We start from the raw sequence: 144,179 nt of genomic DNA, 5'->3' as shown, positions 1-144,179 counted from the left end.
GAAGGCAACTAGTCATCACCACCCACCGCCAACTCTTGTGCTACTCCTTTACCAACGAATAGTGGGATTGACCTTCACATTATAACGCCCCCACGGTTGGGAGGGCGAGCATGTTTTGTATGACGGGGATTCGAACCCTCGACTCTTGGATTACGAGTCGAGTGCCTTAACCACCCGGCCATGCTAGGCCCGTAGGGAAATAAGGATATAACTTTAATTATTTTAACGTTTATTGTATTTTCAGGTCTGTTTATTGTATGTCGGTATGGCCAGGTAGTTAAGGTACTCAATACGAAATTTGAGGGTAGCAACTTCCAATTCTCGAATTACTAAACATGCTTGCTCTTTCTTTGGTAAAAGAGTAGATCAAGAGCTGGTAGTGAGTGGTAATGAGTAGCTGCCTTCCATCTAGTCTTTCGCTGTTAAATTAGGAACGACTAGCGAGATAGCCCATTGTCTTTTTGCGCGAAATTAACACTAAACCTATATACGAATGTTATAAATGGAAAAAGGACAGCCATATTTTGGATTATTTATTGACGAAATCATTTCTGACCTATCCGTTTTAGGTATAAAAGGTACAGCTTTAGAAAACTCGTATTGTTTGGCTATTTTAGAAGATTATTATTTTTTTATCAAACAGTTAGATCCATCAATTAAAATTCAGGTTGTTCACTGTATTTCTGCTGACGTAAATCATAACTCAAGACCAACAGTTGTATGTCTTGAGGCAAAATAAAACACACACACAAACCCTGCAGGACACACGGCGTGCTGTTGATAAGAGTGATAGTTTAGCGATTTTCCACCTTCTGTATCTTGAGCTGTTATTATTCAAATTATCATATATCTTCCGTGGATGTGCTTTACTGGTCTCTTACTTCACATATTGAATTTTAAGGTAGTCCGTTAAAAAATACCTGAGATGTAACATCTCTATTTTTTTTAGTTTTTTCAAAAACAATGAAACTTCAGGAAGGTAATTACCTGGTTGCCAATCAATCAGAAAGCTATTTAATTCCACGTATTACATGCAACGACGGGAAGACATCTTTTGTGAAGATAAGAAGCTCATGAATCCAGTGAAAGTGGCCGTCCAGCACACAGAAACAAGTACACACACACCGTGATATAAATAAAATGTATTTTCGTTTTGTGTCCAGTCTGTTTGTCTATGTCTTTAAACTCGCTTTGTTTAGATAAATTTATTGTTACTTTATTATTTGTTCCACCGCTTGAGGAAATCAGTTTAATCTGAAAATACGACATAGGAAGAAAGAGCAAAAGTAATTTTAACAACCATCTTGACCAACCAATTTATATGAAAACTCCACATATCTACATAAAAACAAATTTATAAAAAAATTATATTTTAATATAAGGGGTAGCAAACACACTTGCATACCACAAGTTTATTTTGCAAGCTGTAAGCGTGCAGTCTTCAATGGCCTAGGACAGTGATGGCGAACCTATTAGAGATTGCGTGCCTCAATTGTGACCCAAAATTATTTTGTCTATCCGAACGTGCCAGGATTTTCATAAAAATGACAGTTACTTTCCAATAAAAAACCGACTTTTTGATGAGTATCTTTATTTTTAAAAAAGTCGAATTACAAAAGTTTCAATGAAACTAATAAATAGCCTTGACTTAAAATTTGTATATTTTGTCTTGAATTTTATTAAATCAATGCGATCTCTGCTGTTGTGAACACTCGGATAACTTGTTAATTGATGGTTCATATTTTGTTGATTTGAGAGCAACACATGCAGCACTCAGTTCATCTGTAAGCTTGTTTCTTCTGTCTGATTTGATGAAATTCAAAGTTGAAAACAGCTGCTCACAAGCGTAAGATGATCCAAACAAAGTAAGAAGAGCTATTCCAAGTAATTTCATTGACTTAAAATTAATTGGCAAAGAATTACACACTTTAAGAATTTCATTTTCACAACTCTTTGCAACGTTTTCTTCCAAGATCCCTCCACACTCTATTTTCTTAAGTGTTTTACGCAGGGCACAGAATTTATTAGTCCAAGTATAGTTTTCCTGAAATTCTATTAGCTCCATTTCTAGAGTTTTCAAACCCAACCAGTGTAAACAGGAAAGATCGAGATCTTCAAATTCAGTTTTATCGGGAAAGGTAAGAAAATACAAAGTTTTTTTCTATCTTTCGAAACTGTATAAATCTGTTACTAAAATTCTCCTTCACTACCGCGATAATGCTTGAAAATTCTTTGGAGATTTCCTGTTTGCTTAAGGAACAGTCCGCAAATGTCGAGTTTTCTAAATGCATTTTCAGATTTGTAAAATATTTGAGTTCCCCACCTTCGATGTCTTTTTCAAAAACTTGCAATTTTCTCTCAAATGCCTTTATATCACAGAACATTCTTTCTGCTGTTTTTTCCTACTTTTGTAGTTTTGTGTTCAGTGCATTGAAGTGTGAAGTCTATAAAGAACATGAGGTTATTAAGCCAAGCCACATCAGTGAGCTGTGGAAAGTCTTGTCCTTTTTCATGCATAAAAGATCTAATTTCGTTCAAGCAAGCAATAAATCTTTCCAGAAAACGTCCTCTGCTCAACCATCGGACATTGTTATACATAATTAAAGTACTATATTGTGCTTAAACCTCATCAAGAAGTGTTTGAAACTGACGAAAATGAAGCGCACGAGTCATAATGTAATTCACCATTTTTGTAACATCTTTGAGTATATCATCTAATTTTTTGCTACTTTCTTTTGCACAAAGAGCTTCTTGATGTATAATACAATGAAACTGGATGACTTGATGTTTTATTTTGTTCTCAAACAACTTTATGAAACCAGATGTTAACCCAACCATACATGGTGCTCCATCACTAGTGATCGAAACTGTCTTTTCGGGCTTAATATTTTGTGTCAAAAAACATTCCATCACAGCATTGTAAATATCTACTCCTTGTGTTCTTTCGGGTAAAGAAATCAGTTTCACCAATTCTTCCCTCATGGAGTCACCAACAGCATAACGCAAAATTACTGCTAACTTTGCATGATTATTTATATCCGTACTCTCATCCAAACACATGGAGTAACAAGAAGCCTTTTGTAAATCAGTACTGAGTTGTTGATTGACATCATTTGCCATACGTAAGATACGATCTTTCACGATATTTCTGCTAAGTGGTACCTCACAGATTCGTTGTAAAATTTCACGTTTATTTGAAAAATCACTAAAAAGGGAATCACTTCCAGCTAACATAGTCGTTTTTATGAAATCTCCATCAGATAGAGACTTACCATGTTTAGCGATACATAATGAAATTTGAAAGCTGGCCTTCGTCAAATGATTAGGTTTAGAAAGAAAGTTTTCAAGATTAAGACATTGAGAATGATATTTCCTCAGTTCGTTTGCAAGAAATTCCTCCTTTTCTGTTTCATCAAGTTCTGCAACATTTTTGTGGTTGGTTTCAAAATGCCGTTTGACACTTGAAGTACGACACACAACACTTTCACCACATAAAATACATAACGCTTTTCCGTTGCGTTCAATGGTTCCAAATAATTTTGTCCAATTTTCTTGAAATAATCGTCCACTATCCATTAGCTTTGCCTTCTTTGCATTCATTTTTGGTATAACTTAAACACACAAAAGTAAAGCTTAATGAAACAAACTTTTAAAAATAGTTAGAACAGTTAAATATTTAAACAAATTAAATTGGCCCGTTTCGTTAATGTAGCTTTTTTAATGCCATGATAATGTGGAGTGCAAAATTTAAAACTAAACACGATTGGTTGAAAAATATTCTCAAGTTAATCAATAGTTTATAATATTTTGCATTTTTAGCTGCATTTAGCTTGTATTATATTCAAATTTTCAATAAAATTACAAAGAATAATTTATGACAAGTTCTCTGTTTTTTGTATAATTCTTCATGACTGCAGAATAATAAGTAACCGATATAATTATTTATTCACATTGGTTGAAGACCAATACGAATACGAGGTCTGTTAAAAAAAATACGCGGACTGTTTGAATTGCGCAGCTCCACTTGGTTCCAGGGGAATCCGTTTGGTGTCGCTAGGTTCGCACAGATCAGCTGATTACGACGCCATTTCCCGATTGCAGATATCTTCATTTGTGTATTAGCTACGCGGTTTTAAGTGAAGTGCGATTTTTTTCGTTTGGCGGATTTCAGAATGAATAACCTGAAAAAGCAACGACTTGCTGTGAAATTTTGTGTTAAACTTGAAAAATCTGCGACTGAAACTTTTGCTATGCTTAACACGGCTTACGGTGATGTTGCTATGAAGCGTACGGCATGTTTCAAGTGGCATGAACGTTTTAAGGATGGTCGACAGTCCATTGAAGATGATGAGCGTCCTGGACGTCCTTCCACGACAACTGACGACACACACGTCGACAAAATCAACACCCTGGTGCAAGCAAATCGACGTCTGACTGTCAGGGAGCTTGCTGAAGAGTGTGGGATATCAGTTGGATCTTGTTTCAAGATTTTGACCGAAAAATTGAAGATGCACCGCGTTGCTGCGAAATTTGTGCCTCAGAACTCGTGAGTTTTTGGCCAAACACTCGATCACTGTTCTTCCCCACCTCCCTACTCACCTGACCTTGCTCCTTGCGATTTTTTCTTGTTCCCCAAACTCAAAAGACCTTTGAAATGAAGAAGATTTGAGACGATTCCCGAGATTAAGGCAAATGCGACGAAGGAGCTGGAGGACATTACAAAAGAAGCTTACCAGGACTGTTTCAATAAGTGGAAACACCGTTGGGATAAGTGTGTGCGTTGAGGAGGAGACTACTTTGAAGGGGTCCCAGACCTGTAACTTCTAAATAAAGTACATTTTGTTTTATGACGACAGTCCTCGTATTTTTTGAACAGCCCTCGTAGATGTAATGACTTACGATGCCACCCCCCGTCGTTCAAAAGGTTCGACATGTAACCTGTAGGGATAATATCCCTAATATATCCCTGGGATATATTATAGTATTAATCTAACCCGAAGTAGAGACAAGGGCTGACGTTAAGGCGCATTAAACTGGGAACAACGATTTCCCAGGCTTTACCGATATCCAATCCTTCTCATCGATCCTACCGGGAATATCCCTAGTTCTAGTGTTAGCTACACTTACGCGCATTGCCTCCTCTGCACCACGAGGAGGCCCTGAAAATCGAAGTACTTGAACCCTAGTGCTCTCAGGTCATGCCACCTCTCATAATTACCTAGCTCGCTACATACTTCTTAGCAAAGATGCGGGAATCCTATCACGTGCCAGCAATCGTGGCCTTGCGTGCCATAGGTTCGTCATCACTGGCCTAGTATCTGTTTTCGTTTGTTATTGTGCAGCTGTACTCATGTAATACATCCACAGTAAGAACTTCAAACTGAAACAATCTGTATAACTATTAAGATTGATACAGCACATTAAAAATATTTGTAAAGGAAAGAAATGTATTTGATTATCAGTTTCAACATGTTTTCAATGGTATTGCCTAGTAAACTTCTCTAAATATTTGTGTTTGTTTTTGAATTTCGCGCAAAGCTACTCGAGGGTTATTGCCCTAGTCGTCCGTAATTTAACAGTGTAAAACTAGAGGGAAGGCAGCTAGTCATCACCACCCACCGCCAACTCTTGGGCTACTTTTTTTATCAACAAATAGTGGGATTGACCATCACATTATAGCGACCCCATGGCTGAAAGGGCGAGCATGTTTGATGTAAATGGAATTCGTTCGAACCCGTGACCCTTAGATTACGAGTTGAGCGCTTTAACCACCTGGCCATGTCAGGCCGCTTCTTTATAAAAATCATGTTCATTAGTTAACGTATTCACACCTAACGTTATGTTACCTAATTGATTAAAAATTGGTGCGAGAAAAAAAATCACTGAGTGATTAGAGCTGAATAACGTCGATAACAAATTATCGAAAAGAAGCAGATAAAGGTACTTCAGTGTTAACTTTGGTTTGATATTTGTATATATATATATATACATACCAAGGAGAAGTAAGGTACGTCACTGGTAATTTTGGTTTACCATATATATATATATATATAAGTTTTATCATTTCATTGTGAATCAATGTGGATTTATTCTTCGAAATGTTTTTGGTTTTCAATTTACCGGATCTTTTACTGTAGAGCTAATACTTAACTCCATAAACGTGAGATAAATGTAATGCTTAATAGCCAACATTTCAGACTAGTTTCAGTAAAAAAAGTAAAAGATTAACGTCCCGCACTATTGTTTGAACATGCTAGACTCGTTAAATACATAATTGTATAAAAAAACATTCGCAAAGCAATTGGTCAACTGTATAATTAATTAAGAACATATAATATGATCATTTATTTAAAATACATTGGTATTCCTGTGAGTCAACAGAAAGTTTACCAGCTTGAAATGCTAAATGACGGGATTCAATTTCCTGCCATGAACCTAAACAGTTCTGATTACAAATAGCACATAAATTAAATACAAGATACAAAAAATTAAATTTCTCCTCGGTTGACTCAGCAGATAGCTTGATGTAGCTTTGCATAAATCACACACACAAAATAAAATATGACAACGAAAACAATAATAACAAATTTATAGTACATTAGAGAAAGTCTAAATCAAGAGCATCAGCTTGATTTATACTTTAAGATAAACATAATTTTGTTTTCCCAAGTTATGACAAATCTGGGAGAAAATTAGTTTTGCTATTTCTAAAGTGATTACAGAAAATGTAGGCTGCGTTCGAAATGCCTAACATTTAGCTTTTTTATAACTGTCAAAATGATGGAAAGTATTCCATTTCATAAATGTTTTTAAACTAGATTAACGAACAATGGAAAGGTAGGCACAAGTTTCGGGAAAGAGAAACGAAAAATCGCCACCAGTGGAAGGAAGATTTCCGAAAACGAGTGGAACGAAGGAAGAAGGAAATAAAGGAAATAGAACAGCAACAAGAACGACGAAAGAGTAAGTTAACATAGAATTATTATTACTCGAAATGACTTCCCCTGTGTTTGTATCTAAGTATAAAGAACTTATCATATGAAAACGAAACAACGTCTTCGTTTAGTGCGAGAAAGACTAAAAAAAAACGCCTGAACTTAACTACATATTCATTGTCTGCAGCAAGTAATAAAATCTAAGAAAGAACACAGTACTTAATCACAAGTAAACCTAAATATTTCATAATAAAAACATTATGTAAATAAAATAAATAAAAGTAAAACGTATTAAAATAAAGTTTAAGAATCATATATATCACTCGAAGGCTTTGATTATAAACAATCTCAATTAGTAAAACCCTTGATATCATATAGTACTTGAACAAAATGGTGAAATTAGAGCATAGAAAACGTATGCACTGACATTAATTTGTTAAAAAATATTTGAATACGAAAACGATTTAATTAACGTTTTTGCAGTGAAAAACTAGAGGGAAGGCAGTTATCATCACCCACCGCAAGGCCCGGCATGGCCTAGCGCGTAAGGCGTGCGACTCGTAATCCGAGGGTCGCGGGTTCGCGCCCACGTCGCGCTAAACATGCTCGCCCTCCCAGCCGTGGGGGCGTATAATGTGACGGTCAATCCCACTATTCGTTGGTAAAAGAGTAGCCTAAGAGTTGGCGGTGGGTGGTGATGACTAGCTGCCTTCCCTCTAGTCTTACACTGCTAAATTAGGGACGGCTAGCACAGATAGCCCTCGAGTAGCTTTGTGCGAAATTCCCAAACAAACAAACAAACCACCCACCGCCACCTCTTGGGCTATTCTTTTTACTAACAAATGGTGGGATTGTCCGTACATTATAACACCCCCACGGCTGAAAGGGCGAACACATTTGGTGATACAGGGATTCGAACCTGCGATCCTAAGATTACGAGTTGAGCGCCCTAACCATCTGGCTCTGCCGGGCCTTTCAGTGGACTGTTTGTGCTCTGCCCACTACAAGTATCGAAACCCGTATTCTAGCATCGTAAGGTCGTAGACATACGGTTATGCCACTGGGGGAGGAAAAAAAGTTGGAAACCTGACCTCAAACCGAGGTAAATTGCACAGCTACGTCTTCAGAGTATTCGATACATAAGTAAAATATAAGAACCTGTTTTGTCAATAAGGCTAAATAATGTCTTGCTAAGATTACTTCAGCTTGGGCCTTATAAATCACTCAATAAATAATATGGTAAACATTATTAGTTATATAACTACAAAATATTTTAGTTTCATTGGATAATGTAGTTTTTAATGTGAAATTATACAATTGCTTCTATATTAAGCAAGCTCGGATTTCACTGCAGTCTGATAAACAAAGTTTACATAAGTTTAATATAGATTTGTTTAGTGGTTACTTTTCGCGTTTAAAAGCTTAAACACTCTGAAATATGTCAAAAAGACGGGCAGTGATAATTTAACATAAATAATGTTGTTTTTTTTATGAAAACAGCGCCTTTTCTAAACAATATTAGTTTCTGATATATATCATATCTTGTAATAGCAAGCAACAATACTCCTGTGGGACAACGATAAGTATTCGAATTTACATTACTAAAATTAAGGGTTCGATTTTCCTCAGTAGACATAGCAGATAGTCTGATGTGGATTTTCTATAAGAAAATACAAACCAAATAACATACTGAAAACTTAAATTATTTAAAAAATGCGTTCAAATAATAAAAAGTAGAGTTAACAGTATTTAAGTAGAAAGCTACACAAAGGGCAAGCTGTGATTTGCCTACCACTAGTATCGACATTCAGTTTATAGCATTGTAAACCCGCAAGCATACTGCTGTGCGACTGGGGGGTGACGTAACAATTAGGAAACTGACCTCAGAGAGAGAAAGATTGCACAACTATGCCTTCAAAAGATTTGATATAGATGTAAGTAAATCCTTTGTCGATTCTATACACGTGAAAAACATCTATAGTCTATATTTTCCTTTTGCAGCTTGTCATATGTGGGGAAAACTCCATCTTATAGATCCATGTCCTTATTTTTTTTTTGTTAACGTCACCCATCTATTGTTTGCTTGTTTTTATCTATAGGCATTTCCCCATTAATTTCTCTCTCCATTTCTCTAATCTCTCTTTTCGTTTGAGCCCGGCATGGCCAAGCGCGTTAAGGCGTGTGCTTCGTAATCCGAGGGTCGCGGGTTCGCGCCTGAGTCGTGCCAAACATGCTCGCCTTCCCAGCCGTGGAGGCGTTATAATGTGACGGTCAATCCCACTATTCGTTGGTAAAAGAGTAGCCCAAGAGTTGGCGTGGGTGGTGATGACTAGCTGACTTCCCTCTAGTCTTACACTGCTAAATTAGGGACGGTTAGCACAGATAGCCCTCGTGTAGCTTTGTGCGAAATTCAAAAAACAAATAAAAAACAAACAACCTCTTTTCGTACATCAAATAACTTCAGTAGGATTTGATAAAGTAATAAACAGCATAAAATAAACTGAACTTAAATGAAAATCATTTTTATTGTTATTTGTCTCACAAGGAGTTTGTTTATTGATAAGTGAAAAACTACGCCATGATCAATCCATGCTACCCCGCGTAGCGATCGAAGCTTGGTATTTACCAGGATAAGTTTTTTTTATTTATTACGGCTAAGTCACTGAGAGCTTCTAATGAAAGTAGAATTTGTTTTAAACTTGTTAGTTAGCTTGTTTTAATTGTATAATTTTAATACAGTTCATGCATTTGCAACCTTTTTTATGTAGACACATATTAATAAATTGGATATCCAGACGTTTTATTCCTCCGTGGGGAGGGGTGTCATCGACGAGTTACCGACTTACAACTCTAAATTCCATGATCCGTTATCCCGCGGTGTACAAATCGTAGGTATCTATCTCATTGTGTAACGTTGCGATAATACAAAAAGAAACAAATTCCATCTCGTACTTAGTTATATTTTATTGATGTAATTGAGTTATTAATCATCAAGATAATTTTAACCCTTCTTCCTGTTTCGTTAGTTGTGTCGGAACAAAATAAATTACCTTCTAAAGAATTTGAAAGTGCATGGGATATCGTGTCTTCTGTGATTGATACTATGGAGGAAGCTGAACGATTGAAAGGTATGTTTTAGTATCACATACTTACATGAAACTATTAATATTTTATATGTTGAATTAACATATTTGATTCCCTCTCTGAAAAATTGCCGAAAGCGGCGTCACTAGCACATCCAGTCTCTCTGTATTGTACCCCTCAGTACAACGCTGCAAAATTTTGAGTTTTGTTATCCACGTGTAAATGTTTTAAAGCGTCTCATTATATGTAAATATATTTACTTGTATTTGATAACTTAGATAAATTTCTAGTAAATATTTTCAACATTTGACCTTCCTCCCACATTCAGTAAACTTGCAAAGTGAAAATGTTTTAATTTAAACTTTAAATTCACAAAAATATAAAACAAAATTGTGAATTGAAAGTAAAGTATTGGCAAGAATATTCACTATATAAGATGTAAGTAACTTAGGAAAAACATGTTTTTTTCTTAATACAAAATTATTTAAATATCATCTTAAATTATCATGAGGCTCTGTTGTTAATCATAATTTTCAATATAAATATTCTTATTTAAAAGTATAAAATTTGTGTTAAAAAGGAGCAACATAATTTTTACCATACATATTTTTTGTGTCTTTTTACTGTACATATATTTTTCTAGTACGAGGTCTGTTCAAAAAATACGCGGACTGTTTGAATTGCGCGGCTCCAGTTGGTTCCAGGGGAATCCGCTTGGTGTCGCTAGGTTTGCACAGATCAGCTGATTACGACGCCATTTTCCGATTGCAGATATCTTCATTTGTGTATTAGGTACGCGGTTTTAAGTGAAGTGCGATTTTTTTGTTTGGCGGATTTCAGAATGAATGACCTGAAGGAGCAACGACTTGCTGTGAAATTGTGTGTTAAACTTGGAAAATATGCGCCTGAAACTTTTGCTATACTTAACACGGCTTACGGTGATGTTGCTATGAAGCGTACAGCATGTTTCAAGTGGCATGAACGTTTTAAGGATGGTCGACAGTCCATTGAAGATGATGAGCGTTCTGGACGTCCTTCCACGTCAACTGACGACCCATACGTCGACAAAATCAACACCCTGGTGCGGGCAAATCGACGTCTGACTGTCAGGGAGCTTGCTGAAGAGTGTGGGATATCAGTTGGATCTTGTTACGAGATTTTGACCGAAAAATTGAAGATGCACCGCGTTGCTGCGAAATTTGTGCCACGCCTGATGACGAACGAACAAAAAGCCCATCGCGCCCAGGTTTGTCAGGAACTGCTTTATCGTTCAGACGAAGATGAAAACTTCTTGACAAGGATCATAACAGGTGATGAATCATGGGTTTATGGTTATGACATTGAAACGAAGGTCCAATCGTCCCAGTGGATGGGTGAAACATTTCCCAGACCCAAAAACGCTCGCCAAGTTCGATCCAAGGTCAAGGTGATGCTGACAGTTTTCTTCGATGCTAAGGGTGTTGTTCACCACGAGTACCTCCCCGAAGGCTCCACAGTGAACCAGACTTACTACATTGAAGTTCTGAAACGTCTGAGGGTCGCCATCCGTCGCAAAAGGCCAGAAATGTGGAGGAGTGGCGACTGGTTTTTCCATCACGACAACGCTCCAGCCCATTCAGCCCTCAGAACTCGTGAGTTTTTGGCCAAACACTCGATCACTGTTCTTCCCCACCCCACTACTCACCTGACCTTGCTCCTTGCGATTTTTTCTTGTTCCCCAAACTCAGAAGACCCTTGAAAGGAAGAAGATTTGAGACGATTCCCGATATTAAGGCAAATGCGACGAAGGAGCTGGAGGACATTACAAAAGAAGCGTACCAGGACTGTTTCAATAAGTGGAAACACCGTTGGGATAAGTGTGTGCGTTGGGGAAGAGAGTTCTTTGAAGGGGTCCCAGACCTGTAACTTCTAAATAAAGTACATTTTGTTTTATGATGTCAGTTCGCGTATTTTTCGAACAGAAAATAAACGGTGACAACTCCAGGTGCATCAATCATTTCATGGTAAGGATTTCTACCTTAGTGACTCATATGATTACAATATACCACCAATTTATCTATCATTTTGCGACAGACAAGAATTCACGAACGCAAAGTTTAGTGGCAAAAACCATACACATGGTAAAGACCAAAATAGTCATATTACCAAGAAGGATCTCCACCTGGTAAAGAGGTACAAGTTGATTCTACAAGTGAATCAAACTTACAGTATTCTTATTCCCTGTTACTCGTGTCAATTCTTCTCAAATAAATGTTTTTGGTTGTCAGATTGGAATATTAAGATTCAGACTTAAGGCGGTGACATTCATGGTTGTTGTTGCATTTAACAAGAGAATTTTGGATAATTACTGTTAATTTTGTGTTCTTTGTGGTTAAGCATGAACAGTTTAACAGTAACATATCTGATGCAACTGAAGAATTAAATGGGTAGTCATGACATTCCAGATGAAGACATACAGGTAAAGTTGCCGGAAGCAGCTAGTATGAATTTATGTGTGATCGGATTATTGAAATGAGCGCTTGTACACTAGATGATTTAAAAATTATAGAGAGTCTTAAAAGACGAAATACATATTTTAACATGACTGCTTTGAAATGAAGCATTTTCCTATTGAAATTATGCTGTAGTGCACTCTCAAGATGCACTTTGTCAGATAGAGCATGACCAGGTGTGAGAACATGGATTATAACAGCGTGATGAGACTCCAAAATATCTTTAATATAATGTGCTCAATCTCTGTAGCATTAATAAAGATGTACTTATAGAATGAATATACATTTATATTTATAGACATACCACCGTCAGGTAACATTTTAACACCTAGATGAGAAATCCTTTTTTAATTATATAGGTGAAAGGATGTACCATATAATAATACAGGCTGTCCAACGTGTAATTCAGCAAGAACGAGTTGAAACACAAGTGGATCAAACGGTAAGTATTCTTATTTGCTAATGTCCTTCAAATGGTTGTTTTTAGTTGACAAATTGAACTTAAAGTTGTAACACTTTTTTTGTTTCTGCATTAAACAAAAGAAATTTGATATTCATGTGTTAATTCAACATCGAATTTATTTTATTCGGCTAAACATAAAAGATATAAAACATTATAGCAGTGCTTAATATAATATATTTCTTTATAAATTTATTTGTTATTTCAATAATATATTCCTTTAAATTTTATTTCATTTATATATGTTCAACGTGGATGGGAATTTTATTTGCAGTATGAAAAGAGACAGACGTATCTACGTTGTCTTTATAATAATCGGCATAGCCGTTTATTGTTAATATATTCTCGAGAATGTCTTCTAGTAAGTTATAGATTACACATGCTATTTTGTTTCTTAGCTTAAAAACGTGTTAAAACCTCATGTCTTCATTACAGCTGGTTTCTGATGAAGAGTCAAAAGAAAGTAGTGCATCTTTGAGGTGAGTTAAGACTTTCTTCATTGGTTTATTTAAAATATATATATACATTATACACATTTGTTACGAGCAATAATTTAATTTGTTTGCCCAAAGTACAAAATAGCTGATTATTAACTATTTTTCGCTCTACATTTCGGCTGGTAACCTTCTGCTGTTTTAGGAAGCCCCGTGAAGGAGTGTTTCTGTAGTGGTATTGATTGTTTTGAATTAAGCACAAAACTCTACAATAGGCTATCTGTGCTCTGCATGCCAAGGATATCGAAACCCGGTTTCTAGTGGTGTGAGTCCGCAGACATACCGTTCTGCCACTAGGGTGCCTATAGTGGTAATATGTAGCAGCTGGGATTTGATTCCATGTCTTCTCGACAGAAAAGCTGTTGTGCTATGGACTTGCCAATGGCATCCATATTAGAACTTGAATCAATTTTCTGAGTGCTTATAAAAAGGGTATCCAGGAGTTACTGACTTTTTTACTAAGTTCACTGAGGTGTTACCGTTTATGTGAATGTAACTCTTATATTCCATATTTCTTTTTTCTCGTACATTGTTAATATCCCAGCATTGTACTATTATTCCATTTTATCATATAGTCATATTTTTATGACCAGATATTGCAGTTAAATCGGTATTACAGAATACTGTGTGTTCATTATGCCTCTGAATTCTGACTTTTTGTGTTTTTTTTTGTTGTTGTTATTCTTTGTTGGTTCTTTAAACGGTTTGACGTGCATATACTAAATGTGATCATATGTTGCTGCTTCTGAATGTTGATCTGATGCTATTGGAACTTGATTTCCAAAAAATCAGAAGTGGCAGAATGCACTATATCGTTTCAACAACAGTTAAAAGTGAATTACAAATAACGTGCTTCCTTTAACGTTATTTTTTTAATATTTAATGATAATTAAAATAAAAAGATGAAAACGAAAAATTAAGACAATTAGTTAACAAAATTGAAACTAAAAATATGCTTAAAAACTAGTGACTTTGAAAAACAATGGTTTCTGTTAAAAAACATTTACTTGTTTAATAAATTACTTTTATTACAATCCAACCTGCAACTGACTGATAGGATGCTGTTCTATTTTTACAACTATTTTTCAAGTAACTTGAATATAAATAAAAAAAACGCAGCGAGCACATTTAGTTGAAAACCCTGTCACTGACAATTATTGATATAATCATTTTATAGTTGTTATTTTTAATTTTAAATTTGATTGAAATTACAAAAGGATTTTTCTCAGATGAAACTAGCAGAAGCTTGAATTCATGATGTGTGTTTATGCACACGGGGATTTATTTGTGTATTTTATGTTATTAATATGCTATGTGATGGATATATAGTTATAAATAAATATATGCATTAATAGAAAATGTAAAGCGTGATTTGTTTCCCAACACCACAATAAATGTTCACGAGATTTACTTTATTTTAGGTGAGAATTTTGTCTTTCTTGGGAAGATATTTAAAACTTTCTAAGGAAGAAATTTAGGAAGACTGTTTGTTATGTTTTGTTTGACGGATTTCAAGAATACAACCCAAGATTTGTCGTTGTTAAGATCGGTGGTAAGGTTATCTCCGCTAGTCGTCCCTAATTTAGCAGTGATAGACTAAAGTAGAGGGAAGGCAGCTAGTCATCACCACCTACCGCCAACTTAAGGGCTACCCTTTTACCAACGAACAGTGGGATTGACTTTGACTGTAGCATTATAACGCTGAAAGGGCAAGCATGTTTGGTATAACGGAGGTTCGAACCTGCGACCCTTGTTTTACGAGTCGAGCGCACCGACCACCAGGTCATGATGGACCGTCTCTTGAGAGAGTCAAGTTTGCTTTTATTATCAGTCTTCTAATGTTGTGTGATGTTTTGTGACGTTTGATCTTGTCTTTAATAATGCCTTTATTAAGTTTCTAAGTTAATATTTAAGATCGTGAGGTGTTTACAGGTAACTTAACTTTAGGTGTTCTGGAATTATTTTGTTGTTTATATATTATGGAAGATGGTGTCTATAATTTATAGTTACATTTTTCTAAAGATCTAAGTTTTTTACATTATATATTTGCGGATAACAATCGTTGTCATAGTTAATAGCTTATATGGTAATATTTTATTTAATTGCTATTTTTCCTGTTTATTTATTTTCAGTAAAAAGTATTATTTCATAACTAGTACGTATCATATATTTCAGCTGCTAATCTGCTGCCATCTCCAGGGAAGTTCTAAGATGAGCTGTTTCTATAATGGTAGTAACCACTATTTGAATTTGCGTCTTCTTTATAGTGCGGGCTTCAGTTAACTATTTGTATATTTTTAAAAGAGGTTATCAAGTTTTGCTGACTTATTTCCAGGTCGAATAAACGCGTTTATCAGTTAAGTGGGTGTGGAAAGCTTTATTTTTATATATATTTTTCCTCATGTTTGATTGATACACGATTAGTTGAATGTTATTTCACGCTAACCTAACATACAGACTGTTGTAGAACTATCTCCAATGCTGGAAAATTCCCTACATATGTTGCGAAATAAGTTGTTTTAGCCTATTTTTAATACGTACTTTAACACGTTCAATTATTTTCATAATTTCTACAGAATTTTATAATTCTACTAAAGAATGACCCAGATGTGGGTAAAAACTTTGAGGGTGATTAAATGATATTAATGAGATTGATTTTGCCATCATTAAAATAACATACATGATCTGCACATCTGCGAAATAATTTTACATTAATGTTATGAAAGCATTATGAATATTTCAAGTTAAGTACGAGTAAGAAATGTTGTTTCGATACATATTTGTTGTGCAGATTTTACTATAAAACATTTATGTAACAACTGTTCACTGATATAACCAGCCATTTTATTGAATTGAAGTACCTATTGCAGTAACAGTTGATTGAATTCAGTCTATTTATTTATAATTGTTGGGCAAACCCTCACATAAGCTGTTGTTTATAATTTTTAACCGTTAGACCAGAGGGAGGGCAGTTACACATCTTCATCCCTCATCAACTTTTGTCCTACTTTTGGTTCACTGAATAGCAGGATTTGACTGTTATTCTTAGATGTATAAGTACAAAACATGATTTTGAAGTAACAGGACACAAATCATCAATCGTTGGATTTACAGTCCGAGGACACTAACCAATAGGTCAGCTTCGGTCTGACTGAAATCAGTATTTAGGTTCTGTTTGAATATGTATTTCTCGATGGTATCCCATTTATTCCAGAGTATAGACAGAAATTGTTTCCAGCTGTCATCAGAAGAATTTAGTGGTAAATGGGACGTTAGAGCTCAGTCTAGAGTTTATCAGTTGGATTAAGATGCGATGCTTTGTTTGTTTTGGTTATAAATGTAACTGAAGTTACTGTCATGCTTTTTAAACCACTTTTACATCATATAAATGCTCTGGATTGTTTCAACATTGTATCGTACGAGCTTTCGTGCACCACTGTTGACATACGGTGTTATGGAGGTGGTTTGATCGTCATCATAGTTTGGATATATTCTGGATGTTACACAGCTTTCAAAACGAATAAATAGAAACTTATGTCACAGGAATATTCACTTCATACTATTACAGTATCTCGAACTATTAGAACAAGACTAGTTGGATCAAACGTAGTTTCCTGTTTTTCTTTTGCCTTACTTTGAGGGTTAAGTGCTTCACGAAGCTTTCTATTAATGTATTGCTATTCATGAAAAAAAAAAAAAGAGAATGTAAAATGGTTAATCGAACAAACTCACGTGTTTCCCGTAGGTGATCTAAGTGCCACTGACGGCAAACTTTCTTGTTTGCATTTAAGATAAGGTATGTTCTGCTGTTTGTTGACTCCCCTACCATATTTACTATAACTAATGTTTTTTGTATCGTGTAGTTGAAAATACTTTATTTCTAATCATTACGGATGTGATCAATCATTTGCAACATAGCTTGTTGCATAAAATAGTACAAAGGACGTTTTTTATATATTTCTTTTCTCATGTATGGTTCATACCCCATTAATTTGAATATTTTTTGAAACAAGCTTAAGATACGAACAGAATGATTTCGAATATTGCATAACTGCCCCACTTATATCACAAAATTAATCGTTTTAGTCTATAATTCACAAAATATATTCCAGTAAAGAGTGACCCAAATCTGGGTAAAACCTTTAACAGCGGTTGGTTGTCACTTTTATTTACAGGAACGTATTTTCCGAGTCGATTGTCAATCTTAATATATTCTGTATTGCACCCACATTAATGCCCCTTTTTAAGTCTCACAGATCCATGATCTTCCGTATTATCTTAGTTATTAATGCTGATATTACTGCATTTATGGATATGCTTTCTGATCATTTTCAGTCATTTTACGCGCAAATATTTGGAATATTTATCATGTATGTGTAGAGAGTTATTAATAAAGTGGTGTGTGTGTATGTGTGTTTTCTTACAGCAAAGCCACATTGGGCTATCTGCTGAGTCCACCGAGGGGAATCAAGTGGTTGTCAGCGAATGAAAGGAAATATTTGAAACAGACTATTACTTATCATCTGGTATACAAAATTATTCATGTGAAAATCTCAAATAATTTTGGGACAAACATTAAATAAATTAATTCCTTAAAGAATGACAATGACTGTTTTACCCTGTTAACTATTAATAGTTTTCCACCATTTTAATTTTACTATATTAAAATATAGGTTAGAAACGGAAAGTTCTGGGAAAAGCTTAAGCCAAATGCATAAGGTATGTACAAAAATATTGTTAGTTTATTTAAATATTTATGAATAGTTATAAATTGCTAAAAAGGCGGTTTCTTGGGAGAAGGCAATGTTACCTTAGCAAGGTTTCTTGGCTGAAATAAATATGTTTGAGACTAAACGATCACTATAAAAATTGTAGTGTTTATAAACGGATACCTCAAAAAATATATATACATATTGAAATTGTAGTGAAAAGCCTACACAGTGGTACCTCGGTTCTCGAACGACTCCCTTCTCGAACAATTCGGTTTTCGAACATATTGTTTGAGGAAAAAATGTCTCGGTTATCGAACATAAACTCGGTTCCCGAACCAAGCTGTCGTGGCCCGAACCCCCGAAATAACCAGACTGATAGCCCGAACGACCCTTCGACCATTTTTAGCCCACGTCAAGCTTGCCCAGAACATTTTACCCGCACCTGTCGCTCAGTCGACACACCCGCTAAAATCTGCTGTGAACGTTCTCGTTTTTCTTTTTTTGTTGTTGTTGTTTTTCTAAATATTCTGATTAAATAAGCCACCATGGGGTCAAAGAAGGATAATGAAAGCAGCAAACCAAAAAGAAAAGTTGTTAGAGCCACAATAGAGGTGAAAAAAGATCTCATAGCGAAGTATGAGAGTGGTGTTCGCGTGTCTGACCTTGCTACACAGTTTGGTATGGCGAAGTCTACAGTCTGCACCATATTGAAAAATAAAGAGGTCATCAAAGGAGCTGATGTTGCAAAAGGAGTGATAGTGCTTATGAAACAAAGATTACAAACAATGGAAACTGTTGTTGATTTGGGTAAACGAAAAACAGTTAGCTGGTGATAGCATTTCTGAGACCATTATTTGTGAGAAAGCAAAGCAGTTGCATGCTGACCTCCTGAAAAACACCCCTTGAACGAGTGCTGATACAAGTGATGCCTTTAAGGCTAGTAGGGGTGGTTTGAAAAACTTAGGAAGAGAAGTGTGGTGAGACATGGGGAGGGTGCCAGTTCTAACAAAGACGCTGCTGATAAATTTGTTAGGAAATGTAAGGAATATGTAGAAGATGAGGGTTTTATTCCCCAACAAGTGTTCAACTGTGATGAGACAGGCCTCTTTTGGAAGAAAATGCCAAAGAGGACCTACATCACCAAGGAGAAGTCACTGCTAGGACACAAGCCAATGAAGGACAGGCTAACTCGAATGTTATGTGGTAATGCAAGTGAGGACTTAAAACTTAAGCCTTTGCTTGTGTACCATTCTGAAAACTCGAGGGTTTTTAAGAAAAATAATGTCCTGAAAAGTAAACTAAATGCCATGTGGAGGGCTAATAGTAAAGCATGGGTAACCAGGCAATTTTTTATGGAGTGGGTTCATGAAGTGTTTGCCCCAAGTGTAAAAAATTACCTCACGGAAAAACAGTTGCCACTCAAGGCCCTTCTTGTAATGGACAATGCACCTGCTCACCCACCAGGCTTGGAGGACGGGTTGGTGGAGGAGTACAGTTTCATTACAGTGAAGCTCTTGCCCCCTAACACGACTCCTTTCATTTAGCCCATGGACCAGCAGGTCATATCGAACTTTAAGAAACTCTACACCAAAGCACTGTTTCAAAGGTGCTTTGAAGCGACCTCTGAGACAGAGTTAACCCTCAGAGAGTTCTATAAAAATCACTTTAATATCCCCCATTGCTTGAGGATCATAGACAAAGCCTGGAGGGAAGTGTCTTTGAGGACCATGAACTCAGCCTGGAAGAAATTGTGGCCAGACTCAATAGCAGATAGAGACTTTGAAGCCTTTGAGGCTGAGCCTGTTGTCGAGGATATTGTCTTACTAAGCAAGTGTATGGGCTTGAATGTAAGTGGTGATGATGATGAGAAGTTGGTGGAAGACCACAACACTGAGCTCACCACGGAAGAACTCCAACATCTTCAGAAGGAGCAGCAACAGAAGGCAACTTAGGAAGTGTCTTCAGATGAGGAGGAGGGAAGGGAGGATGTTCCTAGTTCACTAATCAAGGAAATGTGTGGAAAATTTGGAAAGTTACAAAGTTTTGTGGAAAAATTTCACCATGACAAAGCTGTAGCAAACCTCAGCATAAACTTTTTCAATGACAATGCAATGTCTTACTTCAGAAACATTTTAAAATGCAGACAGAAACAAACCTCATTAGACAAGTTTTTAGTGAGAAATAGGTCCAGTTAGTCTCAAGCAGGTTGTAGCGGTGCAAAGAGACAGAAGAGAGAAAGAACACCAGAAGGAGAGTTACCTGACGTTTTTATGGAAGGTGACACCCCTTCCAATCAATAATAACCCTCCTACTCTCCACGTTCCTCACCACCTTTCACTTACGCCATCAGCTATCCTCAGCACAGGTAAATTGAAGTTAAATTTTCATTTATTGTTTTTTATTGTGTTTATATTTTTTGTGGTTGACTTTATGCATGTAAGTATTATTATACAGGTATAAATAAGCAATATTTTTACTTAAAATACTTCATAATGCGTAATTTTTGGAGGTCTGTAACGGACTAAGTTAATTTACAGTATTTCTTATGGGAAAAAATTGACTCGGTTTTCGAACAGCCTTCTGGAACGGATTAAGTTCGAGAACCGAGGTACCACTGTACTAACTAAGCATTAATATTTCGTTGGTATAATGTTCCACGTATGGTGATCCAGCATTAGATGACTGTGTTGTACATGACAATACATTGTTTTATCCAAGCGGTGCTCAGAGGTTTCATGCGAAATTATGCAGAACTAAAAGTTTAATTTTATAAAAAAAATAATATGTCATGAATAAAGTATTGAAAGTTAATTATGTTTATTATTACTGCCATAATTTCCCAAAAATTTTTCTCAAGATAAAAACTTTTAATAACATTATTATCTCATTCAAAATATATCATTGATTTTGAAATTTCCTTCAGTATTATGCAAAATGGTTTGTAATCCTTAACTTTAATCATGAATATTTTTTCCATTTTATATTTGGGTAGGAGATGCGGTTAATAGCTAACGAAACAGTTGATCATGTTATACGGAAAGCTGTAACTGTGAGTGAACTTGGAACAATTTTTATTTCATTAAACTCGACTCAAAATGTATATGATATGTAAAAACAACTCTTTATTTATTTAAAGATACTTTGTATAACCTTTTACGTTTTACTTTGAGGTTATTAACTAAACAATGCAGTATTACCAAAATTTAAAGCAAATAATAATTTTCATCTGAAATGCAAATTTTACTTATTACGCCTATTTTTAAGACGGACAACATCTTTCTACTGAAGTAGAAATTTATATCTTTTTCATATGTATTTGATTAAAGCTAAGCCAGTCTTAGATTTTGCGATGATACTTTTATTTCATATCAAAGAGTAAGGATAAATTATTATAATTTTAGTGTTAAGAACATGAAGAGTTATTCACTGATAGACATTATTTTTTCTACATGAATAAATATGTTGCTAAATTTTGTGGTATATTTTTGTGTAACTGGTTTATTGTGTTTAGTCATTGCAGATTGTATGGCAAGAGGTCGAATTTGTTGTAGAAGATACAATATTTCAAGTACAACGAGTAAGTAACTTTATAAGCTATATATTTTTAATGTCGTAATTTATACGTTAGCCAAAGGGTGCGTGATATTATCTAAAAGTTTAATAATGCAGGCCTAGAAAGTTCTAATAATTTTAATGTCAGATTTTCTAGTAAATTCGAGGAAAATATTATAAATACAACGGGCATTGAGGCATAAGAATTAAGTTGTTTCTAGTCAATACAATGAATCATTCAGAGTATTTTTGTTTCAACTATTATCAGCGAATGGCTGCATTTTTTAAAATAACGTAATCAATCAACCACGAAGTTTGTTTTTGAATTTCGTGCAAAGCTACACGAGGGCCATCTGCACTAGCCGTACCTAGTTTAGCAGTGTGAGAGTAGAGGAACAGTGGGATTGACGACACATTATAACGTCCCCATGTATAAAAGGGCGAGCATGTTTGGTGTGGCATGGATTCGAACCCCTGTGATTACGACTAGAGTACCTTAACCCACTGGCTATGACGGACCTCAGACATGAACTACAAGTACATTTATTTTTACGCAAGTGTGTACGGTTAAGATGGCTGTAAACGTGACATACGAGTTGCCACGTTATTTAAATTAATTTGTTATCCGTGTGTAGTCTACACTTTGAATTATTTTCAACAGTTGATTTGAAAGAACTTACCAATGAAACAATGACATTATAACGATAAATTAAGTGAAACTTTGGGGAAATTTCTCATCAGTATTGAGGCTATAATTCTATCCGAGACTTAAAAAAAAGATTTTCAGTGAACTTTATTTTGTATAATTGGTAAGGGTAATAAGTATCTGTAAGCGAAGGAACACAATATACATCACTTCAGTTTCTCACGATCCTTATTTCGTGGAAAGCAATATAATCAGTGGTTCTTAGCATCAAAGTTCTTAGCATATAAAGAATATCAGAAAGTGCTTTTTTTATTTGCCCTACCATGAATTTCAGTCTTTGGGTCATAAACATGATAACTTGACAACTGTAAAACACCTTTGTTTAGTCATCATGTTGTTATTAAGGAAGAGACTGGTTAAGAAATACATGCATGAAATCTCAATGTTATTTCGAACCTGAAAAAAACCCCAAAATAACACAACAGAGCACAAAGCATGAATGTGATTTGAAAACATACAAAACCACGGAATACATTATGCTGTCACTTAAATATTAGTTGTTTGTGTACTTCAAACTACTACTTTACCCTGTCACATTGATGATGTGAATTTAAGACGTCTAACAACCTGCGAGTGCCATTAGACTAACATATTTCCTATAGTTATGCAGTCTGATGGTGGATGTTGAAACATATTACAAAAAAAGAGAATATGAATATAATACGTTGTAGTATATACGATGCCACCGAAAATATGAATATTCAGTGCCACTATTGGTGAGTTTTTAGCATTAGCGATGACTTACATGTTATCCTTATGCTATGAGCATGTGTAAATACCACATTCGTTTGCATATATGATGTCTTTTGTCAAATAAAATACACAAAGCAAATACTATGGTAATATGTGACTGGGTTCAATGTTAAAGTCGAGTCTCTTTGTTTGTAAGTGACTGATATTTTTTTGAGAAATTGGTCTGATGCCCATAACAGCAATCTGCACATATTTTCATATTAAGTTGACAGAAGGAGAGGGAGTGAGACTTGGACTGTAAAAAGTACTGCTTATGATTGTCTTTCTCAGAACTTTATTATTCACTGGATATTAGGGTAAAAACATATATATTTTATAGGGACTCATCCTTTTAAAGTTAAAACAGTGGTAGATTCAGTACACTTTATTTTTGTTTTAATTTTAATGGCCCCTTGGATGTTTGCATCTTTTCTTCCTGCATGCATTGTATAAAAACTTTTCTACATTAAGTTTTACCTTTTCTATTAAATAAATTTCATAATAAATACAGTTAATGCAAGACCTATATTATATTGATTCATCAAGACTTTAGGCATTTTAGTGTTGAAATTTCTAATGTACTGCCCTGAATTTTGTGTCGGATGATGGAGTCTTTGCTCTATTCTGTTGCAGAGAACTTACAAAATGTTATGATAATTGCAGTGTAGTCCCCAATTATTCCCCACTGGGACTGTGGTAAGTCTATGGATTTATAACGCTGAAATCAGGGGTCCAATTCCCTTCGGTGGACACAACAGATAGCATAGTGTGACTTTGCTACAAGAAAAAGATACACAACCCCCCAGTGACTCAGTGGTATGGCTGCATACTCACATCTCTATAAACAAGGTTTTGAAACCTGTGATGGGTAGAACACAAATAGCTCTTTGTGTAGCTTTGTGCTTAATAACAAACTACAGCTACAGTGTAATATTTACTTGGTCAATAGAGCACAATGTGATAAAAGATTAATTTCTATGGGAGAGGTTTCATAAAATATAAAAGATAGCAGTTCTACCTCATTACATATATTATTAACTAAATATTGAAAAACATTTTTACATAATAATTCATAGTAAATGCCATTTTCACTAAACTGTTCTTAATTTTTGCACTGACTATTTTCTAGGAACTAGAAGATCTGTCTATAATAGAACCAACTTCTTTGGATGTTACTCTTGCTGAAGAATCCCTTACTGATATTTATGAACGACCAGGTGAGCCCATACCAGGATATTATGATGATCTATTAAAATCTACTGTTAAAAGCAGCTCTTCAGAAGAGATTTCATTTTTTGAAGAATCGGAGGATTTATTAAAATACGATTCTGAGGAAGAAGATAATTTTGAAGAACTTGTGTCCATCTATGAGCAAACAAAGATGTTAAAATCTTCATTTGGTTCTGATTTATTTACTGAAATTATTAGTGATATAATAGACACAGTCGTAACTGATACAAATAAAAATTTTCATGAGACCTTGCCAGTGATTGGTCTTGTGACTGATGAACTAGTAGACACAGCCACAATGGATGTAAGGAAAAAGTTGTATGAAAATAGCTTGGAAACTTCATCCATAACTGGATATATAACTGATGCACTTATAAAAACGACATTAACAAATGCAATGAAAAAATCATGTCAAGATGTCCTTGAGGTTTCAGCAGTGACTGGTTTTGTTGCTAATGAATTACTAAGCACAGCAGTAACAGATGTAAGGAAGGAGTTTCATGAAGATGTTTTGAAAACTTCATCCATATCTGGTTCTGTGACAGATGAATTAGTAAACACAGCAGTAACAGATGCAAGGAAGGAGTTTCATGAAGATGTTTTGAAAACTTCACCTATGGCTGGTTCTGTGACTGATGAACTAGTAAATACAGCAGTAACAAATGCAAGGAAGGAGTTTCATGAAGATGTTTTGAAAACTTCACCTATGGCTGGTACTGTGACAGATGAACTAGTAAACACAGCAGTAATGGATGCAAGGAAGGAGTTTCATGAAGATGTTTTGAAAACTTCATCCATATCTGGTTCTGTGACTGATGAATTAGTAAACACAGCAGTACCAGATGTAAGGAAGGAGTTTCATGAAGATGTTTTGAAAACTTCACCTATAGCTGGTTCTGTGACAGATGAACTAGTAAACACAGCAGTACCAGATGCAAGGAAGGAGTTTCATAAAAATGTTTTGAAAACTTCATCCATATCTGGTTCTGTGACTGATGAATTAGTAAACACAGCAGTACCAGATGTAAGGAAGGAGTTTCATAAAAATGTTTTGAAAACTTCATCCATATCTGGTACTGTGACTGATGAATTAGTAAACACAGCAGCACCAGATGTAAGGAAGGAGTTTCTTAAAAATGTTTTGAAAACTTCATCCATATCTGGTTCTGTGACTGATGAATTAGTAAACACAGCAGTACCAGATGTAAGGAAGGAGTTTCATGAAGATGTTTTGAAAACTTCACCTATGGCTGGTACTGTGACAGATGAACTAGTAAATACAGCAGTAACAGATGCAAGGAAGCAGTTTCATAAAAATGTTTTGGAAACTTCATCCATATCTGGTTCTGTGACTGATGAATTAGTAAACACAGCAGTACCAGATGTAAGGAAGGAGTTTCATGAAGGTGTTTTGAAAACTTCATCCATATCTGGTTCTGTGACTGATGAATTAGTAAACACAGCAGTACCAGATGTAAGGAAGGAGTTTCATGAAGATGTTTTGAAAACTTCACCTATGGCTGGTACTGTGACTGATGAACTGGTAAACACAGCAGTAACAAATGTAAGGAAGCAGTTTCATGGAAATGTTTTGAAAATTTCATCTATATCTGGTTCTGTGATTGATGAACTTGTAAACACAGCAGAAAAAGATGTGAGGAAGGAATTGTATGAAAGTAACTTGGAGACTTCAACAGTATCTAATTCTGTGACTGATGAAGAGATAAAAACTTTAATTATACATCAGACATACAAAGATGACAATGAAGAAAGTCCTGATCAATCATCAGTGTTATGCCTCAAAAAACATCAGTAATAAACACAAAACCTTTACATAAATCATATAAATCAGCTGATGAATCTAAGTCACTTCATGCAGAATACAAATTAAAGAATAATTTTCCAAAATTTATCATTCAGGATGAAAATTATTTATTTGCAAAGTCTTTCAGAATGGTGCTTAAAAATAACTGTTCTTTTAAAAATTTGTAATGGACCAGAATATGTAAAAGCATGGATGTCAGAATTGGAAACAATGAAATACAACTTTGGTGTAATTTATACATTATTATATAACAAATATGTACATGTTCATCTATATAGTCAATATAATTTGTTTAATTCATCAGCTTGTATTTCAAAAATGACATATTTAAATATTAGTTCATTTAGAATTTATGTAATTTATGTTCATTAAGCAAAAATTGCAGTTAAAAAAATAGTACTGTATAGAATACAGATAATAAATATCACTTTCAGTCCACAAGCAATATTTGTAATGTCTCTCATGTAAGACTTGGCAGGGCTAGTGGTTGGAGCACTCGAATCACAACCTGAGGGCTGCAGGTTCAAATCCCCATCACACCAAACATGCTTGACCTTTCAGTTATGGGGGTGTTATAATGTGGTGGTCAATCCCACTATTTGTTGGTAAAAGAGTAGCTCAAGAGTTGGCAATGAGTGGTGATGACTAGCTGCCTTCCTTCTAGTCTTTCACTGCTAAATTTGGGGTGTCTAGCACCGATAGCTCTTATCTAGATTTGCTCCAGATTCAAGAAACAAAACAAATAAACTCTCTTGTAATTGACATTTAAGTATATAAACGAGTAACTAATAAAATTTGATCCGTTAAATATACATAAACATTGTATGATTTTATATGCATATATTATAATATTCATAATTTGAGGTTTTAAACGATCAAAATGTCACAAATAAAAATCCATTTGTGTAAACAAAATTAATTTCATTCATTAGTTTTCATTTAATTTATTTACTTAGTAGAAAGAATGGTTGGTTGGATTGGTGTTTCATGGTGCAAAGCAACTAGGCTATCTGCACCAAGCATCCTGTGAAAAGTTAAAGTAAAATTATTAAAATTCATAAAAAGAAATTAAGGTAAAATAAAACAAAGTTTAATTTTTGAATTAAAAACATAAATAATGTTAAATCCAATTTTTATATCTAGTTTACTGCAGTAAGAGAGAAACTACAGTAATATAAGTTGTAAAGGACTTTTTGTAACATAACTGTAATTATCATAACTCGCCAGGATGACCAACGGGTAAGATCAAACATTAGAGTTAGTCACCTGAAGTTGGCCTTACCAGTCGTGGTTTTGACTTTATTTGATGTTATGGCCATTTTTTAGAAAGTAAAGTAATACAAGTTTTAAGAGACTTGTAGCAAAATTTTAGTTATTATAACTCGCCAGGATGTCTAACTCTGCTGTTTGAACTACTCATTCCAATTCTAATTTTGAGTTATTTGATGTTAAGGCCATTTTTCTAATTTCAAATCGAACCAGATGTACTTTGATTCTTAAAAGAGAATCACATTAAAAAGGTCTAATGTATAAATTAAAAAAAAACTTAAATAGCATTAGAAAGATTAATGGATTTTATGAAAACGAAAAACATTTCCAAGGTGAACATTGTCACCATCGCCAATAACACTGTCTGGCGTTACGAATAAACATTGATACAAAACATGTTTAAAAGGATGCCGTCATTGAAAATCGTAACGACGGAAAGACAGTAAAATGTGGCTCGTTGTGACCTGAGTGTTACACAGACACACATTGGTGCATCAGTCCCAGATAAAAGAAAACAATGAGTTAAAAAACTGTGACCAATGCAAAGTCTAATTAGGACAACTTCCTCTTTCCAATCCTTACAGAAGCAAGACGTTCAAAGTCCAATAGAGGGTTTTATTTGGAAAAGCTTGTTTTCATGTTACTCACTCCAAGTCAACTATGTGATCCAAGGCAAGAGGAATAGGGTACAGTTCAGCAGTGAATACAGAAGCTGTAGAGAAAATTCTGCACACAACCACTGAACGACAACAAACGCTGGTAGAGCCAACAGAGTCACCTGATTTTGAACCATCTGTAATAGGAATGGAAGAATGAGCTGACCAGTGGATATCTCATTGTTATCCAAGGCCAGATCCAATTCATCAAACTGTCCCTGGATGGATATAAAGGCCAAAAGGAGCAATGGCAGATCATCTGTTCTGAAAAAGGATAGCCCACCAAGGAAGGAAAACACAACCCCAGGTGTGATGCTGTGGTAAGGATTGAAGTTTTAAAGCATACAGTAAAGACAGTTGCAAATGGTTCATGAGACTCTATGTATAAGCTCTGAACTGGTGAAGTGCAGAGCTGAAGTATCTGATGATGAATGGGGTTCAGCATCTTCAAGGCTGAGGCCCTGGCAGAGCCATAGACCAGTTACCCATAGTCTAGTTTTGATCAAATAAGAGCATGATATATCTTTAGTGTAGAACATCGATCAGCTCCCCAAGTGGTGGAAGAGAGGACACAAAGGATGTTCAGTGCTCTTGCACATTTGATTCGTAGCTGCTTGATGTGTGGTATAAAGGTCAGCTTACGGTCAAAGATAAGCTCCAAGAACTTTGTCGTAGGGACCACAGGTAGCACTACTTCACTGATGCAGAGTTCAGGATCAGGGAGAATACCCAGTTGGCAGCAAAAGTGCATGCAAATGGTTTTAGAGAGAGAGAAGTTAAAACTGTTTGCTGTGGTCCACTTCAGTAAACAATTGAGAAAAGTCTGTAACTGCTGCTCAATATACCTCATGTTTGACAACTGATGAGGTGTGAAAGTCATCGACATAGAGCCTGTTTGTGGGAGAATAATGAAGGTGAGCAAATTGAGATCAATAGCAGTAAAGGACTAACTAGGTGCATGAAAATAAGTATAAGAACCAGTGTTGAAAAGAGAAAGGTTGTGATCAGAAAGCATAAGCTCTACAAAGCAACCCCTCCCATCAATATCAGCACTTCCCCAGAGGGGATTATGTTCATTAAAGTCCCCCAGGATTAAAAAGGGAGAGCTCAATGAGAGTATCAAGGTCTGATTGATCACAGGTCTCTCCAGGTGACAGGTAGAGAGAATAAACAGTGATGGTACAAACCAAGGAAACATGGATGGCTACAGCCTCCAAGGGTGTATCGAGTGGCAAAGACAGGGTGGGCACATGCTGGTCAACCACCAGTGCCACGCCTCCATCCATCACACAACCTGTCATTTCTGAAGAAAGGAAACTGCTGAAAGGTAACTGTATCAGAAAGTTTATAAATATTTCTTGTAAGGAAAAACATACAGGATGATAGGAAGCAATCACTGCTTTGATGTCATCCAGATTAGAATGTAAACCTTGACATTTCCATTGTATAAAGGTGACCATTTTTATTTATGTGTAGGCAAATTGAGTGGAGAGCCATTCTGTTTATAACCACATTTTTTTTCTTTATTTAAGGGAGGTCTGTAGACCTCCATGGATCCTGCCCTGAGTCGATTGGGCAGGTCTTTGTTGTTGGAAGAGGATTCCAGCAACTGAGAACATGAACAAATGACCGTTTTGCATCTTGGGGTGGAAGAAGAAGAAGATGTACAAGAAGAAATGCCCATACCTGGATCTTGGGGTTTGCTGGAATGAATGTTAGAGCCAGAGATGGGTGTTGATGTTGATTCATCAATTTTTTCAACCATGGAGGTCAAAAGACTTTTCATATGGTTTGAGAATGACTCTTTTGGAGACACAAAGAGATCCATCTGCACTCTTACTGTAGTAGTGGAACAAAGTGCAGCAGCATACGTCCAAGATTAAGTGGTGGACAACAACTATTAAGCCTCAGGGTAAATAATGTTTTGAATGATCTTCAAATGCTGTACCTCTTTTTGTTTCAACCATTGAGGGCAAGAACGAAAGTAAGATAGGTGAGAGCCATTGCAATTGATGCAATGAGGGTCTGTTTCACAATCATAAGCATCGTGGTCCTTGCCAGTGCAACAACTACATGTCAAGGAACCAAAACATAATGTCTTCGAATGAAATAACCGCTGACACTGGAAACATCTGAGAGGGTTTGGAATGTATGGTCATACCTTGCAATTAAGATAATCTGCCTTGATGGTGGCAGGTGGATGCGGTGATGTAAATGTTAAAATGAGGTCAGCATCATAATTGCATCTTTGTGAGTGGAAATATGCCTCACTGCAGAAACTCCTTGGGTGGAGAAATCAGCAAGAATCTTCAAATTGGAGATGTTCTACAAATTTCTCTCAACAATAACTCCTCGTGACAAATTCAAAATAGTATGAGGCATAACCTTAATAGGTATATCTCCAATCATCTTTGAATGTAAGAGGAGTTCACTGTGTTTAGATGAGGATGTTTCCACCAGTATGTCACCAGAGTGAAGCTTTTTGACTGACTTTGGAGAGCCTTGCTGGCTCTCTAGTCTCTTCTGAATAAAATAGGAAGACATTTGCCCTAAAGGTTTGTCTGAAAGATAAAGTAGTATAAGAAAATGAGGTACAGGCATTGCAGATGTTGAAGACTGCTGCTCAGAATTTTCAAGATGTGGTCGTTTACTTATACTGTTTTTCACCGATTTATTTAATTTTTTTATTTGGAGGATCCATGCATTGACAAAGCTGAAAATGTTGATCATGCATGACCTTAACAGCTGTTGTGAACAGTCAATTAAGAACTGTAGAAGAATGGGCCACCACAATTATATTATGTTGGTATGTGCATTTATCACCAAATTTATAATATATCTGCAAAAGGACTTACAAACCCAGACCTTAATGTAGACATATTTACTACTGATTTCTTTTTTTCAAGCTCATTGTAGCCAGAACAGGAGACTGTATATCACTCCAAGAAAGTATTGATGCTAATGCACATTTCTTAAATATGTATTATCAAAATGACTAAAACTGGAACCTTTTGTGCATTGAATACTAACACATTGTAATGAAAGAATAATTTTTAACTTCCTGATAGCACAGAAAGCCTAATCTTTTATGAAAATTAGAGAAGGATATCATTGCATTTGTAATAATTTATAAAATGTTACACTTTGGTGTAACTGGACTTAATGAAGGCCTTAGCTCCCATAATTATACCATCTTTCGTGCATTTCCAAACCAAAGATTCTGTTTCATCTTCTGTATACCAAAATGGAAAAGTAGCAAACATACATTCTCTGCAAATTTATGGTGGAAAGAAATATGGGCAGAAGGAAGGGAGAGTACTGACTTCACTTGATATCTACAATGTGTATTTTGTATGGTCTTGGAGCACAAAGAGCTTTTCAGAGAATATGCAAAAGTCGTCTTACTGAATTATGCCTTTCTATTTTTGCTGTGAGTGATGAATTTCCAAAAGCTTTGCTTTTGATTAATCCAGAGATCTGAAATCTTCTATTCTTTTTTCCACTTGCGCAAATACAAAGAGGTACAAAAAAAAAAAAATTCAGTTCACCAGTTGTACATACAGATGAAGCCAATTCAGCTGTTAGATGAAGAAATAGATTTTAAAATACAGAAGTGAAAAGCTTATCATTTGTAAGTGTTTAACAAAGAAATAAATTGTTGATGGTGTCAAAGAGATGGCATACAAGCCAATGGATAAGTACTAGTGAAGAGTTCTACAATTAGTACCTGGAAAAATAATGTATAAGAACTTTGCCAATCTTGAGAAAACTATAAAACTATTTCTCTCTTCCTCTCATGGAAATTGTAGCTTTGTGAACATTGTGCAACTATGAAAGTCATTGCAACAGCAAAGATGATGAACCATTCAAGCAACGGTAATGTTATTAAATGATAAACCATTTAGGTAATGACAGTGTTATTAAGTGGATGGACCAAGAGATTGCAGATCAGCTGAAATACACAAACCTAGCTTAAGCACTATTTGCTATATAATTAGATGAAGGACAACTTTCTCAGATAAGTAAATGCAGCATGAATATTTACCACATATATGAATTATGGACAGCATATTTATAAATAAATAAGTGAACTAAGTTCTGCTTTTAAAACCCTCACAGTCACACAGTAGTATGTCTGCGAACTTATACTGCTAGAAACCAGGTTTCAACATCCACGGTGAGCAGAGCACAGATAGCCCATTGTGCTGCTTTGTACTCAACTTCAAACAAAAAATAAATGAATACTTCTAAAGGATTTTAGCACTAATTAGAAGAATAATAAAACTTCCTAAATTTGCTAGTTCTAGTGAGTACATGAAACTTTAACAATTTGGATTAATTTGTAAATTAAAATCATGTTATATTCAACAGAAGTTAATTTTAATTATGGAAATGTAATTGTAGGAAAGAAGGTTTAAAATATATCTAAATATAAACTTAAATGCTTAATATTTCTTTTGTAGCCTTTAAATTCTCAAGTAAACATAACAAAATTCAATCCAAAATAAAAAACTAGCACAGTTCCACTGAATGAATCAAAATACAACTTAAAAAGGAGTTGTTGATGAAGTAGATAAAGAAAATACAAACATTTGATCTTTAATATTTGTATGGAATAAAATTGGATTTTGTGTCAATAAATGCATTTTTATTGTGATTTGAATTCCATCACCAAAATATTGGGTAAGAATTTATTGTTGGTTGTCTTGGATCCAACAAGAAAAATCTAAGTACCCATTATAAATGCAGGATGAATAAGAATCATCTTACAGTTTTGGACTAGTGTAAAAGATGAAACAGATACTCATGTACTGAAATCAGAATTTATTTCTCTCAAATTACACAGTAAACTATTTAAATGACTTCTACACATTGATATATTACAAAAACAAGACAAAAGGAAAAGCAAATTGAACTTAATTGCTATGATTAGAAAACACCAAAACATTTTAAGGTTGATTCTATGTGGCTTTGAATATCATTATTCAATTGCTATGGGTCTTTCTGAGTGAAGCTTTCAAGCAAATAAAACCATTTCTTCAAATGTTAGTACAATGCTACATAGTGAATATGAATTTAGCTCATACAGAAAACCTCAAGCATTACACTAACTACTACAGCAAACTAGCAGACTAATTTTGAAGATATTACACCACAATAAGTAAATTCAATATTGGTTAAAATTAACCATACATTTACAATACTATAATTAAAAAGCTATTTGAAAACAAGCATTACCATTGATGTCAAACTTGTATTACATATTTAACTTTATTGGATAATTATAATTAACCTATTTAGAATAAACCTTAAAAAACTTTTGAAATATATATTTTTATATACACTAATTAGATTCTGCTTACAACAGAGGATTATGAGAATCAAACCAATCAAATGAAAATAAATAGTCCAGATATCTGTTTTAGTTTCATACCTTACTTCATAAAATGTATCATCTAGAAAACTAGCATGGTAAGCTTTCTTTGCAATGAAATGCTTTGCCCAAAATATTAAAGAATATTTTGCTTGATATTATTTTCATGAACAGTGACTTTTCTTACTGAGAAAAATGATACCTCCAAAGGTATGCAAGTGGATATTAATATTACCTTCTTCTTGTTCCTCCAAAACCTAATAAATGACAAAAAAATCACACTAAGCAAATTTCTCTATCTCAAATTTACTTAATTGAAAGAAAATTCTTCCATAAAAATTGTTAAAATATGATTCTTTTGTGTATGAACATTATCCAGTTACCTTTTCTTTTCTTGTATTAAAGAAATATGTCACTTTATTTAATAGACAAATAATAAAGATTTAACTGTTTACAGATGCAAATATTAATTAGAACAGGGATCCCATCCTCAACACATGACTGGTAGGCAACATGTTTTAAATGAAGATGCCACTTAAAAGAAAACAGTAACTTATTAATACAAAAAAAGAAATTGTACTTCGTACCAAACCAACAGCTATGATGATGCACACTAGAGTTGTTTGATCACTTTCTTGGGTGGATTTGCATACCCACCAGAAAAATAGCTTATAACCTAGCCATGTTAGCTAGTTTTCAATTTTGAATGTGGCTTGCAGCACATTAAACATTACAATCCACAGAATTAGCAGGTCAATTTCTTAAACTAAAAAATGTACATAATTCTAATTTTTTTAAACAAACATAATTCTTCTCAATACTTGGTAAATTAAGAACAGTAAAATATTTTGTGTTACCTGATGCTGTACGGGTACTACTGGAGCTAGAAAACCCAGATCCACTTCCTCCACTGAACCATCCACCACCACCACTAGAGCCCCAAGATGGCCTTTCTCTATGTGTATAATCTGATGCTGCCCAACCTCGACTTAAAGAAAACATGGACAATTTAAAAAAGTAGCACTTTCTCAATGTTACATTCTGAATTACTTAAATTCTCTCATAACTTTTTTCTTTTGTAACAATGGCATAATAACACTTTTGTATAATGGAGTGTAAATTAAATCATTAATCTTACAAAATATTAAAATGATACATAAGTTTATTACAATATAAAAGCAACCAAAGTAACTATATTCAGCTGCTTAAGTGCACTCAAAGAAGAACAATGTCTCACTAACCCTATCAATGAGTGATAATTTTCAAGCTTATATGCATTTGAAATGGATTTTATGAAACTGTGTTTAAAATAGTTTGTAAAATTATTAAGAATCATTGTAAATATTTTAAATATATTTTCCACAATAAAATATGTATGAGCCAAAGATAATTCAGGCAAATCATAGAGACAAAAATCCTTGTTACGGTAGAAGTTGTATGTATGCCACTGAAATTGGTGCTGTTAGTAATAATTTCTAAGCAGAAAGACAAAATTATTCAAAAGTGATGTTATATTCCTTACGAGACAGATGACACTGTGATGTAAAAAGAGAAATGAACAGTTTCATTCTGAGTTCTCTTGCTGATTACCTATTACTTTATTACAAGTTACAGCTTTTATAGTGAAGAATGTTGATTTAAATACTGAAACCTTCTTTACATTTAAAACTTGTGTACTTGGGAATGATCACACCAAAACAAAATTACCTTCTTTACTGTAAGAGTTGTAATTTGTAATAAAATAAGAGATGTGAATGTTATTTTGAAAGAAGTAAAACACATATTTGTGTTATGTGGCTTTAATGGGCAAGTAGCTGCTTGAAAACTGTTGCTGTGAGGTTAAAAAGGGGATTGGAGTACAAACAGTGAAATACCTAAACTTGAAGATGTGCTTTTACAGATGAATACAAGTTTTAATTGTTTAGGCAATAATCAGTTACAGTTCAGTCAGTAGCACAGAGGATATCTATATCATAGTCAATGTGCAAAGTGTATATAAAAGTATGGTGGGGGCTCTGTAAAAATTAGGGCTACATCTCAGCTAATGGTGTTGGTGACCTATATAAAATTGATGGCACCCCTTAGTGTAGATAAGTACAGGCCAACTCTGTTTCCTTATTATACTTCTTCAAGAACATAATACAAGGCAGAGATTGAGCTTTCAGCAAGACAATAATCCCATGGAATTAAACAATGAACCTAAAAATATAATTAAGATGTCACAGAGCATGTAGATTAACTTACTTTCTGTTTCCAAACATATAACCCAGTAGGCCACCAGTGAGAGCTCCTGTCCAAAAACCTCCACCAGCAGATCTTCTTGTATTTTGTTCACAACCTGAGTGAGTAAACAAAAAATACTTTAACTTTAACAGATGGAGAACAAATTAGTGAACTAACTTTTGAAGTCCAAAAATTTATTCTAGACAGGTGAAATATTCAATTTCTCTATCTACATCATATTTATGTCACAAATGTATCTGCCATCAAAGTCAAAGCTCTTGGGATATAACAAGCCAACAACTAAATGTGGTGACTGTGGGTGCAAAAACAAAAGTCTAGAGTCAGAAAGCAAAGGTCCTTCTTTCTTGATGTACAAAATGACAGAGCAGCTGTCTGAATGGATAATACCAAGATGACAGACATGATATATGATGATGGCAAGCAGTGTATTAAGGACATCAATACAAAGAGACTGCTCTGTTGGAGACCAAGGCCTGGAAAGTCTGCAGGTGTTCAGAATTGCAACACATCCAGATGGAGGTATCTGTGAACAGAAATCAAGATGGAAGAAGAAAGATGCCCAAGGATGTGTGGGTTTGACTGAGTCACCACAACAGCAAAAGGTGAAGAAAGGGATGGAGAAAGACAAAGGAAAATGGTAATTTTTACACTTACCCCAGTGATTAAACTATGAGTCCACTGTAGATGTTGATAGGAACAAGAAATTTTAGAAGAGTCAGAGTCACTTACACATAGAAAGAGAAATGAGCTTTTCTGTAAGCATTAGGTCCATATCTTGAAGGTGCAAAAAGGAAGATTGAGCCTGAACTGTAAATGAACTATAAAAAGATTTTCAAGTGAATCAGATACTTGACGAGAATCAATGTATGCTTGGAGAGTTTTACCAGCCAACCCAAACTAAATGACATTGAAATGAAAAGAGAGGTCACAGCTGAGGATACTTATTTGGATGGGGTAAGAAGAAAAGCAAAAAGAAGAAAAGAGTAAAACCTTGGGGTAGGGCCAAAGGCTTACTCCATGCTATTCATAACCTGGAAAGAAGATACTCCTTTAGTTGTTGAAGATGCAAGGGATCTGAAGGGGATAGAAACAAAAGTGTGGTGTGAAAAGACAGAGAAAGCACCTTCTGCAAATTGAGCCCACAGGTGCACAAAGTGAAAGAGGTGGTTGCAGAAACAACTCACTTCAATGGTCCATAATGGTCATCTCTCCAGAAGGTGAGAAGATATTGGAAAGTAATAATAGGATGAGAAGCAGGAGAGGGGTGACCATGGGAAAACTGTTGGAACCATCCCACCCCAGACTAAGAAACAAAAGTGAGAAGAGATGACTGCTGACAAGCTGCCTCAGCTAAACTTTTCAACATATAAGCCTATAAGGCATTCCCCGAAAACCTTATCAGGAAGGAAGGGTGCCACAACCAGGTCTCTGAAATAAAACTAAGGGAAGTGAACTCCAGAAAGTAAAGCATCTCAACCAAGTAAATCTCAGAAACAAAGTAATCAAGTTAACTGGAACACTTCAAGAGAATAAATCAAGGCAAGGTAAAGAATATACAAGTTCAACTGTTCCTAATGAATTTATCAGGTTGGTTAAAATGTAAAGCCTCTAAAATAAGGTGAACGATGAATAGATAGTGAATAAGTGAATGAGCTGAAGTCTAGAATATTGAGGATCAGAAAGAGGTATGCAAGCTTAGAGAACAGATTCAATGGACTGAAGCAAAATGAAAAAAGAGAATACTGACTGTACATCACAAAACAACATTCTTGAGGTATTGGAAAACAAAGTAGTTGGAGTTCATTACAAAGTTGAGACAACACAGTATCAGCATGAACATAAATATCTGGTTGGGGGGGGGGGTTAGAGACAGAAATAGAGAAGGCAAATGCAGCAAGGTAGTCTGAGATTCAGTAAAAACCACTAATAAAAGAGAAGGGATGACATATATCCTTGTAAACAATGTAACAAAAGATGAAGGTGGGGTAACCTGTACAAATTAACAAAAAATGAGACATCTGTAGTTGATGCAACAGAAGCAGGGGGTCAGAAGTTCTAGATTTGAGATTATAATGGAACCAATTGCCTGGTGCACAACAAAGGTAGCACTATTGGTTTTCAATGTACTGCCAGTTGCCTATGAAACTGTGGATGATAACTCCAGTCTTGAGTGTTAGGACCTTTGGAGGTGTGAAAAACATAGGTATGTAAATTAATTGTCTAGCTTTTCCATAATAGCAAATATTTTGATTAAATATTAAATCTAGTATACTGAATAACTAACAGTGAAGAGTATTCCTATTAAAGAAGTCATATTACAAACTCTGAAATATAATTAAGATAAGTAATAAAAGTAAAATAACTCAAATGAAGTTTAAACTGAAAAGTTTAAAATTTTCTAATTTTCTTTCACAAAATCAATAAAAGGAAGACAAGGAAGATGAAAATTTCAAATGGTAAAGTGTCAAAGAATAAGCACAAAAATTCTCTAATTCATATTGAAAATGATTACTAAATCACTAGCAGTGTTGAGAAAAGAATGAGCCTTTGTTAATACAAAATGTACTCAGAGGATCTGCTGTGCACAAATAATGTGCCTCCCTTCTGACTGCGGAGAATTCTAGTCTAATGCCATTTAACACAGATTAGGACACTACACATTAATATACATAGGAGTAAGAGTTTTCAATAAGACTTGGCACATGTGCAAAAATCTTTATGGCAGTGGTATGAAGTAAGGATATATCAGTTCTTCTGAGATGTTCTGAACATCAAAGTTATCATTTTATTACATTCAATCCTAAAACTGGTAAAATATAAAAGTTCTTTTGAAAACATTTTCTCAAGAAACCTGACAACAAATTGATAGAAAGCCCTTCAACTTCTACACCAAAATAATAAATAGCAAACAACAATCAGCTTTTATGTAACCTTCCACATGGATATAACTAAGTGAAAAACATAATGCAAACTCTCAGTTACAGTGGCCTTTTTAAACTTAATGGAGCGTTATGCATCATAATTTATCTCAGACGAGTCTATGATTTATTACATCACATATTATGATTTCAAAAAACCAGAAATTTGAATTTGAATTTAGATGTTAATTAAATGTCTATGTATTAAATTTATATTTGTCAACAAGATTTATGCACACAATCCTCTTTCTCAACACAAATATATTTTAATATCAAAGAACAACATAATTTATAATAATGGTTATTGCAAATAATTATTTATATACACAAAGTTTACAAACTCACAAACAATATTATGTCTTCTATCTGGTCTGGAACTGAACACTTTATCAACTGTCCAGGTCCATGAGGCACAAACTGTTTTATGTTGACACACAGATACACTTCGCTTGACAGGAATGCTAGCTAGCTCTGTCCTTCATGCACGTGTATTTTCTGTAGAAGTTATGTGATGGATTCATAGAAATACTAATGTCCAAAGTTAATTCACTGAAGTTTGTAATGTTTGAAGCCTATAAACATAACTGGTCAAATATCTGTAATTTTTTTTTATTAATAAGTGTTAATTGCAATTTTAGCTTCTGAGGCTTATAGCATATTGACTGTAGCTGTTCAACAATATTATGTACAACTGTCTTTTTGCAAGTGAATTTATAATCTTTAGGCAAAATTCTCAAAAGTTCACTTGGCAAAAATATAAAACATATGTTGTTGATTCTTATGCTGAAAAACCTCCTACAAATTTAGAGAACAGGCAGGACTTGTGTGGTACACATTTAATAATGTAAGTTACATACACTAAACTTAAACAAAGATATATATTAAAATAAATGTATAACAGTAAGTGTGTTACAGAAGTCAGTAGGCAAGTTATACATTCATTGGTTTTGGCTCAGAAACAAAACATAATAACAAGGCTGTCGATCCTGAAAAATTACCATTTGTAAAAACACTCACTTGCATCTGTATAGAATTCAGGTCGGAACCCTGGTGGTGGTGGGTTAGAAGAATAACTTCCACCAAGGCCTGTGTTACCTCCTGGATATCGGCTATCGTAACCTGGATGATCATTATCGGTTGAACTAAACTGTTGTGTCTGTATACAAGTTCTGTAGATAGCATAAATAATTATGCCAATAATGATTAATAAAATAATATCATTTAAACCTCCTCGCTGATGAAGTTCATTATAGGTTTGCTGGTAGGAATGGCTAAAAAAAACAAGAACAAAACACATAGATGGAATAGCCGTTGTACTCATTAACAGATGTTCTAAATGTATGGATATACGAGATTATTTAATTCAAAGTAGAGATACTCCCGAAAATTTAAAAACCTTTGATATTCATCTTTTTGTAAATCTATGTTAAGTAAAATTTATACAGTTTGAGTGCACACTAAAGATATGTATAACAATAATAAAATGGATCCTGTTGATTTAAATACACAAGACTCAGAAATTGTGATGTTCTGTGTAATAAAATAAACTATAGTATCCCAAATACACTGTGGTCATAATAATGTAGAATTTGCTAACAAAGAACAGTAACTGTCAGTCTGAAAAGAGATCAAGAACTGCACGAGTTTACAGCAGTTGATACTTTATTACTTTCTAGAAATGTACAGAACATAAAACAAAAACACATCTAGAAACAAAATGTTTGCTGTTATAACTACATATTATTCATAGCATTACATAATAACGTGTGACAGAATGTCAACAATAAGGTTTTCCTATCTAATAGAGTACCCTTTATGACTGTTCCACCATCCATAGTCATATTCTCCTTTGCCTTTCTTGAGAAAGCCCTCTTCAGAAAGGTCAATAGAATATTCCAGCTGTAGTGGTTAAAATAAATATGTAACTGTTTGAATATTTTTACCAATAATAGATGATTTATACAACATTATCAACAAAGCATAATTAAAAGCATCTGTATTGATTGTATAACAACTAAAAAATTATTGATAGGTGTTCTTAATAGATATAAAAATAAACAGGAATAAAAATGTTTATTTATTAAAATAGAAAAATATCATGATGAAAATTTAAAAAATTATTTTGTTTTCCTTCTCTCATTTATAATAAAAATGTTAAGGAAAGAATTCTGCTCATGTGCTAAAAGTATGTACATCACAATAAAGTAATTAAACCTTTAATGAACAGCGACTTCCTATTCCTATATAAAAGTAGCTGATTAAGCAACAGATGTTTTAACATATACCTTTTAGAATAAAAACAATCAGTTGTTGGGGGAAACCCATCTCTGCACTACTCTGTACAAAGAATTATGAACTGGCTACCAGATGTATCTTGAATTCACTGATATTTATGACATACAATGCCAATACCATGATCCTGAAAATGAATAGGTAAAAGGGTGATGGCCAGATGGATGTGGAGATTGAAGACTTTTTTTTTTCTCTTTTAATGGGAGATGGAACAAAATCTATGTAAGATACATGAAATTCTGAGAAAGAACAATTAATTTTGTTGTAGAATGTTTTCGCTACTATTTTAAGGGAAGCGTACAAATTTCATGGGTGGTAAGTGCTACCTTTTGCCTTCTTTTGATATTGTCACTGATGACAAAAGGTTTAGTCTGAATTTACTTTCTTTAGAATATCAAAAAATTAGGATGTTTAGATGAATTATTCATCTTGGACAAAACAATAAAAGTCTTCAATTTTGCAATATTTGCAAATTAATTCTCAGACAGACAATAACAAGAAAAAAATCTTAAGGTATTGCGTGTGTGTGTATTTTTATATCATTTTCCTAACAACATTATTTCTTTAATAAAGTAGTATACTGCCACAATATATAGATATCTGAAGAGCAAAAAATGTTCTTTAATGAACAATTGAACTTGTATAAATATAAGTACGTAACTGTAATTGAGAAACTCAAGCTGTAATTGTAGTTAAGGAAAGAATTAGTAATGTCATTGTAATTAGTAAATACATTTTGTAATTCTTGATATCTTTGTTAACCTGAATGTGACCTAGGAAGGTGGAAACATTGTTCTCTGCTTACCAATAAAAATGTTAATATCCACACCAGCTGTTCTGAGATACATTTGTACTTTTTGTAATTATTCTGAAGTACTAAGAATTTTAAATTATAAGCTTCTTAAAACTTGTACATTAAATAATTTCAGTCTAAACACATTTTCAGTGTTAACTTAGAATACCTACCAAAACTACAGTTAAAAATATTGCAGTCATGTATGTTATAGAAAATGACAAAAATTTGTATGAAAAGTAACAAAAATATTGTATAAGAAGGGTTGTAACATTATTCCATTACCTTTGAATGTATTTTAACACTATGTAATGAAGTAGAATTAAAAAAAACAACAAACTTACTCCACAAGAGCCTACAAGAATATACGGATCTTCGGGATAATCATATCCTTCACAAACTATCTCAACTGCTCCAAACCTATAAGAACTATCCATGTCTGCCTTGCATTCCCACTGAAGCATAGTAATAAAATTAACTATTACTTCTTGTGAAAACATACTTCAGAACTGCAATTGATTTTCATAAAAATTAAAGAAAACAATTATATATTTTTTTTTATTCACATAATATGGTGTTGTCCAATCATTTTATCTATTTATCTGAAAGAGATAAAAACCAAGACAAAACGCACTGAAACAATTTATGTATTTGCAAAAGCATTACACTAAGATAATAAATATAGTGACACAGAATATTTGAATTCTTACACAGTTTCTTTGGGCTATAAAAGCAACTTTTAAGGCTTCGAAGTCAAATTAAAATAACATTTATTTTAAACATATATATATATTAGTAATAATACATTTCATTACTGAACAGAATTTAATCTAAGGTATACAAAAGTCTTGGATTTGAAACTTAATTTCAGAAACATACTATATTCAGGAATGATTGAGAAGCTGTAAACATCCCAAGAATGTGTCTGTCCTATTCCACAACCTAACTTCAAACTGTAAGTTTGTCTAGAAAGACAATGCTCACATTATTACCCTGAGCTTGACATCCCATAAACTAAATTATGAAGGCCTAACTTCAAATATACAGTTTATATATGTAATGGTACAAGACTAATATAAATATTTTATAGATTTGTGACAGCATATTTTATATTATACTTAAAAACTTTATAGCTGTAAATTGAAAACATCAGGCATTAATAGCAAAGGACATCAAAGAATCAGACACAATGTTCTGTCAACACTCGCAAAATGAAGTGACATTCTGTTTGCTCTTTAAAACTTTTAGTTTTATTACAATATTTAATAATGTAAGATATCAGTTACTATAACTGCTTTCCACAAATTAATAAGAAAAATAAAAATATATTGACAAATTCCTAGAATTAATAACCATTCTCTACTACATGGCCCAGCATGGCCAGGTGGGTTAAGGTGTTCATAGCGTAATCCAAGGGTGGCTGGTTTGAATCACTGTTGTGCTAAACATGCTCACCCTTTCAGCCATGGGGGCATTATAATGTCATGGTCAATCCCACTATTCGTTGGTAAAAAGAGTAGCCCAAGAGTTGGTGGTGATGACTAGCTACCTTCCCTCTTGTCTAACACTGCTAAATTAAAGACGGCTACCACAGATAGCCCTTGAGTAGCTTTACGTGAAAAATTAAAAGCAAAAACAAATTCTCCACTACATGAACAAAATATATTTAAAATATTAGCTGCTAAATTAGATATTTTTAAGGAAAAGGGATATAGTTTACTTGAATAGAGCTCTCACTACTGCCTTTGTTATAACACTGCACAACCTTAGGAACAAATGCTGAACAACCAGCTGATCCACCAATACACTGCAACTGAGGTACAGGTGAAGATCTTCGACCAGTGGTCATCTTCCCTTGGTAAAGTGTTAACACTTCAACATCTTTGAGTTTCACTTTATGACTACCTGTTCAAAACAAGTGACAAAAGTAAACATTCTAAAGTTTTTTATTATTAATTCTAAAAATTGCTTTTCACACTATTTCTATAGAACCAGATTAAACAGAAACCTAGTATGTCTTAGTTTTGTTAATATAATAACACATACCTATTTCTTAGTTCATAAAGTAAAACTTTTTTTTTTTGGGGGGGGAGGAATTTCTAAACATACTCATACCAGAACACACAAAATTGTGGATATTTTAGAACAGTTTTATATGTTGTAAAAATTTGTATACAATATACAAAACTGTTTTAGTGATCTAAAAATTAGACCTAAACAAGTCCTTACTATGAATAACTATTCTTGTTTCAGAGTTGCTGAGAGCTTTCATGATGCCCACGAAAGGATTAGTATTTAACATGTAGCAGTAATAGGTGATACAGCAAATAAAATGGTTAACATTTGTTTAATGATAAATATACTTTTAAGTTACAGTGATACACTGTACAGGAACAATTGTGTGTGTTTTTTTTCGATTTTATAGTTCTACTTTAGCATTTCCTTATTAAATGCTAGCCAGGCCCAACAAAACTATGTATTTTTCTTAATTTAATACCTGTTAGTGTTACATGCTACCAGTAATAGTAACAAAATACGACAGTGAAAAGTCTCCAATCTTCTTAAAACTTACCCCATCCTTGAGCTGAGAAACTGGAGATGAAAAGCACAGGCAGAAAAACCAAGAAACACGAAGTGAACCTTTTTATATCTACAGGAAAGAAATTCATTTTGAAACCGATAGGTTGTAATTTCAGTCTCAGTCTTACCGAACAACGAAATTTCTAAAGATACGATTTGTAAATCGTCAACGACGGCAAAAACCACAACTTTATATTTGTTAATTTAATAATTTCAGTACAATACATAAACTGGTTTCGTAGCTGTTTTTTAAATCGTCGAGTAAAATTAAACAACTTAACATCAATAATGAAGTGCAAAAGGTTGTTGACGTAGTTTATTATATCTGAAGCTGACGTAAGATCACGACCAAAACTTACGTGTACAAATTAGAATGGATCCCTAAGCCCGTTAGTCCTAGTACCATGGTTTAATTTAAAATGAAGTTTAACTTATTGCTCGGACGCCCTTGCCCTAACGTTATGTACGCATGTTTCCATGTCTAGATTATAAACATTTACAACAGGAAGAGAAATAATATTCATATTAAATGACACATACAGTAAAGTGTAGAACACACTATTTCATAGATGATTAACTACAAAACGAATGATGTGTTTTCCGAAAAAAAATATAAAAATATTAGTTTCATTACATACAGAGTTTGTTTATACTTGAGCACAAAATTACACAAGAGGTTTTGAGCTTTGTCTACTACTGGTTTCTGTGCATTGTAAGTCCGCAGACATGATAGTAGGGGCTTATGCAGATAGATAATTTGTTTGGAATTAAGCAAAAATAATCATTGTTTTTAAATTTTGCACAAAACTACTCGAGGGCTATCTGTGCTAGCCGTCCCTAATTTAGCAGTTAAGACTAGAGAGAAGGCAGCTAGTCATCACCACCCACCACCAACTCTTGGACTACTCTTTTACCAATGAATAGTGGGATTGATCGTCAAATTATAACGCCCCCACGGCTAAAAGGGCGAGCATGTTTGGTGCAACGGGGATTCGAACCCGCGACTCTCAGATTATGAGCCGAATTCCCTAACCCACCTATTCATACCGGGCCACAATTAAGCAAAAAAAGCTATCCAATAGACTATCTGTGCTCTGCCCACCACGGGTATCAAAACCCAGTTTATAGCGGTGGGAATCTGCACACATACCACTGTGCTGCTTGGAGGCGTAGAGAGATAGAGGTAAGAAGAGTGAAATTCACAAGTTCTAGTAACTAAACAAGCGTTTAACTTACGTTTATAATTTTTTTTTTTTTAATTTCGCGCAAAGCTACTCGAGGGCTACCTGCGCTAGCCGTCCCTGATTTAGCAGTGTAAGACGAGAGGGAAGGCAGCTAGTCATCATCACCCACCGCCAACTCTTGGGCTACTCTTTTACCAACGAATAGTGGGATTGATCGTAAGTTATAACGCCCCCACGGCTAAAAGGGCGAGCATGTTTGGTGCGACCGGGATTCGAATCCGCGACCATCAGATTACGAGTCGAACGCCTTAACACGCTTTGCCACGCCGGGCCCGTTTATAGATGGTGAAAAATAAACGAATGTATGAGGCCCATGAAATTTTTCATGGTTTACCACAAAGATTTTTCAGTTCTATCAAGCATATGATAAGTGTTTGCAGAAATAGTTCCACATCGGTTTTAGTTTCACTTTGAAGTAAACCCAGCTTGAGTGCTAGAGGTCGCACAACGACTACGTATTAATCGATAAAGTTTATATCCAGAAGGTTGAAATGAGCGGTGCCCTGCTCATTAAACATTTTATTGTCAAAACTTTACCTCCTTTATTATGCTCTGAGCTCTACATACGAACGAATGCATCGTACATCAAATTCTATTGTATAGTTCTTGTATAAAGTCAGCCGCTATGATGCTGTGGTTTTGTTTATAGAAAAACATCAGGGCCTTTGCAAATGTTAATTGAGACACTTTCTTGAATATATCGCTGCTCAAATCCCTTTCTACATCATTGTCTGTTACTAAATTGAGAGTGTGTGCCACGCACGGGAGATGCTCAGGGTAAAACAAAATCTCACTAGATTCTGTCTCACTACTAATTATATCAAAAATGCTGTGAACGTTTATCTTTTATTTTTTTCACTACTTGACTCGAGTGTGTTTTGCTCTACTTTGGTTTGTTTTGAATTTTGCGCAAAGCTATTTGCGTTAGTCGTTCCTTTATCAAGAGAAAAAGCAGCTAGTCATTACTACCCACCGCCAACTGTTGGGCTACTTTTTTACCAACGAATAGTTGGAGTGACCGTCATATTATAACGTATCATTGCTGAGAGGTCAAGCAGATTTGGTGTGACGGGGTTTCAAACCTATAACCCTCGGATTACGAGTCAAATGCCGGGCATGCTCTGCTCTGGAATAACCCAGTTGATTTAATAGTACCGTATTGGTATGGTATTGCTGTATTGGCGTTGTATGATTATAATGATTTATTTTTCTATACAGTCATAAAAAGTGCTTGTCGATAACCGGTCTTCACATTAGCTGTAAGTCAGGTGAAAAAAATATATATATAAATTTAAAATACTTGAAAATACCCGATAGATATCACGCATAGAGAGAGTATTCCAAAGAACGAAAAAAAAAGAAGAAGAAAAAGGAGCAAGATATACATACTCATACTGACGTAACCTTATTTAATGGCATTCTCTATTCCTTAGGGTAATCTCAATTGATAGACTGTACTGGAGACTCTGTTGTCATTTGAGTTGGGATTGGAGAAGATGGAGACAATGATTCAAGCATGTGATATTCTATGTCAGTGTGAGGTATATTAGCACCCTTTCATCTGTCATACTTTTGATCTGAACTTTCACTTTCTTTTCCCGATGAAATATCATTTATCCTCTTGAAAAATTTAGCAGCCCATAACTCAGCAGTGTAAGACTAGAGGAAGCAGAGCTAGTCAGTACCGCCAACTTATGGGCTACTTTTTTTCCAACGAAAAGTAGGATTGACTGTAACATTATAACTCCCCCACGGCTAAAATGGTGAGCATATTTAATGTGACGAGGATTCAAACCCGCCATCCTCAGATTACAAGTTGAGAGCCCTGACCACCTGGCCATGCTAAGCCGAATTCGTTTTGTTTTTTTTCGTCATTGATATTACGTTTTATTTACTTTCTGATGGAAGTACTTTGGTATCTTAATTCACGCTACCTTATTGTCAAATTCATAATAATTTTATTAATTCCTGCATCTTGATTATCAAATTAAGTTGATTATTCAGGAAGAACTCCTCAGTGGCAGTAACATATATGATATTTTCCCACTTAGAAGTGAAGATCACCAAAAAGAATAAAATTACTACTAAAAATGAAAAAAGCCAACACAATTTCACAAACACTTTATTCCTACCTACGTAAAACCGACTCACGCACACCATAAATATACGGCATCCCCAAACCTCATAAACCAGATTGTCCATTACGACCAATAATGTTCACATACGAATCGTTTAATTACAATCTTGGTAAATCCATAGCATGGGCATTCTCCAAATATGTAACATCAGTCAGCTCATTCATCAAAGACTCTTTTAATTTCAAGTATAATCTAAATCAACTTAATCATAAAGCCTTAATGGCCAGTTTCGATGTTATATCCTTCTTTACAAAAGTTCCAACCACTGAAGCCTGCAAGATAGCCTTAGAACTCTATATCCGAGACCCTAACCGAACTATAGACATTCCCAGCAACCAATTAGCAACCCTCATAGAATTCACCACGATAAAGACAAACTTCATGTTTATCAACCACAACTATATACAAACAAATGGCCTAAGCATGGGTAACCCAGTATCACCAGTTCTAGCCAATATTTTTATGACACAAGTTGAAACACAAACAATTAACACAGCATTGCATTCACCATTATACTGGTACAAGCATGTAGATGACATGGTTGCGGGATTCACATCTACAGAACACATACTTAATTTTTTCAATCACATTAACTCTATACATCCCAACATTAACTTCACATGTGACCAGGAAGAAAGCAATCAAATATCATTTCTTAACCTCAAAATTACAAGAACCGACACACAATTCCAAACAGAAATCCACCGAAAAATCACCCATACTGGACCATACATTCCTTGGGACTCAGCACATGAAACAAAACAAAATCTCAACATACTAAGAAATCAAACAAACACAGCCATAAAACTATGCTCACCAGATAAAATTAACGATGAAATAGACAAAATAAAACAATACTCCATCAACATCAATAAGTTTCCTCCACAAACCGTAGAAAACATTATACGCACACACCTAGACAGAAAGCAAAATCAACCAAGAAAAGTAAATATATCTCACGAATCAAAAAATCACGAAACCATATACTGCTGCAAACCATATATTCCCGACATCAGCAGACAAATAACCAACATTTGGCAAAAACTAGTAACAAAATATCACATTCCAGTTAATACCAAATTTATTCAAAAACCAGGCACAAAACTGAGTTCTATACTATGTAAAAACTACACTGACAAACATCACACCAACATTATTTATAAAATACAATGTGATAACTGCCACGACTTCTATATTGGAGAAACAAGTAGAAAAATGGAAACCAGATTCAAAGAATATAAAAAGTCACCTTCACACGTTTTCGAACACTGCAAGTCAAATAAACACAACATAACCATAGAAAACGCTCAAATACTAAATAAAGAAACAAACATAAACAAATGCAAAATTAAAGAAGCCTTACTTATACAAAAACTTAAACCCAAAATAAACCAATGTAAAGGAACGCCTTTATACTTATATTAATATAATAAAATAAAATTATATATTCAAATATAAAAAACACCGCCCTCTACATTCCGACACTCAGTTACACAACCTCTTCCAAACATGTGGTCAGCTTCCGGTCAGTTACCTCTTTCTTTCTTTGTAAACCTGACGATGACCGAAGAAAGTCGAAATGTTGTTCGCTCTTCTACGTAAAATATTTTCTCAACCCAAACGAGCCGTTTTTGCATATATATTTCTCTACAAGTTGGTTTTCTCGACATCACTAAAAAGAATAAAAGATATAGTGCACTTTTATTTCCTTTTATCTTTGCATTGGTCAAGGAACTTCATAATATAGATTGGTTGGTTGGTTGGCGTTTATTTGCATAAAGCAACTGGACCATCTGCGTCGATAACACAGGAAAGTAGTAGTGTCACAGTTATATTATTAATCTATAACTTAAATGTTAGCTAGAAGGGCTATAGGTTTTAATAATAACTTTGAGATCAAAAGGATTAACAAAATAGACTTAAAGTATCTACTACAAAGGTTTAAGCAGGTGATGTAAACTGTACAAACATGCTTAAAAGTAAATTATAAATACAATGTTTCATGAGATATCCTCAGGCTAGTTAGAGAATACTGAATTATTTTTATATGTATGAAGAGGGAACCAGTTAGCATCTTAGCTATTATCGTTACTCAGTACAAGTACCGTATTTCCTGAAGTCTTTGACGCTACTTATCCCAAAAAATAAGTCTAAAAAATTTACGCTGCATCTTGCAGTTACGTTGCTCATAAGCCTAAACCTTAGCCTAGAGGAAGCGTTTCGATACCACACAGTAATCCACGCTTCTTTATATGACGCAGAATTAAATGTTTATTTTTGAAATTCCCAAAACGAATATATGTGTGCTATATGTCCCTAATGTAGCAGTGTGAGACTAGAGGGAAGGCAGCTAACCAACTCTTGGCTACTTTTTTTAATCAACGAATAGTGTGATTGATTGTACATTATAACGCCATCACCATTGAAAGGGAGAGCCTGTTTAGTGAGAAAAGAATTCGAACCCGCGACCGTCGGAGTCGAGTGCCTTAACCACCTAGCCATGCCGGGCCAGAATGAAATGTGTACGAGGGCTGTTCAAAAAATACGCGGACTGTTTGAATTGCGCGGCTCCAGTTGGTTCCAGGAAAATTCGCTTGGTGTCGCTAGGTTCGCACAGATCAGCTGATTACGACGCCATTTCCCGATTGCAGATATCTTCATTTGTGTATTAGCTACGTGGTTTTAAGTGAAGTGCGATTTTTTCGTTTGGCGGATTCCAGAATGAATGACCTGAAGGAGCAACGACTTGCTGTGAAATTTTGTGTTAAACTTGGAAAATCTGCGACTGAAACTTTTGCTATGCTTAACACGGCTTACGGTGATGTTGCTGTGAAGCGTACGGCATGTTTCAAGTAACATGAAGGTTTTAAGGATGGTCGACAGTCCATTGATGATAATGAGCGTCCTGGACGTCTTTCCACGTCAACTGACGACCCACACGTCGACAAAATCAACACCCTGGTGCGGGCAAATCGACGTCTGACTGTCAGGGAGCTTGCTGAAGAGTGTAGGATATCAGTTGGATCTTGTTACGAGATTTTGACCGAAAAATTGAAGATGCACTGCGTTGCTGCGAAATTCAGCCCTCAGAACTCGTGAGTTTTTGGCCAAACACTCGATCACTGTTCTTCCCCACCGCCCCTCCTCACCTGACCTTGCTCCTTACGATTTTTTCTTGTTCCCCAAACTCAAAAGACCCTTGAAAGGAAGAAGATTTGAGACGATTCCCAAGATTAAGGCAAATGCGACGAAGGAGCTGGAGGAAATTACAAAAGAAGCGTACCAGGACTGTTTCAACAAGTGGAAACACCGTTGGGATAAGTGTGTGCGTTGGGGAGGAGAGTACTTTGAAGGGGTCCCAGACCTGTAACTTCTAAATAAAGTATATTTTGTTTTATGACGTCAGTCCGCGTATTTTTTGAACAGCTCTCGTAAGTTACTTAGTATTAAATAAATAAATAAACAAGATAATCATAAATGATCACAAAATTTATTGATGATTCCGCAGTAGGCTAAGGTAAACTAGTCGATGGTCTAATTTGTTTGTTTTCCATCGAATAATGACATTTTTACTCACCTGAAACGAGCTTGATATTAAAGCAACATAACAAGAACATATGAAAAGTAAAACTGCTGAAACACTGCCCTGTAACGGCAGCCATTTGCAAAATATCATGTTTGTTTTGGTTCCATTCAGTTGTTGTGTAACGATTTCAAACACAGATCTGTTGTCGATAGGAGTTTTCTGTAAAAGTTCAGCTGAATCAGATTACTTTTAACACGGCCCATATTGTGGTTTCTACAAAAAAGAAAAAAAAAAAAGGAAAAAAAAAGGCACTCCTAGAATAGACTTAAAATAACATTATTACTGGTAATAATACAGATGTTCTAGTGGTAATATAAGATATACACTTTCAATGGTAGATATGATAAACATATACCTCACAAAAAACGAGAAGCGGGCAAGAGGATTGATGTACAGTAAGTCACTAAACAATCCACGAAACCTCTTGGTAAGATTGGTGGAAGTGCTGCGGCCTTATTCTTATGTTTATATTTATTTTTTTAATTTTTTTTTCCGAGGGTCGCGGGTTCGCGCCCGCGTTGCACTAAACATGCTCGCCCTCACAGCCGTGGGGGTGTATAATGTGACGGTCAATCCCACTATTCGTTGGTAAAAGAGTAGCCGAAGAGTTGGTGGTGGGTGGTGATGACTAGCTGCCTTCCCTCTAGTCTTACACTGCTAAATTAGGGACGGCTAGCACAGATAGCCCTCGAGTAGCTTTGTGCGAAATTCCAAAACAAACAAACAAAATGATTTTTTTAAATTTAGCTAATAAAAATAGGGGTGCATCTTTGACACTGGTGCGACTTCGACGTCAGGAAATACAGCAAACTGGTTTGTTTTATATTAGTTAACGGCATTTGTAATGTAGGTTTATAGAAAGTTGCGGAAGTTGATAATTATTCAAGTTTGTATAAATTTTAAAGTAATTTGTTGTCATTACATAAATTGGAGATTTAATAATTTTCACCAGATAATTAATTCTAAAGCTATAAAGAGTGCACAACAGTATCGCACAAAAATTACTTTTAGTAGTAATTAATTACAAATTAGAAATAGGACAAGCCGTAAGATATATACAGATGGTTTGCTATATTTAAATATTAGTCTGTATGCTGTCCTATTTAGTATCTCTATCTATACCTATTATGGGTATGCCACTGCACTCACCCGAATAATTCAGTCCTTATAACTTCCTATCTCAAATCGCTACGTAACCTCATTAATCGATAGACATCGCTGAGTTATTAGTTTCTCTCCACAAGGATCTTCTAGACTGAGCATTAATTAATTCTTGGGTTTGTTTTCGATATTATGATTAAGAATTAGAAGATATTATGCCTCGTAGTAGCACAGTAGTGTCTGCAGACTTATACTATTAGAAAACGGTTTCAATACTCGTGGTGGTCACAGCATAAATAGCCCTTTGTGTAGCTTTATGCATAGAAACAAACAACAAAAGATATTATATTTAACTACACAATAACAGTCTTGAAATTTTTGATTAAATCCAATCTTATATCCGTACACTATGGCTGTAATTTAAGATTTTACTTAAATTACTATATTTAACGTTTATACAAACTTGAATAGTTATCAACTTCCACAACTTTCTGTAGTCTTACGTTACAAATTCCGTTAACTCTGTTACACCCACGAAAGTAAAAATGTAACCGACTTCCATAGTAATTAGTAGGCATATGGTAAGTTGTTGCCCAGATTATTCAACAGGCAGCATTAACAAAGAAGCTACATATGTGATTAACGAGTCTAAAAGTCGTCAAATATTTGAATTTCCTTTAGTGGTCACGGGCGACGCGTTTGAGGCTTAGTCTCTCCAAATAATTTTCCAATTACAGGGCATTATTCCGACTAACTCAAAAATATCACACAGTATGTGTGGAGAGAGAGTGGGAGTATGCACAAACTGATTTTTCTCAGATCTGCAACCATCCACACGTGAAAGAATATCCATAGCTTAGCTGAACAAGAACCTGGGTTGGTAATCTGCAGATCGAAGGTTCAAATTCCCATCCCACCAAATATTTTTACCCTTTCATCAGTGAGAACATTAAAATGTGATGGTCAATCCTATTATTTGTTGGTATAAGGATGGTCAAGAGTTTGCAATGGATGATGATGACTAATTGCCTTCTTTCAGTGATAACTTAGAGATGGCGAGAGCAGATAACCCTTGTGTAACTTTGAGCGAAATTCAAAACAAAATCAAATACGGAAACAAACGACTTGCGTATCATCTCTGTTGTTAGCCAATGCGTTATTTTGCCAAAGAAACAATGTTTTGAAATGTATAATATTACAAAAAAATTGGTTATCATAAAATGTTGTTCATATATAATATAAAATCATCTAAGAAGAACCTATTTACTATTTTAACAGATTTTCAAATATATACAATAATATTAAAATCTGAAGATTAACAACACAAGCATAAAAATGATGAATAACAACATGCTTTGACGTTTCAGAATATACACATTCTATCTTGAGCAAATTATTATAGTAAATTTCAAGCCATAATTACAATTTATCATTTGAATGTTAAATATGTAATAAATTTGAATACATAAATGAAAACTATAAAAATAAATTGAGACAAATATGGTAAGATCATCCACCTATAGAAACACTGTCTATTTTTATAAAACACACCACACACTTGTAAGATCACCCATGTATAAAATATTAATAAGACCTTGTAACAATCACACCGTCCATCCAGTAGAAGAATTATACACCTGTAATACCTTCTAAAATAATATTAGGTAAATTAGATTAAATTATTAATTTTATTCTGTAGATTATAATTGTAAAGTTGATGATACATTAACCTATAACACCCTTTAATAATTGTTTTTCCAACTATCCACACACTTATCATACCAAGGCACCTTCTGATGGCATTTTGTGCCTCTGATAATGTGCCCTCTGGTTCCACTTCATGGAACGATGAAGCCATCATTTCTATCTCTTCTTTCTCCTATTGTTTGAAGTCGAAACACTTATCGCTTTCTGATGTTGTGGATTTACACAGCTAAAAACTAAGATTCATTCAAAAGAACAATCTAGTGTTTTATGGGATAATTGTATTTTATCCCACATTACTATCTGGAAAGGAAACAGCTCTACGACTGTTACGCGAAGCAATTTGTTTTTGAATGCTTATAATCTAGTTTTCTGAAGAGTCAACTTCAGAGACGATGTGGAATATAGGAGATTCCATTTTGATGCCGTAAGAACCAAAACTCACTTTATAAGCTTATTCCAAGTTTTCAGCCTTTGATCCTATGTTTGTAACTGCGCATCTTCAACACCCATAGGCCACATTTTAGCTTCAAATAAAGTTTATTACCATCATATTTTATCAAAATAGACATTTAATTTACTATAAATTCTCTCACAGTTTATTCCATTTAAGCTAATTTCTAACTCTCCTAAACGATCAGTATGTGTATAATTAACCTGTCTTCAGTGAATTGTTCATTTTGTTCATCTTCACTTCGATTCTTGTCTCTTACATTGCATATGTAACAAAATACTATACCTCCTATAAAGGAGATCAGGTATAGCTATGTGAAAATTTGCCAGAAGGATTTGGTTTGTTAGCACTAAAGAGCAATGCAAGAGGCTATCTTCTGATGTGATAAAACAAAAAAAGAGTAGCATGATTTGGAACAGAATGAATCAATGTATTTTGCAAGTAGAGTAACTAGTCCTGGGGAAAGTCTTCCTGGATTTTGTATCTTAAGACTTTTGCAAAGGTTCTTGGTAACCATGATCCTGAGATGAGGAACAAAGGTCATCTGAAGTGACAAGAATGCTTTATAAACTTGCTTCTTCCTGATTCTATAGGAACTTGAGTGGCTGAAGAAAATCAAGGAGACAAATTAGAGTAGAACTTGGGGTGGTCTGAACAAGATCTACAGAAATATATCAACTAGAGGAGTATAACTCCATCTTTGGTTCCTGCCACACTCAAGAGAATGATATAAATGATAGTTGGTGAATTCCATCAGCATGTACTGTTTTAAAAGAGGTGAAAGATTAAACTACTGTAAATGAAACTAGCATTAAGTAGGCTAGCCACAAGCCTCTATGCAAGGAGAGATCCTTAGTTATGCTGATGACAAACCATGAGATGCTATTAGTGGATGAATTCCACCAATAGTGATTGTCTTAGGTGTGTCAGTGTGTCAATAGATTGATAAATGGTCAGGCTTCTTCTGAACAGAACTACCTAGCCCTGTCAAAAGTGTAGAGTAAAGTGCCATTGGTGTACAAGTTATACAAAAATTCACTGTCTGACCAGAAGAGGAGAAAGAGAGAGATGGATAGCTCTCACGGCTTATGATGGAAGTGATGGTCAGATATATGATGCAGAGCATCTTTGTGAATGAGGGCAAGTAACTGCAAAATCACTGGTGAGTGAAAGTCACCAACAGGAACTGGATCCTTATTAGACAAAACAGTGAGCATTTACAAATGATAATATGATCACGGAGAGAAACCCATCTGTCCAGAGAGTAGGAAAGAAGAATTGTCAGTGCATGAAGTTCACCAACATACATTGTAATGTCATGCAGCAATACAAATACCAACATACAATAAGGAAGAAGGGTAAAAATTGGAGATACTCTTCTGTAAAGAGATGAAAGATGCTGACATAACTGTTGACCATAGGGTGACCAAACATCTAGCAGTTGCTATGGATGAGATAGGGCCTGCATCTCACTACTCAGTAACCCTATAATCAAGACCAATACTCATCTAAGTGTGGAGCTTCCATATCTCAAAACCTTGATGACATCTTTTGCATAGCTGTCTGTCCTGTTCAAAACAAACTACATGCCTGCTTTTGAAAGACCTTCATTAAGATCACACACATCCACAGTAATAGGAAAATGGATTGTAGCTACTATTTTTAAGGGAACAGTCAAGGAAGGCCTGGATTGCTCACTGCACTCATGCTACAAGTGAATTACATTTTGGTGGAAAAATCAATCTCTTTCCAGTCAGAAATGACCCAGTTACAGTGAACTGCTTGTAAGGGTACCTTACAGAGAAACAAAATTACTTTTATATAATGAAGTTTACTAGTAATCAGATCAAGTGCATCAATATCATACACCATGACTGTTAAACAAATTCTCTAGACATACTATTTTCTCTTTGGAAAATAGACAGTAGCAGTATGGATTTTAATATGTTCATCAGTGGGTAAGACCCCAATGTTGTTTTGCAATTATGTACAATTAGCTTTCCAGCTTTCTGCTGGAACAGTCAGCAAAGGTGAGGTAGCAAGTACTAGCTGCAGTGCCAGTGTTGTTTCAATTACAGTACCTGAAAATGAATATTCTTCTTCAAGTTCACGAGATCACTCGCTAATGATTTCAGAAACAATCTAATTTGAATTAAATACCTGCACAGTGACTTGATGTAGAACCACATTCCACTAGATAGAAACAGTTTATAGAAGTGCAATTAACTAACCACCTCAATACCTTCTTCTGAGCACTATGATAGAGCTACTGTTGAAATAATATGGATGTTAATGGATAGGTTTATACAATCTTTCAAGAGTGTGTGGTGATTGTCAGATAAAAATATGGTACCAAATGTTTTGCATTGATTTTTGCCAGGTGAATGTAATTATGTATGTTGATGTTTTTCTGTTACTACAAATAGACTAACTTCTGGATGTATTGGAAAGTGCTCTCCGACAACCTCTTCAGCACTCTAGATCTGGCTGTTGGATATTGGCAAGTCAAATTGGATGATGAGTTTATTTCAGTACTCAGGATGGTTTGTTTGAGTTATAAATCATGCCCTTTAGCCTGTGCAATTCTCATGCTACTTTTGAAAGACATTATACAGCTTATATTTAAAGAGTAATAATGGGAAAGATGCTTAGTGTATGTGGATGTCATACTGGTGATTAGACAAATGATACAAAAGTTGTATCTGGTTTTACACTGGGTAAGAATTGCATGATTAACATTGAAACCATGGAAGTATGCACTTATGCATACATAAGTATAAGTTATTGTTTTTGACTGACCCTGTAAACATAGTAGCAGTTTGAGAACTAACCTCAACTTATGATGAAATGTTTGAGTTTCCTTGGGTTTGCATTGTATTTATAAATGCTCAATGGCTAACTGTAAGAAGACTGCTACACCAATAGCCACTTTCACATAAGCTAATTCACATTTGAGGTAGATCAAAGAGTAAAAGTACCTATGTTGACATATCAACAGCAGGAGTATGAGCTCTTGTTAGATACTAATGTGAGCAATATTGGAACCAATTAAGAGATTATGAATGTAAACCATATGCACACTCACTAACCTTGAATTCATATACTGCATACAAGGAAACACTGCTTGCAGTTGTAGTATTTGTGAAGAACTACCAATATTACTTAAGTTGTTGGATATTTACCCTCAGGTGAATCAGGCATCATTTAAGTGGCTAATGAACTTTAAAAATCTGGAATTGATGTTCACACACTGGATCACAACACTGCAAATATAATATTGCCATATAGCATCATATGAGAGGACAATATAGAAATTAAACAGTGAGTCTATGCCCATTCATGAATGTTCTGATCTGAGACATAGAGTTAAGAAAAAGACATTTTCCTTACTGTAATGCAGAGCCTCAAAAGTTATAATTTTCCTTCATTGAAAATGTATTTCCAAGAGGTACTGACTTCCTATTACAACGTTAGCTATTCTTGTTCAGTACTGTCATCTATATGCAAATGGTTTTTACACATGCTACATGCCTTGCATTCCCCCTTTGTTGGAATTAGTATATTCCAATGTATCTCTCATACAAATTACCATGTGTCATCTATTAACCAGTAGTAGCATAGCATGCTGATGTAATGCATGTGACTCCCTCTACAATATTCTACAGAATCTTTACTTTGAAGTTTGACAGAAGATGTCAAAGAGAAGTGAAAAGAAAGGATGGTAGGAGGTAAGTACCTACCAGAAATTCATTTTTATTATGGGAAAATTATAACTTCTAATGCACAAGGTTAGCTAGAATCGCACATTGAGAAGGAGGAAGGATCATTGTGAGGGAATAACATAAGCACTCCAAAAGTATTTGAAGGATACCCCTCCCTGACAATGAGAAAATATATTTGAAGATTAGAAGAGGGAAACCACACCATTTGTGAGCCAGGTAAAGACCCATGTGTATAATTTGTAAAATACAAGGGCAGAAATTGTGAGGTGCAGAGTGGCTTTTGCATAATAGACTGTACTTAGCAAGTCAACTGCACCCAAAAACCAACTCATGGGTATCAACATCCAGTAATAAAGAATTAAGACCCACACCAATTACTGGATATGACACAAGGATCATAACCAATTCATCAATCTAAGAATTATTATCCAGCATCTAGAGCAGTAGTTCCCAACCTTTTTTATGCCCTGCACCCCTAAAAAACTTTAATATGTTCTCACACCCCTTACAGTAATTATTTATTTAAGAATAAAGGTGAAGATGGCCAAAACAAATGCTATCTTGCACCCCAAGGGGTGCGAGCACCCTTGGTTGGGAACCATTGATTTAGAGGATGGAATCAACTCGTGTGAGGATATATGTTGATTGGTTCACTCAAATCCAAAACCTCTGTGCTCAGAATGAACATCCCCATAAAGGTAGGGTGAGGACTCCCAACCAAAGGGGTGAACTGCATTTGTGATAGATCAACACTAGAGGAGACCTAATTATTCAGTAAGGTGATGGATGAACTCTTCTGTTTGTGTAAAATAATAGGCCACATCAACCAGTACAGTGACAGGCCAACTCAATGGTATTGTAAACAGTAGAAGGAGGCCACACCATCCACTAAGATGATGGATCAACTCCATTGGTTGTGTAAATAACATCAAAAGGCCAAATCATCTTGTAAGGAGATGGATCAACTCCATGTATTGTGATGACGAGGCTACATCAGTACAACACTACTGCTTTACTTTCAACTGAATGGTTCCAATCTGTTTCTTGTTGAAACTATTTAAAACAGTGTCTCTTTGGTTTATCCTGTTGCAGTTTAGAACTGGAAAGAGGTAAGCACTCCCATACTCCACACAAGAAAGGAGGGTGACAATGTGGTCGATAATCTGTAGGAATATCGCCACCAGAGACACTACAATGGGTGATACAAAACTATTTTGAAAAGTAGGCCATATTGAGCTATTAACTTAAAACATGGAAGGGATGGGTAGCTATGCTCTTCTGTTTAACCCATGCAGATAGAGCAAGATAGATACATTGGGAGTATGGTCTGGAATGGACATGCTTATGAAACAATTATTACAGAGTAGATAATCTTCCAGTAAGTTTTTGGAATACACCATCTCAATGTTAGTGTGTAGAACCATGGACAATACTGTATGAGTCAATCACATCAGCACAGTGAGAACAAACAGAGTAAAAACACTACAGTATCTGGAAAATTAAAATTATGGGAAAGAGCCACCTGATATCCAGAAAGCAAGGAGACTGAAAACCCACAATTAAAGAGCTAGTTGAGAAATTCCAGCATCTTAGCCACATTAGACTTGTCAGCAGAAAATTTCTTGCCAGCAGCCCAACAGTGGAAGACTTATCACTTGCACTGGTAACTCACATGGAAGATGGGCAGGTGGTGAGAGGAGCAGACATAGTAACCATGGAAATCATGGTTGTGCTGGCCAGTATGGTGCAATTAGTAGAAGCTGGCAAGGAGGGGAATGTATCAGGGAAATAACCCAATGAAACAATTGGATGAAAAGGTACACATAAAAGTATTTGTGGGTCCAATCCTGGCTGAAGGTATCAACAGCTAGTCTGTGAATGCAATACAGGTGACCAAAATAGTAGCAACTTGGTAGTTAGGCCCATACCAAATGCATCCAATTGACAATAACCTCTTAACAGGCAAAGGTGCCTGAAAAGAAGCAGATCTAATGACTACTCTATGGGATAAATTCAGTGTGGGCATGAAAGATGATACCTTACTAGATGGCACATGATATGTAATAAGGCAAACGTGATGTGCACAGGCCCAATATAGAAGATCTAAAATCCAAAAATAGAGATTTCTGAACCAGATGCCCCTTGATGGTTGATATTAACTACTACCATAAAGTTATCTGAATGATCCATCACCAAAAATTGACTAGCAAGAGAAAGAAAGTGATGTTATGCCTGACAGTTGTAACATAATATAGTTACCATCATCCAGACTGTGTTACTGAAACTAGCTGTAATTAATATATTTTACCTTTCATTATGCAAAAAATCATAATTTTTGTTTTTTACTTTGACATATTAGCACAATGTCTTAAAACATTATAACATGCTAAATGGTGAATATTTGCAAACCTCTTAGTTCTGCAGTAACACAATATCAACAAGCATAAGTGAAGTGGTCAAGAACAGCACTAGCAGATGCACAAGAACTTTTGTGCCAGTAACTAGAAAAAGCAGCCATAAAATGCATGAAATGATATGACAAGGTGGGTCTTGGAAATGAGTTTTCACCTTAGAAACTTAGTATGGCATAGCTACATGCTTGTAGCATGGAAGTCACTTGGCTCAGATTGGACTGGTTTTCTTTTAATACTTGGATAAGTTGGTCCTTTGAGGTATGAGTTCCACAATTTAAACAATAATAAAAGGATGAAATGTAATAACAAGTGGCTTTATTTTGCTGTGTTTATGACTTTCAAGCTACTGTTTTAGTTAATGCAGGTGTTTTTTGTTCAACCTTTTTTGGACTAATCTCACATATTTTTGTTGCATAAATCCAAGGCACTTACACAATAGTCGTTATAATTTAACTAGACCTTATAAAGGAAGAAACTTGTAGAGAAGTGACATGAAACTAATATTGCACACATGAGATTGGAAAAGATGTTACCTTCAAATTTGACAATATGTGAGAATGAGCCATAAGTAGCAGTGACATTGGATAATAGTTATTTTGTGATGAATCACACAAAATGAATTTTATGAAAGAGAGTGACTTGATGAAGATTTTTATTATTAACCAATATTTTAAAAGATGTAGCATGCTTTCAAGAACAAATATTTACTTATAACTAAAACGTAGCAGTAGGCAATTGCATCAGCTAAGTTGACACAGACTGAATTTACTGTTTCATGCTACTAGCACAAGAATTAAAGATCCATATAATAAAATCTGTGAAAGATAAAGTAATTCTTGATGACGAGAAACCCACTTGAATTAAAAATGTATCTCAGAACAGCTGGTATGGGTATTAACACTTTTACTGCTAAGGAGAGAACAACGTTTTGACCTTCCTAGGTCATCTTAACCCGAAGATGACCTAGGAAGGTCAAAACATTGTTCTCTCCTTAGCAGTAAAAGTGTTAATACCCATACCAGCTGTTCTGAGATACATAGATAAAGTAAAGATTTGCTGGCTGTAGTGATTGCTAGGTGTATGTATATCAAGCACACAGTGGAATGCTTACATTTTTGGAGTTGTTTCCCTTAGAGTAAAATAATGGCAAAATGCAGGTTATTTTGAAGCCATTTTAGAGCATATTTTACACTTTTGATAATCACACTTTCCAAAATTGTGGATACTTAATATTTCTCTTCAAAATTATACAACCAAGAATTTGAATACTCTCACCAATTGTTTTTGTTTTTGTATTGCTGGAGAAAACTGGGTCTAGAATGAAGCGTTTTAGTTATAGAAAAGCCAAACTGGACTACCTGTTGTATCCACTGAGAGAAATAAAACTCGTGATTTTAGCATTGCTAATCTGAAGATTTACCACAGTCCTATCAGTGGATAAAATCAAAAGTAAGCAAAACTGGCAAACTAAGTTTTTGCATATCTGTTTTAGAGGTGCATAATTTTAAGAATAAAGTAAAACATTTGCTAACTTTTGAAAAAGAGTAATAAGCACATGCATTTTACTACTAATAATCAAACTATTTAGACAGAGAAACTGGAAAGTCTTTAATTTTTTTTATTTTGACTAAAAACAACTACCATTATGTTTATAATAAAATATATATTGATAGACAACTTATTAAGTCACTTTGTATAGTTTTTTATATTTTTTAGTTTTTTTCAAAACTGAATTAACAAATTATATTGACTTTTTTGATATTTTGATATTGCTAGCTTACATAACTGTTCACTAAAGCAATACTCACTTATTTGGATAGTGTTGTCATGAAGTGAACTTTAAAATCTTGTGCAATCATATGTGTAAAAATATCAACTGGATCTTCAAACATGAACTTTTATTAATTAATATTTCTAATCTAAACAATATCTTACATGGATTTAACAACCATATCAGAGACCTCTAGAACTCATGCAGTGTAACAAATGAACAGTAAGACACCATTAGTCACTTCAGACTATTCTTGCACACATGCACTTGAGAAATCACTGATTTCTTTCTTAAAGTTCTGTAAAGTGCTGGCCTCCACTGTTGCTCATGGAGACTCATTTCATTAGCCACATATTTTGTTAAAAGAATAAAACTCTCATCAAACCTTCCCTTATTTTCCACTATTGCCCAGTGGGAATGCATAACCAGTCAGTACCACTCACTGGTACAAGAGCTTTGTCTGTGTTTAACCAAATAACAAGTTTAGGTGTTACTTTTCACTTACGGCTGAAAGGGAGGAGTTTGTGCATCACTGTGTAAGCCTTGGATCTTCTTATGTACAATCCAGTACACTACCACTCAGCCTCACTTGAATGGGATGTTATAAAACAATCACCAACAAAGTATACTGGAATTTAAGATTCAATAAAACATCAAATATCTGCATGATTACAACACAGGACCATCGATTACTTTTTATAAGAGTTAAACTTTACTTCTGTTCTGGCTAAATTTGACAGATGGGTATTAAAGTTCTTTAGAACTTCACCAAAAATTTAAAGTACTTTCCTTTTAAAGAAAACTATTCTCACAAACCACAATAGATTTAGTCTCATTTATATAGAAAACTTCCATTCTTCTATACAAGCACATAAATAAATTTCATTATTATAACAAAATCAATTCCTAAGCCTACTTCTATATAAAAAATATTTAAATGTAGATTTAACAAAATGCTACACAAAGATACAAAGTTTCACCACAAATTATAACATCTGTGTATATGTATAATATTTTTGAAATGCTAACTTAAAGACAAGAAATTTGTGGCATAATAACATCAGAGGTTTATTTCATATTAAAATTAGTAATAGCTTAACTTTACTTAAAATTAACTTAAGCTCTCTATAACAGTCACAAAAAAATGAATAAACAATTAAAATATTTGTGTTACTGTACTAAAATTCCATTCGAGCATTGAAATATTTATAAAATTGTACACAAATATGGTTTTAACCAGGAACTAAGTAACTGACTTGGATAAGCACATACTTGAACTTAATTATATCAGGATGTACAAAGGTATAATTGAAAATGGTTTTGTTCTTGTTTGTACAGTTCTAATAATACATTTTTTATTTTTTTAACAATTTCTGGTAAAAGATGGTTACTTATAGGGCATACTGGAAATTTCCAAGCTAAGTAATACACAAAACACAACTGATTAATGGTTCTTCAGGAGCATACAAGAAGAATGTTTTATTCACATAACACACTAAATCACCACATCTTAAACCCTTATGGTTGAGGCATCTCTAATTATGTAGTTCTAAAGTGTAACCAGCTCACATCTATCATTGTTTAAAGTGGTTACTTTCATCCAAATAAAGGGATTGACTGTCAATCTTATAATGTATCTGTAGTTGAAAGTGCAAAACATGTTTAGTAGCAGTACAACCCTCTTTTCCTCACTTTGATAAAAAAAATGAAATTTTATCTAAAAACACATAAATAAAAAAAACATAGTAATGTTTATGCATTGATAAAATTTCAATATACATACATACATACATACATTTGTAGTAAATACTTTCATATAGATCCTCAAATCCACTTCAAAAGATATCACATTTGGAGAGCACTACTGAGGGACTTTCTAGCTATATAATGTATGACCACTGAATTTGAAAAAACAAACTGAATAAGAAATTTTCTTGATAACACTAAATAACAAAATTTTTATTTTTTTCTTGTTCCTGGACAGAAAGTGTTATTTCCAAATTGCTTATGCTGAAAGTAAATGGAAAAGACCTACTTTTCTCTTCAAACTTTGCTTTTGTGACCTGGGTAATGAAAATTTCAAATTTACCCATTTTCCAGAACATTCCAGGTAGATTCAGTACTGAGTAGCTGACAGAGAATTTTCAAGAACTTTCAAGAATGTTGTAGAACTTGCAAGAATTTTCTAGAACTTTCCATAGTAATATTTAAATATAGGGGCTCACCACTCACTGCTTCAATTTAGTTCTAGCTGCCTAAGTGAACACATAGACCTATCTTATTTTATCAGAGATGGAATCACGAAACTGCAAGCATTTTCCAGATGAATTCTGCTACATACGGGGCCAATTTATCAGGACAAGAGCAGAAAAGTACTCTGTGATAGCATCTGCTAAAATGCGTGAAGCCTAAAATGCATATTTTGGCATGCCTTTGAGGGATCAAGACAAATTCTGGGCATCTCATTTTACTTGCGAGCACTGCAAAAAAACTCTAGAAGGTAAGACAGACAATTGTTGCTTGCTTGAATAATAAGATTTCATAGTATACAAATTTTAGACCTTTCAAAATTTAAATATCTTTTTTTTAATTTCCAATAGCATAGAAAAAATATCACTTATAAAATATTTTGCATGAACCTCTTACACATTAGTTGTGGATGAAATAAATTTATTCTTAATAATAACAATTTTACTTTGCTCTTTTCAGAATGGTACAGAGGGGAAAAGAGATTCATGAAGTTCGCTATTCCAACAATTTGGCATGAACCCACTAACCACTCAAACAATAGCTATTTCTGTATGGTAGACCCTTCAAAACCTTGGGCTGGCAAGAATGCATCTGCTATCATGTATCCAGATCTTCCATCATCCATCAACTCAGTGCCACACTGTCCTGAGCTCCCTGTACCCACTCCACCAGAGAGAAAGCAACCATCCTCAGAGGAGAGCAGGAAATCAGTAGAGGAGGTAGATGTTGAAGATTCAGATTACAATTTGAGAGTTGTAGCTGGTGAAAGAAACCCATACTACCCCAACAAAAGAGACCTCAATGACTTGATCAGAGATCTTGGTCTAACAAAGTCAAATGCCAAGCTTTTGAAGTCTAGGCTCAAGGAGTGGGATTTATTAGATGAAAGTGTGCAAGTCACAAGTTAGAGGAAGCATTACTGACATTTTTCAAGGTGAGCACTACCACAAAGAAATACTGGACTTTGAACCAAGGAGTGTATAACGAAAACATGATGGGAGACTATATTTGGGGACTGATACATGAAAGTGATTTACATTACAGTCGCAAATCTCGAAAAACAACTCATTTCTAAACATTTTTGTTCATTTTTGTATAACTTTAGTATAAATACATGCAAATCTTGATTCATATGTTGTTTTATTGAGATCTTATTTAAATGAAATTGAGCAAATTTTCCCGTTTTTACACAGAAAATAGGTTAATTTCTAAATTTCATTATACAGGTCACAAAAGCAAAGTTTGAAGGGAATAATGGCCATTTTCTGCACTTTTACAACATAAGCAATTAAGAAATAACACATACTATCCAGGAACAAAATTTGTGTTACATAGTGTAATTATATTACACACAAGTCCCTATTCTCCATTCAAAGGAACAGTTTACAACTGGGTTAATGTGGAGGGTATATGTCCCCCCAGTTCCACTGCTTATGTGGAATCATATTTTCATCTTATAATTCACCATTTAACATAATTTCAGGTAAACTATTTTAATGATGCACATTTTAGGACAACGTCATTATCTTATTTTTTTGAAATTATTTTGTAAGATAACTTTGTACATATCACATTGTTTATTCAACAGTGGATTTAAAGTCACACAAATACTTTGTTATGGACAACAATGACAGGTTAATTCTTAAAATCACGAATAATAAAATATGTTTGTAAAATTCACATTGCTCACTAAAGGTTTAATAATTTTTTAAAATGATTAATGGACAATAATTCTACCATTAACTTAAGACATATTTTCAGTTATAAAAGCAAGATCATCTCTAAGTTTAAAATTACAAATGTTTTTATAATCTGAGATAGAACTTTTATAGGTATAAATACAACATTTATATCATATTTATAACTGATAAAAAAAAATTACTACTCAGCAGATAACATCAGTAAATAAACTGTTTACTACTGAGAAACTGATAAAAATTGTTTTACTATCTTTGTTGACAATTATTGTCTTTAAGGTAGCAAAGAGATTAAGAAAGCTACAACAGGATCTTTATTATTTCAACATTTTGACTACAAGTCTCCTGAAAAATAACTGCAGACAAAATGTTGACAAAATAAAGATCCTGTTATGACTTTCTTAGTCTCACTGCTACTTTACTGTCCATTTTTTAATATGAATGATACTCTAACTAAGATCCTCTGTATGGTTACAGTTCCAAATCAGAAAACATGCTTTTTCTGTCATTTATCGCAAATGTAGTCACTTTCACATCCTATTTGGTATTTTAAGCAATTTTTCCCTGCAGTTACATAGGACAACATGTACCTTAAAAATAACCTTCAAAGTTTAACAGATGCTTTATTTTTCATAATACTACTTTACAACATCAATAAAAACTTTCAAGCTATTTTAAAATTTGTAATGCTTGCTATCTGTGATCAGTCTTACACATTGTTTAATTTTATCACAATTATTAACACATGATTGTACAGGAATGACACAGAAAGTTGAGTTAGCAACACAGATGCACATTTGTCTTTGAAAACAATGATAAATATGTCTTTTTTGCCGAGTTAAAAACTATTACTTTCCTGAATATCTTAAGTTGTAAATTTTCTCTTTCAATGCAAAGTTTGTTTCTTATTGTATCTTGAATGTCTGTGGAAAAACATTTACTGGTTAGTTTATCCTATCTCTGAAGTGGAAGCCTACTTCTGATGCACTTTGTGAAGCATTACACTGTTCACCTCTGCCACCTTGGCTTGCTTCTTGCGTACAAAGAGAATGACCAAAATACAGACTATTAAAAATGCCATCAGTGAGGCCACAGAAATTCCAATGATAGTGGTCATTGTCATTCCTATTATGAAAGAAAACAAAGGGTCAGAAAAACAAATGCAAAAAAGTGGATATCATGTCCCAGAAACAAGTTTTATAATACATTTTTAAAGGCTATTACATTAATTTCTAATCACTTGAAGCATAAATGGAAACTGACTTTAAACTGAGAATTGGTCAGATGCTTTTTTCTTGATGTACAAGTTTTATGAGGGATAATACACTTACTTTTTTTAAAATAATATGATAAAAGTTAATACTTGCCTCATTTGAAAATGTATCTATCAGAAATATATCTGTACATTGTTTAATTATCTTCCTCAGCATGTCTGCTTACGAAAGTTTCGTTCCACTAGCCTTGAGGCAGCTTTCACCTAATTTCACGTGGTTTTACATAAATTGTACAAATGTATGATGACATCATCATATGACAAAAGGATTCCACCTCCATACACACTAACTCCCCCCTATGTATTTGCATGTTTGAATCTTCATTTTTTGACAAGGCAAATAAAAAGATGCACCATGGAAGAAAAGAGGATGGGTGGAAATGTGTGAAGAGCTATCTATCAGAAATAGATTTTCAGGTAAGGAAAATGTTCAGTTTTGAGATAGCACTCCTCCTTACATAGACTAAATAGAATCCAATGTTGATATGATGGAGTGACTGGTGCAAAATTTAACTATATGAGTATTCTCCAGAAAGCATCCAAAGTATGTCAATGAGTTGTGACACCCAAAGGCAGGGGCTCCATAGGAATATACCTGTGGGAGGAAGCATCTCATTTTTTCCAGGGTAAATCTTTGACCCTAGGATAAAAAGAAAGAGGCATACAAATCAAATTTGTGTCAAATGAGGGGCCGAATTAAAACATGACTCTCTGAGTACTTGAATACAAGTTCTCAGACAGTCAATATGTGTTAGTGTGGTTGGGATTCATTCAGACTTTACCTTGTATATGTTCACACTGACTCTACCATCAGACTCTACATAACAAACTCTAGCTGTTGATGGAGAGCACAGTATTCATGCCAACAGGATTCAGATAAAATGTGCACATCTTGACTCAACTGGACAAACAGTAGCTGCAGAGGGAGGGAACATTAGTGTAGTAGTAGGAACTGATATAGGGTGTGGTCATCTAAACACTACTAAACAGACACAGGATGCAGGAGAAGGACATGTGAGACAGAGATATACAATATAATTGTATCGCAAATGCTCACCTCAAGTCAACTAAATAGATACTATAGAACAGGTTTTACCTTCAAGAGGAGAGCACTATATTATTCAATATTGCTCCATATGTATTCCAAGCTCACATCAACTCTAATGAACTGGCTTCAGCTGCATGAAGAAGGCACAGTCAGTTAGTGTGTGCTTGCCTCAACTCTGTTAGACACTCAACTCAGGTTGCTGGAGGAGGGCACAAGTGGCATGAGTGATGTATCTGATTTATATGAGGAACAACTCACACTATATTAATTTTTCATCACTGTCCCACTTTAACCATATTGGTACTCCTTGTTCTAGTCTCAGCAGTTGAGTTCCAGTTAGTGAGGATTCTCCACAGTCTACCACTTTAGCAGCGAAGAACTAGTAAGTGGTAAGAATATCTCATGTTCTACTCAAGAAGGGAAGGGAGAGAATTCACATAGGAGAGATCTGAAGAATTTGTATTGATCTTTATGGGTCCTTTAGTTTGAAAAGGTCTTTTACTGGAGATAACACAATGGATGACTTCAAAACTCTATTTTTAAAAGACAGCAAACAAATGCAAGAAAACACCTTCTTGATGCTGAGTTTTTCCATGAAACAGGTATGGTCTGGATCAAGAATAGGGTGAATATATATATATAGATATATGTGTATCAAATGGATACTTAAAATTATCTTGTTAAACAACTTTTCTAACAGTGGGCACACATTCAACCAGGACAGATGGCACAAGTGCCTTCTTTTATCCTGGCTTGATGTGAATTTTGTGTAGATACACATTAAAGGAAATACTAGCTACCTGATGGGATCCCATGTAATGAAGGAGGAGCTCTGAAAGATAATTAGTACTAACGTTCTCAAAGATGATGGAGTGACTGAAGAAAGGAAACCTGTTGAAGCAAAAAAATCAGGAGATAAAACAGCTCGAAGATGTAGAAAAGAAGACAAGTGTCTGGAGAGTCCACATGCCCACCTGGAGAAGTTTATTCAAGGATAATGACTAGAATAGATGTAAAAAGTGCAAAAGACTGATGAACTGAATGCAAAGAAAAGAGAAATAATTTATAAGCATACACATCCTGGAATGAAAACATCAATGGGGGAGACAACAGACCCATCACATAAGAAGGAAATAGGTAAATGAGAAAATATAGTTTCTATAATAGGGACAAATAAAAGTAGAGACTTTAAAAAGGAAAAGGTCTGTGATAAGGCATACTGAACAGCTTAACAGGACATGGGAGTTTAGCCAGGTGCAAGTGGTCCAACAGGCAAGAGAAGGAAGAAAGGGAAATAGAGGAGAAGTATGGGGTACCTTCCGAATGGTCAAAGTCTAAGGTTGAAAGAATAAGCCGAGGGGAGAAAAGTGTGGTGGGAGAGGATGCAAGAAAAATGTAGAAGAAACAAATAAGATAAATGGAAATCATAGAAGAGATGTAGAAGGAAACAAGTTAGAAGAGAAAGATGGTTCAAAAGTCAGAAAGTGAACAACTCAAATGAAAATTGTGCAAAACCTAACTGAAGTCTCAGTTGGGCATGGAGGACTAAAGAGAACAAAAGACCTGAACAAAATGGAAACACTAGGGAACAAAAAACACCTCTTGATACTCAGAAATGAGAAAGGCCATGGACAGGGCCACCTTACAACTGGAAAATGCTAAAACCAAGTATCCAATGACAAACAGTTGGGTAAGAAAAGCAGAAAGGTGGTACACATAATTACTGCCAGAAGGAAAAGGGTGAAGGAAAAACCAATGACTAAAAAATTCACTACAGACACTGTTAAAAAATGCTAGGCAAGAATGTAATGAAAATACTGCTACATTAGTGGAAGATCTAGCTTGAAAGGCAACAGATCAGACAAATTCCACACATGAAGGTGGAGTGAGGAATATTTCTCTGTGAAGACAGGAAGCATGAAAGTGAAAAGCAAGAGAAAGAGGGGGGAATAATGAGAATAGGTGAGGGAGGTAAAAATATCAAGTAGGTCAATAGTAAGGTGGACAAAGAGGCACTAATAACACTGCACAACAATTTTTTTGAAAAGTTTTGCTTCCTGAAAAGTTTTTGCTGATCGTGACAGGTGCCTGTGGGTATGCACAAATATAGTTTTGGTTTTGCTTCATCACATAGGAACTCTGAGAAATAGACAGTTATCTGTTTACCGGCAATAATGTATTTAATTGTGTTTACATTTCTAATACCCTATTAAGTTCAACACAATTAAAAGTGTTTTGCTCCTGCTTTTCATTTGTATTCAATGTCTGGTGTATCACGTTGCAGTGTCCAACAGTAGTCAGCAAGCATTGACAGATTCCAGTTGTCCTGATATCATTTTTCCATTGTAGCAATGTCCTGGTGAAACCAAGATTTCAATGAAACGGTACGTGATGGCCAAATTTGGACGTGATTTTCATGATCAGCAGCCAAAAATCTATAAGGAACAACCAACAGTGTTCAAGAAGCAAAAACTTTGTTGTGTAGTGTAATAAGACCTAAGAAACTGTGTGTATATCCAAAGCCTGACTGAAAAACTGACAGCCAGATTCTAAAGGTAAGAAATAGAAGAGTATAATAGAGGAGGCCTGGAGTCAGGAAGAATGGTCAAATTGTCCATGATGGACCTGTTAAAACAAGGGTAAATCTCACAGAAGATCTAAGGGAGTAGAGGCTATTCTGTTAATAGAATATAGACTGACCAAGATTGAAGTTCCCAGCAAAGGATGTGAATGGGCTCAAAATTGTATTGTTAATGCTCAAACCAAACATGTCACTGGAACAGGAGCCATAAGGAGGATTGGAATCAGGAAATTTATATGGAATAGGCTGGGTGAAACATGACCAAGTGTTTCATCAGTAAAGGCAGGTAGGGGAGAATGCTCGACAAAGAGCAAGTATGTCAAAAATGTTGATGTGGAGTGAACTCTTGTCAACATCCAAATGTTAGAAGTACTATACTCATTACAAATGTACCTTTATCAATTTATGAAGCACTGAAAAAGGAAGAGATCTGGTTTGAGAGGTGGTAAGGGAATACAAGAAGAAGAATCAGCAGGGTCCAGTCATCAACACATTTTCTTAAGGAGGCTCACAACAGAGTAGATAGGACTCTAACAGAGAAAACCTGTGATACACTGTAGGAGATACATGAGAACTTACCTAGAAAGGTATGAAGGATTCTTGGAAAGCCAGAGTCCTCACAACAAAACTTCTCATGCAGGGAGAAAATGAGAAGCATAAAACAGGCAAAGAAGATAAATTGAAATCATTTGAGATGAGAGAAGAAAACACCTAAAAGTACAAAACAATGAGTAGAGGTGAGAGTGGACTTAAATCTCAAGATTATTTCCTCACAAATTGAGTAGTCACCCTAAAATAAAGGAGGTGGAAGAAGAGAAACAACTGAAATTATGCTAACAAATATAAATAGTCAAAGAAAAGACAAGGAATGGGATGACAAAAATAAGACAAAGGAAACAGAGACAATGGGCCTAGAAAGATGTATATGAAGGTGTTTGACACATTGACTGTGGCCAACTGCAAATTAATTGAAAAAGACCATATTATGGGGTCATAGAGGGGAGAAATGGAAAGAAAAACAAAGAGAAGAGAAGTGAGAAAAGAGACTATGACAGAGAAATATAAAATGACTGTTGGCAGAAATTGAGACAAATAGTAATAGAAGAGAGAGGCATCCACAGAAATGTATGTGTGTGATAGTCACTGGCAATAGGAATGATGCAAGAGACTTCTGACAGAGAGTAGACAAGATAAAAAAGAGGAAGGCCTAGAATCCACAATGAAAAGATAATAAAGAGACTGATTTACATGAGGAATAGGAGTAAAGAACAAGGTTGAGAAAGATGAGAAAACCCAGGACAATAACGAGAACACAAGTCATAGAACATCAATTCAAGCCACTGAGGGAAAGGAGCACCACTGAAGACATCTGGATAATGAATGAGAGCACTATAAATAATAGATACACATGAAGAAATAAGGGGCTCAATAAAGAGGAATGTAATCTGACCCAAGAAGTCACAAAAGCAGGGTAACAAAGTACAGAGGGAAAGAGAAGAAATGGAAGAGGCCAAACAGAGAAGGGGATGAATGTTTACAGAAACCATCAGAAGCATTATAAATTGCCTCACATAAAAGATGGAAATAGGATAGAGAACACAAAATCAGAGAAAGAGAAAAAAGATGTAAAAATGGGGAAATAGAAGGTGGAGGACTAGATTCTAAAATGGCCATATAAATAACAATGACAGGGAATTAGAAAAAAATAAGGAAAGAAAGTCTACAAAATAGGACAAAAGGAGTTGTAAACATGAAGGGCATTTGGGCATGAAAAAGGAAAAAATATAAAACCTAATAACAAGCAAGGAAAAATGTCAAGAGAAACCCTAAAATTATGGGTCAGAAAGTGAAAAAACAGAGAAACAACAACAAGCAAAAAAAGATAGGAAGGAACATACCTGAGAAGAAAATCCAAAAAGAAACTGAAAGATTAAAATCATTTCATGAATGGTAAAGTACTATCCAAACAAAAGCAGAAGATCATAGTCAAATAAATCATTTTTGATTAAGGAGAATGAAATTTGGCTGACAAGGTGGTTGGAGGAGGCTAACTAATCATGTGGCAAATCATAACTGGTTGAACAATGGCTGCAACGGCTCTGACAGTTAAAAAGCCTTTAAAAGCCACAGCAGATACAAGTCCTTGTTGTGAACAACATTCTACACTAATTTAAGAATTAATGATAGAAAAATTAAAGTTTTGTTAATGATACAAGTCTCAATAAATTTAAGACAAAAAATTTAAAAAGATTTACAAGTGCATAGGGGGAGTTAGTACACATAGAGGTGTATCATCCTATTATTGGTGGAGGACTTTTGTTGTATGATGGTGTCATCATGTAGCAGTGCAATTCAAGTAAAATCACGTGAATTTAGGTTGGAGTTACAGCAAGGCTAGTGGCATGCAAATCTCTTTGGTAAATGCATTAAGAAAGATAGCTAAACTGTGTGAGGGATGAGTTACTATCTCAAAAATACTAAATAAATACATTAGTGCCTCAGGTACACATTCAAGATAAAAATAATTATGGATATGAGAAAAAGGGGTATAATAAACAAATACTCTAGGAATGTCATCTCTTTCTCATGTGAAAGCAAAATCTACCACAGTAGTCATATGTTGACTGTTTACACTATGATTGGTTGTCAACTAACTAGTCAAAACATGCTTCAGTAGTATAAACAAACAATTATTTATACTCTGTCCAACTATCATATGACAAGCGTGTAGAAATCAAAGTTTTGGCTACTCAATGTTACTCTGTGCAAACAATTGTGACAAGACTTTAGTTCAGTAGAGGTTGGAAGCAAAATGATACTGTTAATACTAGAGATGTTCAAGAAAGAAAACCAGAAGCAAATTAGATCTCTTTATGATATGGATAATGATTTATACAAGGTCTTGCCAACGACCTTATTGTGTGAACATTAGCACAATAGTAGTGCTAAATAGTTTTAATGAATGTGTAGCACCTACTTAAAAACCACTGATGAGAATGGGTAATCAAACCTAAAGGACAAAACTGGCATAAGATCACAAGTGGTTGGATAAGTACAGTTGTAGAAGTGTACCATTAATACATTCATCATGTACTTACTATTACTAAGTGGTTGTAACTTTTCTGGTTTATTTCCAAAATTATTGACATTTCTGTATCAGTCACATAAAAATCAGAAATAATATTTTGTTTGAAGTACAAATACTTAATTTTCATAACTCAAGTTATGAAAATTAAATTAGAATTTAAAAAGGATCATATTTCAATGATCTAAAATTTGAATGAATTACAAAAGTTATGAAGTACATTTAAATAATCTGAAAACGTCTACAGAGTAATTCTCAGTTATGCCTTATATAAAAATAATCTTATTATCACATAGCCTGGATGGTAATCTCTAAAGATATAAAGGTACTAAACACCAAAGACTTACTGTATAGTTCAAATAATCTTCATAATGAGGGAAATAGTTTTCAGTTCATTAAGTGGATAATTACTAAAAGTGGTGAAGCATCTTACACAATAATAAACGTGATAAAACATCATTAAAATATGTACTGCATAAAATTTAGTGCTACAAATGTACACCATAAAAATAAATGACTGATATGAACTTCATTTTAGCTATGACTTAGTGTTTATTAAAACCAGTGGTGCAGTTGAACAACAGCCCACGTTGATAGTAACTTACAACAAATGTGCTACATATAATTTGTTTTTATTGGAGTCCTTTATTAGGCCAGCTAGAAGTGAAATATTTGAAAATTATGACTCTTGGTGAAATAACATATCCAGTGGATTAAAAATACCACATACAATAACAGCTTATTATTACAACAAAATAAATCTTCTAGTTCTGTTAATTACCATTTGTTTGTGATCAAAGCAAGCTCTGTATGTTGATCACAACCAAGCTAATAATTAACATAGCTAATTCAGCATACCAATCTAACTGTGCATGATCACAAAACAAAAACTTATATAGTGATCAGCAAAATTTGGAACCATCATCCCACTATTATTTCAAGATTAAACCAGATTAGGAGGGGTTAGTCCCAAATCTACATACTAAATAAACAATACAAAATAATAATAATAATAAATAATATAAAATAAAGTATACACATAAACATAATTACATAAATAGGTTATATTTAACATTTTAATAAACTGAGATATATTTATAACACCTTCAGAATATTTTTAAAGTAGTTTTTTTAATCTTATATAATTACTAATCAAAACCATTTTAATGTATATAGAATTAACTTTCTTTCAAAGAATTAGATGGGAAAATTATATTGGTTATCTTTCTATTGAAGACTTAAAAACATTTACAACTATTATCACAGCTGTAGACACTCACTGTTAGAGACTTCTAACATGGTGAAGGCTGATAAGTGAGATGACCAGCAAGAGAAAAATCCTCTACTATACCCTAATGATATGACACCCTTTCTTGACCACTGCCTCTTTGAGCTATCCCAAAACTGACAATCAATGGATAGCTTTCCTTTTGTTGACATATTATGAGTTTTTGTCATACTGATCAGAACAGTGTCAAACTGATTGAAACTAAGAGGAACAACAGTACCTGCAGGGTATAAAAGATCACATAAAAAGTCAAAGTTTGTTAAGAAGTTCAAGGTGCAAGTGATTAGGAAGAAATAATGAAGTTTCTAAAATTGATTGAAATCCATGAAATTTGTTATATACATTCAAGCTAATTAACTTTTAAATTTCCTTAACATATACTTTTTTGAATTATACAAATTAATAATTACAAGTACTAGTAATAATTTAAAACTTTTGTCAGGAAAAAAATATTCTTTGGCTATAGAGACTTTATGTTAAGGCTTTTAGAGGTTCTACCAAGCAATGGTAAGATATGAACTAAAGTTTAAGCAGCAAGATTTTTCTTTGGCTAAAAATTATATCATAACTTTTAATTAATACTCTTAGTAAAATTGTTTTAGTAAATTACTATTAACAGTTTTGTCAAAATTTTAATTTTTATGTACTGAAAGAAATAGCATGATTTTTAAATTGTCAGCTATTTATTTATTTGCTCTTTATGAAAAATTTTATCATAGTTTTAAATCTGTTTGCAAAGGAATGGAAAAACTGATTCTACCTTATGTATTAGCAGTTGTGTGAATGTATAAATATACCTGTTCCAGGTGTCCTCATCTCAATACTAACCACTGGTGCAAGTCTTGTGGCATAGATACCTACTGGGTATGGACTATTTGAAGGGTACAGTATCATAGTAACGACCACTCCATCACAGGTCCACTCCTCACATGACCAGTGTCTGAATCTACCAATAAATGCAATTCACAGAAAGACTGAATATTTTAGTATTTAGTTTAAGCAGAGTTAATGTTCTACTATAAACCAAGATTCATCATTATATTGGTAATTCACAATTAAAAACTTCAATAACACAATTTTATTCTATTTCTCAGACATAAATAAAACTTCACTCTTTTTAAAAAGATTTTTATAAGAACCCTGTGTTATCAAGTTCATGTATCCTCACAACACTGTATCCATAAAGAAATACCTTTAATGACAAGGTATTTTAACTATCAATAAGTTGAAAATATTACAAAAAATAGGATTTAGTTTATTTTGTATTTCATGTTCTTGTGGTTAAAAAGTAAACATTACTTAATTAACAACTGAAGTAAAATTGCACATTGTAATTTTGTCTTTGTTGTAAAAAACTTGTGCAATAGAAAACTATATATAGTGTTACAGCCAAACTTCTAGTTTGTACAATATGCATATTGTTTTTTAACCTACTTGGCATTAGAAAATGTATTACTATGTAATACATACCTTTTTCTTACATGTTTATAAAACTCCACCATGGCTTCCACTGGTTCACCATCAGAACATTTTCCTTTGACAGTAACAGGAACCGAATTCAGCACTTTGTGTTCTAACACAGCTGTAGGAAACCCATCATGTTCACTTTTCAATTCCAGTGTCTGACCTCTTGTCAAAAGAGCTGCTGCTACCTTTAATAAAGCACCTAAGGTTTGTGTAAGCTGCTGTATCAATTTCACATCTTCTGGGAAGACCTCCACAATTATAGCAAACATGGTCTTTACTGTGGGGAGAATGTGGGTCACCTGAAATGATAACAATCACACCAATATTATATTCAGTTTATGATTTTACCAAAATCTATTATCTTTTTGGGACAACAAAAAACATGCACTACTATAATACTGTTATTGATAGAGAGATTTCCACTTTCATTTTGAAATTCACAGAAAGAGGAGCACTTGTTTAACTTACTAAAAATCATTTGAAATGGTGTAAACATTTAGTTTTAGTAAGTTGAAGGTCCTGCATATAAATGCATAAACTTACAATCAAAACACAGTTTGTAAGGTTAGTTCTATTGAATTCTTACCTTTTTCACCATCAACTTCTTTGTAATGCGTTCAATAACCATCATAGCATCTAATTTTACAGCAGTATCATTAATGGCTAACAGATGAAGCATACTGTTGTATATAATAAGAACACTGCCAGTAGATAATGTGCCTGAGAGAGCTGAGAGTGAATACTTCACTAGAGTTTTAACTTGTTTGGTTGTGACATCTTCTGCTAATGTAAATGTGGCAAGCGAGAGCTGATACAAAGCATCTATGGGATTTCCTATAATAATGAATATGAAATCATCCATTTGAAGCTGAAGTTAAATAACTCTACTTACAAATAAAATATCCCTTTTTTTCCTGTTTACATAAATTAGTATATGACTGACAATAAAGAAAGTGGCTTTTTAGATGTCCTTATTTTATATGTGTGTGTAAACACAGAATGTTTTCAAATAGTTATATACATTTTAATATGTAATAACTTTTATATGAAGAAAGATGAACACTTGAGGTAAAGTACAAGTTGGTTTCTATACTCTCAGGTTGTACACCATCTATATATAATCTTCCAACTTGATGCATTTTTGCATGCATCTATACCATTCATAAAACATACATTGACAAAATTAAAAAACTGTATCAATTGTTTCCTTTAAATGCCCCTGAGATTGACAAGTTTAGCTGGATGTAAGGTGCAACATTTACACTTAAAACATCCCTCATGTCCAAAAATCTAGAGGTATTATGTTTGGAGAGTGCAGTGTGCAAGTTAGTAGTTTGATGGCTCAATAAGTTACTGATCATTTCATGCAAACACAATTAGTTTCCAGCTGCGTGGATTAAAAACCTTCAACATGTCAATATATAACTACAGCGACTATTTTCTCTTAGTTAAGTAAAGGGGACTTAGGTATTTTTTGTCAAAAAACAATACTCTGAACAACGATATTTTGGCAAGTCTCAGAAATACTTCTGAGTGGTTTACGGGGTCTCATCTGCTCAAATTCAACAAATATTTCTGTTCAATTTTCTATACAGATGGATTTTGACTTCATTGAACATGATGGAGCAGTTGAGAAAAGAATTCATCATGATCCATTTGTCTGAGAAACACAACAAACAATACAAGTCCAGCTTCATAGTCCCCTTTTTGTGGTTGTTGTTCCACCTAGTTTTGTACATATGAAAATTCTAAACTTTTTTTAAATTTTAAATACCATAGCTTCTTGTATGCCAAATTCAAAACATGCTTCACTCATATACTTTAACATCTTATATAAAAAGGCCTCAGTCACTGAGGCAACTGTGTCTTCACTTACACTAGGTTGTCCAGTGCTTCTCTTTGCTCTCACAGATTCTACGTACAAACTATTTGTGTGATTACTAAACTGTATTGCTCAGTTGTTGATGTGCATGACCGATGTGTTGGAATTCGAGCACAAGAAAAAGAGACTTGAATTTTATGTATCACAGAAAACTCTATTTTTTGTGAGGCAGATACTGTTTTGGCAATATCTGTTGTAAATATTTTGAATCTTAGTTTACATTATAACTGGTGAGATTCCATCTTGATAGTTTTAGACCAAAATGTAATTTATTTGTCTTTAAGTTATTATACCTTACATTTGTAATTTCAGTGAATCAATGCACCTTAGTTTACAGCCACAAGCAAACTGTAGATAACTTTAAGGTAAATTTTTAACATTTAAGAATTAAAATGTATACAGTGGAGCAAACAATATAAGAGCATTTGGCATATATCAGGTAAATCACCTTCTGGTTACTAAGTTTAATAACATTTATGAATAACAGGTCATGTGAATCAATCTCATATCTACAATAAAAGGTTGCAAAAAATATCATATAAAGCAATATATACCAAAACCATTAGGTTTGCAAATAATAACATTAATAAACAGATATTTTCTGAAGCTAATTCAACCATTTTTTCCATTATTTACATTTGATTATCACAAAATTATTTGTACTGCAATAAAAAAAACATTTCTGAATATCTTTGTTATTTGCTTCTACATTATTACATCAATAAATTTAAAACCCCTACTATAATTTCTGCTTCAATCATGTAGTAAAAAACTACAAATTACAGCTAGTTAATTGTCTCAAAGTGTTTGTTTCTTATTCAATTTTTGCAAGAACTGATATTTCACTACCTGGTTTCAAGAAAATCAAAACTTATACTCAGTAAAAATCTTTATTTTGAATAAACTTCCAAAAGTATGTACATTTTCTCAGTCAACTAAGAAAAATATTACTAATTTATAAATAAATTAAACGAAGCAACAAATCTTGTCATTTTGTACCTGAATCATATGTTTCTTTTGAACGGGCCAATAGCACTAACTTTTGGAAGGTGACATTTGTAGGATACTTGACTTGAACAGGCTCAGAATGGAACCATGAGCAATAATTAAATTTGTCACATACCTAGGAATTATAAAGACTACTGAGTTTTAAATGACATGATAAACAGACTATGCTTTGCAATTAAAAACAACTGTTAATAGTTGACATTAAGAGATTTCTACAATTGTATAATTATAAAATTTGTAATTTTACTAATACATATTACAAGATCTTTTAAATTATTAAGAAGATTTTATAGTACATGTATTTTATTTGAACGCATTATAACGTATGGGTAAAGTACATGTTAAAAGTGAAGTTATATGACAACATAATGAAAGTGAGTTTTTACATTACAGCAATTTTCAGTTTCTTATATTAAATAAGTACATAAATATATTTACATATGTAGAGATACAAGCTGTTTGCATGTAGTTTAAAAAAAATTAACATGTAACAGCTTTTAAAATATTTATAGTTTTATTAGTACAATGATAAGAACATTTGTGGTTTTCCTTTTATGGTAACAGATTCTTAACTGATCGTTCATCGAGTTAACAGCTCTAGTCAGTAATTATGAAAATATTTCATCCTTATTTTTGATACTGATTCATGGAAGGACTGATACTAAACAACTTTGTTAATTAATTATTACAGACATAAACACTACTGTTTTTAGTGTTTTGTTTTTTGAACTCAAAACCCATTTTTTGCAAGAAGAAAATTTTAATTATATTTCTTACCATTCCACAGAACCGTACATGATGAGAATCCTTACCTCAGCCCCAAAAAGTAACACATCATTTTCAGGAAGAAGTGGTCCAAAAAACTGAAATACACTAGAGAACTGGGGCTGTGTCACAGGAACCCAACTTTGTTGAGATTTCACATAAAGCTGGTATGTTAGAGGAGCTTTGTCTAGGGGAATGGAACATCCATAAACCCAACCAACTGCCTTTTTTTAAGAAACAGAAACAAATTAGAATTACACAGAACTATAAGAAACATGTTTAAGTCTGACTAATTAATTTATCTGACATTTTTATTTTAATAAAACTTCAAAGTGAACAAAGTTTACTATGTTCTAGTGATCTTTTATAACTCAGTTAATGAATTAGCAAACACGTTTAAAAACCTTCAAATTAAATAATTTAGTTCTAAAATTAGTACAACACACATCATTTTTAACATTAATAGAAGTCAAAATTGCCAGAACAGACAGCAATAATTTTAAGATTGAATAAATTTATTTTACCATGCACAAGCTTCAAGCACATTGTTAAAAGTATAAATAACAATAACAGAACATACCTCATTGAGTGCTATGAAAGATTGGACTTTAATTTGACACAGAGAGACAGAAGGTGTAGCATACAATGTCAGATTATTCATACCACAACCTCCATGTTCATTACATACAGTTACAGTAACTTCATATAAACCATGCCCCACCAGGGTTCCTAGGAGATAGCATAAATCTTTCTTCACATAAATTAATTTCTGTTATCCACTATTTGAAGAAAATAATAAAAAATGCATCAATTTTAATACATTTCAAAAACATTTTTAATAATCATTAAATAACAGCTTTCAAAAACCATAAAATTGAGAATGGCAAAATAATACATTTCCATTCAAATGTTTGTTTTTTGTTTTGAAAGCAGTGGTGCTAACCACTTGACTATATTAAACCTGATCCGTTTCTCACTTACTACTAATGCTTGTATATCATATTTAAAATATTAGTAAAGATCTCACTATTTTACAGTCATGTGCAAAATATATATTACAACAATGGGATCTGCTTTTGTTTGTTTTTGAATTTCGCGCAAAGCTACATGAGGGCTATCTGTGCTAGCCATCCCTAATTTAGTAGTAAGACCAGAGGGAAGGCAGTTAGTCATGACCACCCACCGCCAACTCTTGGGCTACTCTTTTACCAACAAATAGTGAGATTGATCATCACTTTTTATAATGTCCCCACAGCTGTTTGGTGGGATAAGGGTTTGAACTCGTGACCCTCAGATTGCGACTCAAGTGCCTTAACCCATCTGGCCATGTCGGGCCTATGGGATCTGCTTTTACAAATATAAGAAACAAATATTTTTTATGTTATAACTTTCCCTTAGGGTGTATCCAGTAATTATTAATCATAAGAGGTAATACACTATATGATTTATAATTTTATCATTGGCGATACCATTGAATGTTAATTACAGATAGGCAAAAAACAGAGTAGGCAGCCAGACATTAAGAGGTATTTTTAAGTGTCACCTAAAAGTTGTAGCTTTCAATAATCGTTCTAATGTTTTAAGAAAAACTGTGTAAATTAAAGTAAATTTTATTACTTGTTTTTTTCTGAGCAAGATATTACACATCACTTACTGAATAAGTTAACATGATGATAGTTTAAATGAGAATGGTACCTTCTGGTATAAAAAGTTCTGTCCTTCCTTTTTGTTTTCCTCGAAGTCCACCACTGTAACCATAGGAATGTGGAAATTCTACAAAAGTAAAGAAGCAAAATCGCCTTACTCCTTTATAGTTGTACTTTAAAGAACTATATGTATACAGCAAATTAAAACATTACAATCATCTGTTCTCTAAAACATTCATTGTTTTGACTTGTCTTTATCAAGGATTGATAAGGTGAAATAATAATACCATCTAGCAATATTTCAAAAGTAAACATGAATGAAAATCATTTGTAACATATGACACATAATTACATTGCCGCTACAAAGAGAAGGAAAATTATCCTTATCCTTAAAAATGCCATTTACAGCATAAAAATATTAGTTGTATTCTTAGAAACAGAAAAAAATGGGAAAACTTGTTGAAACATCACAAATTTTACGTTGGATTTATTTATGTCTTACAATCTAGATACAACTGAAATTACTGCAAGTTACACATCATAGTACTCACATATGGCAAGCAATAGGTTGATATAATGTTCTTGGAGCAAAAACACATTTCATCAATATTTTGAAGAAATGTTTAACAATATTATGAACAAATAAAAACATGTATATACCTGTTATATTCCAAGTAACAATGAATATAGGTATCTTGTATGAAGTAACTGTGGCTTTTGCTTTTACAGCAGCTCCAGCAGGAACATTGAAAAGGTTAGAGTTTGGCATCACAGGTTTACCATATACTGTTACTGACTGAATGACAACCTATAAAATATTGAGTGCAACCTCTAAACTTTGTTTCATGGTTAAATATGTTTCATCTTACAATCTAACTGTGATGGTTATGAAAGTCAAAGTGGCTGCTTGCATGGACGAATGTTGTTTACAAACTTTTACACGTGTAACAACATTCCTTATACATATATTTTCCAAGTTAGCTAAAAGCAACATAAAATGTTACTAATTACCACTGATAAATTCAGTTCATCATGCTTACTTCAAACTAAATACATTTCTAAATATTAAATATTATTTTTTCATAAGTAAAGAATAATAACACTTGTTACAAATTAATTTTATTGAACATTTGACTGTTCATTACTTGATAAAATGTTACACCAACATAAAACTCCAGAAGTATCATACTGGTTTTAAAATGTGTGATAATTTAAAGTGTACATATGCAATGTTTGCAAAAAACTCTTTACTGGTTCCCGTAAGTTTAAAAAATTAAATAAATTTAACAAATTATTTTCTTTTCTATTTGCAATTTATGTTTTCTTAAACAACACTAATATTTTTCTTTATTTGTTGTTAAGTGCATGGTTACACAGAGGGTTATCTGTACTGTGTCCATAACAGGTATCAAAATCCAGTTTTTAGTCCTACAAAACTAAATACTTTCCACTTAACCACTGGAGCAACAATATTTCATATTAAACTTATTTCTTTTCTATCACTTTAGGAGAGTAAAAAAGGCTCCAAATATTTGTTCTGAAATATAGTCTAAAATGTATTAAATACTAATAGTATCAGTTGAATAAAATTAGTTTTATTTTGCATTTTGATAGCCAACCAATTTATTTATTAATCTATATACACTTAATATTATCAGCATTTATGAGGGCCCGGCATGGTCAGGTGGTTAAGGTACTTGACTCATAATCTGAGGCTCACAGGTTCAAATCCCTGTCACACCAAACATGCTTTGCCCTTTCAGCTGTGGGGGCATTACAATGTAATAGTCAATCCCACTATTCGTTGGTAAAAGAATATCCCAAGAGTTGGTGGTGGGTGGTGATGACAAGCTGCTTTTCCTCTAGTCTTACACTGCTAAATTAGAGGTGGCTAGCACAGATAACCCTCATGTAGCTTTGCACGAAATTCAAAAGAAATCAGAACATTTATGAGATGTTATATCTAGATAAAAATAAAATTTCATGTTTAAAGCTACATAATATACTACGACAAAAAGATCCTAGTGAAGAATATATTCAAACACGAATTATTTTAGTTTTTTAATTTTAGTTGAAGAAAATGAGAGAAATTTCCAAATGTGGTCTGACCCAATCTCTCCATAGTTTATTTTATTAACAGTGTATCAGAGGATATTTCTACACACATGTGAATAGACTACTTTTTGTTTTAAACTCTCACCTGTGGGATATTTCCTTTGACTACAGTCACTGAAACCATGGCCATTTCACTGTTCTGTGCATGATTGGACACATTAAACACTTGAAGCCCATAATTTAATTTCTCTCCAGCTTTTAAAAATTTTGAATTTATTTCAAGAATTGGTTGAATCTGTTTATTTCTAGGAACGAGCAGGCTACTGCCAGACATATCCTTGTGATTGAAACATGGTTGTTTGTCATCAGTGTGGCAGCTCCACTGATAAACTAAAGGCATCCAACCCTGATTTGAACCTGTTCCATCGAGTTGTATCACTCCACTTTGTGTTCCAGCAATTCGTGATGAGGCACCTAAATAAGATATAAAACTTAAAAGCTAATGAATGTTTCTGTAAAAACTACTTTGCTTAGAGTAGCTTATTTGGTGCAGCATAACATTACACACTACTCAGGCTGTGATTGGTATAATAATGAAAATATTTATTTGAGTAAAAGTGCTGTTACTTCAAAATATATTATCTCAAGTAAAAAAGTAAAAGTACCAGTTGTTGATGACTACTTAAGCAAAAGTAAAAAATACAGAACATATATACACAATACGTAAGTAGCAATACAATGAGAAATATCTATAAAAATAATTAATGATAGTACTATTAAATATAACCTACATTCAACTCAAATTCACATGTAAAAGGCACTACCACATATAAACTCAACAAACTTTATTTATATTAAAACAATCAATGTTACTGTCTATGATACAGCTTTTCACACACTACTGTTATTTAACTTCAGCAGTAGATGATTTTTAAAGCTCCTACTAGACAGATTAGCTCATCTCATTGTGAACAAGAGTCCTTCAGAACTAAACCAATGCTTGCATGCTGCTGTCATTAATATACAAAAGTAATCAGTAGCTTGGTTATTATAACATTTCTTTTCATGCATCGTTATTTGAAGTGGCTTGCAGTGGTCAAAAGAGTGACTGATTTTTGACCATTTACCTTTTGCAAAATACTTGAATTGGGACATAGTTATCACTAGAATATCCATCCTTTGAATATTTACTATGCTTACATTGTATAAAGTTTTAACCACGTACAATGTTTGTTATCAGAGTGACTGAGTTGCGGTAAAGTTACGTTTTACAGAATATCTGCATTAGTCCAGTGATAAAAAACTTTTACTATAATTACCTTGTATAAAAGCTTTGAACTGATGTACAGGAGTCACGAGAGTGACTGAGGAAGAGGTGAACTGAGTTTGATTTATATCCAGAAAAGATCTTACTGTAAATGTGATTTTCTGACCCTCTAAAAAAAATATAATATATATATATATTACCTTGTACAATTCATATAATCACTAATACCAAGGAGACATAAACATACATGAGAGTCTTACATATTTTCAAACCAACAATTTAAAATGTAAGCATAATTTTCTAACTGGCTAAAATGAATCACATTATTAAGATAAAAAAGTGTAAGTTTTTTTTCTAAGTTTATCAATTATTTCAGTCTGTAAACAAGCCCAGTATAAATATTAGTTTTTGTGTGTGTGTGTGTAATGGTACACAAAAAGAGCCAAACAGGTAATGTTTTGTAATTTTATCTTCCAGAAGTTTCTTAATATCTTTATATGGAGACTTTTTAAAATTGATTTTTAACTCAAATTTGGAGATCAGTTTAATGATGAAAGTGTTAAACCACTGATAAAACATATGTATCAAATTATATGATGCAAGAATAATAATTTTAAACACATTATTTGAAATACTTTGATCTAAATAAATTACAGTAAAAATATATTTTAGTGATGTCAAAAGAAAATTACTTGTGTTGAATTAGTTTACAATAAATTTAGTTTTTTACCATTTTAAAAACTTTTGTTTGTTTTTACATAAAAGTACTCAACCTTAGATATTTTTCAGCATGTTTTAAATGCTTTGGACAACTGTGGATTTGGAGTCATTTTCACATGCATCACACACATAAGGCCTGGTACACATAATACCTAAACTTTTGTATTCTTTCTGCATGAAAAATATATTAATAATTTATTTACCTACTTATAAATGTAATATAAATTGTCCTCCTTCTGTTTTATATTACAATCATATTTTATATTATAAATAGCTTTATAATGATACAAAAAATACCAGGTAGAGTGTAAGGAGCCACCCTATAGGTTGAAGAGTAAAGTTGGACAAAGTCAAATTTTACTCGGGGATTATCCACAGTCCACATGAATTTGATCTGTTGTGATTTTTCAACACAGTCAGGCAAGCTTGCTTCAGCTGACAGAAGAATCCTGATGAAGTTTGGAAACAGTCAAGAAATGTTTTATGCTGTATCAGGTTCAGACTTTACTACACAGTAATATTACACACAGTAAAAAAATAACGTGCAGCCACAGTGTTGTGTAATTGGCTACAAAATCATATGAATACTTTTCAATGAGCCATAATTAGTAATAATTAGTTATATGGAGTTTTGTCCCCTTTAAAATATTTTTATTCTACTAATTTTAAACACTTAAAAACATAGCTCGTGTGAGAAGCAAAACTAAGATATGTATTAGGCATCTAAAGGATATTCATAAAACAATAATAGTAATAACCACTGAAGCACATTATCATAATGCCTAAAGTTTTACATGGCTTTAAAATTATTTTACTTCTAGAGGTTTCTTAAAGGTTTTTCATTTGCTAATTGCCACAGAAACTTTAGGAAAATGAAATTTTTTAAAGTTTTTATTTAAGGACAATTACTAGTAAGGAAAAATAAATGATGCAACAGTCTAGAGACTGTCAATTTGGAACTTTGCCATCCCTGAAATCACATCAGTCTTAGCATTTTGCTAAAATATACACCAATCAGCAATTTAAATATGAACATAATTAATGAAAAGTTAGATTAATGAATAATGTTTTTTTTTTAAGTTAATACAAATCTGGTTCAAAATATGGCACATACTCCTCACTAACACCCAGTTTATCTCTTGAGAGCAAGAAACTTGGATATAGCGTCACCAAGGGGGCCGGAAAAGAATGCTTCGTAACTGAATGATAAGCTTTCAGAGAACTTCTTTCCCCTGGAGCTCTGATAGAAACAGTGAACTCATAGGCAATGTCAGCTTCTAGCAAAGAAGGTTTCAATATCAGATGAGGCATTTTTGTCCCTGTAATGAAAGAGGAGAACATTTTGCATTAAAATAATAAGATTTCACAGTTCAATAAATATTTGCTTTCAGTTCGAAAGTTAAATGTTACTTCTTCTGGTAAGCATCCTTTGAACTGTTGTAGATTCTGGTAAGTGTACTACAGTGAGGTTGTAATGTATAAAACCTTTTATTCACCTTTAACAGTATTCAGTAACTGCTGGTCTACATTCTGCATGTCACTACGTTGTACTGTCCAGAAAAAATCTGAAACATCACCTTTTGGAGATGAAAAGTGTGCTGTAAGTACAAAGTTCCCACATAAAGAGACAGTACTTGGTCCAGTGATCATCACTTTGTTTTTACCACCAGAAAGAGCTTTACTGGCTTGAACTTTCTGTGAACATTTTTAAAACAAAATTTAAAATACTTTTACATTAAATCAAAAAGAGACAGACATTCAACGAATAGAAAATTCAGCGACTACTTTCATGAAACTTATTATTCTTGCACAAAGACAAACTGATATAAAGTTAAATACATGAAATATATCCTATAAATTTGCTTTGAGAGTGTAAAATGGATTTTTTTTCCTCAAAGCACCGTGTTAATCCAACTAAAAACAAAAATTTTTATCCTCATTTACAATAATATTTCACAAAGAATAATAAGTAAAAATATTTTGAATATATATGGGATTTTGAGTCCATTTTACTTCACCATATACTAACCTAAGTTAACATGTATATATACAAAACCTATTCAGTTTTATTTCTACAGTTTAATAATAATGTTTATAATTACTGAAGCAAAATAAACACCGTAATACACAAAGTTTTACATATGGAACAAATATTTTTCTACTTTTACCAGGTTACTAGTCATGGCTTCAGCCACCTTCTGTCCAGTTTCTGATATAACCCCAGAGTGCAGAGTAATAGTGATTGTGTTACCTAGTGATAAAGATACAGATGAGATTTTCTTTCTGTATATGTAGCAATGATTATACAACATTTACAGTCAATCTACTAATTCAGCAAACTTAAGATATGATGTAAGGCTCAAATTGAAATATACTACACCCTGAGAGAGACACGTATATATACACTCAGAAGTTGTGAAAGTAATGTGTAGCATTCTTTCATAAAGTAAAAATTTCAACTAAACTCTGCTTCATACCATATCATTTTGGTAGTACAATAAATAGCTAATGTTAAAGAAAACTACAGCATGATCAAGATGGTTAAATTATTTTTTTAACTTCCAAGGGTGTCATCAAAACATGGTTATCCACACTTCTGCTTGCTGATATGTGATATAATTAAGCTCTGGGTTCTCTAAAAGAAATGTCAAGGTTATAGCACTTAATTTCATTTTTCAACTATTATTATATAAATGATATATTATTATTACACTTCTGTTAGACTAATATATTGATATAGTTAGTTATTGGGTTTTCCAAGGGATTTTTAGGACTTCTCATAAATGTAAATTATCACTGCTTATTATTCCAATTTATTAAAGATACAAGATGTGTTTTCAGTTGCTTGTAAGATTTCTTCTGGATTACCTAAATTAAAACCTAGAGATGCTTTAAAATATTTTTATGAATTTTGTATAAAATATAGATCCAGTTTTGCAAAAACCTTTTGACAAAAACATAGGGCAAAATTTAGAGCTATGTTCAATGATCATTGGATCAAATGTAGGAATTTTAGGGGCATATATTACTTTGTTTGCATTTCTTCCATTTAATTACAGCAGAAACGTGCCCTTTTTCAAACAAAGTGTAATAAATAAATTCACAGACATGACTATTTTGCTTCTTAACTTTTCCCCTCTGACTCCCAGTTTAGAGAACATTGGTTACCATCACATACTTTATACACAGTAAAAGGGAGGTAAAGAGCTGTAGTTATAAATTTTTGAAGTATGCTGATAATTAAGCCAAAGATTAGACTCACTTAAGAATCTGACTAGAAATAGATCCTTTATGATATATAGCTAAAAAACATTGTTATATAATATTAATCACAAACAAGAAACAAACTTTTATTTTCATTATATAATTCAGTTTCTTGGTTATGCACATAAAACTTAGGAATTTGGGGATACTTGAAAGCCTGCATATCCAGTATACTGTTTGATGTTCTCTTATATGGCATTTGTTTTTGCAGCCAATAATAAAATACCACTTTTCCAAAACATGCACATTCACTAACTGAAGAAATATAGAACTGAATTGTAGAACTTGAAAAGGCATGGTATAGATAAAAAAATAGATTAGTGAAACAATGTCTTACTGCTTCACGCCACATCATTTTGGTAGTACAATAAACAGTTAATGTTAAAGGAAACTACAGCATGGTCAAGATGGTTAAATTATTTTTTAACTTCCAAATTAAGCAATATTTTATTGAATTTAGTGGTTTATATTTGATAGTAATACAGTTAACTCACTTCTGATTTGTTTTGTCACAAAAACAACAAGTTGGGTTTGCGTTGCCCAGTGACATAGAGACTTTTCACCCAGCTGCTGTAATGTGAAAGAGGAGAGAAGAAGAGAACAACCCTGCAGGTTGGACACTTCCACTGGTCGGTCAAAGATCATCACTACTGCACTTCCTGAAGTAGATTACATTCTTTTAAAAACACATTTCATATTGGTTTTGGATAATAAAAGAGACTGAAGAAATATCTTAACTGTTACAAATATAAAAGTGCATTCATTATTTCAAAATGTTTAACTTTTAATACAACTGAGTTACTTCAAATCACAATACTATCACCATTTTCTGCTTAAATGAAAAAAAACTAGACTTTTCTCAAGAACTAAGTATATACTTTATTATTTGAAATTAATTTTCAAAAATATCACACCTAAAATTTCAGTAAAAACATCATTTTTTGCTCATTTACAGTAGCAAAAAATTCCAGTGAAAAAAGCCATGGAAAATCATCTAGCAAGATATAATATCATAAAAAGAAAGCTACCATGGGTGTGCTTACCTTACTTATCTGTTATTTTTTTTATTATATTACTTGTCTGAATTAGAGAAAGGATGTAAACTTGCCCAATGTACTTAATTTTAATCATTCAAAAAACTTTTGATAAGTTGATACACATAAGATAAGCTAAAAATTCATATATCACTAGAGATTAATTAGGTAAAAGGATTCTAGGTCAATTAGATGTTGTGAAACGAAAAGGTTGTTATTAATTCAGCTCACTCAAACTGGACTCTTGCTACCAGAGGCATGCCACATATGTCAGTAACTGGCCCTTCAGTTTTTCTTATTTATGTTAATGATATTGACAACATTAAACACTTGTGGTTTTCTCAGTATGGCTGGCTTAGGGAGCAAGTTACCATTGACAGTAGTAAAGTCTGGCAATTTATAAATATTTAAGAGGGAGGTTATCATTCCTGAAAAATAAAGGTTATGCTAACATATTTCTTTTCTCTTAAGTGAGTATGTAATGACAGCCTTGAAGGACCAAATGATGCCTTATCTGTATATCAGGTTTTTAATTTATCAGAAACACAGTATTATACATAATTATGGAGACAGTGTATAACATGTTGCCCCTCTATTGTATGAAAATAAATTGCCTCAGAATATAGCAACGTACTGACATTTTTACATAATGAATGGCTGCCATCCAACACACCAGCATAATGTTTACCAAAGTACCTTTAAGAATACTACTGTGTGGTGAATGCACTCATGGTTCCCAGAATTGAATAACCATGACAAACATGTATAAATCAAAATTTTGAAAATGCTGGTGAAGGTTGACAGATTGAGACAAAATTTCATACTTCAATTACAGTTGTACAGAAACTCTGAATAGGGCATGTAAAACCAGAACCGTTATTAACTGCAGTTTGGGTAGAAACTCCCAAATTCTTTTATAAGGTGACATCAAGTAATTCAATACATCCTCTATGTATGAAACAGGACAATTCAGTAGCAATCTTACAAGCATAATACCTGTAAGTACAGGTGTTAATTTTACCACAAGAACAGTAACATACACATTAGAGCAATGTAGTCATAGTCAAGAAGCAGCTGCTCAAAAAAATAATGCTAAGGAAAGATAACTTAAAATGTTGAAATGGGTAACAAACTCCAAACAGTAGGATAATTAAAGTAACGCTAAATATTCAGAACAAAATTTCACAATAACACATTGCACTGTGATAGATTTATGGTAGCTTAAGGTTTTACTGTTCTGTTTAAAGCATATTCAAAATAGTATTGCATTTTAAAATTATTCTGTTGTAGTAATGACAGAATGATAATTTAATTGTAACTATTGTTTGTGTGTTATCAGAGCGTTTACATGAAACAGCTATGAAAAAGTAATCTCCATGTTTTAGATCCTAAAAATGTAAGAATATTTATAATTTTAGAGGATGACCCTTTAATTAAACTTTTTGCAACATGCTTACTTACCATCTTCTGGAATGTAAGCCTGTTTCACTTTAGGTGGTGGTGCAAAAAATGAAAAATTAAATGATTTTGTAAGACAGTGTTGCCCATCTAAAGAGGGTGAAACTGTGATGTTCTGTGAGGTTAATGGATATGGTATGATGCAAGTTGCTAGCTTATCCGGGTTTCCTTCAATGACAGTTTTTTCTGAAGGCCGTACTAGAAAATACACACAAAAATTCAACTTTAATAGCTCTACATAAAAATTTACTCAATTCTTCTTTTGATTATCCATTATAATATGTGTTACAAAACCTGCACAATTACTCGAAGTTAACATTTTCCTACATTGAAAATATATTTCCAATAGGTACTTACCTCCACTCACACTTACAGCTATTCTTGAATTGGCTGCTCTTTAGAGTGTAAATTATTGCTCACCACTAACCTTGAACTCTCACTTAATTCCACGTGTACACCATGTGTTCAGCTGTATTTAAGCATACAAGTTAGCATGGGAAAACCTTCCACTAATAAAGGTGCAACACACCCTTTTACCTCTAATGCAGTTGAACATAATCTTCACTTCAAAGCTAAGCATAAAATCACTACCAGAAGTGGGGAGGATGGGTGAGAAGTGTGAGTGAAGGGGAGTATCTATCACAAATATATGTAGATATGTAACATTCAGTCAGTAGTAAAAGAAAATTCCCAGCTTATTTATATGTGAGGACCTATCTTTACTGGTCCAGCTCAAACCAAAACAAGTTGCCCAGGTGGCAAAAGAAGGAAGGATTCCCAGCTAAATAGCAATCTGCAAAATAAATAAAAATCCAGTTGAGATTGGTAGCATCTGGAATAAAATATCAGACCTGTGGCAGGAGAATAGTTACACCTTCTACACAGGCAGAATGCCATTGCTCTACTGTCAACTGAGTGTAATTTTGCACATACAAAAGGATTCCTCCATGATCCACCACCCCAGCAGCTAGAAGATGGGAAGTGGTAAAGGTTCTCTTACTCCACTAGAAGAAGGAGGAGGAAAAATGTGTTGAAGAATGCATCACTGGAGAAAGTGTAATGGGTAACCACAAAATCCTGTTTTGAAAAGCAAAATGTTCTCAATTCTAGCAACCTAAGGACTATTAGAGATTATTACCAATCTCTTTCTACTTTGTGTATGATCCAGTGCAAACATATATGTGACATAATATATTAAAAACAACAAAAAAACATGCAAGTGGTCTTGTGAAACATCCCATCTCAAAAATGTGATAAACCTCAGAGATTTTGCAGATTTTAGATATCAGTAAACCTGGACAAGCATAACTAGCCATAGAATGGAATTCATAAGCCCTGGAAAAAAAATATCTTGCTTACTAAGAGTTGTACCAAAATATGAAGAATGGTTACAAGGAAAAACAATATCCAGCTGAGCAGGAAACCAACAGATGGTGCAAATAGCACAACACAAAGGTGTAAGGAATGGTTAACATGCCAGTCTGAATAATCTTCTCCAAAATGACAGAAATGATCAGCTAAGATCATTGGAAGTAATAGATAAAATGGGATGATATAGAGAATAACTGGCAAAATTCAGGAGAAAGGGAGGAATATGCAATTTGGATAACCTTATAAACCAAAGTTTTAGGGGTAATATGAGAAATATCATAAAAAATGCACTGATTATGATGGATAAACAAATGGGAACAAGAGTCATGGAAAGGTGCTGTGCATGATACATAACACTGTAAAGAATGGACCAGATACAGGAGACAATCTAGATTTGAGCAGAAAATATATTGGATATGGAAGGAAAGGAAAAAACTGGAGATCAAAACACATGGAAAAACAAAAGAGAGCCTGCAATGATTGAAAAGGACAGGCTCTTGTTAAACCAACATGTAAAAACAGATGATTGAGGAAGGAAAGAATCCATGCCAAATAGACTAACAATTAAATATTCTCCACTTATGTTGATATACAGACATGGATAAGGGACACACAGTGTGAGACAACAGGAGTAGTCACAAACCACTTGCAGGGGGCTGGACAAAAGGTACAGGTGAAGCTGGAATATGGGAATAGTGGTATGAAAAACCACTGAGTGAGGTTGCCAAAGAAGAGACTGAGAAAGAAATGGAGAGATAATGAAGGCTGTTCCTTGAGAAGGGAGAGTAGTGGAAACTACAAATATGCTGGCCAAAAAGGAGCCACAAGAATGACCTGACATGGAGCGAACTGGATGAAATTACTTGGTGTAGAAGACAAACTCTAGGGTACACATAAAAGGAAGGTCGTTTTGATCCTGGCTGATGCATCTATGGTCAAAACATTCAAGAGGCGAAAACACCCAATTAAGGAGTCTCCCAACCGAAAACATTACTATCAGAATACCTGGAGGTAGACAAACTATTTGGTGAGTAGAACATTCTCGGAAGAGTATAGATAACCTGTGAAAAGACTGAGGGCACTCAGTGTGTGACAGCCAGTAGATAAACATGACAGCTGTGAGACCAGATGAGGAGATCTAGTGTGAAGGAGCATAAGGACTGATACTGAGTGCTCCCTCAACAGGAGGAATTCAGAATTGGTAAATGTGATTCTTGGGAATGAAACATAGAAAATGATGTGAAGTCAGAGCAATAGGAATGTGAAGATAAGTGACTGACATGTTGAATCTTGTCATTATAAGCCATGAAAGTAAAACAAAAGTCTGAAATCAATCACTAGGTTTTAACATTGACATGCCAAATCAAGAAGTAACAATTGGGTTCAATTGCACAAAGGGAGTCAGCAGCAAAAGGAGGGTGTGTTACACTAGATTCTATCGGTGGAAGGTTGTTGATTGCTAATTTGCATGTTTAAATGCAACTGAACCTTGTAGTATACATGTGGAATCAGGTTGGAGTTCAAGGTTAGTGGCAAGCAAAAATTTGTGCACTAGAGGGTAGTCATCAAGAATAGCTGTAAATGTGAGAAAGGTAGGCAATCATATTGGAACAGCATCTTTTCATATGGTTTATACACTGATATACTTCACAGTATATGCATAGTTTAGTAGTTTTAAAACAAACTGTAAGTCACTTTTCAAATACTGTATGAAGAAAATAGCTGAAATTAATTTAACACTTATAAATGCTATACACAATTAGCAATAAAACACTTACTACTGATGAAGCAACATTGCATTTGAAAATAAAGTAACTGTTATAATTTGTCAAATCTAAATCAAAAATCATTTGGCAATTTGTATTTCTCCTACAATATTTGTACTACATAAGTAGAATGACTTACTATTAATAAAAAATTAGAAAATTAGTACTAAACACAATATACACACTGCCATCATTGTCAGGCACTTTATGTCATCAGACACAACATACATACTGTTCATGTAGTGATATATAATACACATAAGTAGAATGATGTACTATTAATAAAAAAAAATTATTGATAGCCAATAAACCAAACACGACTTACTTTCAGAGTGCTTGTAGTTTATAGGCAACTTATAGAAAAATTAATACACGTAAAAGGTCATTACTCTAATTTAATACAATGTAATAATACATTTTTATGTAGGTGATTAATCTCACATCTGAAAGTTAGTACACAATCACTGATAAAACAGCACTGCTGTACACCAGCTTAATAGTATATATAGAGGGTTAAGTATGTCATAGTAAAATGATTTTGACTATGCAAATCAAAAACATATGTGACAACCACAGCCAATATGTAATTATCATGAAATAGCATGTGTTACAACTACATTTTAACATTGCTTGGTATTTTGCAGCTAGCGTGATCTCATCGAAATTGATTAATTTTGGAGAGGTATGTAATAGCCTTTTCTTGAGCAAAATATTAACATACACAGATAATAAAGAAGTGTTCAGATAGGGGCATATAATTTCTAAGATGAGAATATTTATTGCATTTAATAGCATTAGCAAGTAACTTGGACCACCAAGACCACCCAGAGAGAGATCTTTAGCATGTTGCACAACAGCTGTGATAAAGTCTTGAATCTTATAGGAAGTGAGAACCCATAACACAAAGATCATAGGTAAATGACACCCAAAATAATCAAGGATAATTTCTACCTGGGAAAACAACATTATTCACATGTGTACAAGTTGATTCCATATGTTAGTTGACCACTTTTTACCTCAAGCAGCTGAACAATGGATCAATATTTCTTTGATTCCCTACAAGGACATAGTGTTCATTTTGCTAAACATAGCATCTATATATTTCTGTGCAGTCGTAATGTTGAAACAGGCACTGGAAAACCATTGTCCTTGTATGCTAGATGGATTATGGAAAGTAGACAGGGAGACTACTTTGGATATGAATTTGCAATGGAAACTAAACTGCAGATCTGTTGTGAAGATGACTGACCATTAGATATATCATAAACAGATAAGATAACATTAAAGGTAGTGATGAAGCAAAATTCTAACATTATTTTAATATAACATACTCAGTCTCTCTGTGTTTGTATACATAAACACATACAGTGTTTGACTGTAACTGTAATTTAATTGTAACGCTTTAATTGAATTATTAACAAATAAAAGTTCCTAAAATGTTTTTGATAAACAATCTTATCCTTAAATTCTAAGTGGAGCATGTTAACCACCAAGCCTTAACCTCAGTATAAATAATAACATGAAAATTATAAAAATACATCAATGATACTAGGATTACCTTATCACAAAATTTACATAAAGCTCTTTCATATGCAGTTTTCTCCATAAAACACACAATAAGTAATTTAACATACTTTAAAATAATTACAGATTGGTAAAGTTGCTAGTTCTTGGTATAAAAAAGGATATAATATTCTTCTATTAGCAACTGTAAACTTACTACTTACCAATATTAGTAATTAAACAGTACAATGGAAGATTTGGAACATTTCCTAGCCTAAAGGTCACAGTTACTCCAACATTAGTTTCAGTTTGGCCGTTATAAGCTGCTCTTAAAGGAGTCATTTCATCATACCCCACTAAGAAAAAAAAAAGGTTAAATTCTGAAAAACCTACGTTGCTCAAGAAATATAATAAAAAACTAGAACCGTATTAATGTCATAAAGATTGAATGCAAGATATATATATATACATACAAGAATTTTGACATTATTCTACACCACTTAGTAAGAATCCAATTAAATTTCAAGTTGTTTGTTTTAAAAAAATCTTCCCTTATGGAAGCATTATATTATTTAAAATTTCATAAGTAATAAGAATTTTTAAAAAATATAATTTTTGTGGTTATACTTATCGATATTTTATTTTGGTTCGGAAAAAATAGATATCTCAGAAAATCTGTTTACATTATCAGTTTTCTTGGAGACTTAAGCCAACTATGAACACTAAAAATTTATGGTTAAAATACTACAGTTAATGTAATATAATTACACCACTTTTATTGTAGCCAGTTGAAAATTAATAGTTAGCTATACCTTCCACACGGCATTTTTAAATTAGGTACATTATAAATGATAAAAATTGGAATTCTCATGAAACTAATAATACAAATGTCAATGGTTACTTCACTTAGATAATATAGGAAATAACGTCTTACTGTCATCAGTGTAGACCAAAAATAAAGTGTTAGAAGCAAATATATTTTGTCTATTCAGCTGAACTCCAACATTATACAGACCTACAGAATAAAAATTATATATTGCTCATATATTTAATAGTTTCACAGTTTAGAGATATCAAACTTTAAAGAGAGGTATCAGTCAAAAGGTTTTAACATTTGCATACTTTTTAACTAAACACATGCACACATATGTATTTTATATATTTTTAATTTCACTACCACAATCTGTTACTTTTATTTTTTAAGCCATCTTACATATATTGTGAATCATAGTGTTTGCACAAGTATTTGTCTGTTTTCCAGTTGGAAAGCTGCACATGCAAGCAAAGCTCAACATTCACTTTTGAAATGATGGGAGATCAGGTATGAATGATGTTGATACCAAATTTTATTTCATAACCAGGATATTCTACACAAAACTGTTAGGAATATTTACATTTTAAAATGTGACATAACTTAAACAGTAAAAATGTAGATTTAACATATGTTACTGCTGAATGGCTGTCAGCATAACTGAAATTCCCAACAATTACTTTTCTGCAAAATAATACAGACTGATAAATTAACTTAAGTTTTTCCAGGTACTGGGGACAGGTACTTTTGCTATATTAAGTAAAACTTTTCTTATAACTGTCAATGGGTATTTTTGTTTGTACTGAAGAAATCATTACTTAGCATGGGTGGCTTCAAATTGAAGTATAGGAATTTTATTTTACTATTTTTAAAATACATTAATTCATACAACCTACCAGCTAGTAGTTTCACAACACACGAAACCACAGTGCCATTTCCTGAGCCAGTTATATATGTCGCTAACTGACTAGTTTCATCATTGCCATTTCCATTCAGACTAAACACACAATTGATTCTTCCTTTAACACCCTTGAAAGCACCACTCAGCATAACCTTAGAAATAGTAAAAGAAATATTGATTTACTTTGCTATCTCCATAAAGTTACTAAAACATTTGATAATTTAATAACTTAAATTACCTTTTAAGTAATGATATGAAACTTGTATCATAGCATTTTCATTCATATATGTTGTATCATAGTATTTTCATTCATACAAGTTTTAACATGCCACTTAGGAACCAAGGGATGTCTTTATGCTATAATTTATTAAATATTAAAAGTAAGTTCAATCAAGAAATTCCCAAAGAGGGTGGTTGTGGATGTAATTTTTGAGACAACTTCAATACAAGTTTTCATTTGTTAATTGATAGACTTTTAAGTGAAATACAACATCCTCAAGTCTCCATACCAGCTAGTACTACCTGCTGAGAGCAAATTCAGCATATATCAATAAAGCCACATTCCCAGTATCATTAATTAAGCAACTGCCAATCTTTTATGTTTCAGCAATCACATTTTTATGTTTAACTTTCAACTGACATACAAACGATTTCACCTGAGATTCAATAAGGAAGGTCAAAGCATCATGACAGTCAGCAGTAGGATGAACAGACAGGAACACTTTGAAGGTAGCTACAAGCAAAATATTGTACTTGTCTTACTGCACAATATCTATTAAGGTAATTATAAATGGTTTCTGAATACTACTGTGTATCACTTAGAGGTTCCATGCTTTTTGTATTTGGTCATTAAGGTCATACTGAAGTGGCAGTTTTCAGTCCAAGTCACTTTCTGAAGCCTCAAAGCTAAAAGAGTGCAGGAAATGCCTTATTTTTAGCCAATAAGCATATCCAAAAAAATTCAGTTCAAATTAAGAAAGACCAGGTTGGGCAATTTGTTTTATTTCAACAAAAATGTCTACTACTGGCTTGAGAGGGGCCTGTTAAATTAAAAAAAATATCACTTGATACAGTTGTGTTCAAAGTAGAGAGAAAAGTAAAAGCAGTTTCTCAGTTATAAAGGTTATTTCTTATATTTTAGGTGCAATTTATGTGTATAAGGGTAGATAATTAGATTCAAGCTTGGAGATTTTTTTATTTCATATATCAAGCATTCTCGCATCAATTTAAAAACATATGTTAAAAGTGTTATTTAAGAATCCTTCCAAGACATCTTAAGTTTTTATAATTTTATTTTCTAATAATTTCTTTATAGTAATGAAATAATGAAATATACTGACAAATTGCATTGTACATAAAACAACAAATACTGCATGGTATTATTTTTAAAGTTATTACTAGAATACATAAGTACCTGAAAATAAATGTATATAATTAGAGGAGTATTATTTGGAACAATAAAAGCAAAGTTTAGAAACACATGTTATCTACTCAATAAACAACATTAACAGGAGTAACCTGTTTTGGTTTTCTCTTTTAGACACTACAGAAGTTTAAAGTTGATTACTTTAATGTTATAACCCCTATCATTTAAGTTGGCTTAAGATTTGATAAATTTAATTACACCTTGTTGGATATATTGACTTCAGTAATTGTAACCTATTGTAATAACTGAAATAACAACATCACATTGTATATCACACTGTTATCAACCAAATATGTTTTATATACTCAGACAGATTCTAACAACTGTGGGAAAAAAAAAACAGTGTTTATTGCACTATAAACTAAAAGTAAGAACTTTAAGACTGTGCTACTGCAGTATCAGTTCTATACATAATATTTATTTTTCATGCTAACCCAACAAAAAATTCATACACCCACTGTTTTTCAAATCGTGTTTCTATTTTATGCCCAAACTGCACATACCAATTTCAATTTTAAAACCACAAGTCATTTGGTTTGTTACATGAAGAAAGTTTTTATTACCCATTAGAAAACATTAACCTATCCTTATCTATCTGAAGTAAAAATTACATCTTGATATAACACATCAATAAACATCATTCTGCCTGTTGATCAATTATATTTTTATGATTAAAGAACCAGGAAGTCCTAGTCTTAAAGGGCTTCACTTTAGGAAATAAAACATATCTCTTATTGTAGAAAAAATATACTGTATTTTAATATTATTTATTAATAAATTCACATTTTCCTATAATTAATAAACCACATTATATTGAAAACACATGAACTCTACTCACTGAATACTTAAACAATTAATATGCTGCTATAGTTTGGCTTGGGAAACTCAAGGATATCACAAGTGTTAGATTATATTTTACGAGTTAAAGTATAATTTATCAATACACTATTTCTTCAGCAATTAACTGCAAAATATTTTCAGGTCTTTTGCTGTTAATTTTCTGACTGGTTGAATTTTAATGGTCAGATGCAACAGGTCTAATGGCTTTCTGGTGTACGAGTTACTCTGTTACAATATAATAAGCTTGTTTCTTAACAGATGAGATAATCTATGCCAAACTTACAGTAGTGTCAGTCATGTTGAGTGCTGCAATAGGAGATACACTTTGTATTTTCACACAGGATTTCCCTTGACCGTTACAAACACCACAAGCATCAAGCTGTCCATGTCTGAAATGAGAAATTAATTATCTATATAACCTATGAGAAAACATCAAAATGTCTGTATCTGAAGTGAAAAATCTCAATCAGTCCAGTTTATTACAAGGCTTTCAGCCTGTTGGAAAGAGGTTGTCCTTAACAATATATATATATTTCTGCAATCATTTTAACGAAATTGAAAACAGTTTGAACAAAACATCTATAAATTATTTACAGAATTTAGTACCTCAGCAACTACACTTTAATTTCTTATAAATTCTTAATATATACATCTATACTGTATGGCTAGATAACCCTTTAAAATGCATCAAACTGTCCATGTTTGAAGTAGCAAATTAAATATGAACATAACAATACAAATTATGTAAGTTAAAATTGTTATGACTTCGAAATTATAATTTGTATGGTTTATGTGTGTGAAAATGTTAATAGTAAATATATTTCAGAGTTACAGGATAATAATAAAAAGCGCAAGACTAATTGCCTCTCATACATCTAACACAACAAGCAGCTGCAAAGCAGAGAAAGCACTATAATCCAATCATGGTTTAGCATGACAGAGAGTTTTTAACCTTTTGTAAATGCATATGTTTTCACATCAAAATATCATAACCATTCCACAAAACACGTGCATAAAACTAGGAAAATATTTTAAATTGTATACCAAAGAATAAATATATAACAAAAAACATCCTAATACAAATATACTCTTCAAAACAAGAAACGCAAAAGGGATATTTTTGTTATTTTAAAGAGAAATATATGTAATAACGTTACAAACTCAGAGTATGTGATGTTACACGTGTTTAGGCACTGATTGTCAGACCAAAATGACAATAAAAGTTGTGCACTTTGAAAACGGAAGAAAACATCGGATTTTTCGTCAAAACGCATGCGTGTCCAATAAATTTGTTTGAGAGATCTGCATGTTCTGCAAGTGCAACATGTGCAAAATCCCTATAAAGTGACGGGTTCTCGGTTTCCATAGCTCAGTGTTAAGCCACCGACACGCAATACAATTACGCCAAGACTGACTAAAGCACAACGCAATAATGCCATTGGTCGTTTGAAAGCAGGCGAATCTCGATCAGATGTTGCCAGAGCTGTGAATGTCCACCCAAGCACCATCACAAGGCTATGAAATCGTCACCAACAACATGGATCAACTCGTGACCGTCCACGATCTGGCAGACCTCGTGTGACCACGCCCGCACAAGATCGCAACATTCAGTTACGTCACGTTCGGGATAGGACCACCACTGCGACGTCTACTATCTCAACCATACCAGGGCTGCGTAGGATTTCCGATCAGACCGTACGCAACCGTCGACGTGATTTTTAGGCCCCATGTGCAACCCATCATGGTGAACGTCAACGACGTTTTACAACATGACAATGTCCGTCCTCACACAGCCCGACTCACCACTGTCTTCTTGAGACACCACAACATCAACGTTCTTCCCTGGCTCTCCAGATCACCAGATTTAAACCCCATCGAACATCTTTGGGACGAGTTGGACCGACGTCTGCGACGGCGACAACCTCAACTGCAGACTCTACCTCAGCTAGCAGCAGCTTTGCAGGCTGAGTGAATAGCCATTCCACAGGATGTGATTCGTCATCTCATCGCTTCCATGGGCAGGAGATGCCAAGCAGTTATTGATGCTCACGGGGGGCATACTCGTTATTGACGTTGAGTGACGTTAAACTTCACCTAGTAAACGTGGACTTTGCCTTTGCAGACTTTGGATGTTCAGCAGTGGATGTGCAAAGTTTCACACATGTCATACAGAACTACCCGGAATAAACTTGTTAACAATTTGTCTCAAATTTTGCCTTTTGCGTTTCTTTTTTTGAAGAGTATATATTCAATCAGAATATCTCTAGTATTCCCATACAAAATTTCAACTACATCAATACAAAGTACAGTTCTAAACTGTACATGTGTGAAGCTATTTTCTTGATACAGCTTCAGAGCTTGAAAGTTCAAAAATTAGTGTGAAGTAAGTTTGTTACACAGATTTGTATTTTAAGTATGAAGATTGATGTAAATGTCAAAATATTCTTAGTTTGAGGCCACCTTTTTTTATTTTAATTCTTTCTAGGAAACAAGTATATATTATAAGAAAGTTTAATAATGGAGTAGGCAGTTTGGAAATATTTATCAGCCTACAAAAATTAAATCTACTAATGTAGATATTGTCTTCAGCTATTAATTGAGTGACAATTTTTAAAAGATTGGTTTAATATTGGTATATATAATAAAGAAAGGTACTACCCATTACAAAAACATGATTTGCCATCTCTTTTACACTGTCCACATTCATCTAAAACTTCAGAGGAAGATACATTTGATTTTCCATTTACACATTGCCCACATAATAACTGGGCTTTGGGCTTGTGATCACCTAAAAAAAAAAAGAATGAATAATTCTCAAAAATTATTAAAATAAATTATGCTTTCATAAAACTAAAAGCATTGTCTTGAAACATTTAAGAATTTTCTTTATACTAATAATTACCAAAAGTTTGATACTTTAGAAATAACTGTATATAATGTTTCTAATAATTCATAAAAAAAAAGTTTATTAAACAACTACTAAATTAACCTATATAATATAATATATTGTTTATAATTACAAAAGCAGTTCACAACATATTGTTGTAATTGAAAAGTTCATGTTATTGTAATTACCTATTTAACAATTCAACTGAATTAGTTTATACAAGAAACTGTGGGAAAAAATGTTAAAACTCCACTACACATAAAGAGACATAAATATGGTGTTAGTATTAGTGGCAGCATGTTGCTGTATATTTTGCTTGCTTCTTTACATAACTATATACAACATGTAATTCACAAAACGATCACCACATACACACTTTAATATATAATGACACATAAAGTAGACGCTATATTTATAATGACACACTGTCATTGTGGTCAGTTACTGCTAACAGGCAACATATGCACACTGTACATACACTGACTCCTATAGGCAGACACTGTGATTACAATGACCTACAAAGGTATACACTGTACATACAATAACACACAAAACTACATACTGTAGATATACTGATCCATAAAGAGCACACACAATCTAGGTACAATGACTCACTGAAATACACATTGTACACATAATGACCCACAAAGTAAACACTGTGGATACAAGGACATAAATATTAAACATTGTAGACAAAATGACACAAATTACACACCATCTGTGTATATACACTGCACATGTATCACAACTGACCTACATGCTGCCTTACTTGAGAAACCATATCCATGTTATCTTAAAAAATGTGCACACTGCACATGAAATGTTATACAATGCACACACTGTACTGAAAGACTATTCATGTTATCACATAAAACACAATATGTGTGTAGTGGAGTACAACACATGCATTGTCTTTGTTATAAGAATTTCCATGTTATCACACAAAATAAACACCATAGATGTTTACATATTATCAGACTACTGTTGTTATTCAATAAGGCAAATCACACATGTACTGGCATGCAAGAAACTGTCATCATTGTCAGACTCTTCGTGTTACTAGTTAAAACATACATACTGTACATGTGGTGATACACAATATACATACTGTCATCATTGTCAGACTCTTCGTGTTACTAGTTAAAACATACTGTACATGTGGTGATACACAATATACATACTGTCATCATTATCAGACTCTTCGTGTTACTAGTTAAAACATACATACTGTACATGTGGTGATACACAATATACATACTGTCATCATTATCAGACTCTTCGTGTTACTAGTTAAAACATACATACTGTACATGTGGTGATACACAATATACATACTGTCATCATTGTCAGACTCTTCATGTTACTAGTTAAAACATATTGTACATGTGGTGATACACAATATACATACTGTCATCATTATCAGACTCTTCGTGTTACTAGTTAAAACATACATACCGTACATGTGGTGATACACAATATACATAGTGTCATCATTATCAGACTCTTCGTGTTACTAGTTAAAACATAAATACTGTACATGTGGTGATACACAATATACATACTGTCATCATTATCAGACTCTTCATGTCATCATACAAAGATACATACTGTACATGTAGGGATACATAATATACATACCATCATCACAGACAGACCCTCCATGTCATCATACAAAGCATACATATATACTGATCGAGTTGTGATACACAATATACATACTGTCATCATTGTCAGACTCTTCATATCACCATACATAATATACATACTGTACATGTAGTGATACATAATATACATACTGTACATGTAGTGATACATAATATACATACTGTCATTACTGCGTGAATCTTCATTTCATCAGATAAAACATACATACTCTACAAGTAGCGATACACAGTATACACATACTGTAATCACTGTCAGACTCTTCATGTCATCAGATAAAACATACATACTGTACAAGTAGTGATACACTATACATATTCTGTTATCCTTGTTGGAATGTTCATTTTACTCTGATTTATTTTTAAGTAACAGTTTTAGTCATACTTCATGATTAATATCTTGAACAAACCTCATATCATCAGTCAGTAGACTTTTCCTATTGCTTTAATATATTTTCAGTTCACCCAAATATGTCACAAATAAATCACTTTGTGATCACATATTGTATTTTGCTTTCAAGATGTAACTGCAAACATACATTGTGTTCATTGTCAGACACCGTCCATTCAGCCAAAACAACTTACATAATGTACTATGTAGCACATACTATCAATGTTGTTAGGCAGAATACATTAATTCTTACTGTTTGTTATGATGTACATGCACAAAAATAGTAACATATTCAATAAATTCTGTTCATATAGCCACATAATGTTTATACAGTTAACATAAACACCAAAGCTTCCAACAAATTAAACATTTCAAGCATTTCTCTAAGTTAATCTTAAATAACATGATATAATAAAATACAATTCCACTACAAACACAGTGTGCCAGCCAGATATTTATTTAAACAAAAATGTTTTAAAGTGATTCTATTACAATTTGACTTCGTTAGCATACCTGGCAGAAGGCATGTGTTTGTACAGTCCCAGAATAAGGAGAAAGTGCCTGAAGCTATACTACATACTCCACAAATGTCATTCCTATATTCTAACTTTGAGGAACTTAAGCAAAGTCCTCTACAGTCACGATGATTATTGTCTTCTTTTCCTGAACTTGTACCTCCTGTGTAAACCACGCAAAAGTTTTTGTTAGTTTTATAACAGACCAACTGTCCTTTTTGTGTATTGCTCAAATAATTTAATGTCAGAATATTTATGATATTAGCTAAAACTGCTGGATATTCAGAAAGCACATAATTCACAGTTTGTTCTATAGAATCATTATTGTAAATGTAAATATATATAAGTGTAAAAAATAAAATGTTAAATTAAGCAACAATGCACTGAACTAGTACTAATTTTCTATAATATTAAATAATGGCATATTAAAAATAAAAATAAAATACAAGTTGAAAATGCTCTGAAAAAAACTTGATTAATATTTGTGTAAAAACAATTTTTTAGATATTGAAAGTGTAAATTTTTAATCTAAAATGGTATATTTGCCCCTTTATATCACATTTTTAAGGTTCGTTTTTATACTAAATATTGCATAAGAACAGATACCATTCAAAATATTGCAAGACAAGAGACTTGTCAGTCCATATAGGATTTCCCATCCAATAAAGTAAACTATGAAAAAAACAACTTAAGCCTAGCTTTTTTTAGATACTTATCAAGCCTTCCTTAGCCTTCATTAAATTTATTGCTTCCACCACATCTGAAATCAATTAATTCCAAAAGGTGACTACCATCCTGTTAGAAAAATAAAATTATCTTAGGTTAAGATGGCTGATACCATGCTAAAACGTATGTTTGTGTCCCATAATTACATTATTCTCATAATTTAGTACGAAAAACAATGATGGACTAACATTATCAATTTTATTAACAAGCATAATACTTTAATCAAATTCCATATATTTAGAAAACTTAACCTATCCTCGCACGACAACCTCATGAAACAGAAATTGGAAACCATTCTAAATAACACAGATGCATGATATGGGGCACTAACTATCGTCCATTGAGATAAACAAGATGCACAGATATGAATTGTAAATGAACTTCTGCATGTACCAACGCATTTTCCTGTACATTCATCCACATAAGCATGTCCAGCACATGTGTTAGTACAGTCAATGGTAGCAAATCCTCCACACACTCCACGACAATCTTTTCCATAATCTTTTTCCAAACCCGTCATTCCCTCCACGCAATATCCACAAGCATTCAATGTTGCATTATAGAAACCTAAATATGTACAATCTGAAAGCAAATAAATCAAAATATTAAATACGTAACTTTTAAAAACAATTTATAAAATGCAGTTTTATTAGACCCCACCCCAACCCAAATGAAGATTACAAATTTAAGCCAATTAGTAAACATTTCTGAATGAGTATGCAATGGAATGTGCATCTAATTTTTACAGGGCTTCAAAAATATTTGGGAATAATTTTAAATTGGTATATAACGTATAAACTGACCCTTCTAAAAACACTGCATGTCTCACTGGTTAAAGGCCTGGCATGGCCTAGCGCGTAAGGCGTGCGACTCGTAATGAAGTTAAATAAGCAAAATCACAAGTAAGAACTGTGTTAAAAACAGCAAATCCAAACCTCTTATTAATTATATTAGTTTGTCATAACTTAAAAAACAAGCCGAAACAAGAAAAAATAAAACAAAAAACGCTGCACCAATTGAAAAGATTCCAGAGTGCATTTTTAAATCCCACCTTATAGTTTTTTAAGTTATAACAAACTAATTGTTATTTTGGAATTTCGTCAAAGCTACGCAAGGGTAATCTGCGCCAGCCGTCCCTAATTTAGTAGTGCAATGTAAGACTCGAAGGAAGGCTGATAGTCATCACCACTCACCGCCAACTCTTAGCTACTCTTTTACCAACGAATAGTCGGATTGACCGTCACATTATAACGCCCCCACGGCTGAAATGGCGAGCATGTTTGGTGCAACCGGGATTCGAACCCGCAGCCTTCGGATTACGAGTCGAACGCTTTAACCCACCTGGCCATTAACAAACTAATATATATATTCTCATACTAGGCTCGTACCAGGATGTGAGAAACATACTCACTCAATAAAAGAACGTGAAGTTTTTGTTATGTCAGCAAGCAAGCATAAAGCATTAACGCTGTTTTATGTGAACGTATTGCATTTAATTAATATATCAGTAAACAGAAACATCAAGATACCCGTTAGTGTGTTGTGCAGTCAAGACAAATTGGAGGATTTGTTTGTTTGTTTGTTTTGAATTTTCGCGCAAAGCTACACGAAGGCTATCTTCACTAGCCATTCATAATTTAGCAATGTTAGACTAGAGGGAAGGCAGCTAGTCATCCCCACCAACCACCAATGAATAGGGGAATTGGCCGTAACTTTATAACGCCCCCACGGTTGAAAGGGTGAGCATGTTTGGTGTGATAGTGGTTCGAACCCATCTCTCAAATTACAATTCGAGTGCCTTAACTAACTGGCCATTCTGAGCCAGTCTGGAGGACACATTGTGGTGGTTCAATTTCCCGCGGTGAACAGACAGCAGATAATTCATTATATAATTTTGCGCTAAGACAACAACATATAATAAACTATATATATACTTATGGCATTAATTCATACACAAATTCATTTTAAGTTATAAGCTTTATTTAGAAATAATCCACTTGCACAGCAAGTGGCTTAGCAATAGAACTAAGATCTTTAAGTATAACGTCAAAAATTGAGTTTCGATACCAGCACATGTAGCCTATTGTGTAGTTTTGTATTTAATTAAAAATAATCAAACATAGCTCTAATCTATCAGCTCAAAATTACAGACTGCTGTACTCCTTTATCCTTTGGGTAAGATGGTCCTACCTACAAATTTCAATCTTGCAAGGTGTCGTTTCGTTTTACGTTCCACACTACCTACAGTTACGACAGAGTGTTCGTACCCCTGCGTCCCGAGTGGTTTTTTGCTCATAACTTAAAAAAGGATCATGAGTAGGCTAATAGAAGTACAGTGTATTATAAATATTATACTGACACCCATCTACATAATTTTTATGTAAATTAAACGACAAATAAACTGTTTATAAACAAATAACCAAAAATAGGAGGAGCAGGAAGTGTTCGTGCAGTTCAGAACGTGTGAAAAAACCAATATTTCCGTAAAAATTTTGTTTAGTTTGGCGAGTAAACTTCATTAAACCATTCCAGAACCAAACATTTGGTGTATAATTATTGGAATTTAGTCTGCAAAAAATGTACTTCCCGCAATTTAGCGCCGTCTCTGTCATTATCTGTTTGGTCATCATGGCGAACAAGAAACAACTCTCCAATGATTTAAAAAACCGAATTATTGTAAAATACAAGTCTCGTGTGTCTCTTTCCGGTATTGCTACACAACTTAATGTGCCGAAATCTACTGTTCAAAGCATAATTGTCAAGTTTAAGCTTACAGGATCAACTGCTAACCTCCCTCGTTCCGGACGCCCCACCAAAATTCCAGAGAGAACCAAGAGGAAGGTTCTCAGAGAAGATAGTAGGAACCTTTGTTTAACACGTAATGACATACAGAAACTGGTATGGGAAACTGGGGTTGAAGTAAGCACCTCTACAGTTACGAACATGTTACACTCTTCTGGGTTCAAAGCATGCCGTCTTCATAGAACTCCATATTTAAAGCCTGTTCATTTAAAAACAGATTGAGGTATGCAAGAAAGCATGTAGATAAACCTTTTACCTGTTGAAAGAGTATTCTTTGGTCAGACAAGACTAAAATTGAGCTTTTCGGCCACAATGATATTCGCAATATTTTCCGTAAGAAGGGGGAACGAAATCTTCCAAAGAACACCGTTCCTACAGTTAAACACGGAGGTGGATCGATCATGCTATGGGGTTCCTTTAGCTCTTCTGGTGTAGGCAGCCTTCACCGCGTCAACGGAATCATGAAGAAAGAAGAGTACGTTGATATATTAGGCACTTATATCAAGAATGATGCTCGGAACTTGAGGCTTGGGCGTCGTTGGATCTTTCAGCACGACAATGACCTTAAGCACACATCGAAATATGTGCAATCCTGGTTGCAGAGGAACCATATGGAGTGGCCATTGCAGTCACCTGATCTCAACCCAATTGAAAACGTTTGGCATGAGTTGGAGACCACGGTTCATCAACGTCATTCAAAAAACTTGCAAGAGTTGGAGGCCTTCTGTAAAGACGAATAGAAAAAAATACCAGTCGAGTACTGTCAAACGATCATGGAGGACTATGAAAGGCTATACAACTGACCATTAAAGTAGACGCACGAACACTTTTTGCCCCTCCTATATTTGGTTATTTGTTTATAAACAGTTTATTTGTCGTTTAATTTACATCAAATTTATGTAGATGTGTGTTAGTATAATATTTATAATATACTTTACTTTCATTTTCCTAATCGTGATACTTTCTAAGCTTTGAGAAAAACTACTCACGACGAAGGGGTACGAACACTTTCTGTCGTAACTGTACCTAACCCTATCGATGCTGGAATATCTAAATTAATTTGAAATTTGAAGTGTGAGAAATGTGTAATGTAAAACTTCATTATTCTAAGAAAAAAAACTTTATGGTTTACTCGAACCACAATACGAATACCACATAACCAATAATTTGACGACGAACCACTGAGAAAATAGCGATTAGTTCAATAAATGCATGATCGAAACTTTGCAGAAAACATTTATCATGTATAATTTTTATGAAAGTGCTTTTTTATGTTTATTTTGTTCTACGTAGAGATGATCAAATTCACTTTATCGGTCTCAGGGATCTTGAATTCTGTCGTTTTTAAACAACTGTTACACAACTTAATTAGTATTATTAGAACAACAATATTCTGATTCGTCTTGAAATTATGTTTGTTTCTATGAAAAGACGAAAACAAATCAAGAGCTTTATATTTTGTTTAAAAATAGTGATTATTCTTTTTTCTAGGAAAAATATCTCCAAAGTTTTGTTTGCTTTCCTTTTATGTTTTAATTTAAGAATGCAATTTTAATACAAAGTACAAAATTGCATCACATTGCTTAAATGTAAGTCTTTCACATCAAATTTGTGGATAATGTCTCTCTTAGATATTGGTTCTTACATTCCAAATTATATAGATGACAACCAAACAGCAGATATACACGTACACCTACGTATAGAACACAAATCGATAGTTAGTTAGATACATTTGGAGAAAAAAATTAAAATCAATAAGTTTTTAAATCAGGAAACTAATAACTACAGAGATCGTATAGAGAGCTAAACAGTTACAACAACTTGCTCTGAAAATTTTCAATATGCTCCGAAATATTTTGTAATCAAATCCTGATTTTAATATTATTTTTAACTATACAGTTAACTACAACTAGGTATTTTAAATTGGCATTGTTATTTAGAAACTGTTTGATAACACAACACGCACTCCCACATGTAACTATAGATATGAAATAATCATTCTACAACTCACCAGGTAATACTTGACGTGAGTATGTCTCAACGACGTAGTCGCTCAGGTAAACAATCATAGGATAAACAACAAACGCATTATTTAACCACTGCAGTAATATCCTCAGTAGCACAGGTTTCTTTCTACAAATATGCATAATAAACGCACTGTCAAGTGATCTGAAAAACTTCTGTACACTGGACAAACCTGTTTGTTTTGTTTTGTGTTTTTGTGCAGCGATTTCCTCATCGTCATCTTACCATAAAACAGTTTCTTTTCTCTCTAATCACGTAATACCTCATCTGGTTAAGACCTACATTAAAATGATATTACAACTGGTAATTAACATAGGTAATTGAATATAATGTTCAAACTATATTACGTTTAATGATCAGATTCAGCTGTATTTAACATGTAAAATTTACCATACATTTCAAGTGTATTTAACCGTAATTCCAAAAAGAAATATTTTTAAATTAACGAGTGTTTGTTTAAACTTTGAACTTAAACATTTCATTAGCGATCATTGTTTCCTTTGTTGGATATTCTCGCTGTTAACGATACTTTTGGACATGAATCCAATAACATCTCATGAGTTTAGAGAAGTCAAGGACGTTTAAGTTCGTCTTTATTTGATGTTATAAGAATAATCACTACAATAAATCAAGAACCACAAAAGTAGATTATAAGTCATAAAACATAAAAGTATACATCTTAAATATTCTATTGAACACTGTATGTTCACACCCGCTGTGTTACTTGTTTAAGCTGTTGTCCAAATAAAAGTTATACCTGGATTGGCCAGATAAATATAATTAGGTTAGCCATAAATCTAAAGTAATCTAAAAGTGTAAAATAATGTTTGTGATAAACGTTCTAAGAAAACATAATAAACTTAAAATTAATACTATATAGAAAAGTGATAAATATTAAAAATAAACCCACAAATAATAAAGTATGTATATTAAATATTCACACTATCATTGAGTTTCAACATTACGGTAAAAATGATCATTTGTTTAGGTTGATGTCATCGTCATAACTACCAGAAAATGGTAAAAGTTATACTTGGCTAGATCAGCTGAGTAGTTTTAGATTACTTCTAAATCCAAAAGCTGTGTAACAATATAAATAATCTTTATAATAATAAAAAATATCTATACTCAATATAACAACCAACAATTAAGGTTATTTTAAAGAAGGGATAGAGTATAATTAACTTACTATTGTTGCTTGGAAATACATAATAATAACTGTTCATAATTTTAAACAGAATAATATTAATAGTAGATAGCTCCTTCTTTGTTGGTTATAAATATTTTCTTTCACCAATTCTACATGGTAAATTGCATGTAACGCTAACAAAAATGAACCAGAACAACAGACAATTAAATCAAAAGTAGATAAATATATTAGTCAACAGTCCACCATTGTTAAACTTATACTTATGGCTGGAACTGTGCACACGCAAAATTGTTTGAAATATTCTTTTGAATTTTAAGAGTTCACTACAGTAAATCAGATTACGAGGATTGTGACGGATTTATTATGATATATCTATTTTAATACCGATGTTTGTTTAAGTTAAATTTATGTTTAGAAATGTACATACATTATACTGTTAAATCTGTATTACGAAATTTCTGTCAATTCATTAAAATTATACAAAATTCTTGAGTGTAATAATCAACAATACATCGTCAGTATTGTTGTGCAGGCTGAAGTTTCTAGAAACTCTCCTCACTTTTATAAATATAATCAACGCGACGTGACGATAGACAGTATATATTATTGGTTTGCTACAATTGGTGTATTATAAACCTTGAAAACTATAACTATAATTAACGTTTATTAATCGGGAACTTAAGGCATATTACCAGGAACATTTATAAATTTCGAACATTACAAACCATTTAACTTTAGCGGATTCACGCCGGACATGAATACTTTTACAAATACATCGTAGAACTTTAGCGGTGAAAAACTTGAATGCCCAGCAAAGAACGCAGAGCTAGTTAGCTCCCTGTTAAGTGAATTGCACCTACATTAACTTAAAGTTTAATTCCTCGTCTTTAACTCTTGATAAGATACCAAGAAAGTTCCAGGCCAGATAAAGGACTCAATAATGTTTGTAAAACTTTTGAATGGGAATCATTATTTTTAATCACCGATATTGTAAAATGTATTAATGTTTGTATATTAAAATATATTTGTGTTAGAAAAAATTATGTACATCAATCTTGTTGGCAAATACCAGAAATTGGATAAGTATCGATATTTATTTAATTTCTAAGTTGAAATTGTCATGTAACTCAGAAACTCTGTCGTAATTGGTAGTAAGAACATTATTGAATTTTCCACAAAGCTGGATGAGTGTGTGTTTCTTATAGCAAAGCCACATCGGACTATCTGCTGAGCCCACCGAGGGGAATCGAACCCCTGATTTTAGAATTGTAAATCTGTAGACTTACTGCTGTATTAGCGGAGGGCAAAAGTGGATGAATCTGCATCATAAATCCTTGAGAAGAAATCTAGTTGGTGAAATATTAAAGTGTTTATTAGCTCTGTCCACGAAATCATTTAATGTTGAAATACATTTTAACATATAAAACAAATTTTGAACGGTAAACATTTGAATATTGTTACAGTTGGTCAATATACAATACTGCATAGTTTCAAATAAAGATTAAATCCACAACGGAACAACATCAGATTTTTATGAAAACAAGTTTCAATACTTTTACTCTTAAGTCCAGCATTAAACTGAATGATTTATTTGTTTTGAGTTTCGCGCAAAGTTACACGAAGGCTACCTGCCCCTAATTTAGCAGTGTAAGACTAAAGAGAAGGCAACTGGTCATCACACCTACCGATAACTCTCGGGCTACTCTTTTATCAACAAATAGCGTAACTGATAGTCATATTATAACCCGCCCATAACTGAAAGGGCGAATATGTTTGATGTTACAGGATTCGAACTCGCGACCCTCATATTACGAGTCGAACGTTCTATCCATCTGGCCATGTCGTGCCTAAACTGAATGAACTCCTCTTTAGTCCATCAGTGAACTGAATGGAATAATGAAATTGTTGAAATTTGTATCATATAGGTTTAGTGTTGTTTTGTAACAATGGGTCTAAGCTTTTTAGAGTGTAACGTTTGCATTTGAAAATGACAAGCTTATAACTTCGAAATTACAAGTGTATGCTTTATAGTAAACTTTGAACTAAAATCTCATTGGTGCTCTTGATATCTAAGCCTAGGTGTTGTGTCTCGTTATTAGAGAAAGAGTTTGTTGTTTTCCGAGAGTAAATTCTAAAGGATAAGGTCGTTTGACAATGTTAAGAAAATTTTGACAGTTAAGTAAAAGAGTGTTATAGATATATCCATAAGCACAACTAACATGAAAAGCTTTACTATTATCTTTTCTATTAAAGTTTGAAATCCATCAAAACGTAAATTCCAGTAAACATAATTCTCCAAACTGGGGACCGAAGTTACTTATCGTAGGTATCCCTCGTATTTGTAGGAATGTATGTTGACTGAACAGTAACAATGTGTAATCAAATAAAATATACATAACCAGTAGGAATCTGTTTAATGTGAAATAATAAACATTTTCATGAGTAATACTACCATAGTAACATTTACTTTAACCAACATAGAGTATTTATTTACCAGGATTATTATACTATCTCAAAATTGAAAATGAAAACTATTTTCAACTTAATCAACAGCACTGTTAAACAGTTAATTGTTGAAATATACTAAGAAGAAGGACATCCGAGCTGTCAGGCATTTTAATGTAAAAAAAAAGAAGTTAGAATCTTAAACTGATTTACAATGTCTTCCACTAAATTCACAGATATTTGGTGTTATATTTCACTGAAATTGACACTAAAATAACTATTTTAGTCCAGTTATTCCACACAAAATAAATATTTTATCATGTATTTCACTGTCATGCCACAAAAAATTTACTTTTAATATATATAAAACCTACGTAAATTACTTCTTTATGAATCTATTTTAAATGTTTGTTTTACAGTCATTCTACGAAAAAGAAAATTTAAATTAATTCTTAATACACGTTAAATAATTGTTTTACCACATTTTTCGTGTCATTTCACAAAGAAACATTTTAAATTAATGTTTAATACGCATAAAACTGTTTTTTGTGCATGTATATATAATGTGTTTTTCACAGTCAAATTACAAAAAAATATTTTAAAATCTAGTTTGTTTTTTGTTTTTGAATTTCATGCAAAGGTACACGAGGGCTATCTGCGCTAGCCGTCCCTAGATTAGCAGTGTAAGACTAGAGGGAGGGCAGCTAGTCATCACCATCCACCACCAACCCATGGGCTATTCTTTTACCAACGAATAGTGGGATTGACTGAAAGGGCGAGCATGTTTGGCGCAACCGGGATGCAAACCCGCGACCCTCAGATTACGAGTCGCACGCTTTAACACGCTTGGCCATGCCGGGCCTTCACCGTTAAGAGATACCGACTTTTTTGCTGTCACATTATTTTTTAAACATTTTCAAGTTGGAAAACGTAAATATGGCCATATTTTGAAAAGTGTTTCTAGACATTAAAACACTTATGGAAAATTCCATTAACATCAAAGTACGTATTTATTTTTATCACATTTTTCATGTGATCTGAATGCTTTAACAAGACTTTAAAATAGTTTTTAACATACAAAATAACGGTGAATTGCACTCATCTTTACAGAATTTGTTTCTAAAGTCAGAATCTTCTGCTGTTTGAACCAACCTCAAGATCTTTAAATATTCCATTTACACTCAATGGAGTTACTAAAAAAATGATTGTATTAACACCGGTTCTTTTTTTATAACATTGTAGGATTTGTCTAAAAGCCGTTTAGTGTATTTCACACCACTACAACTGAAAAAATTACTAGTAATTTCACAGTACCACTAATAAACATGTATTTATATGTTTCTTTTACGGATTTTCTCGGTAAAAAATAACTTAGGTTTGTTTGTAGTTAATCACAAAGCGACGCAATAAACTATCTGTATTCTGCCTACCACGGGTATAGAAACACGGTTTCTAACGTTTTAAGTCCGTAATTAATACTGCTGTGCTATTTGGGGACATAATTTAGGAGTAATGCAATTTGATTTTATGGAATGCAAACTATATTTTGATTCAAATATATGATGTTTCTGTATTATATCATCTTTGCATGCATTGACGTGTTTATATATATATGATTTCCTGAAGACTTAAGTGTTCCTAAACTCATTTTTATATAAGGCCTTAGCCCAAATTATTTTACAGATGAAAACAAAGTCGTTAGCAGCTTTTTTGGTAGAAGTGATGACGTATCTACTAAGTAAATATTCTAAACATTCAGTAATCTACTTCTTGTTCAGACTGACTCAATGTCGTAAATATTGAACTCCTTTAAACATTTTTTTTGCGTTTATAGATTACATATTTAATCTTTTTCAGTCATTCCTCAAACTTTACTCTTTTTTGAACCACTTGCGTAATACATTATTGAGTGATTCGATATTTACTATATTTTAGCTCGATTCCAAATAAATTTAGAACAAACTCAAAATTTAGGAAATATTTTTCATCATTATTTACAATGTTAGTAAGTGTTTAATATAAGAATCCCTGTAAAGAGAGAGGATAAACTGTTGTACAATTTCTCATTTGTTATATTATCTTATATATTATCATAATTAAATATTTTACTGCCAATAACCCTTCTGTTATATGATTTCTCATTAGTTATTTACAACGCTACATTGGTTATATCGTCTAGCATATTATCATACTTAAAATATTCCACTGCCAGTAGCCCTTCTGCAAGAACATTTAACACTAGCTGTTACTTTAGGTAGAAATGTTTATAACTATAGATTTTAATTAAACTCTTGGGCTACTTTTTTACTAACGAATAGTGAGATTGACCGTCACATTATAACGCCCCCACGGCTAAGATTGGGAGTCGAATGCCTTAACCCACCTGGCCATGCCGGACCTCAGATTTACGTGATGACAAGTGGTAAATAACAACTAGTTTACATTGCCCATGATAGTCAATGACACGACTGAATAAATATAAGATTTTAAAGCGATAGACATTGTAAGGTAACATAGTAAACACTGAGAGCTTTATTATGATAAACACCTACAAGGTCTATTATTACGTCATCTTGGCCTTAACTTTGCTTGCTCTATGTTTACGTCCGTGACAAAGGGACCAACCTATAATCTTTTGAGAAAAATGTGGATAATATTGGCAACTTTGACAAACATTTCAGTTATTTTTAATTTCGTGAAAGAAGCCATTAAGAATTTAAATTCCCTATACAGAACACATATCATTACTTTTGGAAACAAAGCATTAATAATTTTTTTACCTTCTATAAAAATGTTGTTTTACAAATGTACACAACTAAGATTTAATTAAAAAACAACTATTAAACCTTCAGGTAATGAGGTTTAGAGACATATCAATACAAACATATATTGTATTATATAGAGAAACAATACAGGTTAACCAGACTTTGGTTTGTATTCCTTAAAATCCAGTGATCTTACAAGGACGTACCATATGCTTTTCACTCTAATATTTAAAACGTAATTAAAAAACAAAGATATTGTTTCATAGTTTCCCTTTCTCAAACAGTGAGGTGCTCAAGTTACAGACAACGTTTTTATGTGGCAGGTAGAGGTTTGTATGTGGAATGCAGGACTGTTTGATTATGTTAAAGGAATAACAAAGCATTAAATTAAATTGTTTGGCTATTCTTCTAGGTGGCTCGGACAGTATTTGCAGGCCGTTATATTCTCAGTCTATATATCTCCAAGTAGTTAACAAGGATAACTACAGCAAAATACACAAGCTTGAATATACGAAAAGGTTGAGTCTAACAGGAAGTCTCCCACTCTGTGGCACAGCATGTTTGCGAACTTGCAACGCTAAAAAGTTGGTTTCGATACGCACGCGTGGTGGGCGGAACACAGATAGCTCATTGTGTATCTTTGCGCGAAGTTCAAAACAAACCAAACCAAACCAAACCAAATTAACAAATTACGTTTGTATTTGCCTCTACAGAACTTTTCTCGAAAACGTTTCGGTCAAACGCTGCTAATCTCATATCGTGAGAAAGACCTTTGTCCGAGAAGTCCGGATTGCATATTGACCTTTTTAATCAGAATCACGTTGCCTAAAAAACTAAAACAATGTAGATATTTCTCTATAGATTCAATGAACCCCTACAATAAATTAATAACGGACGAAGTAGTGGTAAAAAAGTGAAAAAAAAACGCTTATAAAAGTCGCAAAATAAAAACTGGAAGTTTTTATATACCTCCGTACGGACCAAATGAACCTCCAAACCAATTTTAGTGAAGATCCATTAACTCCCCGTGAAGTAGTTACATGGATATAAAACAGTAGTACCGTTACATTTATGTAGATACCATTGTTTTGTTATTTACTAAACGTCTATGTAGTTTTACTAAATAAGGTTACGTCTAAGTTAGTTTGTTTGTCTGACTGAGTAAAATTGTTTCCAATAGACCAGTATTCATCGATCTATCACGTAACGACTGCACAAAAAAGTATAGTTTAAATGGCGTGCATGAAATGATAGAATGAGAAAAATGTAAGCGACCGACATGAAAACTACTATACGTTTTTTGCGGATCTTGTCTAGCTTATAATTAGGCTATTTATCAGATTTTATCAGTTTCATTGTTAAACAAATATATCCACCAGATTTCACTTTAGAAAAAGATATATTTCGCTTTTAAAAAAAAGTACGGTATCCGAATTTGAATATCGATGTCTTTAATGAAACGTTTACTTTCATAGTTTTCAATAAAATATATGCTATTGAAATCAGAGGAGTAGCTAGGTGCTTTAAATATTAGAGGCCCGTCGGCGTGGAAATTTTTGGCATTTCAATATGATATTGATCATGGTTTTCTATTCTGATTTTTCAAGAAAACAAGTGGGGATTTAAGGCACTGTCAAATGTGTGCCAGTACCTAGCGATTGTTCTGTTTGACGTTATAAAACGTTCAAATTTAACAGCTTCATAGTTTTATTGAATATCACGACCTACTTAAAACTATCATTTTTTACACTTTCAATTTTTAACTAACTTTTTGAGGTATTAAAGAACTGATATGATAATGCATTATTTGTACCTCCCTTTACTTTTGTGTTTTTACTATAACGTTATATATTAATAAATAAGTCTTAATAGTTCTGGTTAAAAGGTTGTTCAAACCTTATCGTTATTCTGATGAATTCTATCAAGACAGAAAAGAAACAAAAAACTGAACTTTAACGAGAAATAAAGTACAATCTGTTATGCCTGAAATATTGTATGGATTTTTATTCACGACATAATTATATTAGAACTTTTGGGTTTAATTGATAAAACCTCTTAAGCGGTCATGCGTAACCGTATATACCTTTTCCCATATGATAAATTTAATTCTTTGACACTAAATTTACATATTTTGGAGATAAAAGACATATCGAATAATATTTGAAAACACTCCATGCTAGGCAAAGAGACAATATGGCCCAAAGTGCCAGGCATCTGAGCCTTTAGGTGGAACAGAATCCCGCTTGCGTAAAGTATATGTAGAGATTTCGCTGAGCATATTATTTTATTGGCACCAAATATCTCTTCAAAATTTGTAAACAGTAAGTTCGATATCAGAAACCAACATTCTCCGTATAAGCGGTAATGACACGCTGCTTCGACAGATCAATACAACAAAATCACTAACAATATCAAATGTGTTTTTTCTTACAACAAATCCACATTAGGCTGTCTGCTGAATCTATCGATGGGAATCGAACCTTTGGTTTTAGCGTTGTAAATCCGAAGACTAACTGCTGTACCAGCGTGGGACATACCAAATGGTAGTTCTTACGAAAATATTATTTTGGGATGGAATCAAATAACATAAACGTGTTTGTGTAAAATAATGTTATCTCGTCATGAACATTCCAGTTTTCTACACTTTTTGTTAGGCAACTTGAGGTTCGTAGGTTCGAATCCCCATCACGCCAAACTAGCTTATCTGTTACAGCTGTGAGGACGTTATTACGTGACAGCCAGTGCTACTATTAGTTGTCGAAAGAATAATCCAAGATTTGGCTGTTGGTCTTAAACTGCTAAGTTAGGGATGGTTAATGCAGATAGCCTTCATGTAGCTCCGCGCGAAATTCAATTTGAATTGGGAGGAAGAGGTCAAATGTACCTGACCCTCCTGGGTATTTAACAACATCAATACCCAAATACCGACACAGTGAAACTTGGAACAGCAGTACTGTATAGGGTGGCCCGTAAGTCCCTACCCACCCATATATCTTATGTATCCAGTGTATCTGTGTGCTGTCCCTCATTCATATTGCGCTCATGTACCCACGTACTTGTCACAATACGCTCTTCAAGTGTAAATGGGCTTACATCGGCCATATTTCTTTGAAAAAGAAACAAATTTATGTTACATGCGTAATTGAATATAACATTATAACATATGGATGGGTAGGGACTTACGGGCCACCTTGTAGTATTATTAATCACTTTCTACACTTGTCACTGAAAATGCTGAAGATGATGTTCAGATGTGGCTAAGTTTTTTGTTGTTTTTTTAATTTCAGTTACAAATGTATTTTGGTTTCTACAAGATAAGATATCTAAATTGTTAAATTGTTTGTTTTTTCACGACGATATTGTTCCTTCGTTTGAAACTGAGCTATGTTTAGTTGTTTCGTCATGCTCTTATATTTGCATTTTGTTTAAACTTTCTTTATAACTGAAAACTATTGTTTCAGACTTAGCGTACAAAATCAAAAAACTAAATCTTAATAAAAACCTGGAATATTCTGTACATAAAGACCAAAATGTCTATCAAATAATCTTTTTTGTTCATTTTTAAATATGAAAATAATATATTTTTAACATATAACATCAGCTGTTTTTGTTTTTTCAGATAGCTCTATTGATTTAGGCTCACATCCGAGATAAAGCACGAAACTGCATAAATGTCAAAGGATATTGTAAAAGTGCTTCTGTTGTTATGTGTGTTTTTCTCGGAACCAGTTTCAAAAGTAATCATTATTACTTGGTTTTTGTTGTTTTTTTAAGGAATAAGGGTTGTTTTTAGCTCACGAGAAAATAGTACACGAAACAAATTGATTCATAACAGCTTGCGATAAGATGACAGTACGGTCAGTGTGTTGTATCATTGACGACGTTACATTATGTTCTAATGTTCACACAGTGAAGATTATAACGGGTACAAGGTACCGCCCACACACTAGCCAGCTGGTCCCTTCTATCACTTTTTACACGTGCTATGATATAGGATTTCAGTGGAAACAAAAATAAACATCGATATACTGAAAAACGGACACTTTGCTTATTTTAATAAGGTGTAATGATATACGTTTTCTTACACATATTACCTCAGTAATAAGTAAACTATACTTAATAGTTCCCGTTGTATAATAACCCTAAGTCCCGCACAGACGCATTAACTAGTTAATTTTGCTTTTTACTCGACCCTGATATCTTGGACAAAAAATTACAGACTATATAGTACTATCAAGTAGTATATCTATGGTATGAGCTTATATCTGCAAAATTAATTACGAAAAATAAATAGTTTTTTTACTGGCTGTGCACCAGCATAATGATAAGCCAAATATTTTTTTTGCATTTGGTCTGGTGTCCCAAACCTGTTGACCAGACTTGAATTTATATATATCTAGAGGACTTGCTTTGACATAAGTTATTATATAGATTAATTACTTGTTTATATATATGTTACGTTTTTGTATTTTAGCTCTAGCTTATTACTTTTGTCACAAAACTTCGATAATAGAGAATGTAATTGAAATACAAAGGAAAAACTGATAAAATCATTAAGTTAATAGCAACATGTCCCGTTACTTGGTACCACTATGGGCGAGTTTTGGATCACTTTGTTAATTATGTTTACTGAGGAAACCATAGCTACTCAATAAATTGTATTATTGAGGTACCTATAGTTACCCAAGAAGTTCGATTATTGAGATAATCATTGTTACGTCAGGATTTATGATAGTTACAACTTGTTTTGTTACTTAGGTATTTTGTTTGTTTGTTTTGGAAATGCCCCCCCGCTAGTACAGCGGTATGTCTTCGGATTTACAACGCTAAAATCAGGGGTTCGATTCCCCTCGGTGGGCTCAGCAGATAGCCCGGTGTGGCTTTGCTATAAGAAAACACACTTTTTTTGGAATTTCGCGCAAAGCTACACGAGGGCTATCTGCGCTAGCCGTCCCTAATTTAGCAGTGCAAGACTAGAGGGCAAGCAGTTAGTCATCACCACCCACCGCCAACTCTTGGGCTACTCCTTTGTCAACGAATAGTGGGATTGGCCGTAAAATTATAACGCCCCCACGGCTGAAAGGGCGAGCATGTTTGGTGCGAGCGGGTTTTGAACCCGCGATCTTCTGATTACGAGTTTAACGCTTTAACCCACCTGGCCATGCCGGGCCCTTAGGTATTTAAAGTTTGCGACAAGTGTGTATAAAATTATCATTATCTTCTTACTGGAACTAAGAAATGTATGTCATCACATAACTCTGACATCTTTCTTACAATTAATAACTAACTTACAAAAACTTTAGTTCAATTTGGAAAACACTCCTGGTTTACAGACCTTTAAACTCTATTTGATTACATCCTCTGTAATTGTTAGTAGTAAATGTATTAGCATTTATACTGTCGTTTTAAAACGAATTTGTAGATTTGTTTAAGTTAACTTTACAGATAGAATAAACTTGCATGAAATATTTTGATAAAAAACTGTCGTAGAACAGTAACGTCTTGTAAAGAGAAAAAAATGCACAGTTTTCTCATAAAATTAATATATAAAAACCGTAGATGTTCAAATATTGTTTTAAAGAAGGTTAAAAATCTTACAATCTGAGGCGTCACACAGTGATGGGGTATACAAATGAAGTAAGAGCGGTTTGATAAAATGAGAAAAGAAGAAAAAGTTATTTTGCTGAAAACATTTCATTCTCATTTTTATTTTTGATAGTTTATCAACACAAATCATAGCATTAAAAATATAAATACACCCAAAATTAGCAAATAGAATGTATTTTTTACACTGCGAAGTATATTGTATGGATTTCGTTTATTCATTGAATGTAATAAATATAAGCACGTTATAAACTAAGCTTGTGTACATTCGTGAATAAAGGATATAGTTTTTTGTTTTTTTACTTTACAATCAAAGATGAACACCAGTGATATGCACATACTGAGCCCCCTGGTGTCTCTCTATTTGTTCTTTATTCTCATATATCTCCGGAAGATCCAAAAAAGTAGATTTATGAAAAAAAAGTGCGTTTCTTAGTATAAAATAACACGTACATAACCCATTAGAAACTGAAAAAAGGAAAATTCTATAAAGAGACAAGAAAAACAAAATCATTTAATGATTGGACAAACAATGCCACATGCCATAAGTCTTGTTCGTATGAGGACAGGTGCGACCGAACAAAGTTTACGCCCAGCTATAGAAAGTAATATTAAAAATATTACTTTGCAACAGCTGCAGCCCTTGTTGCGTCTGATGTTCTCATACTTGTAAATTGATTAAATTATTTACATAACTGAAATGGAAACACTTTAAGGCGGTGTTTGATTTTTTAGATCATCGGCCATAGTTACTCAAGTGCTATCTGCGCTAGCCGTCCCTAATTCTGAGCTGAGAGACTAGGTTTAAAGTAGAAACTCAACAGCACCCACTGACATCTTTTGTTCGATCAAATAGTCGGATTTAACTGTCACACTTACTGCATACACACACTACCCCGTAACACAGATCCCTTTAAATGTTTTTTTGTTTTTTTTTCGGTACTGGACACAAATTATGGTCCCGTATATTCATAGTTTGACATGTTAACTACTGAATCATGCTCGGGTTCGAGATATTGTTAATAATAGCTTTACAGAAAGTCATTAAAACACCCATTGTGTAGCATTTGATACATATAAGCAAGTAACCAATATGACGGCATATCTAACATTAAATAACATATGATTGTTATTTTCATTAAGCACAAAACTACACAATGAGCTACCAGTGCTGTGTGCAACACGTGTATCGGACTTTCAAGTTTTAGCATTATAAGTCTTAGACTTACTACTGAATCACTAGAAAGGCAATTAACATTTAATTTTGTTTTTATTGCAGCTAATAACCATGAGTCTATGCTTGAAAATATTTATTCAAGTATTGTTCTGGTTAACGTCACTTAATGAAAGATACACTATCACTTTGTACATAAATTCAGTGCAGTTTTCGAAGTTCTTGGCTATGTTCATCTGTCAACACGTTTTATGTCTAAAATAACTGCACCTAAAAATCTAAAAAAGATCTCTACTGGAACACAGATCGACTTTATTTTTTAATATGTCCAATAATATTATCGTTGGCTAGCATTTGGAATTCACAGTTTCAGTATAACTTTTTTACGTATGTCAACAATATTATTTCTACACGCTTGTCAACAATAAGGCATTGAAACTCAAGTCATAAGATTACATTTACACGCTTGCCAACAATATAACATTGACATCAAGTCAACAATATAGTTTCTTCACACATGTGAGCAATATAAAATTGATATCGAAGTCAACAAACAACCTAGAAACGACTTTTAGCTAAAAGTTTATCAGTTTAAACTTTGATGAATTTACACATAAACTGAATCACTGAATATTAACTATTTAAAAAAATCATTTTGTATACATAAAACACCAGAAAGAAAGATGACGTTAGCATTAAAACAGCGTTACTTGCTTAATTGGTGATGTTTTCCATTAAATACACAGTTTCTTAAGTAATGAAGAAACTTTTTTAGAACTTTTAATAACTGTATAACAAACAGGTACACTAGAATTTTTATAGAAATCAAAGAAAAAATAGAAATATATATATTACACCATGAAAGACTCTTCATGAAACTTCATGTGTGTATTCTATGCCATAATGTTAATGCAGTTCTACCCCTGTACATAAAAGTAGCTGTTTAAATTTGATTCGCTGACGTCAATAAATCAAAGCTAGATAAAGGAAATCGACTGTCATTCTGTTAGATCTCTGTCGGGTCTACAAGAATATGATATTATTTCTACAACAAATCTAGAATAATATAGAATGGAAACTAACTTTGATGGTAACTTTCATACAAACTTAATTTGGCCTTGATCTAAAAATATTTTACACTTTAAATCGTCACAGTCGCAAATATTTTCACTACACATTTGTTTCAACTGTATATGCTTTTGAATATTCATCAAACGTTTTACAAGTTCTTGTTGATTAATGTACTGCTTGGTGTATTTGATTTTTCAATTATGTAGAAGCTGTTTTTTTTAAGAACGTTCATATTGCGCACAGTTTTTGCTTCTTTTTTTACATAAGTAAAAACGGCTGGTTTGGGTTGAGAAATTGCTTTTTTTTTATGTAGAGGACCGAACAACATTTCGACCTTCTTCGGTCATCGTCAGGTACACAAAGAAAGAAAAAGGTAACTGACCGATAGCTAACCACATGTTTGAAGGAGGTTGTGTAACTGAGTGTAGGAATGTAGATGGTGTGCTTAGATGTTTGATTATATTTATTAATATAGGTATAAAGGTGTTTCTTTGTATTGGTTTATTTTGGGCTTGAGTTGTTGTATAAGTAAAGCTTCTTTAATTTTGCGATTGTTTATGCTTATTTATTTATTTAGTGTTTGGGTGTTTTCTATGGTTATGTTGTGTTTATTTGATTTGCAGTGTTCAAAACGTGTGAAGGTGACTTTTTGTGTTCTTTGAATCTGGTTTCCATTTTTCTCTTTGTTTCGCCAATATGGAAGTGGTGGCAGTTATCACATTGTATTTTATAAATAACGTTGGTGTGGTGTTTGTCAGTGTAGTTTTTACATAGTGTAGACCTTAGTTTTGTGCCTGGTTTTTGAATAAATTTGGTATTAATGTATCTAGATTGGAATGTACCTAGGTGGTATTGCGAAGCACATTCCCTCCTTAGAAATTAAAACATGTTTAGAAGACCGAGCCAGGAGACTTGTGATACTTTCTAGAGAAAACAAAAAACAAGAAAACAACCAAAAATAAACAACAAAGAAGGAAACTTCGACAATTTTATTGACATCCAACAGCCAAACTTCCCAGAAAAATTAAAAATTTATATTTTCCAAAATCACCTAAAAACAACATCTTAAAAGATTTTTTCAAATAATTTTCCACAAAACCGTCAACATAATTTCACAAAACAGAAAGCTAAAAAAAAATCTTACAAAAAATGATATTAATTCCATTAAAAACCTAAAACAAGACAAAAACATAAAAATTATAAAAGCAGATAAGGAAACGCTATAGTCATAATAAACACGAATGAATACATCCAAAAAATGAAGAACATTCTCTCAGACACAAAAAAATTTAAACCAATACACACAAATCCAACAAAGACACACGAAATGCAACTAAACAAAATACTACTAGAAATGAAAAAAAAAGCCAACAATTTCACAAACACTTTATTCCTACCTACGCAAGACCGACTCACGCACACCACAAATATACGGCATCCCCAAACCTCATAAACCAGATTGTCCATTACGACCAATAATGTTCACATATGAATCGTTTAATTACAATCTTGATAAATCCATAGCATGGGCATTCTCCAAATATGTAACATCAGCCAGCTCATCCATCAAAGACTCTTTTAATTTCAAGTCTAATCTTAATCAACTTAATCATAAAGACTTAATGGCCAGTTTCGATATTATTTCCCTCTTTACAGAAGTCCCAACCACTGAAGCCTGCAAGATAGCCTTAGAACTCTATATCCGAGACCCTAACACATCTATAGACATTCCCAGTAAGTAATTAGTAACCCTCATAGACTTCACCACGATGAAGACAAACTTCATGCTCAACAACCACAACTATACACAAACAAATGGCTTAAGCATGGGCAACCCTGTATCACCAGTTCTAACCAATAGTTTTATGACACAAGTTGAAACACAAGCAGTTAAAACAGTATTACATCCACCACTATAGTGGTACAGATATGTAGACGACACGATTGCGGGATTCACATCTACAGAACACACTTAATTTTTTCAATCACATTAACTCTATACATCCCAACATTAACTTCACATGTGACCAGGAAGAAAGCAATCAAATATCATTTCTTAACCTCAAAATTACAAGAACCGATACACAATTTAAAACATAAATCCACCGAAAAATCACCCATACTGGACCATACATTCCTTGGGACTCAGCACATGAAACAAAGCAAAAACTCAACATACTAAGAAACCAAATAAACACAGCCATAAAACTATGCTCACCAGATAAAATTAACGATGAATTAGACAACATAAAACAATACTCCATCAACATCAGTAAGTTTCCTCCACAAACCGTAGAAAACATTATACGCGCACACCTAGACAAAGCAAAATCAACTAATAAAAGTAAAATATATTCCACGAATTAAAAAATCACGAAACCATATACTGCTGCATATCATATATTCCTGATATCAGCAGAAAAATAACCAACATTTGGTAAAAACTAGTAACAAAATATGACATTCCAGTTAATACCAAATTTGTTCAAAAACCAGGCACAAAACTGTGTAAAACCTATACTGGCAAACACCACACCAACATTATTTATAAAATACAATGTGATAACTGCCACCACTTCTATATTGGAGAAATAAGTAGAAAAATGGAAATCAGATTCAAAGAAAACAAAAAGTCACCTTCACACATTTTCTAACACTGCAAATAAAATAAACACAACATAACCATAGAAAACACCCAAACTCTAAATAAAGAAATAAACATAAACAAACGGAAAATTAAATATGCATTACTTATATAACAACTCAAGCCCAAAATAAACCAATACAAAGGAACACCTTTATACCTATATTTAAAAAATATATATATATATATATATTGAAACATCTAAGCACGCCCTCTACATTCCTACACTTAGTTACTCAACCCCTTTCAAACATGTGGTCAGCTATCGGTCAGTTACCACTTTCTTTCTTTGTGAACCTGACGATGACCGAATAGGTCGAAACGTTGTTCGCTCCTCTACATAAAAAAACAAAACAAATCTTTCTCAATCCAAACCAGCCGTTTTTACATATATATATATTTACATGTATATTTTTCTCTGCAAGTGGGTTTTCTCGTCATCACTGATTATTGCTTCTTTTTTTCTTTGTTTATTTTTGAATTTCACGCAAAGCTACACAAGGGTTATCTGCGATACCCGTCCCTAATTTAGCAGTGTAAAACTAGATGGAAGGCAGCTAGTCATCACCACCCGCCGCCAACTCTTAGGCTATTTTTCTACTAACGAGCAGTGGAATGTACAGTCACTTTAACACCCACATGGCTGAAAGGCCGAGCATGTTTACTGTGACGGGGATATGATCCCGCGAACTTTCAAATTGCAAGTCGAGAGTTTCCAAACACCTGGCCATGCAGGGCCTCTTTGCTTCTCATAGACTATACGTTTAAAGGAATATATATCTCTGTATATGGAAAACCGTTAATTCTAAATTATCATAAACAATAAAAATTAATGATAGTCAGTCACTATGTATCAAGTAAGAAGTTCATTCATAAATTACTAAAAAGTGTCTTCATGCAGATTTGAAGTTCAAATATGTAAGTCTTGCCATTTAAGATTAGAGTTAGCTTTAAAACACACTAGCTTAGAGTACGCTTTTAGAAAATAAAACATTTTATAAAGAACAATGCTAGATAATGTTTTCCTTTCTTATTTTGTTATTAAGTCCCTAACGAGATCAGTACATGCTAATATGCATACTTTCTGAACTGATTAAATGCTCGTATTTTTAAAATTAAAACCAACTATAAAATAGTAAAAATACGCTCTATTTCAGGGTATTTTTATTCCACTTTTCGAGCAAAAAATTCTAAAATAAAGTAGACCACTTGATTGTTGAATAGTTTCTACATACTATAGAAAGAGTTAAAGAAACTTGATGCAGTCTACTGAAGGTGAGGGAAGACGATTGTCTCTAAAAATAGTCGAAAACTGTTTTATTTGACGATTTTTTTATCCTCATTTTCCAGCAAAATTCCTAAAACAAGTTACACCGTCAGAGAGTTTTCAGTTACCTTACAAAATAAAGTACGGTAACCAAGCCAACCAGTTCTGGATGGTGGGGGCTATAACATATAGATATATAATAATCATTATAGTAACTAGATAGTTTCATGTAAATAAGCTCCACATAGACGCTGTTGACGCTGCAGTTTTTGCTTTTTACTGTCACTTTATAAGGCCACAAATGAGTTTTATCTGCTTGTAGTGATTATATAGACAATAATGTACAAATAGGAGATATGTATTTAAAACTTTATTTGCCAGAAAATTAAAAGAAGTTTAGAAATGCATTCGTTAATTTTAGAAACGTTTCAAGGTTGGTAATCGGATAATTTATGTTTTCAACTATAAAATCCAAGGTTTTGATTAACTGAGTGCAGACTGTTGATTATATAGCTATACTCTAGAAAATAACAATAAACAACGACAATTTTAGTGATTATTACTTGTTCCACATTAGTAATTGTGTGTAATATCAAACTTTCAATAGTCTCGGTAAAAAAAACAAAGAGAACACGAATCCCTGAACGTTAAGTTATTCATAAAGTTTTAGTGGTCCTGGAAAAAACTCCATTGTGCCGTTAGAATATACAAATGATCGAAAAACAGTAACTAACATAATGCAGATGGACCACTCACACTTACTTATGTTAGCATTGCCTTTTTAAAGAAGAAAATTCATGTAGAAACGGAGAAAGAGATAATTTGGTGTGAATCTTACTACCTCGTTATGGGGAGTTTATACTGGCTTAATTCTGTTCAAAAGTAAATCTTTCAAACACCAGAGGCAAGCAAAAGTTGTATTATCTTGAAGAAAATTTCTGATACTGTATCTCATTACATCATTTTTTGTTTTTGGAGGCCCATTTCTGTTTAAAAGTCAATATTTTAAACGCAAGGGGTAGGCATAAGAGATATATTCATCAAGAAGTTTTTTTACAACTTTTGTTATAGTTTTCACGTAAGTAAGTAATGTTATTTATTATCTCAAGTGAACTAAATGCTATATGTGAGACCAACTTTTAGTTTTGTAGCTAAATTCACATGTTTTAAATATAGTACTTTAGTTCAGTGAATTAATCTTCCCCTACAATTGCTTTAAAAATTCGTCACCTATAGGGTAAACATGGAGCTCAAAAACACTCAGAAGAAACGTGTTCCATTCTAGTTTTTTACACAATCGTTTACAATAGCTATAAAGAGTCTTTGCCTCCTCAGACGTTTTTAATGCAGTGAAGCCGACTCTATACATTTCAATATCTCTCTCTAACTCTCTAAAACTTTACTACGAATAATAATAATAATTTACCTAAATAATATAATAATTAAGGACCAACTTAAAATAATTTTTATGCCACACACGTTGGCGAAATTGCCCTTACCTTTTTAACTATTTAAGTGTAATGGGATGAGTTAAATAATATTATTCTCAAGGTTTATGGTTACACCAACGATACAGAGTTCATGAATTCTATGGTACGTTTGTAGGGTTTAAGCCTTGTCAAATAACTGGAAACATAATAATTTACAGACCTATGAATTAATGTAGAACAGACAGAGAGAAAAGTATAGAACTGATATTAAGCTTTGATACTGAAATAAGACTTCGTATTTGTTTTAGATATTAAATATGTAAACTAAATGTATAACGTTCTTAAAGAACAAAGATTTCTTGTTCTGTAAAGTGATTTACAGACCTATGAATTAATGTAGAACAGACAGAGAGAAAAGTATAGAACTGATATTAGGCTTTGATACTGAAATAAGACTTCGTATTTGTTTTAGATGTTAAATATGTAAACTAAATGTATAACGTTCTTAAAGAACAAAGATACACAGAGAGAGTCAGCTAAATGATACTTATGATGAAAGGAAATTAGATTGAATAAATACTTAACTGGGACAGGTTACTGTCGTAGGTATCTTGCTCTAAGAACGTATATTAACTCGTTTTCGTAATGTTTTATTAGTCTTAGCTAATATGCTTCTACCATTTGTTTTATAATTAATAATTATTTGAATAACACGTGGTTCGTGATACATGATAAAGTTTGCTTACTCCGATAACAATGAAACTTACTGTTGAATTAACAAATTAAGTTATACTTCGAGACTTATATTTATGAAACGTATTATTTATATATTAATAAATTGTGAAACATATTTAATGGATAATATCAACAGGTGATACCAAATAAAATGAAGAAATCAAACAGTGGTTGAAAGTGACTGAAATTTCAAAACTGTACCTAAAATAAAGCTAGACGTACACCAAAATCTTTGACGACAATAAAGGTGTAGAATTGAGTTATCTCACTGAGAGCTGTTAGTCTAGAATAATCATTATAATAAAAAGTGACCAGGTTTTAAATGTTTTCTTATAGAGAGGTTATAAATTAAATGTAAATAATAATTATCTTCAGAGCATCGAAACATTACCATAATATAGGAAGGAATCAAATTAAATACATTTAATATAAAACATAATATCATCCAAAGCCTTTGATTTAATTATTTAAATACCTGGTATTCGTGACTGAAAGGGTTCCAAAGTACAAAATTCCTGTATAACGTTCAGTCAGTGAAAGAATCAAAGAAAACATCTAGAAAGTAGTTCATCTGTTTAAAGTTAAGCCAACTCTGATGGTTTCGTGCTACCTTATAAATGTTCGCTGTTGCTATGCGACCTTATTGTCTGGGTTGACTACAGAGTGTTTTCCGATCAGAAGTTTAGCAGTTCCACGTGACGTCACACGTATTTACATGGGATTGGACGGTTTTATTTTTACTCTTTTTATACACATCAAGTTAGAGCGGTATTGACAGTTCACGTTGTGTTCTACTTCTCAGTGGTGAGAAAAAAAAAAGAGCGAGAGAGAGAAACGACACTAAGTGTAATTGCGGTTATAGAGGTAAGTTCAACGAACATTATACAAACCCAAAATTGCAGATAAAGTGTAAGTGGTACTTTAAAAAAAATCAACCAACTTTCAGAAATAAACAACGACAAAAAAAACGTTATTTAACCCCTGGAGGCGTTATAATGTCACTCTTTTATATTTTTTATTTATTTTTCTATAAGAGGTCAGATGTCACGCAAAAGTCTTCCTTGTGAAAAGACTTATATGTTTTCAGGATTACTGTCTTTTATAACTTTCCATACCTTGAAAGACGGTGTACCTGCGATTGAATGAATCGGCCATTACAGATCATGAAATATATGTTATTCACTTTTTAACTTAAATCTCATACAGTAGATAGCTTATAGTTTAGTTTTATCACAGAAAATAAGTTATTACTAATAATTAGATATGACCATTTATTCTTCTATCTGTATATTTAAAATATATTAAGTTAACTCGAAAAATATCTTGTTTTGTTTTAAAATCAAATGGAGAAAAGATTTTCCGCAATGGATTGTGATTTAATGTTTTTCTGGAAATTATTGTTGTGTCCATTTTAATGTTTGTTTAAAATGAGATTATAAGAAATTTGCTTTGAACGCTTTACGTATTATAACAGCTATCCTAATTGTACAGTTTGGTCTCATTAAAATTATTTGGAGCCGCTTTCCTAATACTAGTAATTATTAATTAATTTGTTAAATAAATGTTTCAATTAATTATAAATTAATTAATATAATTAATTGTAAATACTTATTTACCAAATAATTATAAAATGTGGTAAACTGTAGAACTACAAATGAATTAAGCAGAGCTTTACAGTTTGCTTTAGTTTTGTTATATTACATCACATTATTACCTTTGTTTCTGTAGTTTCATAATTCTAATTATTTATATGACTGTCTTACAAAAGTTTGTTTGTTGAAGAAATCGCTGCTCCATATGTCATTAGAGGTAGGAAAGATGAAATTGAGAAGTTGTGGTACGTATATTTATTAGATACCTACTAATAAAAGTGTCTGGAACTTTAGAGAATATACAAAGCTAGTATATAGATTTCAAAGTAAGGATATTAAAACGTCCCTTGCGTACAGTTATATACAGAAATAGAATAAACACAGTACAGAGTTGCACTGTTCATTAGTCTTAACTTCTACTCTCAAGACATTTAGCTAGAAAATTTCTTTTATAACGAAATTTTAACGGTTCAAGGCCCAAGAAGACACATCTAAATTACCATTTATTGTTTTTGTATCAAGAAGTGGGAAGATTAAACTGAGAGATAAAAACAAAACAAAACATTAAAGGAACTCATTAAAGAAAGACCTATGGGATTGATAAATAAAACTTATCCTTTGATGTTAGCATTCCAGAACCCATGATGATTGATATTAATGACGAGATTATTAAATATATAACATAAGAATTAAGTTTCAAAATTCTTTTTTTATAAATGTTTCTATATACGAACACAGATCCTTAATTTTTTTACTGAATATGACATACTTAACATAAAGGAATTAGTACATCGTCAAGTTACGTGTATCAGCTGCCATGGAATTTTTATTTGTGCAGAAACTTCAACAGTGTGAACCTTCTAGGACACGTATATTAAAAGTGAGAAAAAAATGATACCGCCAGAAATTCAGTTACTTATGTTAGTCATGAAAATATGGGACAAAATTTTGAAAATATTTGAACAATAAACGAATATTTTACAATTCATGAACATTTTTCTCATAAATACGTAGTAAAAGAGTTATAATTATCATACATTGCTGCGAGTCATACAGCCACAGCTTCTACAGTCATTAGTATTGTTAATGGTATACTTTCGAACGTATTCCAGGAAGCGCCCCTAACTGGCTCAGCGGTATGTTTGAAAGCTTATTGTGCTAAAATCCATATTTCTCAATACCTTTGATAAGCATAGTACACATGACCCTATTGTTTAGCTTTGTGTTTCAAAACAAAGAAAGAAACAATGTATTAGGTTGTAAACGTTGAAAAATGCCAAATAAGATTGCAAAATCATAAAAAATAAGCGAACTTTGTTGAAGTTCAGATATAAATATACTAAACAAAAGTGTTATGAGTTATAGCTTATATAACTACTCTGAAGATGTGGAATAGCAGAAACTGGGATCGATTTTACGCAATGAAGCACATGAATTACGCTAGGGTATAGTACACACAAACATAAATATCCTACTACATTACACTCTTTCAAATTTACAAAATAATATATATTTATAATCGGATCAAATTTATATAATTCATGTCCAAGTTTTTGTATTTCGTTAGATGAAGTCTTCGTAAAAATAATTGCGAAAGATACTAAATTTGCGCTGATCCTTTATCTCAAAGTACGTCACAACATATCAATAAATATTTATTCACTTTTGCCCCTATTTTTGTATCACTACACTCCTGGATTATCTTCTAGGTTAAAGGCAATATGGAGATTTGGGAAAGTTAGCTTGAGTGGAAGAGTTTATCCACCTCGAATGTCGAATAGGAATGATACAGATACTCTAGAATTGTGGGATATCGTATTAATACTTTAAACTTGACACTACATGAGAAGAAATAAGGCTTATATCATATATTAGGCTTAGATTTTAAAGAATTATCTGTAAAACACGTACATTTCTAATAATTATCCGTGAAATGTATATATTTCTAATTGTTATCTGCAAAATAACTTTATTTCTAAAAGTTATATGTGAAACACCTACATTTCTAATAATTACACTATGTAAAACAAATTTTGTTCCTGGATAGTATGCGTTATTTCTTAATTGCTTAAGTTGTAAAATCATAGAAAATAGCCATTACTCCCTTCAAACTTTTGTGATCTGGATAATGAAATTTAGAAATTAACCTATTTTTTATGTAAAAAGGGCAAATTTGCACATTTTCATTTACATAATGTCTGAATTAAACAACATATGAATCAATACTTACATGTATTTATACTAAAGTTATACAAAAATATTTAAAAGTGAATAGTGTTTCGAGATTTGCGACTGTAATGTAAATCGCTTTTACGTATCAGCCCCCAAATATAGTCTCGGCATTGGACTTTGTTAGACCAAGACTTGGTCTCTTTGGTTGGGATAGGATGGGTTTCTTTCACCAGCTGCACCTCTGAAATTGTAACCTGGATTTTCAACGTCTACTTCCTATTCTGATTTGCTGCTCTCTTCTGAAGGTGGCTACTTTCTCTTTGGTGGAGTTGGTACAGGGAGCTCAAGACAGTGTGGCACTGGGGCGATGGATGATGAAAGGTCCGGATACATGATAGCAGATTCATTCTTGCCAGCCCGAGGTTTAGAAGGGTCTACCATGCAGAAGTAGCAATTGTTTGAGTGGTTAGTGGGTTCACGCCAAATTATTCGAATAGCGAACTTTATGGCTCTCTTTTCCTCTCTGTATTATCCTGCAAAAGAGCAAAATAAAATTGTTATTATGAAGAATAAATTTGTTTCATCCATAAGTGATCAGTAAGAGGTTAATGCAAAATACTTTATATGTGATATTGTTTTCTATACAATTGGAAATTTAAAAAAATAAATTTTAAAAGGTGTAAAATTTGTATAATATAAAATCTTACTATTCAAGCAAGCAAAAATTGTCCGTCTTACCTTGTAGAGTTTCTTTGCAGTGCTCGCAGGTAAAATGAGGTGCCCAGAATTTGTCTTGATCGCCGATAGGCATGCCAAAATATGCCTTGTAGGCTTCACACGTTTTAGCAGATGCTGCCACAAAGTACTTTTTCGTTCTTGTCTTGATAAATCGGCCACATACATAGCAGAATGCGTCTGGAGAAAGCTTGTAGCTTTATAATAACAAATTACTTCACAAAACGTTCATTGCCTAATTCATTCGTATATTTCATTAATCTAAATGTTTCAAGATTACAGATGATCTTAGTGATCATTCAGCGAGATATGAAAATGTTATAGTAGAAGAGTATTTGTTCAGGAACAAATTTTGACGCTTGTAAATATTTTTGACAAAATCAAGAATATTCTAATACCAAAATCATGAATCCTTGTTTTGTAAACAAAAAAAAAGGTAAAAAAGGTTTAAAATTAACATATTTAAAGATTGAAAAGTAATTGTGTTCACTAACAGTTCATGCAGTAACTTCACCTGTAAGTGTTTCATAGTTAGTTCTCAGAAATATAGGTGTTTAGCAAATAACTGTAAAGTAAATGGAAAAGACCTATTTTTCTCTTAAAACTTTGCTTTTGTGACCTAGGTAATGAAATTTTCAAATTTATCCATTTTCCAGAACATTCCAGGTAGATTCAGTGCTGTGTAGCTGATAGAGAATTTTCTCGAGCTTACAAGAATTTTCAAGAACTTTCTAGAATGTTGTAGAACTTATGAGAATTTTCATGAACCTTTTAGAATTTACCATAGTAATATATATACATGGGCTCACCACTCACTCTTTCAGTTTAATTCTAGCTGCCTAAGTGAAAGTTATGGGAATTGGTTTTTATAATGAAAAATGAATCTTTAATTTTTTACGCAATTGTGACTTTCTAATTTTGGTGGAATTTGAACGCAATTTATATAAGTACTGATGAATTATTCAGTTTAAAGTTATAAATGCAAAATCGTATATAACTGTAAAAATATGGAATCTATATAAATATAATATTTATATACTTCGCGTAAATACTTCGCAGGGTGTAGATGGATCTTCACCAAAATCAATATGGATGTTCATTAGGTACATGTGGGGGTACATAAAAATTTTGAGTTTTGTATTTTGTGGTTTATATGCGCGTTTTTTACGAATACATATAAAGGAAGCAATTTTTCATATCCTAAGATAAGCGTTCTTTAATAACGAATTTATCTAATTTCTGAACACTTCACAACCACTTTATTTCACACCAGCTTAAATCCGCATTGCAGATATGGTGTTACCTTTACATTACTAATTCTTCTCTAGACTCTTAGTGTTAGCCCGGCATGACAAGGTGATAAAGGCACTCTTTTCGTAATCTGAGGGTAGCGGGTTGGAGTCCTTGTCGCACCAAACTCGCTTGCCCTTTCAGCCGTGGGAGCTTCATAATGTGACTGTCAATCCCACTATTCGTTGGTAAAAGAGTAGCCCACGAGTTGGCGGTAGATGGTGATGACTAGCTGCCTTCCCTCTGGTCTTACACTGCTAAATTAGGGACGGCTAGCGCAGATAGCCCTCGAGTAGCTTTGAGCGAAATTCAAATCAAACCAAATCTAGGCCAAAAATAAAAGGATTTCTTGGAAATCCTGCTCTTGAACAGCCAACATAGAACTGACCACGTGGAAAGCAAGTGGTTTTCAGGTATAGGTACATGGTCTGACCTTGTGCTTCGGTTGCCATTTTTTCAAGGCAAGAATGTAAATATTTGACACTTTTAATGAAAAAAACTCAAAGTTGTTTACAAGAAAACTAAAAAAATTAAAGAAAGAATTAAAAAAATATTAGTTGTTCGAGACTGTGGAGTCATCAGCTAAATAAACATATATTTGTTGTGATCGGAGCCAAGGATGGGTGGGCCAGATAACAATATCTTTTGACATACACATATGAAAGTTACCACATATAGTTTATAAAAAGCAATCGTTTACATAGAAGATCAAATTTCAAAGTGATAAATCTTTCCTAATTATGTGCAAAAGTGGTTTCATCTAGAGACAATCACAAGCTTAGTTCTACTGAAAGTTCTATTAAAATAATAGATTCCTAGAATACATGTTTCGTGTACTGCCTGAGTCATTTAATGATTTATTTCCGATGTCTGAAAATAGCTCCATATTGATAGTTTATTGCTTTCTGACCGGGAATATCGAATGCCAGAAGCACCTGTAAAACGGTTTTTTCCGTGGTAAGTATTTAGAATAAAAGTAAGTATACATATTAGAATTACAACACTTATACTCTTCGTGATCTTTTTAAAAAGTTTATAAATGAAGTTAATATGAAAATGTCGGATTCTGGACAAGAAATTTGTGTTTATTTTGTATGAGTAAAGAATTAATTTGGAGCAGAATGGGTGTATCAGAAGGGAGGTTATGTACTATTAAATAAATATATATATATATATTTCCCTTAAAAAATGCCCATTCTTTTTTGGGTTGTCAGGAAAAAATTGAAACTACCTCAGATTGTTTTCGCTCTGATTCGAGGCAGTCTGAAGCTGTTTCATTACCATTAAACCCAGACTTGATGTCTTATTCTTATGTAGGTTCAATTTGCACTGGACTATCGACCATCCACAAAATAAACATTAACGCTTTAGTATAAACGGAAGTCAATATGTAGGGAGCACTTTAAAATATTAAAAAACTCAACCCTAATATCTCAGATGGAAGGGTTGTTGGGTATGGGGGGGGCCGTGTTTGTCTTCCAGCCTCCCTAGTGAATACGTTCCTGTTTACAGCCAATTGTTGGCCAGCTCTTCCTAATGAGACAGAAAAACGAAAAGAGATTACAAATATAACAAGACAAATGAGGATATTGAGTAGAACTCATTTCCCTGAGCTGATATTCAATGCTAAATGTTCAGATACCAGTACAAGTAGCATAATGAAAATATCTAACCATTCAGCATGTCATCATTGAAAACTTTAACATTGCAAAAAATGAAACTCTAAGCATTTTGCCGAGTAATGGTTCAAATTTCGCGAATATCCGAAAATTATCTGAAAACGTGTTTATTTGTTTGTTGTTAAGTACCAAGCTAAAAAAAACGACTGCTGTGCTATGCCCACTACGGGTATCGAAACCCGGTTTTCAGCGTTAAAAGTCTTCCTGCTGAGCTATTAGTAGATGCCCGGAAACGTTCTAAAACATTTGATGCAACCACATATGATATTGGAGTAACAAGTAAAAAAAATCAGTTATCGCAGAGTTTCGAACGAGTATAAGAAGTAACTAACAATGTAATAATCTTGAAAAACGTTACACCTAATACAGTCACAGAAGTAGTTCATCATAAAAGTACCAGATAATCATTAAGTATTTATATGAAAAATATATCACAAAATCAGCAAATAAAGAAGACAACAAATAGCATTGTTATACAATTTTATATTATAAGAAAAATGTAATTCCAAAGACTTCATGGATTCTTGGACTCTAGTCCACCTCATCACCCTTACTTCAGCGGTAAGTTTACTGACTTATAATATTAAATTTTGGGGTTAAATTCTACGTAGCGAACAGGGTACATATAGTTCATTTCTTTATACAAAGAAATAAACAACAGCCTAAACACTATAAGTAATCCTGTATACAGAGATTCACAACAGGAGTCAATCTCTAAAACCATCACAAAAGATTTATCTGTTTCAATAGGTAAATAACATTTAAAGAAATATAGTAGCACTAAAAGAAAGAACAGGTGTTGGTCCATACACAGTTATCTGTAACTCCACAGAATACAAACTATAGTTAAAGCATTTCACAAAAACCTTTATATCAGCCTAATGTTACACAAAATCAGTGAATCCTGTAATTAATAGTGATTTTTAGCAATACACGTAAATTGGTGTATATTTTACTTAACACAATTACACAATGTAACACAAATTTTACTTTTTCTTGTTCCTGGGCAGAAAGAGTTATTTCCCAATTGCTTATGCTTAAAATAAATTAGAAAGACCTATTTTTCTCTTCAAATTTTGCTTTTGTGACCTGGGTAATAAATTTTCAAAATTACCCATTTTCCAAAATATTCCAGGTAGATTCAGTGCTGAGTAGCTGATTGAGAATTTACAAGAACTTTCTCGAATGTTGTAGAACTTACAAGAATGTTCAAGAACCTTTCAGAATTTTCTGGAACTTTTCACAGTAATATATATACAGGGGCTCACCACTCACTTCAGTTTAGGTCTATGTGTTTACTTAGGCAGCTAGAACTATGTATGTGGCCAATTTATCAAGACAAAAGCGAAAAAGAACTATGTGACACATCTGCTAAAATGTGGGAAGCCAACAAGGTATATTTCGACATGCCTGTTGGCGATGAAGACAAACCCTGGGCACCTCATTTTACCTGCGAGCACTGCAAAGAAACTCTAGAAGATAAGACGGACAATTTTTGCTTTATTGAATAGTAATATTTTATATTATACACATTTTAGACCTTTTATTGTTTATTTGTTTTTTTAATTTCGCGCAAAGCTACACGAGGGCTATCTGCGCTAGCCGTCCCTAATTTAGCAGTGTAAGACTAGAGGGTTATCACCACCCACCGCCAACTCTTGGGCTACTCTTTTGCCAACGAATAGTGGGATTGACCGTCACTTATAACGTCCCCACGGCTGGGAAGGCTAGCATGCTTGGTACAACAGGATTCGAACCCGCAACCCTCAGAGTTGAACGCCTTAACACACTTGGCAATGCCGGGCCCATAGACCTTTAAAAATTTAAATTATTTTTTTAAATCTCCAATAGTATAGAAAAATATCACATGTAAAGTATTTTGCATGAACCTCTTACTAATTATTTATGGATGAAATAAATTTATTCTTCATAATAACAATTGTATTTTGCTCTTTTGCAGGATGGTACAGAGGGGAAAAGAGAGCCATGAAGTTTGCTATTCGAAGAATTTGGCGTGAACCCACTAACCACTCAAACAATTGCTACTTCTGCATGGTAGACGCTTCTAAACCTCGGGCTGGCAAGAATGAATCTGCTATTATGTATACGGACTTTTCATCATCCATCGCCCCAGTGCCACACTGTCCTGAGCTCCGTGTATCCACTCCACCAGAGAGAAAGTAGCCGTCCTTAGAAGAGAGCAACAAATCACAATAGGAAGTAGACGTTGAAGATTCAGGTTACAATTTCAGAGGTGCAGCTGGTGAAAGAAACCCATGAACGAATGGGTGGCCATTATGACCCCAACCAAAGAGACCTCAATGACTTGATCAGAGATCTTGGTCTAACAAAGTCCAATGCCGAAACTATATTTGAGGACTGATACATGAAAGCGATTTACATTGCAGTCGCAAATCTCGAAAAACTATTCACTTTTAAATATTTTTGTATAACTTTAGTATAAATGCATGTAAATCTTAATTCATATGTTGCTTTATTGGGACCTTATGTAAATGAAAATGTGCAAGTTTGCCCGTTTTTACATAGAAAATAGGTTAATTTCTAAATTTCATTATTTTGGTCACAAAAAGCAAAGTTTTAAGAGAATAATGGCCATTTTCCGTACTTTTACAACTTAAGCAATTAAGAAATAACACATACTATCTAGGAACAAAAAATGTGTGTTACATAGTGTTTTTTGTACGATTTCACTCAGGCATCTTTGAACAGATACAGTGCATTTTGATGTGTGATGACTTCAACCCATGGTGTCATATTTATTTCTTTTTCAACCTGGATATCGATAGATCACATAACTTCTTAACAAGGACTCTATAAAACTTTTCAGATGACCAAGGCTTGCAAATACAACGACAACACAGCAGAATCAAACCGTATCAAACATTCTTGACATAGCTAGGCATATTCATTGGACAATTGAATCACACTATTTCTATTGAAACACTAGAGTTAGTGATGAAACATCTCTCTTGAAGGTTTACAATAAAACAGGATACTTTAATATTAAAGTTATAAATTTCCCGTTTTCAGGTACAAAACTTCCACAGAAGATATACTAGGACACCAACGAATAAACTTTTGAATAGAAAATGTTATTTAAAAAACTTACGGTGGCACTTTTGGATTTTATGGTAAATGCAATTTATTTTGAATTAAAATGTAGAAAACTTATAATTTCACCAATTTTCACACAATATTTTACTGGGATATTATGAAAACTGATTTTATAAACTAACATAATAACTACAACCAGGAACAACATAAATTAACTGAGATAAACAAATGTATATTTTTACATTTTATGATTTATACACACGAATATGTGTTGTGAACAAAGTAAAAAGTTATTCGGTGTTTCTAAGGGAACAGTCTCGTGGCAAGCAAAACTCGAATATCTATATGAAGCTGGACGGGTGAAATAAAAATTCAGTTGTAACAAAGAATAGGAAATTGTGTTTCTATTTCTGAAATAAGTACCTATTGAAATCTATAACACACACACATACAGTAAAACAACTGATCATGCAAAAACGTTTTGATAAATCATGCTTAGCATACGAGGACCTCAGTTAAAGGTTCAGTTTAACGTCATACATACATTTTTTATTTAAACTCGGAGATATAAATCTGCAACACTAACCTTTACTTCATAGCTTTCGAATGACACGAACTCTATTTTTTAAATTGCATTCACATAATAAGTAGATTGGCATTTCCTGAATTTCCATTTATATAAAGATAAATATAAATATTCAAATGTCTATGTGTTGTATGAATGTATAATTAACGTATGTTAACGAATGGAGATAAATACAAGAAAATCTATACATTTCACGGTTTATAACTGAAAATCAGTTTTTTTTCAGCCAATCATTTTGTTTGTGTGTCTTGTTTAAAGCTCTCACTGCTTTATACATGTAAACTAATGAGAAGGTAGTCTTTGCTTTATCGAACGCGTCTGGTGCAACTTCAAAATTAAGTTATGTTGTCGTGTTACTTAGTGACGATACAACCTCTAAGGTAAGTTATCTTGTTGCGTTACCTAGTGATGATCTGGGTTTTTATTTTCGAAAAGTTATTTCTTGTTTGTTTGTAGTTAAGCACAGAGCTACACAATGGAATATCTGTGCTGTGCCCACTACGAGCGTCGAAACCCGGTTTATAATGTTGTACTGTAAGTTTGCAAAGATATCACTGAGCCCCTGGTGATCACTTTTGAAAACAAAAATATTTACTGATCAGGTCATAGTTGTTCCACTTTTCTTAACTTTGACATTTAGTTTCTTATAATGATATTGTACGTATGTTTACGTTTATGGATTTTAAATCTTTCTTTCCTTCGCTCAAGTTCTTAACACATTAATACTCATTATTTGAAACTACAGTTTTAAGTTTCTCTTTGTTGTTTTTCTGGCAGTCTTGAAGTCTGTAATTTTGCAAATTTATGTCAGTGATAAGTCTGAACTCTCAAAGTTCACAGGCATAGTTCAAAGATCGCTAGAGATTACAG

The 144,179-nt window shown here is 33.3% G+C and overlaps 4 protein-coding genes and 1 long non-coding RNA gene across 6 annotated transcripts; 2 read left to right on the top strand and 3 right to left on the bottom strand.

Annotated features, from left to right (window-relative positions):
* Positions 1 to 12,847: 12,847 nt before the first annotated feature.
* On the top strand, positions 12,848 to 18,185 carry LOC143248360 (uncharacterized). The gene is made up of 3 exons (XR_013026940.1): positions 12,848 to 12,953; positions 13,407 to 13,450; positions 18,139 to 18,185. It is a non-coding gene; the product is annotated as an uncharacterized LOC143248360 (long non-coding RNA).
* Positions 18,186 to 21,172: 2,987 nt separating this feature from the next.
* LOC143248144 (uncharacterized) lies at positions 21,173 to 26,813 on the top strand. The gene is made up of 3 exons (XM_076496576.1): positions 21,173 to 21,226; positions 21,689 to 21,754; positions 24,297 to 26,813. Exons 1-3 carry the CDS (start codon positions 21,173 to 21,175, stop codon positions 26,211 to 26,213), a joined length of 2,037 nt encoding a protein of 678 aa, XP_076352691.1. The 3' UTR covers positions 26,214 to 26,813.
* A 6,143-nt stretch (positions 26,814 to 32,956) lies between these two features.
* Positions 32,957 to 44,846, bottom strand: LOC143249338 (store-operated calcium entry-associated regulatory factor-like). Of its 2 annotated transcripts, XM_076499004.1 has the most exons (9): positions 44,708 to 44,846; positions 44,341 to 44,418; positions 43,489 to 43,673; positions 42,113 to 42,223; positions 40,494 to 40,582; positions 39,701 to 39,954; positions 35,766 to 35,859; positions 34,379 to 34,509; positions 32,957 to 33,778 (listed from the first exon to the last, which is right to left on the bottom strand). In XM_076499004.1, exons 3-9 carry the CDS (start codon positions 43,615 to 43,617, stop codon positions 33,753 to 33,755), a joined length of 834 nt encoding a protein of 277 aa, XP_076355119.1. In that variant the 5' UTR covers positions 43,618 to 43,673; positions 44,341 to 44,418; positions 44,708 to 44,846; the 3' UTR covers positions 32,957 to 33,752. The 2 variants fall into 2 exon arrangements, with proteins under 2 accessions (XP_076355119.1, XP_076355118.1); XM_076499003.1 differs by lacking the exon at positions 44,708 to 44,846 and having other exon boundaries at positions 44,341 to 44,696.
* Positions 44,847 to 66,565: 21,719 nt separating this feature from the next.
* Positions 66,566 to 101,278, bottom strand: LOC143248359 (uncharacterized). Its single transcript, XM_076496720.1, has 22 exons — positions 101,172 to 101,278; positions 98,618 to 98,774; positions 97,845 to 97,925; positions 97,135 to 97,266; positions 92,274 to 92,468; positions 90,273 to 90,437; positions 88,683 to 88,765; positions 88,011 to 88,209; positions 87,629 to 87,833; positions 86,812 to 86,963; positions 85,847 to 85,963; positions 84,673 to 85,001; positions 83,133 to 83,280; positions 82,522 to 82,599; positions 81,407 to 81,555; positions 80,874 to 81,050; positions 80,053 to 80,176; positions 77,758 to 78,005; positions 77,175 to 77,470; positions 76,502 to 76,650; positions 75,697 to 75,924; positions 66,566 to 67,554 (listed from the first exon to the last, which is right to left on the bottom strand). The coding sequence occupies exons 1-22, from the start codon at positions 101,184 to 101,186 to the stop codon at positions 67,403 to 67,405; spliced, it is 3,579 nt and encodes a 1,192-aa protein (XP_076352835.1). The 5' UTR covers positions 101,187 to 101,278; the 3' UTR covers positions 66,566 to 67,402.
* A 2,264-nt stretch (positions 101,279 to 103,542) lies between these two features.
* LOC143248143 (uncharacterized) lies at positions 103,543 to 138,421 on the bottom strand. The gene is made up of 5 exons (XM_076496574.1): positions 138,290 to 138,421; positions 136,683 to 136,824; positions 107,462 to 107,650; positions 106,341 to 106,505; positions 103,543 to 103,676 (listed from the first exon to the last, which is right to left on the bottom strand). The coding sequence occupies exons 1-5, from the start codon at positions 138,419 to 138,421 to the stop codon at positions 103,543 to 103,545; spliced, it is 762 nt and encodes a 253-aa protein (XP_076352689.1).
* Positions 138,422 to 144,179: the final 5,758 nt, after the last annotated feature.

This window comes from Tachypleus tridentatus, chromosome 4 (assembly GCF_004210375.1).
Source record: "Tachypleus tridentatus isolate NWPU-2018 chromosome 4, ASM421037v1, whole genome shotgun sequence".
NCBI classification, from domain to species: domain Eukaryota; kingdom Metazoa; phylum Arthropoda; class Merostomata; order Xiphosura; family Limulidae; genus Tachypleus; species Tachypleus tridentatus.
This window is presented reverse-complemented; position numbering and strand designations above follow the sequence as displayed.

Excerpts from the sequence above, each read along its gene's own strand:
- LOC143248144 (XM_076496576.1), top strand. The coding sequence starts at position 21,173 with ATGCGGTTAATAGCTAACGAAACAGTTGATCATGTTATACGGAAAGCT. Across the intron at positions 21,227-21,688 it reads TTATACGGAAAGCTGTAACT|TCATTGCAGATTGTATGGCA; the intron begins GTGAGTGAACTT and ends TATTGTGTTTAG. Across the intron at positions 21,755-24,296 it reads CAATATTTCAAGTACAACGA|GAACTAGAAGATCTGTCTAT; the intron begins GTAAGTAACTTT and ends ACTATTTTCTAG.
- LOC143249338 (XM_076499003.1), bottom strand. The coding sequence starts at position 44,437 with ATGAATTTCTTTCCTGTAGATATAAAAAGGTTCACTTCGTGTTTCTTG. Across the intron at positions 43,674-44,340 it reads TTTCTCAGCTCAAGGATGGG|GTAGTCATAAAGTGAAACTC; the intron begins GTAAGTTTTAAG and ends TGTTTTGAACAG. Across the intron at positions 40,583-42,112 it reads TTCTTGTAGGCTCTTGTGGA|CTGGAATATTCTATTGACCT; the intron begins GTAAGTTTGTTG and ends TAACCACTACAG.
- LOC143248359 (XM_076496720.1), bottom strand. Across the intron at positions 97,267-97,844 it reads TTTGGTCTACACTGATGACA|TGGGGTATGATGAAATGACT; the intron begins GTAAGACGTTAT and ends TTTTTTTCTTAG. Across the intron at positions 81,051-81,406 it reads CTTTCATAGCACTCAATGAG|GCAGTTGGTTGGGTTTATGG; the intron begins GTATGTTCTGTT and ends TCTTAAAAAAAG.
- LOC143248143 (XM_076496574.1), bottom strand. The coding sequence starts at position 138,421 with ATGGCAACCGAAGCACAAGGTCAGACCATGTACCTATACCTGAAAACC. Across the intron at positions 136,825-138,289 it reads TTATTTTTGGCCTAGATTTG|ACAAGAACGAAAAAGTACTT; the intron begins GTTTGATTTGAA and ends CGATTTATCAAG. Across the intron at positions 106,506-107,461 it reads ATGTACAGGAAAATGCGTTG|GAGGTACAAGTTCAGGAAAA; the intron begins GTACATGCAGAA and ends TGGTTTACACAG.